Raw genomic sequence first — 144,179 nt, forward strand, 5'->3', positions numbered from 1 at the left:
TAAACATCCACATGACCAATCAAGCGATTTAACCAGCGCGTGCGTGCTCGTCCGAAACTGGGTCACGACAGGCGCCATGCGCCCGGCGCCTCTCCAATCCGGAGCCACGACGACCCCAGACGTGACCGTCGTCCTCCTACTCCCAAGAGGAGGGGGGGGACCTCACACAACCACGGTTCCCACCCGCTCGCTCGCCCGCCCGCTCACGCGCGTCCGCAAGACCTTCTCTCCCTACCCTGTTGTAGCGCGCAAAAAAAAAAACCTGATGGGACTTTTATTTTCATTCCCCCGTCTCGCACCTGAACGTGGACATTAAAGAGAATCGCGGTGGTGCAGCCCTAGGCTCGCTTTGTCAAATCCCTGAAGACGGTTCTATAATCTCTACAATTGCTAAATCCACCCAGGTTTTGCAACAACAAAAAGAGACGCGTTCCCGCAACCTCCCGCCCCCCTCCCACCGACGCCTGTGAACTGCGCCTGCTGACCCGAGTGTAAGTGGCAGCGGTCTACCATGAGAGGTCTCCTAGGAGAAAGGATTCAGTTGGAATGCGCTTGGGAGATGTTACACGCTTCCAAATAAGGCGGCAGAAGATACAAGGCAAATGTGCAGTAATGCGTACGTACACGAACTGCATTTATGGCCATGTGTAAGCCCATTGAGAAAAATTTGTATTTTGCAATGGAGAGTTAAGGTTTGCTGCACCTCTTGAGAAGAGACTTTCGAACGGACTTAAAGGGTGCAGCACCCTGTAAGGCCACACAGACCTTAATGTTTGCACGAGAGGTGGTCACGCCATTTTGATTAAAAGTCATCAAGAGCTGGAAAAACGAGCACTTGAAAATAAAATACGAATTTGAACGATGGGGTTTGTGTGTGCAGCCACTGGTGACCGAGCTGGGACCACCAACTGTGCTTCTATGAATGTAATGATTCACCTCCTCACGATTCAATTCCTTGTTTGCTATTGTGATGCATGTGCAAGCCATGAGCGGGGCTGCAGCGCTTTCATGAATATACACATCTTGAAAATAATCGCTTCTTACACGCATGATAGTCATGCGTGGTGGGCACACAAATCGATTTTATTTGATGAATCATTACATCCTCAATTGCTCTACTTGAGAACTTGCTTTATTCTCGGGGTTGGCTGCCTAGACATAAATCTAGGCTGGCGCTCAGTTATCAGACAGTGAGCCACCTCCAAGCATTACAAACTGTGAGAGAAACACAGCGCTGTAGCTTGCCACCTCATGAAAGCGTGTATCGGGATCAGTCACTGCAGAAACAGACGGAGGAGTTAAACTGGGTAGGGAACAGGCAAGGGGGACTCGCCCCTGGCTCAAGCCATCACAAGCGCGCACGCGCGTGAGTACAGCACGCTTCTAAGATACGGACTTAAACCTGTGCAAAACGCAAGCCCGATTCGGCATAAAGATTAAAGCGAGAAATTCTGTGCATTGTGTCATAGCAAAAAAAAGATCTGTTCAGAACATCTATTTGGCAAAAATAAATTTCAGAATCATTATAATCACAATTTAACAGGCAAAGGCAGAGATGCGCAAACTAAAAATGCCATTACATTCCGCAAAAAGTGTATGATACATTCCACAGTGTATATTTTAATTTTGATGATGTCCTTAGCGTTCACTACAAAACCTGTCACATTATGGATATTTGGTCAGAAAGCGCTGCCTTCCAATATCCAATTGTTATCGTGTATAAAACATTTTTTTATCATATACTCTAAGAAAGGTATCTTTGTGCTTAAGTAGTTTTATTTTACCAAAGTGTGATGCTTACGTAAAAAGACGCGCCGCGGATTCTCCTTCGCCGGATGCTGTTGAGTAACGTCAAGCGAAGGCTCGCGGTATTTTGCTCATCACCAGCAATTCAAGCAACATTTTAGAGGCCAACCTTCTGCTACTAGAGGTCACATGGTCCTTTACACCAAAACGTGCTGCCAGCTCAAGTGTAACTTGTAGACTGCTCTTTGAACCCAGAGGTCCCAAAAAGTGTATCAAAGCCATAGGCTTGTTTGGCGATACTGTGGCAAGGCTGCACCAGGTGGCTGATATTATCGCAGCCGTCACCACATCCAGAATCACCGACACAAATTCAGCAGAAACCACGCCATCTTTACCAGCTCACTATTCCTACAATGACACCACGACATCGTTCACCACCATCAACATCGCTATTATCCTTAATACCATTATAACCACCGAATATGTCATCACCACATCAATAACAAGAAAACACAACCATCGCCACATCACTATCTCTGTGACAGTCAGCAAATTCACCGCCAGAACATGCATCATCACTCAACACAATCACCATCAACAAGACTGCTGCAGCCGCCAACAGTACAACTCCCCCCCCCCCTTACTCTGTTGTGCAGATGCTGATGGAACCATACAATGGCTTCTGGCGACAGCTTGGGCACCCCCCTTGGTTTAGAGCATTTCCTGACCCTGACAGCCACTATCATAAACACCTATTTTAGTTGAAAATTAAACAAAAATGTATGGTACATTTATTTTTAGTGTAGAAATGCTCTAATAAAATATTGCATTTTTTTTCCTCCCATGAAATGTAAATGGCAGCCAGGCTGCATTGTTCATACAATCGTATTTTCAAACCTCTAGTAGACAAAGGAGCCTCTAAACGTCCTTGGACTGTCGGTTTGGCTCACAGTAAAGGTGCGCAAATGTAAGAGTGCTGGGCTAAAACCTGCAAACCTCCGTGAGCAGAGGCTGCCCAACTATGTAAAAAAATACAAACATTCCCAACAAACTATAACTTTGTTTTTGCTTTCAACAATAAACACCCGCTATCCGGGGAACACACACAGGGCCACCCTTCCGTATATCACGCGGGAAACAGAATAACTTTTAAGAGACGCGTAACGGGCATAGATGAAGAGCGGACGAGGTGGAGACAGGGTGGCGGCACCTTGGCCTACGCCGCCTTCTTCAGCTGCAGGAGGCGCCGCTGCAGCTGGGCCCTGCGGGCCCTGAGCTGCTCCTTCTCGGCCAGCAGGCCGAGCTCGCGGCGCGTGGCAGCCACGGCGCTCTCCGCGGCCTTGCGCAGGATCACTACCTTGGCCGCCTTCTCGTTGCCCGTCAGCTCGGGGACCTCGTCGCGGAGCGCGCGGAAGCTGCGCTTGAGGTCCTCGCGCCGCTGCCGCTCCAGGAAGTTGTGGTTGCGCCGCCGGCCGTGCTCATCCGAGTCGTCGCCCGAGCCCGAAGTGAAGCCCGAGTCGGAGCAGGCGGCCGAGACTGGCGCGCAGGATGCGAACGGCACGAGCGACGGCCCGGCGGCGTGGCGCGGCGGGGACCCCGCGCCGCACCGCGGGCCGGCGGTGGTGACAACGCACGGCCTGAGGCCTTGCGCGGCGTGGCACGTCACGTCGAGGGACGGTCCCGCTATCGCCCCCTTCCTGGACGTTGGCGATTTTACGGCTGTCGCAATCTCGTAAACGGGGTCGGCGGCGCGGGGCTTGCAGCGGAGCGCGCACGAGGATTTCAGCGCTGGTGGCGGCGCCAGCCGCTTGGCTGGCTGGGAGTGCCGAGAGTTGAGGGGGGCAGCCGCGGGCCGGGTCGGGGGTGATGGCGCCGAGTAGTTGTGCTGCTCCTGGTGCACCAGGAGAGCAAAGGGGCGGCACGAGGCGGCAGATTGCGCCGAAGCCGGTGCCGCCGTGTCGCCTGTACGGTGCTTCCCGACCGTCACCACGTCGATTATCTCATCGTCATCATCGTCGTCGTCATCATCATCGTGGTCATCGTCTTCATCGTCTTCTGCTGAAAAGAAAAATATAGATTACTTTTGGGTATTGATAAATTCTCACATTAATGGATTGACGTTTGTTTAATGAGGAAAAAAGATATAGTGATGATTAAGTCTCTTGATATGGTATTCTATTTATGTCACTGCTAAACATTTAATACATCAAGGCGGTGGTGAGGCTACGAGTGATACCATGGAGCACATGTGCGATTTATTAACTTTTTCCTCCTTTAATTCAACCTCCAAACTCACATAGGGCAACTTTGGACTCACAGGCTGGGCACGCAATCAACAAAATAAGAACCTGTGTGTTTTTTAGATCGCTCCTTCCCTTTAACGGGCGAGACACCCGACGGTTCGAGAGCAAGCCCGTGTTTATAGAGACGTGGGCTCCGTGCTTCGTTGAATTTCTCCGCGTGCAGGATGTACACGGCGGTGTTCAGCGCTGCCTTGCGGGGGTCCACTGACGCAATGCACAGTGACAGGCTCGCTCAGCTGTAGCTACAGTAGAGCATTTCCAGATACAGCCCCCCACGCAGCAGCAGTGTGAATCTCTGTGTTTCCGTAAAGGGAAACACGGAGCTCGGAGCAACGCAGCGGTCACATAGAACCCGGTGAACTATTTCCTCTTCACTGTACCACAATGACCTGAAATTCAATATCTGCTGCGTGGCTGACTGCCACTACGGCTAATACATGTATTGCTTATATTCGAGACAATATATGAAATAGCTTTTGTTCTATTCGCATTAGGTCACGAGACCAACACATTTTCTTTTGAGTCACTTGCAGCTAGCAGTGCACCGCCTTGTCATAAGATACCATACAGCATCACAGAACGACTTCTCATCATGGCTGGAACACAGAAGTCCGACCAGTGGAGGTGGGCTGCAGAGGTTTTGTGGCAACATCTACAACCAGACTGCTTAGAGACCTGGGAATTAAGGGCCAGAGCCAGCGTTCGGCAATCAGAGCTGTATCGGAGGCGGCAGAAGGCAGCAGTCAGTGGCTCTGGATGAAGAGCAAAGACCCCAGCTGGGCCCCGAAGTGAGAGGGCCAGGAGGTATGCGGTCAACAATGCTTGACTCAGGGAGGAGGACGCCCCTGCCATGCATAGTCCCATGGGATGTTGGCTATCTACAACAAGGCAACTCCTATGACTAATTGGGAATGGGACGCAAGCGTAGGATTGATCACCCTGTCGCTGGCCGCCTTTGGGGAGGGTGTATAGTGTGAAAGGCCGAAACACCCTAGGAACCAAAGGTACACTACTGACGATGCGCTCTCCAAATTTCGCCAGGCTCACTGTTCATGAACTCTTGGAAGTGCTTGCACAAAGGATAGTAACATCTCATCCTGTATTCTTGGAATCTGCAGCCTCTTATCCACTCTAGAGGCACATCTTTTTTGCCATAAAGTATGGAAATCAAATGGCAATCGAACCAAAAATGTTTAACTCTCAGGGCTGGAATATGCCGAATATACTGGAAATGTTAAATTTATGCTGGACGTTTTTTGTGCAGTGATTGGTAACTCAACTTGCTACACTTAAAATCCAGTTAAGAGGACAGCTCTTGGATTATAACCCAGATTCTCAGCAAAGTTGCAATTGGTGCTCTGACAAGGTCATTCTTCACCCGACCCACCCGGTCACCTCAGCTGATAAACAATTAAACTGCTGACCATCGAGAGCTCACAGAATGAGGTCGAGGTTCCACCTCCCTGAGGTCACACAACAGATGGTTGCTGACCCCTCAATAATCTGGACCGAGGGCCATAATCCACACTCCAAGGCTTTACCGGCCGGGCAGATGGATCCCCGGCGACACCAGATTACCCGGCGACACATGAATTCAGCAAACACCGCTCCCTCATTCTACAGGGTTCACGGGCTGAAAACTGGGGCAAACCCATTTCACCGCGCCAAGGGCCAGATTCGCATATTTACAAAACGGCCAAAGCACATCACACGATTGGCTACGTAAGGTGTGAAAGAAGTTCAATATACCGTGCCGTTTTAGCCCCATCTTTAGTAATGGAGAGGCATCAGCACATTTTCGCTAAAATAAACCAATCGAATAAAAATAAATTGTCAGCATGTGGATTGGGTTGTAACACTTTTAACGATCTGACAATGAACAAAATGAGATTGTTTCTTTTTTATTCCCCAAATTATTATTCAGTGATGAAACCAAAGTTAGTTAATTCGACAAAGGAGCATTTCAACGAATGCTTGCAGCTATCAATGCACCATTCTGTTTTCGATAAAGGCCCCAGGAAATGCTGTCCCAAAACAACTCTTTGGTCTTCTCAAAAGCCTCGGATCCACACTATGAGCGCACCTAGCGATTCGTTTTTTTATTTCACTTTGACTAGCAGGCCACATGTTCTTTGGACGTGACCGTCCGTCAATTCCTCTCTTGCATAGAGCCCACAGCCCTCGTGGTCGCCTCTTCCACCCAGCATGTCACTTGCTGACGATGGTCGGACTTAGAGCTGCCACTTGATTACTAAATGCCATTGACGCGATGATCCGTCCATCTGCCCGCCATTCCCCCTCCAGCAAGCCAGCTGGCCATTCAGTCAAACTTTTTTTCTAATTTCACATGATTCCATCACTAATTCCACAATCTGAGCCTATAAATGATGAGCGCAAACACACTTTTCCTTCTAACTCCAATTCCCTTTGTGATACGAGAATCTGCTGTATGTAGGGGCTTTCCTGATGTTATTATTATTGTACATGTTTACCTGGTAGCTCTACCGAGCCTCATTACTTTTTCAGACATGACCTGCAAAGTCTTTGCAATAGGGGGCGATGATTGCTACGAATATTCCACTTTTTCTTCATTTGGCAGATTTGGACCGTGATAAATGGTTGCTTTGGTCCGAGTATCAACATGCTGGAATAATCAGGAGAATATTTTATAGCCGACAAAAAACACTCGCATCTATTTTAATCAGGAAACTTGCTAATCACGCAAATGCTTTGTGTCCTTCAGAGTGTTCGGAGTGACTTCAATAACGGAACATTATAATTTGCAGCTATGATTAAATCTCCTATCAACTCGTTGCCGTTTTACTGGGTGTACTTCTGACAATGGGCTGCCAGAAACGTCCATCCATCTAAGCCGCACAAACTTCGTATAAAAGGCCTTTCATGTTTATAAAATGCTTGAATCAACTACGATCACTCATTTTTGCTGGAACAGAAGAGTCCAACAGTCGCGACTGCCTGACAAAGGGACAGCGGTTCTAACACAGCCGCCTTGCCTTGCGCAAAAGCCCACGTGCACGACCTGTGTGTTTGAACTACTTGGCCTTTTACATCCTGTTTGTGAGAGCACGTGCTCAGCCAGGCACGTTTAAGTGCTATGCACACAGCTAACAGCCGTAAGGTAATAAACTAAACGTTCACCTGGGCTTTCAGGGAGGCACATGGTCATTGTGAAAGCCTTGCAAACAGGACGAGAGCTCACTTTTTCTACTTTGTTGCAATTATTTTTTCTTGAGGTCAAAATGCCAGGAGCACAGTGCACATCCTCATAAAACTAAAATGTGACTATGGTGCAATTATTATGATGAAAATAATATTCCGTGCATTTGTCGCAGCACAATCATTGTTTCATTAATAATTTCTTATTGTTTTCCGTAACGAAGAGCCTAATATTAAGTAAGACTTGCCATCGATAAATCGATTCAAACATTCGTACGCTATTTCCAATTTCGAAGTTTAAACCAATAGAAGTTTCTAAAGATTCACACCATCAAAGATTTTGTACGCACAAGCGCAAAGTAATTGAAATGTGAATACAATTCATTACACAAAGATCAATTAACACCTCCCAGTGATTTGATTATTTTTTATTATTTCAGGATCATGAATCAAGTCCAGTTTATTTCGTCTTGTATGCTCTGGATAATTTTTCCGTTCTTGTTCATTCTATGAGCCTAAAGGTAACAATTGCGTATAATTTGCATCAATTATACTTAATTATAGCCTACGACGAAATTACCCGGAGCGCACCCAATCTCATCAGATCTCTGACGCTCGGCTGGGTTGAAGTTAATATAGGTGGCTGTGGGGATGTGCGATGTGGTGGTCAATAGATGGCAGTGCAGCACATTCCACTATTGTACTGTACTTCCAAACTCCCAAATATATGTGGGAGCACAGACGTCAACCCATTGTGGGATGAGGGGCTTCCCACTTTGTGCAGGCTATGGGGGTTATTAGTCCATACTTCACCACACTAGTCAGCGTGGAATATTGAGATGATGCCCAGGTCCACAACTGATGAAGCATAGAAGTTCAGTACAACAATGTAACTTTTTGCAATGCTGGAGTTTCCAAAATCGCCTGATGCAGAGATTGAAGCCACATGAGTGTGTGCAGCTGGCATCATCGAACCCTCACCGGATTCGGAGTCGGAGGCGCTGGTGCTCCCACCGTCGCTGTCGGAGCCTACCGAGTCCGTGCGGCCGAGCACACGTGCACGCGCGTGTCCATACGCGGGCGACGGCGACCGCGACGGAAGCAGCAGCGGCCCCAGCTCTGGCGGCACGACCCGCGGTGCCGAGACGCCAGCAGAACCGACGCCGCGTCCTCCCCCTGCCCCCGGCGAGCCCTGCACGGCCACGGCCGCCACCGCACCACCCCACATGCAGTCGCGGACGAGCACGGGCCACGGCGAGGTTTGCGCCGCGCCCCGCTCGGGAGGAAGGGCTGCCGCCACGTCGCCCTCATCCACCAGCCGCTGCGGCGATGGCGGCGTCAAAAAACCCGGAGACGCAGGGCAGCCCACGTACAGGGGGCCCGGCGCGGGCACAGAGCCGCTCCCGGGCCCGAGCAGCAGCTGGAACTTCTTCCAGATGTGCTCACCGGGCGCGGCACAATAGAGGCTGCCGGCCCGGAAGAGCTCGTCGTCTTCATCGGGGTCGTCGTAGAAGTAGCCGCACTCGTGCTCAGAGTCGGGCCACGATGCAGTGGCGACTGTGGCGCCGAAGGTGTTCGGGAACCAGGCCATGGGTACGTTTGGACACTCGCGCTGTGGGAGACAAGTGTGGTCAGCTCGACTCTCAAATCCCAACAGTTCTTTGTTTTCCGCACCCGCCAATAAATCATTTGCATTTTTTGCGAGCACAAAAACTCCAATATCGTTAATGACTCCATACAAGAGGCAGGTTTGCCTACAGGGCACCTGTACAAGAAACCATGGCCTACGAGCTTTAATGAGAGTTCTACACAGAAAAAACATACATCAATTTCCCAGTGTGAAGAGGTCAGCTCTGCACAGTTGTCAGCCATTCACACGCTGTTCCCCATTTCTGAACTGCTACGCTACATGCATGACACGTGTAGTAAGTGGAGTGGCACAGTTGGATAAACGTCTCAGATGCATATCTATTGGCAAAGTGCATCGCTACTCCTATCTTGCGCTGTGTGTAACCTCGGTGGCAAACTCCATTCCTTAATTTGGCCAATCTTGATCTCGAGGCACGTGCTTAATCCAGGGCTCAGACAGCCACAGTAAGGCAGCCCCTAATCCGCAGGATCAGAGGGGCACCTTGCCTCAATACAGCTCTGAGAGGCACGCAGTGTTGACCTCTTCCCCCATTGGGCAGATATTGCACACTGCTCAAATCGCGAGACCGAGCAGATGAGCGGCGTCTCCACATTTAACTGACCAAAAACTGTGTCAGCGGGACAAGGGCCTCTAGAAACACGAGCATTTGGACCACTCTTCACTACCTGCTGCTAAACGTTGGCATCAATGGAGGTCGCTGGCTACGCTTGTTATATAGTCAGTGGGTGGGTTGGCGAGCGGTGTGGGCATTGAGTGCAACTGAGAGGCATTCGACTAAGCTGCAACCGCTTCAGAAATTTGGCCGCGAGGTTTCTTTCTGGTGCCAGGCATTGCCAGCTCATGCGCCGCGTTGCTAATAAAGTTACACTGGCTGCCTGTGAGATTGCATTGGTGTCAGCATTCCGGGTTTGGCATGGGGTTGCCCCTACCTACCTTTGTGCGGCTATTTCCTAGACACGGGCCTGCTTAGATCGCAGACGTCAAAGGACCGGATACCAACATTTCCAGCATCAGATATAAAGTTTCTGATTGAGTGTGCATAGGCGTGGCTTTCCCCTGAGCAAGGATACGGCATAGATTTCGCTAAAATCGATGCCATAGATTTGGGTCATTCGAGGTTCGCGTGAATGCAACATCATTCAGCTTTGGCTGCAACTATGGTAGTCGTAACTGTCAGCTTTGTCTTCGGGCTTTTTTTTATGAGATCCTATATAAAACTATGATAAATGCATTGTAGGGGAATGAGTACACGCCTGAGTGGCCCGTGACATCATTTGCAAGAACAGGTTATTGTGTGCCAAGGTCACAACACAGATCCCAAATTTACCCTCCGAAACTAAGCTTGGTAAAATATGTAATTGTTATTTTAGGTGGGCATTCTCAACTCTTGAAACCCTACTGCTCAGAGACACGGATACATTGGCATGGTATACACGTATTATGGTTTCTGTGACCGGGTGGTACGTGGTGATCAACCAATCACACCAAACGGCTCAATGAGTCACCAGCACTCAAATTATAAAACACTTTGTGTATTAAGTGTTATTATTTAATCTGCTCGTTCACATTCTCTTCAGGACAGAGTTCCTATCAGCAATATGGTTCTGTAACCGCATCCAGTTTCACTACTCTCCTTTGAAATTCGCTGAAGTTTGCTGTTGGCTTCTGACATGTATCAGGTTACACAGTGCACAGCATCTGGAGATGGCTTATTTGGGCTTTTTTCCCAATGTCTAAATTTTAATGACAGCATATTGTATCATGTTCCGTAATCTTATCCATAAGCTCTAAGCCATCTAAATTCCCTGCATAATGGTACTGTACTCATACAAAATGACTGCATTCGACTCTCTAATCGATGACTCAAAACCCACATTTTACAATATTCCCACGCCAGATTGCAAGCAGTAAAGGTGCAGCATTGCAATTGCTTCCTGACGCGACTGCTGGCAGAGGGGCTTCCACTTTAAGGTATTTGGTCTACTCTTCCACACTGACCAGACGTGTTGGAAGAGATATGAAGTACCCACCCTTTACTCCACCACATGCGACTAGACTAGCCAATTGGCTGTGGTGTAGCGATACATGCTCCCGGGTGGACAGAGGCGAGTGTATTTAAGAAGCTTGACCATTGTATCAACTGTCGATTGTACTGTGCACATATTAACCCAGAGCAACTGGAGTTTCTCAAGATATCCCTTATAAAAAACGGACAAGAGATCACGATCGGATGCATCAATCAGCAGTATCACTCAATTCACTTAAACAATAAAACCACGGTTTAGGGGCCAGTTACCTTAAACTGTTTTGGCACGTTTCACCAAAAATCTGAGCGCACGCATTACAACGAGTCACACATTTGTGGAGTGCCAACGGGGGGGGGGGGAGCAAAACACAGTCTGACAGCAGCAGCTTTGCCGCAAACCACAGCAATGAGATGCGAAGCAAAATAAACACTTTAATGACAGAAAATCATTGCCCCTTTGTGGAGTCAATAACAAGCAATCTCGAATGTGAAAACTGCCAACAGATAACTTGAAAAGGAAATAAAAAGTCCACGTTGATATTACATTTTTTTATGAAACCAGGTAAGAGTGGAATAAACCTTTGATCAAATAAACTTGGATCGCAGAGTACAGCGCAGAAAAATCCATTGTTGCACCATACTATTATGATTTCAAGCTATGTTCCCTGGCTTTCATCAACCCACACTGACCAGGCATGGTAAAGTATGGTCAAATAATCTTCAAGACCGGCACAGCACGAGTGGATTGATATAAGAGCTGTAAGATGCATGTGTCGAAGAGCCCACTGAAACCAGAAGTTAAATTTTAAAGGGGACCTGGGTTGGCCAATCCCTCTAACAGTCCCTTTCATGCAAGGTTCATGACATAGAAACAAAGCATCTCAGTGGGTCCTCACCTAACACACAACACATTAAATGCACGGAATTAAATGTCTGCAGTGCAAGCCCTGCTGTAAAGAACAGTTCTGGGTGGGTGACGGGCTCCCTGAGTTCACAATCCCACGACAAAAATTCCAAGGAATAAATTTCCAGGAAACAAGGATCACAGGTTCAGGGATAATTTGAGCTCAGCCTCCCAATACTTCAAACGGTTCCCAGGACTCAGGTTCCACGATTCAGATTCATTCAACTTATGCTTACAATAAGTAAACCATACATACAGTTCATGGTCTCCGCAGTTTAAACCCTCATACAACCCAGAATGAAACATCTCAAAGCCCATGATGGAGACATCCAAAGCTCAGGGCAAAGAGTGATTCAGCTCATGGTTGTTAGGACTCAGTGCACATGGCTCAAAGTGTCAAAACCCAGTGCGCTTAAGACTTACAGTTGTGACACCAGGAGTTGTGGGTCCCTGGGTTCTGGTAGCTGAATGATAATAGCAATGCCATGAATTTATCCTGTAAGGCCTTAATGTTCAGGAGGGTCCTGCATATACGAGAAGATAATACTTAGAAGTTGGAAAGCAGGTTCATCCGTTGCCCCAAAGATCCTGGATGTCTATACAGTACTCCTCTAGGCTGTAAATGCGCTTAACTTAACCAAGGAGACCTTAAACAGCTGATCCCCAAAACATAAACAAGAGGGCTATCATCTGTAGATCATAACACAGACGTGGGTTAATTTCTAATTACAATCCAAGTCGCATTGTAGGCTTAATTTACGACGTGATTTCGATTAATTACGAACAAGACCATTCTAACATACCCATGATATTCAATCCCATTAAACCTCTCGACCCCAAACTTATTGCAACTGAACAAACCCCTACAAGAAACCACAACGAGGGCACAATGACTAAATCACTAGACAATCACACACCCACCTCTAAGCCCGATATTATTATTATATACACGTGAACCAAACCTTAGAACACAGAGCCACATGACTCCCACTTAAAACCCTGAACCTCAAATCATGATCCCAACCCTTCCTGAACCTTGCCGGCCCAAACCCCACAGACTACAAAGCCAATAACCACCCAGCGAAGCCAATAACCCCAAAAGACGTAGACACCACCCTTTGTTTAGGTTGACAACCCACATATAAGAGACCCCCCCACCAACCACCCCCTGGACCACCGCAGGCCCCGGGTCGCTTCTCACCTCTTCCCGGGCAGAGGCGGCAGCCAAAGGCCCCGCGCCGGCCGGCAGCGCGCGGGGTCGACTAGACGCACAAAAGCTGCTTTGCTTCCAATTGTAAATAACAAAAATCACCACTCTCCCGCACGTGCAGTAACAAATTTAAAAAAAAAATCTACACAACCAACACTTCCCCCTTACCCCACCACAATAAAAAAAATCCCCCGCAAAAAAATCCCCCTCCTCTAAAATAATCACAAAAACGTGGCAAATATCTCAAATATCTCCCGCGTGGCCGCTTCCGTGGCCTCGCCGCGCTCGCGCACGGGGCCCGGCTCCACTGCGCCGCGAACAAAGCGCGCCCGACCACTTTCCCGCCAGTCGCGCGCCGCCCCGTCACGTGGTGCACGCGCCACGAGCTCGGGGGTGGGTGGGGGTACGCTCCTCCCCCTTTCCCAACAAAGCCGGAGGGGGTGGGGAGGGGTAACTCAATGCCGCGCGTCTATTGGACGGTCGGCGAGTAAAGGAGGAATTAAGGGCGTGGTTAGTGTCGTGGTGGGGGTGGGGGGGGTCACGGGGAGACAGCGCTGAGTTCGCCCAGACAGGGGAGTTAGCGGCCTGGTTACCATGGGGCGGGGGAGGCAGGGGGGGGGCAGTTATAGACGTGGGTGAGAAGGGGTGGGGGTATGGACGTGGGTGAGATGGGATGGGGTGGGGGTTATGGACGTCGTTGAGATGGGGTGGGGGTTATGGACGTGATTAATGTGGGGGTTATAGACGTGGTTGAGATGGGATGGGGGTTATAGATTTGGTTGAGATGGGGTGGGGGTGGTTATGGACGTGGTTGAGATGGGGTGGGTGGGGGGGTTATGGACGTGGTTAAAACCGGGGTGGAGGGAGGCGGATTTTGGACTTAATGTAGGGGTGAGAGGTTATTGATGTGATTGAGATGAGGGGGTTTGGCCTGGTTAATATTGTGGGCAAGGGAGGGGGGGTAACAACATTGTTAAGGTCTCAATTGGGGGAGGTGGAGCTTGGAGCGTGGTTGAGGTGGGGGGGAGGGTGGGGCGAGGTGGGGGGGAGGGTGGGGGCGAGGTGGGGGGGAGGGTGGGGGCGAGGTGGGGGGGAGGGTGGGGGCGAGGTGGGAGGAGCAGGATGGGGGGTGGGGCGAGGTGGGGGGTGGGGCGAGGTGGGGGGTGGGGCGAGGTGGGGGGTGGGGCAGGGTGGATGATGGTGGGGGGTGGGACGAGGTGGGGGCCGGGGTGGGGGGGCAGCGCGCGCGCCGAGAATCCGTGAGCGCGGGAAAATCGCCGCCGTGGCCACGCGGCCTGAGAGTTCTTTATTGCGACGTTATATTTGTTATGAATACTACGATATCGATGATCGTCTATACGACAGTTAATGTGTTTGTGTGCTGTATAAATAAGTATGTGTGTGGTTTATTGGTAGAAAAGTGATCATTGCTCATAAAGCAATGAATTACACACATTTATAAAACAGCTTCATATTAAACTGCGCGTGTTTGCTACGATCGACCATTGTCGATATTTTATATTGTAAGTTAACAGAAGACGCCACTCAAATAAGCAATCGCAGACACTCCGATAACCTTCACCCTCCCCACGCATAGTCAATTATCCATCAGATAAAGAGGTTAAGTCCTCTGGAATTCCTATCTTAACATTGATAACATATCAACATCCCTCAATTACTTTAAGCATAGACTACGGGTCAGCCTGATAAGCCACAAACTAACCAGAAGTATCCTCTATGTAGCCGAACTCTCACATATATTGAACACTGAGTTTAACATTGATTTGTGGCTTTCGTGACTGCATGAATCCATACTCTTTGGTTATTTCGATAAAGTCACGTAGGTAGAGAAATAAAATAAAACAAAAATTATTGTAAATATATATTTTATACCTACGTGACTTTACCGAAAGAACCAAAGAGTATGAGTTTAACATGTTTAGTTGTAATCGTTGTGGTTTTCATAGAAAGCCCTCTGGTTTCCAACCTCACCTTGCACCACCTTTTTAATTCTCACTGTTTGGCTTTCGCTTGTTTTCTTTTTGCATGTGCGAATAAACAACAATACAATAGATTGGTGCGTCTTACCTTTGTCAGACAACGTGTTTGTGGCTTCGTTGGCGCCAAAAAAAGACAAAATCACACACAAACGTAGTATTAATTGCGCTCCGGTGACGTCACTTTGTGAACGAAGGGCATGACGTCACTTTACTTTGTGAACGAAGGGCGTGAAGTCACTTTACTTTGTGAACAAAAGGCGTGACGTCATTTTACTTTGTGAACGAAGGGCGTGACGTCACTAACTTTGGAAACAAAGGGCGTGACGTCACTTTACTTTGGGAACGAAGGGCGTGACGTCACTTTACTTTGTGAACGAAGGGCGTGACGTCACTTTACTTTGTAAACGAAGGGCGTGACATATTCTCAGGTTTTTTCGGTAAAGTCACGTAGGTAAAACATCAAAATTAATAAAAATAAAATAAAATTAATAAAAATAAAATAAAATTAAAAAATCACGACGTTTCGGAGGCAACACAAGTCTCCGTCATCACGTCACAGCCGGATTAGCTGCATCAAGTGAGGCAATGATTCAAGATGTAATCCCTTAAAAGCAAGTTGAGGGGGGGAGGAGAGGGGGGGGCTCATCAGAATGTGGTAGCCAATGAATGGAACGTATCGGGAGGGAGGGGGGCGGGGCTCAAAGACGGCACGGAGTGCCACGTACAACGCATCGGGAGGGGGAGGGGGGCGGGGCCAAAAGGATGGACGTCGGCTTGGACGCGGTTTCTGCTGCACACGCCAACGCATTGGACAGAGAGGGGGAGGGGAGGCCTGATACACATGATAGAATAAGTATAACCCCTAAAAACAAAGTTTTTCACTATAAATCCTTTATATGCGTGGCAGCGAACTTAATATAAAGGATTTAAAAATATATTCGCCTGTGGAGGGCGCGGGGATCGATCCCGCGACCTTTGGCATGGGAAGCGAGGGCGCTACCAACTGCGCTACTCCGCCACGGCCTGTGGAGGGGTTACGCTCTGGGCTCTTATACTGTGAATGAGTTCTATTTGAATATATGTAAAATCATTTTTTTTTGCCTAAAAAGTGTAAAATTTTGGGAATTTTTTTTCACGAACAATAATTGTCGGGCACAACGAGTCTGTGTGGAAAATGTCAGCTCGATTGGATCACGGGAAGTGTGTTAAAAAACGACCGAAAGATTTGCACGGTCCTAAGCAAGCACGCAAGCAAGCAAGCAAGCACGCGAACTTCATATAAAGGATTTAAAAATTAACCCGTAAAAACTAAGTTTTTCACTATAAATCCTTTATATGCGTGGCATCGGGGCGGCTAGAGTCCTCTCGTCCTCTGGCTTGAGATGGCTGCCACCTATGGGTCAGATGATTGTCTGGCAGCATTAAACAATTGGTAATTAAATATTTAAAAAAATTCCCCTAAACAGTGTAAAATTTTGGAATTTTTTTTCACGAAAATAAATTGTCACGCACAACGAGTCTGTGTGCAAAATGTCAGCTTGATTGGATCACGGGAAGTGGGTTAAAAAACGACCGAAAGATTTGCACGGTCCTAAGCAAGCAAGCAAACTTAATATAAAGGATTTAAAAACAAGCAAACCCGTTAAAACAAAGTTTTTCACTATAAATTCTTTATATGCGTGGCATCGGGGCGGCGAGTCCTCTCGTCCTCTGGCAGCATTAAACAATTGGTAATTAAATATTTTAAAAAATTTCCCTAAACAGTGTAAAATTTTGGAAAAAAAATTTTCACGAAAATTAATTGTCACGCACAACGAGTCTGTGTGCAAAATGTCAGCTCGATTGGATCACGGGAAGTGGGTTAAAAAACGACCGAAAGATTTGCACGGTCCTAAGCAAGCAAGCAAACTTAATATAAAGGATTTAAAAACAAGTAAACCCGTTAAAACAAAGTTTTTCACTATAAATTCTTTATATGCGTGGCATCGGGGCGGCGAGTCCTCTCGTCCTCTGGCAGCATTAAACAATTGGTAATTAAATATTTTAAAAAATTTCCCTAAACAGTGTAAAATTTTGGAAAAAAAAATTTCACGAAAATTAATTGTCACGCACAACGAGTCTGTGTGCAAAATGTCAGCTCGATTGGATCACGGGAAGTGGGTTAAAAAACGACCGAAAGATTTGCACGGTCCTAAGCAAGCAAGCAAACTTAATATAAAGGATTTAATAAAGGATTTAAAACTATATTTGCCTGTGGAGGACGCGGGGATCGATCCCGCGACCTTTGGCATGGGAAGCGAGGGCGCTACCAACTGCGCTACTCTGCCACTGCCTGTGGAGGGGTTACGCTCTGGGCTCTTATACTGTGACTGAGTTCTATTTGGCCTAAAAAGTGTAAAATTTTGGGAATTTTTTTTCACGAACAATAATTGTCTGGCACAACGAGTCTGTGTGGCAAATGTCAGCTCGATTGGATCACGGGAAGTGGGTTAAAAAACGACCGAAAGATTTGCACGGTCCTAAGCAAGCACGCAAGCAAGCAAGCACGCGAACTTAATATAAAGGATTTAAAAAAGAACGAAAATGCCCATGTTTATACCAACGAAGAGAGTACTGTTAAACACTGGGGATGTTAACACTCGGTAAAGTAAAGTAAAATAGTGCCTGTCAGATAAGATGGTCCAAAAAAGTGTAATTAAGTCTTCAGATCTGAAACACGGCAGAACTGATTCTTCGGCCGTTGCCGATCATTGCTACAACTCGGTGGGCTCTCATGAAATTGTCTTTTCCGAGACCAAGGTTCTCTGCAAACCTCCCGGCTACCATCAAAGGTTTGTACACGAAGCCATACAAATATACAAACACAGACATAATTTCAACCGTGATGATGGGTACAAACTTAGTAATCATTGGAAAGATGTTATCAACCACGCAAAAAAGACTTAATTACACTTTTTTGGACCATCTTATCTGACAGGCACTATTTTACTTTACTTTACCGAGTGTTAACATCCCCAGTGTTTAACAGTACTCTCTTCATTGGTATAAACATGGGCATTTTCGTTCTTTTTCTATCATGTGTATCAGGCCTCCCCTCCCCCTCTCTGTCCAATGCGTTGGCGTGTGCAGCAGAAACCGCGTCCAAGCCGACGTCCATCCTTTTGGTCCTGCCCCCCTCCCCCTCCCGATGCGTTGTATGTGGCACTCCGTGCCGTCTTTGAGCCCCGCCCCCCTCCCTCCTGATACGTTCCATTCATTGGCTACCACATTCTGATGAGCCCCCCCCCTCTCCTCCCCCCCTCAACTTGCTTTTAAGGGATTACATCTTGAATCATTGCCTCACTTGATGCAGCTAATCCGGCTGTGACGTGATGACGGAGACTTGTGTTGCCTCCGAAACGTCGTGATTTTTGATTTTATTTTATTTTATTTTCATTCATTTTGATGTTTTTACCTACGTGACTTTACCGAAAAAACCTCAGAAGATGATGAACATGTACAATCCGGCCAAATTACAGCAAGAAACAGATTGGATTCGGTTTTCAATTCGGATTTACCATTTTTCGTACTCAGAAATATCACTGTGATCTCCATAATGACTGATTGCCTCCTGCTATCGAACACATTCCTGCAGAGGGAGCTTGTAGGAACGTTGGGTTGCTCGGTCAATGGCCAGGGTCAACGGCGGCGTGGTTTATTCTGCAAATATGCCCGACTGTGAGGGCGGGCACAAGCCGGCGTGAGTAGGTTAAACGTTGAGTTTTATAAGGGCACCACGGGGTGACCAGCCCCTCCCCACCCAGCCCCACCTCACCCAGCCCCACCCCTCCCACCCCCCACCCAGCCCCACCCTCCCCCTCCCAACCCTCCTCACCCAGCCCCTCCCCACCCTCCCCTCTCCACCCAGCCCCACCCAGCCCCACCCTCCCCACCCAGCCCCTCCCAGCCCCACCCTCCCCACCCAGCCTCTCCCCACCCTCTCCACCCAGCCCCACCTAGCCCCACCCTCCCCACCCAGCCCCTCCCCACCCTCCCCTCTCCACCCAGCCCCACCCAGCCCCACCCTCCCCACCCAGCCCCTCCCCACCCTCCCCACCCAGCCCCTCCCCACCCTCCCCTCTCCACCCAGCCCCACCCCTCCCATTTTTGGATGCACGACGGACGGACGGACACAATAATTCCCTGTGGGCTGGTGTAACCAGGAGGTTCCTACCAGTATAAGAGAAACATCTAGAGTACTTTGGGATGTAAATTTGTTTTTAAGCCATCTACAAATAGATCATTCCCGGCTGTAGCGAGTTTACTAACCCCACAATCATACCATTAGATATCCTACACGATTCTTGTCACGTTCCAAAAAATTAACCCGGAAAAACAAAGTTTTTCACTATAAATCCTTTACATGCGTGGCGGCTAGAGTCCTCTCGTCCTCTGGCTTGAGATGGCTGCCACCTATGGGTCAGATGATTGCCTGCCACCATTAAGCAATTGGTAATTAAATATAATTTATTTTTTCCTAAAAAGTGTAAAATTTTGGAAAATATTTTTTCAGGAAAATAAATTGTCACGCACAACGAGTCTGTGTGCAAAATGTCAGCTCGATTGGATCACGGGAAGTGGGTAAAAAACGACCCAAAGATTTGCACGGTCGTAAGCGCGCAAGCAAGCAAGTGAACTTAATATAAAGGATTTTTAAAAAATTAACCCGTAAAAACAAAGTTTTTCACTATAAATCCTTTATATGCGTGGCGGCTAGAGTCCTCTCGTCCTCTGGCTTGAGATGGCTGCCACCTATGGGTCAGATGATTGTCTGGCAGCATTAAGCAATTGGTAATTAAATATTAATATTTTTTCCCTAAACAGTGTAAAATCTAGGAATTTTTTTCCACGAATATTGATTGTCACGCACAACGAGTCTGTGTGCAAAATGTCAGCTCGATTGGATCACGGGAAGTGGGTTAAAACACGACCGAAAGATTTGCACGGTCGTAAGCAAGCAAGCAAGCACGCAAGCACGCAAGCAAGCAAGCGAACTTAATATAAAGGATTTTTAATAAATGCTTCGTTCTGCAATAATTTCTTCCACCAGAATGCTCCGTACACAGTGAAACATTCCATTCGCTTTACATTTGAAAACAATTCCCTCCGCGTTGCCGAAGTTTAACCTCACTTTAATATGCAACCTAACCTGAAATGTGTATATATTTACGTTGCTTTAAACCTGTATTCCGTATTTACCGAGGTATCTGTTTGAAAACGAGACTTTTAGTCTAACCTCGTTTTAAAAACAGTAACGAATGACTACCCATTTTTTATATTCTATAGTTCTTACGCTAAAGTCACGTAGATAGAAAAATTAATAACAATAAAATTAGAAAAATAAAAAAGTGAATAAAACAATACAAAAATATCACGAGGTTTCGATCGCTACACAAGCGGTCGTTCCTGATGACGACCGCTTGTGTTGCGATAGAAACGTCGTGATATTTGTATTATTTTGTATTCACTTTATTTGTATTATTTTATTGTTATTATCTTTTCTATCTATGTGACTTTACCGAAATAACCATAGAATATGAATTCCTGCAGTCACTAAAGTTTTAAGTCAAAACAAAAGACAACCCAATTTTTATGGCCCACGACACGTTGCCCTGTGGTGCCCCCTGGTGGCAGTCATCAGCACTTGGCGCTCTTGTGGTGGTGAATGATGAAGCAGAAAAAATCGCCTCTAATAATTAATAATACCCTTAATAATAGGTTTTTACCATTTTTTCTGGCAACAAAACTGAAACCTTTTTTTTTTTTACAAAGAATCATGTTTGCATTAACCACAATACCTGCAGTCAGAATGCAAACAAAAACACCCTGATAATGTATGCATTTTTATTTATTTAAAGCTTTCGTGGCTGCAGGGATTCATATTCTTGGTTCTTTCGGTAAAGTCACGTAGAAGGGAAATAATAAAATAATAAAACATATATTTTCTATTTTTATTATAATAAAAAAAAAAAAATTATTATAATAAAATAATAAAAATATCTTTTTTATTTTATGATTTCACTTCTACATGACTTTACCGAAAGAACCAAGAATATAATGTATGCATTGTCTTTGAAATTGATTGGTCCACACCATGATGTAAATAATACCCTTCCCCCCACATACAAATATAAACTCTTTTTTCACACATCCCATCAGCCACACGGGCCTTCTGGGAGTGCATCATTTCATCATTGTTTTTATTTACATAGCATAGCAATTTTTTTTTATATATAGCAATATATTGGGGGGGGGGGCATTTTGACCATATTTGAATATTAGGGGGAATGTGCTCCCCCAATATATATTAGAATTACGGCCTTGCCTTATACATCTCAAAGGTCTGAATTTGTTTGTAATAAGGTAGGCACTGATGATAGGGGGTTGACAGCTGTGGATTTAACCTCAGGACACTGGGACCCGGCTTCCTCCCATCAAAGTTGCCACATCGGCCCTCTGACCTCTCGGGGTCAACCGGCCGTCTCAATCGCCGTGAATATTTAGGCCCGTGACTTATTGGCACCACCGTCCTCACGGTGATTATATTCTTGGTTCTTTCGGTAAAGTCACGTAGAAGGGAAATAAGAAAAAAATTCTCACGACGTTTCGATTGCAACACAAGCAATCATCATCAGGTTCTTTTATTTAAAATCTGCCACTTAAAAAAATATATTGCTGTGTTTTTACACCTGATAATGATTGATTGGGTTGCAATCGAAACGTCGTGATAATTTTATTTTATTATGTTTTATTTTTAGTATTTTATTATTTCCCTTCTACGTGACTTTACCGAAAGAACCAAGAATATGTCGTGAGAATTGTTTTATTTTTATTATTATATTTTTTCCCTTCTACGTGACTTTACCGAAAGAACCAAGAATATGTCGTGAGAATTGTTTTATTTTTATTATTTTATTTTTTCCCTTCTACATGAACCAAGAAAATGAATCCCTGCAGTCACGAAAGCTTCAAATCGAAGGTGTACTTGTTGTTACGCTGTTTTTAAAACTGTTAATGCTAAAATAACGCGATTTAAAAGTCTCGTTTTGTTGTTGTTACACGGAGTCGCTGCGCGTCGGGTTGCTATGGTGACGCCCCGCCCCCCTGCCGGAGTGTATCAATCCGCCGGCCGGTTCACTCATTTTGTTATTGTTAAAAAAAAATCCGAATGACTACCAAATAGACAAGAGCCAAATAGTTTTTTTTTCTATCAAAAAGGAATAGAATTCTTACGAATAAAGCGGCGGGGGTTGTCTTTTTCCTCGCGAGACGCTTCAAAGGTTGGAACTATTTGCGCCGCGCGGATTGGTTCGGCCGCTTGAGAAGGCGGCGCAGTGGCCGCGTCTTCGCCGGTTCAAAGTCGCGGAGACGGCGGCGGCTGCGGCGGCTTCACAACTTCGTATAACAACCCGAATATAAATTATATCGCGATAAACTACTTGCTTGTTTACACTGGATTGTTGTTGCTGCTGTTGTTGTTGCTGCTACGTGGGGCCGTTCCAGCGGCTTGTGCGAGGCGATTGGGGCTGGACTTGCGAGTGGTCTGGCAGCGTTTTCGTGGAGTTCTTCACTGTGCCCTCAGAGGCATGGGGATTCAACAGAGGAGACATGGGGGCTCAAGTTGATGTTTTGGGGATCAAGACGAGATACGAGGAGGGATAGACTCGCTTGCAAGTGCGACCTGGGTTAGCCGTGGACTCTGTGTAAGGTTCGGGGTTTTGTTTTTTTGTGGACTTTGTCGCGTCCACGAAATCCGTCCCTGAGTTCTTACAAAACCTCTCACCACCCCGTCTCTAACCCTTACTTCGTAACTCTGACTCTGTTCTCTATCCCTAAACCTATTTATAAAACTGACCTTCAGCCTTAGACCGGTATCTAAACATTTTCTAATCCCTTTGGTTATTTTGTTAAAGTGCTGGATTAGATTTGTTCCCGCCTGAGGACGACCGCTTGTGTTGTGATCGAAACGTCGTGCAGAGATTGTTTTTTTGTTTTAATTAATTTTTCTACCGACGTGGCTTTACCGAAAGAACCAAAGAGTATGGATTCCTGCAGTCGCGAAGGCTTCAAATCACGATTCTCTAATACCATTACTCAAACCCTATCGAACGCAAACTCCATAACTTTGACTCTGGCCCAAAGCTCCATAACTTTGACTCTGGCCCAAAGCTCCATAACTTTGACTAACCCAAAGCTCCATAACTTTGACTCTGACCCAAAGCTCCATAACCTTGACTCTGACCCAAAGCTCTATAACTTTGACTCTGACCCAAAACTCCATAACCTTGACTCTGACCCAAAGCTCCATAACCTTGACTCTGACCCAAAGCTCTATAACTTTGACTCTGGCCCAAAACTCCATAACCTTGACTCTGACCCAAGGCTCCATAACCTTGACTCTGACACAAAACTTCATAACTTTGACACTGACCCAAAACTCCATAACTTTGACTCTGACCCAAAACTCCATAACTCCACTTTCTCAAACCCTAACCCTCTGTACACCTAACCGGACAACCCTAACTCTCCATCACCCTGACTTCTCCCTAACCTTGTCTCTAAACCCGTCTAAAACTGTTACCAACGCCATAACCCTAGCCCTGTTACTAATCCTGCGTCTAAGCCTGCTCCTATCCTTATTTCTAAACTTTTCAATAACCTTATCCAATCTTGTCTCAAACCCTGACCTTAACCCCGTCTTATCCTTGTATAAATCCTCGTCTACAACTCCCAGTCATATTTGCCTAACACAATACACCCGTCTCGAACTTAAACGTAATTACATTCTTATAATTTACGCTCATCCTTACCATTACTTTAACACTGTCTAAATGTATCCCTGAATCTCATTAAAGTCGACCATTACCACTTAACAGTGCCGTACCTCTCAATATAACATCGTTCAATGATTGTACTGTACAGTATATGATAATTATAACACCGTAAACCCTAACCATCCCTATGCACAACATCTAATTCTAATTGCAATGCTTATCCGTAAACTCAGCTCTACCCCAAATTAAACCGTATTTACAATTTATCCCTAAACTTAACTCTTCCCCTTTCACCAACTCTAATTAGAGTCTGAACCCTAGACTGTTAATAGTTGTTTTGGTTGACCAGTTCTTAAGGTTGCACCTCTCCAGTGGGCACCTACATGATCCCCCGGCTCTCAGCCTTTTAACATCTGCGTACTTGCTCAGTGAGAGTGGTCGTCACAGTTGCTGGTGACACTTGTTCGATCACACTTCTCCCTTTGAAAGTGAGTAGGTTCCAGGACCATGGTGCGGTTGACAGCTGAGCTGATCGGCCGGAGCGAGCAACACGTGCGCAGGAGGCGGGGAGAGCCCCTGGGACTCTACCTGGGCAGACTGACGCACCTGCACCTGGGAGAGAAGGACATTGAGCATGTGGTGCTATGTCAGCAGTATTGCCACCACAGTACACGGCACCATCATCTCTGTGCTGGTCTCCGAAAAAATATTACAATTACTAAAAATTCCATCAATACCAATAACATCACCACAGACATTACCACCAATTTGTTCGCAGTTGCAACTAAGTATGACTGCCAAAACCAGAAACGTAATGACCGACATCAACGTGAATACAATCATAATCACTATCACATAGTCATTATCACTCTATCTGGTGTCCCTGTTCGAATCCAGTGGCCGCCCTGATTATTACTGTGGGTGTAATAATCATAATACACCAAACCCTTGTCCACTGCGGGGGTTACGTTCTTGAAAATAGCCGCAATTGGGAAATCCACGATCCGCAAACTCAAAGCCAAATGGGAAAACTTGGGTTTTGTTCCGGGTTCGTAATATTACACCCCCTCCGTTTGTTTTATGTTACCCTACATTTTCTACAGTGTTAAATATAACTTGTACAGTAAATGTATAGAATGGGAAAAATATTTTTTTTTAAATCCTGGGCGACTCACCTCACTGCCTCCTTACTGGATGCTGGGAACAACACGTGACCTGGTACACACACGATGGACTGCGTCAGAGAAAAATTTACCACATTTGAAAACATTACCTGCAAATGATTAAATTGGAACTTCCAAAGCAATAATCGTCCTCTACTGGCACATGAATGCCCCAGGTCACGCTTGTAAATAAGACCATTCTGGTCTCTTGATTTGTCACGTGGTTTAACAAAAATAAACTTGTACAATTGTAAGCAATAATCACCAGTAACATCAATCGCAACATTACCACCGACAAGACGACCATAATTACTGTAAGCATCAGTAATATTACAACAACCACCGACATCACTACCAACATCAATAAAACTACCACCAACATCATTATCAACATCAGCAATATTACCAAGGACATCGTTAACAGTATCACTTAACTGTGTCTCTCGCCATCACTACCAACTCCAGCAATATTACCAACTACCACAATTGGCACATCGACAACAACATTACCGCCATCCCAACAACATCACCACCATCTAACCCCCATGAGAGCGCTGCTGGCTGAAGCATGTGACGTCCGTTCTCTAGGAGGACTTGTCGGCGTGCCGCAACCTTGCCGTTCTCTACCTCTATGACAACCGGCTGAGCCGCATGCCCAACCTGGCCTTTGCAAGTCACCTGACGCACCTGTACCTGCAGAACAACGCTCTGGAGCGCATGGAAGGCCTTGTCGGCCTGCGACACCTCTCCAAACTGTATGCCGTCTGACGATAAACTTCTTACACCTCTGCATCACACTTTTCACAGAGTGTGTAGGCACAGTTAGTTATGTTCTAATCGTATTAATTGTGTCCAGGCACAAACAGCCCTTTTATCTATCCACTACCTGATGAGGGCCTCCCGACGTCGTAGATGTGGGAGCACAGAAGTATAGTAGAATAATTAATTTATCTTTACTGTTCTCTGCTAGTTAACCTGCAGCCTATAATAATAACCTTTTCTCCATGGCTGTTTCCGATCCAAGCATTATCCAGGCCTAACTTTGCTTGGTTCCTAAGAACTGATAAGATTGGCTGCATTTCAGGTGACCTCGTCATCGCCACAACACATTCTTTTAGTAATTAAAAAAGCCATAAAAAACAACCTTTCCAAGCTATACTTTTATAGGTCACAATACTGGACCATTTATCCATTTACTATAAAAGTCATTAACTTTCTCAGAAGCACACGAAGACTCATGAGGATCTTGTTTTAAATGTTTGGTGAATTGTATGTTGAGCATTTTTAAATTGGACACGAAACCGTGGCAGACCACTGTTACAACTCAGTGGGCTCACATGACATTGACTTCTCCAAGACGGAGGTTCTCTGCAAGCCATCTGGCTATCATAAGAGATTCGTTCATGAGGCGATCCACATATACAAACACAGAGACAATTTTAACCGAGAAGATGGATTCAGGCTTAGCAATCATTGGAAGGACGTAATAAACCATTTCGATACACATTAGGGTGAGTTGAATAATACATAGTGTTATATTAAAATGTATAAAGTATAGGGTGGTTTACAGCAATACAGTTTATAATTTAATGTTGGGTTTATCTATGGCAGTATATAGTACTGTATATGCTAAGAGAATAAAGTTTAGATGGAAGTATATTATATACTTCTTACGACGTAGAATTGTAATTTATTATTTGTTGTTAGTAACTCAGCTTATTGTAGAGTATAGTAAGTATCAGTTTATATTTTAGTTTTTTTTTATGTAGTTTTTTACTTTGGTTTTCTACATGGTTGTTTGGTAAATGCAGCTACATATCATTAACATTCCTTTTCTTTATTAACGCTGTTCCTTGCGCCCCCCCGTGGTGCTGTTGATCCTGCATAATGCATGGGCATAATGGGACTTTGAAACCCCTCCGCCCACCTCCTACGCATTGCCCATTGGTATGCTAAATTCCTCTTCATATGCACATTCTTTTGTTAAGGCGCTCCTCCTCGGTACACCTATATAAGCTCCTAGCTTGATAATGTCTCATTCTTCGCCTGAGGACGGCTGCTTGCGTTGTGGCCGAAACGTCGTGAGAATTGTTTTATTATGTTTTATTTTTATTATTTTATTACTTCCCTTCTACGTGACTTTACCGAAAGAACCAAGAAGATGAATCCCTGCAGTCACGAAAGCTTTAAATCGAAAAATGAAACCAGAGTACTCGGAGAAGAGTTGCACATGGGAGGGTATAAAATAAAACTCTAATCCAGTAACATTTTAATGCTTGATGAATTAAAATTATATCCGTAATGCTGTGTCCACGCTGCCACGGAGCCACTTTCAGTTTGATCCTGGCATGGACCACAGGTACCTTGGAGGCAATGCCATCTCCGTGGTGGAGGGTGTGGAGATGTTGAGCGAGCTCACGGAGCTACATGTGGAGAACCAGCACCTGCCACCTGGAGAGAAGCTGCTGTTTGATCCTCGCTGCCTGTCGACCTTGGCTGTGAGTGTCACATTGTCAAGCCCACAGTGCCACCCAGCGTTTGTGCTCTACCAAAGCTTCAAGGGCCCCCTATCGTGCAGTTGGGCGCAGGGTTGGGCTCAAGGGCCTATGCACCGACACGATCATGCCCTGGCAGCTGGAACTCCAGAACTGAGCCACCAAGCTCCCTGCTCAATCCGAATCTCACGCTGACGAGGCAGTCGCGCTGTCACGGAGTCGAAATGGAAATAAACATGCGCATCATGATGACACATCAACTTAACACCAATGTTCGTGTTCATAGTGTGTGATGCAAAATGTAGTATAGTAATTCAACTTCAGCTGTGCCCACGTTAAACTTAATAAAAAAAAATGCATTTGTGAAGAGCACGATCCCCATCCCTCCGCCAATAACTGTGACGATGCATTTGTTTTTATCAATAAAGATTGATCAACAAATGTATTATTTTGTATATTATGGAAATAAGCAAATTATATGATGCTACGTTTAGGCTAACAGAGCAAACACAACTGTACATACAAGACAGAAAAACAATGCAAGATGGTAAAAACAAGGTGATTTTTTTAAATCTTTGAATCACATCGTGACTTTGAACCACAAGTCTTCAAATTGCCAAGGGGACAAGTCGTTCCACCTGTATGGGCCATGGTGGGTAAGGGGGAGGTGGGAGAACGTAGCGGGACAGGCTGAGCCCTTGGAGACTCATAACTCAATGAGCGTGGGGATTCGGCCATTCCTGGGCCATTCCTGGACCGGTAGAGCCCGGTTCCCAGTGGTAGTAGACATTATGAATCATTGACGGCAGCTCAAAGTGCCAGATTTTAGCAGGCTAAAAATGTTGTCTAAGGTTTTGTAGTCTCTGGTGATACATGCAGTTAGACAAATTGATGGCTGGAACGTGAAGGCAACATGTGATAATGCGCTAGAGTGCTGGGCACCCACCTGACGAGTCTTTTTTTACGGAAAGCTGTGTGTCAGGTGGAAAAAGCACTACTGTCACATTCACCTGAATGCATCACCTGAGACCGGAATATTCGAAGCAGAATACGTAGCTCTCTTAAACATAAGCACCGCATCACTATGTCTGCCACTGCTGGCGTGTTTCTATCATTGCCAATTTTTTGCATCACGCCATCCCTAAAAAAAAGTTATGGGAAAATATTTTTGGGAATTAAATAGACGCTGCCTCAGCAATCTTATGCAGGTAGAACATATTTAATATCCGATATTTTGTCTTGATTTGCACACATTTTGTTGGAAGCAGTTTGGCTCTTTTGTGAATAGCATCATGTTCCATCAGCCCATGTTGTGATGTGTGGAATGTGATAGAGTAGGGGGAGCAGCGTGGTATAATGGTTGATGCATGGCTATGAAACCATGAACCTGAGTTCAATTTCTGGCCACGGCGAACATCAGTTGAAAGTGAGTCAAACCTGGGCTGATCAGCATGGCAAAGTATGGTTAAACAACCCTCATGATCGATACGGTGTGGGGGAGGCTATCATCCAGCAGTGGATTGACATAGGGCTGTGAGTGAGAGAATGCAATTAAAAGAATAAGAGACAATTGACCACCTACTTACACCCCCTCTCTCCCTCACTTCACACCCAGTCCCATGCCATATCCGTAATTATGGAAAAGGAGAAATCTGACTTGTCTGAAACAGACAATGGGACAAGATAGCAAACGTAGAATGTACACCTTGACAAGATCTGTTTTATATGTGTTTAGCATGGTTGTTGAAATAAATATATAGTATCAAATACAAAAAAATAAGTGGGAGTTTCTGTGGGCAATGGTCAACGTGCTGGTAATTGTTGCAGGTGCCCCTGTCACACTCAAAGCCTATTCTGGCTTTTGTCACAATTGCCACAATTGCCACTATCTCGGTCCCCTTGCCCCACATTACAGGGCAGCCTGTGTGTCCTCAACGTGAGCGGCAATGGCCTGGAGGAGCTGCAGGAGCTGACCTGCTTGAGTCACATGATGCAGTTCATGGCCTGTGAAAACCAGCTCACTGACCTGCAGGTAAATCATAATAAAAATGATAACACACAGAGCATTTCTCAGACATAAATGACCATGACTGACGCAGGGAGCCAAGCTCCAGTAATGCCCCTGCAGCTCAATGTGTAATGTAGTTATGATACTGCTGCGTTGATTTTTGTGTTTGTGCTGTATAGCTTCTGATATGTTTTCGGAATGTACGTTGTGGGAGCTTAAATTCAGTTCCTGAAGAATCGTCCTGCACGTGGAGTGAAATATTGGACATAATGTCAAACAGCATGAGGTACAACCCGAAAAGACGTCGGAGATTTATAGTCGTGATCTTTCACGTATTACCCAAGAAACCTCGCTGACGCTTCAGGGCTTATTTTCATGTTTAGTGGCCAATTGGTTTCTAAGTATTTTTTTACATGTGAGAGGTAACCAGAGTGTGCACAGAAAACTAAATTAAATAATGCTTTACTGCTGCACAGATATTTCCCCTATGATCTATTGGAGTGATCAACTAATGTTATTTAGTGCATGTTCTTTCACTAAATTATTGCAGTTGTTAATCACTAGCCTTTCACAGCAAAAATATCAACTCATTTAATGCAACCATTTTGACCAAAATGTTTGAGTTGAGATACTTTTATTCATTTGTTATAAAGTTTCAATACTACTTTACATTCGTGATTTAGTCACATTAGTTTTACATATTAAAAAGTAGAGCCATTCATCATATTCATGATTAACATTGTCTTATCACAGATTGTTTTTAATGCATAATGGGCGAACGTTCCAGGCAATGCCCTTTCCTCATAGTTGATGGCCAATGCTTTAAATATTAGATTAAAAAAAATTCAGTTATAAGGCCGTTTTAATGAGAAAAGTATTCAGTTTGTTTTATTTTACTTGTGTTCCACTGGCAATGGAATCTCATAATTTTATTTTTTATCTTGAAATGTGCGCAATTCAAAGTGAGTATTTTCTGTGAATCTGTGGCAGGATCTGGCAGACGTACTGACTTGCTGGCCCAAGCTTTGGAGGCTGGAGTTATCGGGGAACCCATTCTGCCAGAAGCCCAAGTACAGGGATCGTGTCATAACGATGAGTGCTTCCCTGGGTGAGCTGCCATTACTTGGAAAGGGGAAGCTTTCATATCAACACACCATCCTCAACATATAGAAATAATGAAATGACACGAAGCAGATTTTTTTTTAAAACACTGAGCCGTAGCAATTTTATGAATGTTTGTCCATGATTAGAATTTTTTTTAAACTCACCACATTGTAATTGAAAAATGTGTATTGTAAGATGATGTTAATCATGAAAGTGGTGATATTTGTACGTGTACACCACTGCCAATGCAGTCCTTACATGTTTTATTTGTCCACAATGATATGTTGGAAGTGTTTGTATACACGATAAATCCCATTGATGATTCATGTGTAGTGGGTTCAAGGAGACTTGGACGACGTAGTCGGAGGCACACTTATTTATTAAACGTTCCACTATATACAGGCCAAGGTATACGACACTCGAAGGGGTATCGGCCCCTTCACCCGCCTAACAGGGAGATCCCACAATCTCTGTCCCGGCTAGCCTACTCCCAGGTTCTCCACGACAGGGCTAGGGGAGGCTAGCTGATCCAGCTCTGGCCAAGCTGGGATTACGGCACCCTGAGTCCCCAGACCGGCTCTTATAAGAGCATCGGCTCTGGGCTCTCGGGGCCACGCCACTGGCTTGCCCTGGTCGGTCCTTAGAAGGACAGCGATCCAGGGGAGTCCCAGGGGCTATCTAGCCGGTCTTCTTTCTTCGCTGGTTTAAGCTAAACACTGAACCCCGAGCCCACCGGCTCACCGCCTTATATAGCAAGTCCCCCCCCCCTGAGGGGTGGGGCCGTGGGGGATCACAGCGCCGTTTTAGCCCCCCAGGCTAAACGGTGCGGACGTGGATGTAAGCATCCTTCCGCGTGCGGCCATAACCACCCCTGGTGTGTTTGTTCGCCCTCCCGTAACACCTCTACACATGCACTGAACTGTCGTTTTACTTTCGTCATGAAAAATATTAACATTTTAAACATAAGATGCATTTGGATGTATTGGTGGCCGCACAGATTTCCCTTGCCTCACCTCTATGGACATTTGCAACATGGTCTCCTGAAAACCATGATGCGGCACCGTTTGTGTTGATGTATTTCCCAGACATCCTGGATGGAAAGGAGATCAAAGAGAGTGCTCGCCAATTCCTCCTCAATTGGAAGGCTTCGCGGGAGGCGAAGAGGAAAGCTCATGAACAAATGTCGACATTTGGAGAAACCAGTGGAGATCTGGTTGTGCAAACAGGTGAAGCTGCTGTGCATTGCATGTCAGCAAAGCTTTATTGTTCAGGAGATAGTTTAGGAGTACAGCAAACCCTTAATATTCGCGGGTTTCATAATATAGGTTTTGCGTATTTGTTGTAGCGCTATTTGAAATGCGCGCAGTTTTTTAAATATTGGCGGCCGTAGCACTCTACTACCCGACAAGAAGTACTGGACTGAAGTGAGGCATGGGAGCTGCGTTGACCGTGAGTCCGTGGAAAGTGCCCACGGAAAGTGCCCACGTCTGCCGCACTGTTTACAAGCGAAGTGCTTTGCTTTATAATTTTTTGGAATTATGTACTGCGTTATTGATAACCATGGCCCCTGAGCGAAGAAGAAGTGACATCTTTAAAGGTAAGTTTAAGTAATATCGTATAATATTCATGTGTTCATTGCTATTTGCACTTTTAAATGTTTATGTTCCTGATTAAAGGTAAGTTAACACAATACAATTTATTTACAGTATTTGTTAATATATACCTTCATTTTATGAATTTGTATGTATATATGTTTAACTTTTTTCGCACCATACGTAGCCAACTGTGCTAATCGAAGGTGCGTGAAACTAATGTGCTTATGCCTCCGAACACTATATTTATCATAAGCTTTAAGTATTAATATTCGCGGAATTGATTTTTGCGCTGTTCTCCAGGACCGTACCCCCGTGAATATTAAGGTTTTACTGTACTTCTGTCTTGGCAATTTAGTTGTAAAAGTTAAAATCAATCTCAGATGAGACTGTGGAAGTCGACAGTGAGGTTGGATTCACAGTGGTAATGGTGATGTTGAGCTGGGCTACATCAATTCTAGATTTGAAGCTTTCGTGACTGCAAGGATTCATATTCTTAGGTTTTTTCGGTAAAGTCACGTAGGTAAAAAACATTAAAAAGTAAAATAAAATAAAAATCACGACGTTTCGGAGGCAACACAAGCTTCCGTCTTCAGGTGGTACCGTCACAGCCACGACAGCTGTATCAAGTAAATGAGAGATTGCAGTAGCTACCACTCCGTTTATATAATGGTTGGAGAAGATTATTATATAATGGTTGGAGAAGATTATATAAACGGAGTGGTAGCTACTGCAATCTCTCATTTACTTGATACAGCTGTCGTGGCTGTGACGGTACCACCTGAAGACGGAAGCTTGTGTTGCCTCCGAAACGTCGTGATTTTTATTTTATTTTACTTTTTAATGTTTTTTACCTACATGACTTTACCGAAAAAACCTAAGAATATGGGCTACATCATTATACAAATTAATGATGCTCGAAATTACAACTGGAGATGATTGTGCCAAGAGGGAGTAAATATATTTATAACAGCAGGTGGCTGAGGATACTATCAGCTGTGTGGTACACCATAGCTCAGGAATTTCTGAGAGGAAGACTGGTCATTGTATCCAAACATAGGAGGAGCTGTATCAGAGATAAGAGTGGGATCACGAGAGAACTTTGCCGAAGATGCCTTCATAATTATGGAGACACTTCAGGAGAATGGAGTGGTCTATGGTTTCAAAAGCATTGAAAACGTCGATGAGAACTATGAGTTAGAACGGCCCACATTCTGAAGAGATAAGAATGTCACTACCCACACATGGAAGAGTGGTCTCCGTAGATTTGCCTTGGCAGAAACCAGATTGCACTGGCATGTGGAGACCATAGAGGGAAAAGTGCAAGACTGCTGCAGTACAGCTGTCTTGGCAAAGTAGTAATACCAATTACCATTAAAACCCTAAAAATATATACTGTGTTCGTTTCTCAGTCCGCTTGTCCAGGTGAGGGTCGTGACAGTAGGCTGTTGAGTAGGGTGGTCCAGACTCCCCTTGCCCTGTACAGTATTTCCCTGAAATATATACTGGATTTCAAAAGAGACCAATATGCCATATTCTGAGTTCGTTATTGTTCAAGGTAATGGTTATGCATATTATAGTCCAGCATTTCTCAATCTGGGTCATGATCAACTGCAGGGTATCTTTGTCGTTTGAGAAGGGTTGTTACTCAGTCAAATTAGAAAAAATGAAGGCATCTGTTTAATAAGGGGCCATCAATTTAGTGCATACGCATGGGGGGGGTTAATCAAAATGCGTACGCTTGCGTATGGGGGGTCTACTGACAATGTATGCATAGGAAACAGAGAGGGGAGGGGGTGAAGCCTCGATAATAATTTGTCTACATTGGCCTTCAAATGAGTTAGATAGTCTGGCGGAGGACTATCTCTTTGCTTAAACACGTTAATATTATTAACCCATGATCGTTTCTGCATGGATTAAATATCGGCCGTTCTATAGGATTCGGGGTGGGGGGGTGCGTAAAGCGTACGTACGCAGGTGGGGGGGGGGGTGTAAAAACTACGCGTGCGTACAGAGAGGGGGGGGGGTCAAGTTCTGACAGATTGTTGCGTACGTACTAAATGGATAGCCCCTAAGTGACAAAAAAACGTTTGAGTCCATCAGCTGTCTGAATAATTAATGCTCAGACATCTTGCGTCCCAATGCTACAAGCATAGTCAGTTAACAATGCAACACCACCCATGCTCTGCAACTCGCTGCCATGGAGGATCGCTGAGTATAAAATAGGCTCTCAAATTGAAAACGGGTTTTCCTTATTTTTTATAACAATCACATTGCAGTTATATTCTCGGTATCATAATATGAAGAAAATTCCACATTACTCTTGCAGCTAGCATTGTGCCAACTTGTATCAAGAGGATGGCATTCAGAACAGCTCTAGAAGTGGCAAACTTTTGATACACCTTGCAAAGACTGTTGCATATCGAACTGAAAATGTTAGTGTTTAAGTGGAAATAAGCCAAATCAAGTGAAAAAACTAATTTCATCTGATGAGTCTTTGCAGAGTTTTTTTTGTGACTGGGCTGAGACCATCACTTGGCGACACTTGAAAAGCCAGTTTATTCATCGGTGGCTGAAATCCAGATTCAGCGGTTCCAGCTCAGTGCTCTTGAAATGATATTAGCATGCTGAAATACCAGGCCACCTGCAAATTTTTTTTAATTTAAAGAATTCAACACTCATTTTTGTAGGAGAGGGGCCCCATCTGGTATGTGCGTGAGATGAGATGATCAGCATGTCTCAACGTTTCCCTTCCAGCAGGAGACACAGAAGCCAGGCGGCGCAGCATGCTGCTAGACCTACCGCAGCACTACATCTGCCCACCGCTAGCAGGGAGCGTCGTCCGTCCACGTCGGGTCACGGCCCCACCACGCAGCTACAGCCTGCCAGCCATAGGCAACAACTAAACATTTAGTGTGTCAGCCATCAGCAGCAGCAACTAAACCAGTGGTTCTTAACCTGGGTTCGATCGAACCCCAGGGGTTCGGTGAGTCAGTCTCAGGGGTTCGGCGGAGGTTAAGACACACACCTGACTCATATGATTGTGCACCAGTAAAACATATACCTATGTTTTGAATTTGAAAAAATAATTTTATTTTTCCAATTAAGAAGGGTTCGGTGAATGCGCATATGAAACTGGTGGGGTTCAGTACCTCCAACAAGGTTAAGAACCACTGAACTAAACACACAGCCTCTCAAGTTTCGATTTAAAGCTTTCGTGACTGCAGGGATTCATCTTCTTGGTTCTTTCGGTAAAGTCACGTAGAAGGGAAGTAATAAAATAATAAAAATAAAACATAATAAAATAATTCTCACGACGTTTCGGCCACAACGCAAGCAGCCGTCCTCAGGTGAAGAACAGGTCTGTAGGCTGCTTGTGTTGTGGCCGAAAGGTCGTGAGAATTATTTTATTATGTTTTATTTTTATTATTTTATTACTTCCCTTCTACGTGACTTTACCGAAAGCCTCTCAAGTCTTCAAGCAACTGGCTGCTGACCATTATCAAAAACTCAACACATGTTTTGCCAACAACTTAACACAACGTGTCAGCCATTAGCAACAACAAAGCACACACAGCAAGTCATCCAGCATGTCAGCCAATAACTAAACAGTCTGTTGTCCATAAGCAACAACGAAACTCAGTCTTTAAGTTTTCAGCAACAGCAAAATACACACACATACACCAGCAACAACACATGGCCTGGCAGCCATCAGAAGCATTTACGCACATGCACTCTGGCATCGGAGGCAGTGTATTGGTGTAATGACCAAGGTTTTAAGGATTAAAGTTTAAAACTGCTGACTTAGAAAGTTTACTGGAAGTGCTGTGATATGTGTGAGTAGTGCAGACACAATTTACTCTTATCGTTTTTGCAACTCTAGCCTGGAAAGAGAAACGTAAGGTGCACATTTTGCATTCACATTTTGACTAATCGGATGACACATCTTAATGAGTTTCTTAATTGTTTGCAATGTCAACATTGGTGTGATTTTTTTCAATACATTAGCGATGAGATTTGTGGGCAATACATGAAACTGGCCAAAGATCTCCAGGGTTAAATACGATCATTTGAATGCAGATCAAGCATGATGTGTATAAGCCATTCACTAACATTGAAAGCATACATTAAGTAAGTCTTAACATGTCTCATTAATTATGTGCTTGACCTTGATATGTTGAAAGGGCTGCCTGTAAATCGACATTGGCGCTGTGGTGGAGTGATGCTAATCTCCCTCACCTGGTATGAAGGAGGTTGTGGGTTCGATCTCGACACTGACGCCTGTACATTTGGAGTTTGCATGTTCACCCCGTGGTCGTGTGGATTTCCCTCCGGGTACTCAGGTTTTTCCCTCCACATTCAGAATAATGCGTTCAGAGTATTTGGCTGCTATAAATGTCCACATTATAAGTCACTTTGAGCTTTCATTTGTGGCCAGTTCACTTCTGAAACACATTCCTGCGGAGGGAGCTGGTAGGAACGTTGGGTTGCTCGGTCAATGGCCAGGGTCAACGGCGGCGTGGTGTATTCCGCAAATATGCCCGACTGTGAGGGCGGGCACAAGCCGGCGTGAGTAGGTTAAACGTTGAGTTTTATAAGGGCACCACTGGGTGACCAGCCCCTCCCCACCCAGCCCCACCCCTCCAACCCAGCCGCACCCTCCCCACCCAGCCCCTCCCCACCCACCCTCCCCTCTCCACCCAGCCCCACCCCTCCCATTTTTGGATGCACGACGGACGGACGGACGGACGGACACAATACTCCCCTGTGGGCTGGTGTAACCAGGAGGTTCCTACCAGTCAAAAAGCTATATAGCTCAGTGGGCCTTGCCTGGTAAAATAAAAAGTCAATAAGGCCGGTGCACAATTTACCTTGTTTGCCGTAGCCCTTTATTTAAAGTCTGACACTACTGTCCCAGCATGGATGTGATAGTAAAACAGCCTTAGTTTGAACTAATAACTCCCAAACTCGAAACCTTACCTCGAAATCCTGATCTCGAGCCAAAAACGCCCAACCCTGAGTACTAGCCCTCAGTCCTAATCCTAAATATAAACGACAGAAGTGACATAACTTCATATTTCATTAACCCTATCAGGTAAATGAAACCCAAAGAAGGCATTCTTTTGGATGGAAATCTGTATATTGATACAAACAAAAATTCGGGGACAGTTTACTCTCTTATTTAAAGCAAATAACACGTTTTACCTGTGGCACACTACAGAAAGGGGAGTAGAGTCAAGGATATTCAATAAGAAAACGTATTTGGAAAGGAATGCCAGGATAGAACTCTTTCAAGACACACCAATAGTGTACTGCTCAAGACGTGCAGCAGCAAAAAAGGGGGACCACCGTGCATAAAGGAGAGATGGAGGAAAAAGGAATGACCAGGCCAAGATATCGGGGATGATGAATGAAAGGGAGGAGAGAACAGAGAGAGAAAATGAGCACTCAAAATTGAGCTGCATTGAGCGTCGTCTGTTTTGACAGGGGGCGGGCAGATAGGAGGGATTTAAAGTGGGTGTGGCCACACAAGTCACGTGGTTTACGAGAGGCTTGAGCTTCATTTAAATGCTTAAATATAGATGAGTGGGGGTCTTATTAAAGGTAGATCTGGTTGACAAAAAAAAAACAGTACAGCAAATGGAATGCACAGTTTAAAAGATCCTGCAAAATCAATAAAAAAATGAAATACAACTTAGTAAATGTGTAAAGTGGGATTTAGATTTGATGTATTTTCAACCGAAGGCTTTAGTTGTGTCTGTGCAGCCTTGAAACACTGTACCACAAACACGACGCTGCATGTCATGTGCAGCACTTTAAAGAGTGTTTGCACACAAAAATCTCGGCAATGCACGTGCACTTTTGATATTTGTAAAAGCTCATCGAGTTTGTATAATAAATGTTTGCTCATAATGTTCCAGCTACAAGTCCCACTTAAATATATCATGTTAAGCTTCACACTCGTAATGACATGTATTCGGGAATACCTTGCACTTTGCAATAAACACGAACTCAACCAAGTCTATTGTAATGCAAACTTCTGTAGTGATGGCACTAATACTTTAGCACAGAGTTAAGCGGATCATACCATTACCACACGGGGTGGGGGGGGTTATTATACAGCATGCAACAGCGTAGTCAGATTCTTACACTTTAAATCATAATACCACTCCGACATCACTTACAACACTGGATGTAATTAATATAACCTTCGCTCTGACCGCGTAAGAAAATGTAAGCGTTGACGGGCTAGCAATGTGAGTTTATTGGTTGGCCCAAGACGCCCCCATCGGTGAGTGGTACACGCTGGGCCCGCACTTCTCTTTAGTGTTTGCCATTGTGCGTCGCGTTCCGCGCTCAGTTCACGCAGCTTGACGCCGCTTTACTGGCGCTTCGCGACCACGACGAGTGGTGAGTATGCACCTCGGCGTCGGGGCAGTGCCCCGCTCAATTTGGGACGCGTGGCTGCTTTGCGTTTCGCTGCAATCTGCACGCTTTTCCCGAATTTAAAGAGACAAAAAACGGCGAGGACGGCAAATGGCCGACACCCCCCCCCCTCAACCCCTGCGTCGCCTGACGGCGCTGCCGGATTTCCCTCGCTCACCCCAGCGGCCGCTCAGGCTGCTCCGCCTGACTAGGCCCGAGCCGGTTCGGGGGCGCCCTGGGGGTGAGGTGGGGGCAGGGTGAGGTAGGGGGGAGGTGAGGGGCGGGAGTGGGGGGGTTGGCGGGGGGGTGAGTGGTGGGACAAACAGGGGGCTTGCGTTTAAGTAGTAGTTAGGGTATGAGGATGTATGGAGATGTGGATTTGGGGGGTCTGGGAGGGAGCAGGGGGTTGATTGAGCACTTAATGTGTGGGGGGTGTTGTCTGGGTGAGGAGGTCTTAGATGGGTTGTTCTGGTGAGGATGGGTTGTCAGGGTGAGGATGTCTTTGATGGGTTGTCAGGGTGAGGATGTCTGAGATGGGTTGTTCTGGTGAGGATGTCTGAGATGGATTGTCTGGGTGAGGAGGTCTGAGATGGGTTGCCTGGGTGAGGATGTGTGAGATGGGTTGTCTGGGTGAGGATGTGTGAGATGGGTTGTCTGGGTGAGGATGTCTTAGTTGGGTTGTCTGGGTGATGATGCCTGAGATGGGTTGTCAGGGTGAGGATGTGTGAGATGGGTTGTCTGGGTGAGGATGTCTGAGATGGGTTGTCAGGGTGAGGATGTGTGAGATGGGTTGTCTGGGTGAGGATGTCTTAGTTGGGTTGTCTGGGTGATGATGCCTGAGATGGGTTGTCTGGGTGAGGATGTCTTTGATGGGTTGTCAGGGTGAGGATGTCTTGAGATGGGTTCTGGTGAGGATGTCTGAGATGGGTTGTCAGGGTGAGGATGTCTGAGATGGGTTGTTCTGGTGAGGATGTGTGAGATGGGTTGTCTGGGTGAGGATGTCTTAGTTGGGTTGTCTGGGTGAGGATGTCTGAGATGGGTTGTCTGGGTGAGGATGTGTGAGATGGGTTGTCTGGGTGAGGATGTGTGAGATGGGTTGTCTGGGTGAGGATGTGTGAGATGGGTTGTCTGGGTGAGGATGTGTGAGATGGGTTGTCTGGGTGAGAATGTGTGAGATGGGTTGTCTGGGTGAGGATGTCTGAGATGGGTTGTCTGGGTGAGGATGTGTGAGATGGGTTGTCTGGGTGAGGATGCCTGAGATGGGTTGTCTGGGTGAGGATGTGTGAGATGGGTTGTTCTGGGCGAGGAGATCTGAGTTGGGTTGTCTGGGTGAGGAGGTCTGAGATGGGTTGTCAGGGTGAGGATGTCTGAGATGGGTTGTCAGGGTGAGGATGTGTGAGATGGGTTGTCTGGGTGAGAATGTCTTAGATGGGTTGTCTGGGTGAGGATGTGTGAGATGAGTTGTCTGGGTGAGGATGCCTGAGATGGGTTGTCTGGGTGAGGATGTGTGAGATGGGTTGTCAGGGTGAGGATGTGTGAGATGGGTTGTCAGGGTGACGATGTGTGAGATGGGTTGTCTGGGTGAGGATGTGTGAGGTGGGTTGTCAGGGTGAGGATGTGTGAGATGGGTTGTCTGGGTGAGGATGTCTGAGATGGGTTGTCTGGGTGAGGATGCCTGAGATGGGTTGTCAGGGTGAGGATGTCTTTGTCATTGCTCTGGGTGAGGTGTGGACAGAGAGGGGTCTTGAGTGAGGGGTTCACGGGGGGGGGGGGGGTCTGTGTGACATGCTGGGTTAATGAAGAGCGTCTGAGGGATTCCTGAAAGGTTCTTGGCATCGAGGTCGCTGAAACAACGATTAAAAGAGGTTAGGTAAGGGATCTGCTGCTCATGGTTTGTACTGGGAGGTGGAGGAGAATGGATTTGGGGGGGGGGGGGTATTCTGATGGGTGTGTAAATGGGGTATCTTCAAGAAGATGGGGGTAACAGAGGAGGGTTAAATGGGGCCTCGACATGAGTCTGGCATCAGATGGGGCTAAGTAGGACATTGCAGTGATATGGTTTAGGAATCTCGAGGGCTCTGGCAGGGATATTGTGGGTGATGGAGTTGTTGGGGTGGTTGATGTTCGGAGTTGGATCTGTCTGTGAAGTCTGATGGGATGAAGCTGCAATTTGGAGTGGAAATTGGCAGAATCTTTCCAACATGTAATTCAAATGTGTAATTTAAAGACATTTGTAATTGCAATCTAATTAACGTACCACAAAGTAATTGGTAATATGTGTCTACATTACATTACTCCCAATTGTTGGTAATTTGAATGTATTTGGCAACCGATCGGGTCTTACCAGGGTACATGGTGAGAGGGCTTCATAGGGGCAGTGGGGATTGGTTCTCTGCTGTCTGGAGCGGTGCAGGGAAGATGATGATGATGGAGTCGGTGGGAGCATGAACGTGATTCATTGTTGTGGGAGAGGTAGGTGCTGTTGTGATATGGATGTGGCTGATGGGGTCGATGTGTATTGAAGCAGTTGCTGTACAATGTAGGCTTTTACTTAGTTTCGTGAGCAGTTGTGGGGACAGTTTTGCTAGGATTGCCACAATTCGGTGGGGGGGACGTGGATGGGTTGCTGTGGGAGTTTGAGGGAAAAGAGGGTCTCTGAGGCCATCATCCGCTCGCTAACATTGGCACAGGGAGGATGACATCACCCACTTGTGAATGAACGGGCCCATCTCTCTCTCTCGTTGTCTGTGTAGTTCATTATATCTCCACCGTCATTTTGCTCGCCGGTTTGCAGCCTCGCAGTGGCATGATTTAGACCATCAGGCACAATTATTTCACATTAATATCGCAGCGTGTCAATGTTACCGGTCTCCCTTAAAAAAAAAACGAGATGCGGTCTTTGCACAAATGGTTCCCTTGCATGATTTCTAATTAAGCATCTGAACACCACGTACAGTGTTCACGTTACAGTCCTTGGATGATATTAATAACAGGGCAGTACAGTATTGTGTGATTCGTGCACATTGTTGAGCGGCGAAATCGCCTTGTGTGCAGGCGGTAGGTGGATTAGTGCATTGCAGGATTGTAAGAAATGGCAACAGCTTTAGGAAGGCATCTAGTAGTGGATCGTTCATGGCTGGTGATATTGTTAATGTGTCCATAACAGTATTCAATGACGTAAAAGGTTTTTGAGCATTTTATGAGTGAGGAAGCTTACAATGATTACATGATTTCAGTATACAGTATTTCTTAATGTCAGTGTGGTCTATGAGTGGGGTTAAATTCAGGCGATGAATCCTCTTCAACTTGAGCCCATTTAGCTATATGCCACATCCAGACCTCACCTCTCGCACTACTTGCGATATCCCTCCACGCACAGCCACTTGTTGGTGCGCGTCGTGAGGAGGTCGTGGTGAGCCTTGCGGCCTAGTTCACTTTCTCTCATTCCCACCTACAATGAAGTGAGAGACAACGGCTCAAACAAGCATCTGCCACAGCACAAGTTTACTACGTCTTTTGTGGAAGTGTTCTTTTTTTATAGGACTACTTAAATAAACTGGGGGAAAAAATCGCATGACATTATTATTACACGCCAACAAAACTCAGGTATTGAGGCACTGGTACATTTTCAGAATGGACACTGCCAGCATTAGAGCAAAACTTAATCATGTTTTCAGGAAGTGGTAATGCATTTTCAAACATTTGAACTGAACTTTTAGTTGTTGCAAAACAATCCAGTATTGCAGGTACATGCCTAAAAAAGTGTTAAACTGTAGCCTTTGTCGATCTACTTTTGGATGAAGACTCCCCAAGTTGTGGCCATCCCTCATGGTTCTTTCTGCAATGCTGCAATCCATCTCCTGCGAATGAATGGATCTCATCTCTCCACCTGCACATCGGTCGTTTTCTCAGTAATGGAACAACAGTTATTTGGTTTATTTTCAGTGTTCAAATTACATGAAAGAGAAATGTAATTGCCTGCTTGTGCTCAAATATGAATACTGTATATGCTTATCTCCTGAGCCACTGATGGAAATTCCAAGTTCATTTTTCATAAATGACCAACGACTGTTGATTTTACGATGCTTCTCTGATGTGTCTTCAGAGGCCCTTCACACCGCTCCCACAGGACAGTGCGTGTTGCATAGAGCCTGGTTTGCTTTGTGCCTGGAACTACGACGTGCACTTACTGACATGAGATCCACAACTGGAATCTGCGCAGCCACATTGAGATTAAGCCAGGCTTTTATGTTTTAGTGAGTTAGATTGACTCAAATATAAGTGTCTGGTTTTTCACTGAATTTAGCCCAACCCCATCTCTGCAGAATATTTTTTTAATCTAGACACTTTATACAGTATGTGAAAAGAACAGTCAGGACATGTCATGTGAATGGATGGTGGCCAGTGATTGAGACTCGCAAAGGAGTAGCAGTCAGATGGGGTGACACACTTGAAATGTTGTCCTTCACAAAGATTGCGCAATGAAACAATCTAATGTACAGATTCTAGGTGGGTTGCTAACATCGCAAGATTTTGGAAAGAGGGTCATGAAACTTGGTGGCTTGAGGAGGCCTTCATCCTGCTTTGCATGAACCATGTCCAATGGTGCTGGAAGCATGGCCATTTCGTCATGGTGAGAGAGCTGCTGAATCTAATAGCCCTCTGATCTTTTGAAGCCAGACCCAATGAACTAGATCTGTTGCATCAACTTCCGAGGTCCAATTTCGATTTAAAGCTTTCGTGACTGCAGGGATTCATCTTCTTGGTTCTTTCGGTAAAGTCACGTAGAAGGGAAATAATAAAATAATAAAAATTTAACTAAATAATTCTCGCGACGTTTCGGCCACAACGCAAGCAGCCGTCCTCAGGTGAAGAATAGGTCTGTCGGAAAGACAGTGTCTGCATTTCAAAGACAGTGTCTGCATTTCAAAGACAGTGTCTGAAATGCAGACACTGTCTTTCCGACAGACCTATTCTTCATAATCAACGTTTTTGGGTTTAGATCGCGTTATTTATTCTTATTCTTCACCTGAGGACGGCTGCTTGCGTTGTGGCCGAAACGTCATGAGAATTATTTTATTATGTTTTATTTTAATTATTTTATTATTTCCCTTCTACGTGACTTTACCGAAAGAACCAAGAAGATGAATCCCGAGGTCCATTTCAAGATGTGATGACGACGATGTTTTGGGTGTGCCAACTGTAGAAATTCCAGTAAAAACGTCCGTTCTGAGTGCTTGCAAAAGCTTACGTGTTAAGCTTACACTACCATTGCACAATTTACATAAAAGTGATGATTGATTTTTCTGTTAACTCTTGCACTGTGGGAGAGGAAAGGCCAGCAGGAAGCAAACTGGGCTGAAGGTGTTGAACACACAGCGGTGCCATCGCTGGGCAATGGTGGTGCCAGAGCACTCCCCCATAAGTGCCCCTTCCAAGACAAACAATTCATGAATCAGTGCCTGCTCTGTAGCTGTTCATGAACTGTTGAAGACGAGTGTCGTCTCTAAAAAGTTACAGTTACTGTAAGAAAAAAACATTTGCTCAAATAATCGGAGGGTGGTGCTCATCTTATTGCAGACCAGAGTCAGTTGCTTAAATTTACACAATGCTATGGTGGAGGTAAGTTCGTCCATCGGACGACAACTGTTGACTTTCCACAATGACACTCGTTTTATAAACCCCAGAGGGATGAATTGATCAGGCAACCTTCCACTTGCAGACTCTGAAATCTCTTCACACACTGAGCCACATGCTCAGTTCTGTAAGCCCAAAACATAATTTAGATGTTCACTTCGTTTGTCATGCTCAGTTCTGTAAGCCCAACACATAATTTAGATGTTCACTTCGTTTGTCTTCCTGGCTATGTTAGTGTTTTAAAAACGCACAGAAAACATTGACAAAACAAACAGCCTACGTTAACCCATGCCTATGGAAATTTGATCTAAAACCAACTTTTAAAAAAATGTCCCTCCATTTACAACATCCACCTTCTGACTGAAGGAAAGTGAAGAGGAGGGGAGCCATCCAGGGGCAGAATCCACAGAGCCTCACCGCTCACAGAGTGGGGACATGGACCTAGGCCCTGATGCAGAACCTGGGCCAATCCTGGGTAAGCAGAGTCCTAATTCTCTCCCTTCACCCCCATGTCTTCTCCTCTGCCGTTGGCACCCTCTGCAGCAGAGGATGGCGCAGGTCTCGGTCGCGGCCCCGGCTCTGTCTGTGGGTGCCCCCCTCCCCTCTGTGGCCGGTGACGCGTGCGGCCTGGAGCCCACAAGCCCACTGCTGGCCCCGCCGGCCGGTCAGTGCCCCGTCACAGCCACTACCAACGCCATCGGCACCATCATTGACGGCATGTCCTCTGGTGAGGTTCCAACGTGTGTGTGTGTGATGTCGTTTTCTCAGAAATGGGACTTGTTCAATAAGTTGTTCAATTTATTTAACCTCGCTCTGTTAGGAAGTAGGGCAATTTCCAAAAACGTCACCTGTTATATAATTTTCCTTTTTGTGGCAAAGCTATTGACGTATGTGTTGAGTTTCTGTCATGTGTGCTTGCACACCACTGCCAATTCAGTCTTACAAATATATGTTGCTTACTTGTGAAATCTGGACTCTGTGCTGCACGAGGCATTTAAGCTTTGGTGGTGGAGTCGTTGACCCACTGTGCCACAAACTCAGTAACCTGCTTTCAATTCCATTCCACAGCTAACATCGTTGGCAAGCGGTATCATAACTGGTCCTGGGCCTCTTCCTCGCTAAACTCGGCCTTAAATTAATTTCAAAACTGGGTAAACAAAGGTGGCTCTTCTCAGTCCCGTCTACACTGTCCCCTTCTGTACTCTGCTGGCCTTAATATTTGCTTATTACCAACACCTGCTCCAGTAGTCTAAATACTTTGTGCTGAAACTTGGTGTTTGTAGTGTGCTAGTACGTCATGGTGGCCAAGTGGTATTTGTACATTGCACTATTAACCTGTATTTCGGGGCTTGATTTTTATCCACGTGTACTGCTTTTTGCAATCGGCCTAGAATTGGTCACACCAGCGCTTTATAGTTTGGTCATGATGGCAAAATAAGGGGCATTATCTTTGTCTTCTTTATATATATCTGTATTTTTGAGTATCTGTTGTCTTTGTGGATATTTTCTTTGTGTGTGTGTGTATATGTACGTGTTTCGAACCCGGCAAACCGAGTTCATTTCCTGCTCACGGCCAACACCAGTGATGATGATCTGAACCGGTCCTGGGCCTCCTCTAGGTCGACTCAGCCTCAAATGAGTACTTAGTGCGATGTGTTAAACATGTTGCCACTAGGGAGACAAAAGTGGCCAGGTGTAGTGCTGGCCACCCACCACCTCGTTTGCGTGCCAGCCTTCATAGGTGCTCGCTAACAGCACTTGCCCCAACAATCTTGTCAAGGCTATAGGGGGGGGGGGGAAATCTTTTTCTTTGTGTTTGTGTACATAATACTGTGCGTGTCTGCCACAGTATCTCTGGAGGAAAACATGGCAAACCCCAAAGAGAAGACCCCAATGTGTCTGGTGAATGAGCTGGCCCGCTACAACAAGCTGCAGGCCCAGTACAAGCTGGTGCGGGAGGAGGGGCCCGCACATGCCAAGGTGCGTCGCCCGGTCACTGTAGGCCGTCAGTGTTTCACGCAGTGGTGTGATGCAGGGCCATTGCCTGAGGCATTAGCAGTTATTTAATTTGTTCGTAATTAATGTTTGGGTGAGGCCAGGTACTGATCTAGCCGATGGAGCCAAACATATGAAATTGTGACGTATACCAAGAGTTTTAAGCGTACCATTTACGTAGGCTACCGTTACATGCAGGCACGTGGAACAAACAAAGCATACGGAGCAATTCTAGATTTGAAGCTTTCGTGACTGCAAGGATTCATACTCTTTGGTTTTTTCGGTAAAGTCACGCAGGTAAAAAATAATAAAATAAAATAAATGAAAACAACTAAATTCAATCACGACGTTTCGGAGGCAACACAAGCGTCCGTCTTCAGGTGGAACCGTTACAGCCAAAGTCGCTGTAGTAAGTGAAGAGAGCTAATCGAGAAAATAGAGAGCATACGGAGCAAGTGAGAAACAATTCCAAACGAGACAACAATTATAACAAAAATTAAACAATTATTGGAATAAAATGCAACCCCGGTTTATGACAATTCATCAAATCAATGTGGGGGTTAAACCATCACACCCTAACCCTTTTAACAAAACAAGCTGTCATACTAGTTAATTAAGGAAGACTCAATTCCGTTCTCCATGCAAGACACCCGTTATAAATGTTATGATATGCAGCGTAACATTTTCTAACATGACACAGTGTTGAATTATTTAATTGCTAGTCCATTCCCAATTCGATGCAGATCTGGCAGTTGGTGTTGGTAAATTCTGTGCTGAATTTTGTGGCGATCGCTTTAAGGGTTTTCTAGTTTTCGTAAAAACTAAATGATCTTGTATGGGCGGACGAACAAAATGTTTCCCAGGCGTTTCTATGGGTAGCCCATTGTCTTCCTTAAAGAAGAGATGTTTTAATCGTGGCATGACCCCAAATAATGACTCACTGAACCATGGAAGCATATGTTTTGACGTCCTTAATACGCATAACATTTCGATGAAATTCACAATTCAGGGTCGCGATTCGATTTCATAATACATTCTACGGTTTAGCGTTGTGCTGCATGTATAATCTAGTGGCTGTAGAGTTTGCATAAAATAATACTATATCGCATAAGGATTTGTACAGCCCTTTCGTCAATCCACTGCTGGATGGGATCCTACCCACGCCATGCAGGTTTTGGGGGTTATTTGACCATACTTCACCATGCTGGACAGTGCGGGTTGGTGAAAGCTGGGAGCAGCGACATGATAGCATAGACGTACGGTATAACTATGTATTTTACTGCACTACCATCTGATGCGCACAACACAGTGCCCCACAAAGTATACCAATGTCCAGGCGATCCCCGCACCTACGATCTAATTGGTTCCAGGACGATGGCAGTCGTAAGTCGGGGGTCACCTGTATAACGATTGTTTCTAACATGCACAATTTGACGCGTGCATTATACATTCAATTTATGCGTGACGGTTGATTGTACAATGCACAATAGGAATTTATAATAATCAATGAACCAATACATCAGTCATCGTCATCATCAGTAGCCATGATCAATACACAGCTGGATTAAGGCCTCCCCAAGCCGTCCATCATTGCCCTTTGAAGTAACAATCTGCCTATTTTTCGATTTAAAGCTTTCGTGTTAAGGCGCTCTTCCACCTCCAACCCAGTTTTTATATAAGCTCCTAGCTTGGTAGTGTCTCATTCTTCACCTGAGGGCGGCTGCTTGCGTTGTAGCCGAAACGTCGTGAGAATTATTTCATTCTATTATGTTTTATTTTTATTATTGTATTACTTCCCTTCTACGTGACTTTACCGAAAGAACCAAGAATCTGCCTATTACCTGTACAGAAGCAGATTCTATTGTTGTACCTCCCCATTGGACATACATGTACTCCGACCATCATTCCTTGTACGTGCCTAATGCAACGTCACATGCCAAATTATTAGTATTAGGTGATGGCAGTAATGATGTGTGCTACCAATGCACGGTGTGTGTGTGTCAGCATGTGTTCTGCCAGTCTTCTCAGTCAATCCATGGCACCTGGGTCTGTTCCGTGACCTCCTCCTGCCAGCGGGCCTTCGACACTTCACGTGGCCTCAAAGTGCACCTAGCATGGCACAAGCGCCGTGGTGACGTCACCGCCACTTAACGGTGAACCGCAGTGGTCGTTGTTGTTGCATGTGTTTTGAGTCGTGCCTTGTTCCCCCGCTTGCCACCATGCTCGCGCCCAGTTGTTCACGGTCGAGCTGGCGCTGGGGGAGCAGACCTGGGAGGCCGAAGGCAGCAGCATCAAGAAGGCGCAACACTCGGCTGCCACGCGTGCCCTCGCCGAGACGGCGCTGCCCCGGCCGCCCGCTCGCCCACCCAAGCACAACCTTGGCACCAACCCAGGTGCGGCTCGGGCCACTCGTGTATAGGGACACCGAGACAAAGATGATCCCCCGTGTAGCCCGTAACAGACTGTTGGGGCAAGTGCAGTTAGCGAGCAGCACCTATGAAGGCCGGCATGGGACACGAGGGGGCGGGTAGCCAGCAGCATGCCAAGCCGCAGTTTGTCTCCCCAGTGGTGATGTTTATACACCACACCTGCTCCTCGTTTGAAGCTGAGTTGACCTAGGGGAGGTCTAGAACTGGTGCAGATATTCGCCACTGATGTTAGCCGTGAAAGGGAATCGAACTCGGGCCGCCGGGTGCATAGCACAGTGCACATTGTGCTAACTTCTATACTACCGCCAGAGGTCACAAACGGGTTTTGATTCCTTACCCGTACCCGGCCGCACCAGGGTCGCAAACGGGTACCCGTACCCGGGTATCGGGTAGGGTACGGGCATCGGGTACCCGATTGCGACCTCTGACTACCGCTGGTCATGCGCACACACACTTGGGCACGTATGCACATGCATTTGCATACACACACATGGTAGTAATTACATGCTGTAAATAGAGAAACACTGGTGCATACACACCATGATGTGTCCACATGCCACTACAGATGCTGGCTTTCATTTTCCACTCGTATTGTCACTCCTGTGTTGAGCATTGTGCCTGTGATCATATCACCCGCAATGCGCCCGATCTCACTAGATCTCAGAAGCTCAGTAGGCTTGAGCCTGGACTAGAACTTCGATGGGTGATTACCTTGCACAAAACAGGTGTCGTAGGTTGTTACGGGGCTATGTAGGCAGCAGAGGGCAGTGCAGCAAAATTAATGTTTGTACTGTACTATGCTTCTAACATCTATGCTTCCCCCTATACCAAACTGCATTCACCAACACGGTGAAGTATGGTCACATGACCCCCACCTGCGCAGCATGGGGAGGCTCTCATTCTGCAGTGGATTGACAATAAATGATGAACATGTATACAGTGTTGTACAGTATTCACTCATGTAACTTGTACCTTCCATTAATCTCCATTCCTCTTCCTCTTGACTCGCATTGTCTGCACGGACTGTGCTATCATTCGAGTAAATGGATAACCACCCATAGCACGGGTATCAGACACATGATGCACCCACGTGGCTTCTGGTGGCAAGAGGCCACAGCGATGGGTGGCACAGCCGGTTAGTCCGACATTGGTTCGGAGCATCTGTGGGACATGGCGCAGTGTGTGGTGACATGGCCGCAGTTTTTATGCTGCCCGCAGGGAGCATCACACCCACCGTGGAGCTCAATGGGATGGCCATGAAGCTGGGCCTGCCCGTGTTCTACCGACACTTTGACCCGCCGCCCATGCCCGGATATCGGCCAAACTACAACTACCGCGGCATGCCGCACCAGAGGTCGTGATCTGCAAGCATGCGTGCACGCACGTGCGCGTTCACTCACAGAATTCACTTGCGCATTATACCACTTGTATATAGGCATACACACGTGCACTTTGACACGCACACATTTTTATCTTACTGAGTCACAAGACTATCAGCAAGGTCCTACCGAGTTTTCGCAGTACGGGGGGGGGGGGGTACTGTTGCTGCTGTGTTTAATCCCAATTGAGTAATTTGCAGATATTTTTTCAGCATTGGGATGTTTGTCCAATGCCAGTTACATTGTATGTTTTTTTTTTTAGCTATGGGAGGAAACCTGAGGACCCGGAGGAAACCCATGCAGAACAGGGGGAGAACATACAAACTCCACACAGAAAGGCGCCCGAGCCGGAAATCGAATCCATGCCCTTCCTTCTGTGAGACACAAATGTTGCCACTGTGCCACCCTGCCGCCTAAATTTAGTGCACACATCCACACCACTCGCACATGCAAGCTCACGTGCATGGAAACACATAATCACACCCGCGCATTGCTCACACACAGCAATGTGTACACGTGCGCACACACACATCGGACATGCTCATGCAAATGTACTTGGCTCACATGCAGACGCATAAGTGCACATTCATTTTCTTTTACACATACGTGTACGCTTACTTGGTGTTGTGTGCACACATACTCATGAGCTCATGCACAACACATAAACCACACATCCATGCATACACATCGTCACGGTCTCGCACACATATGTACACACATGCACAGTTCATGTACACGCTTACACAAACATGCGTTGTGTGCAAAGCCAGTCGTCAAGACAGATGTTTGGGTGACATCTCAAGAAGTTTCTGCCTCTCATCTCTCATTTCCCCAACCTGTAAAGCCTCGGTCATTATTGCCACACTCCCCTGGATCCAATAGTGTAGCTATTGAGTGTGCAGGTGGTACAACTGCACTGGGGCAGACCCATGGACCAGAGCGGCCGATGTGCCAGGTTATGAAGGGGGAGGGGGGGGAGGGAAAGTATTCACGGTGCCTCATTGCATTTCTTACACCGGGACACATTCCAACCACGCTGTGTCACTGGATCCCTGTTGCATTGTGACCCCATTTGTTTGGCGATTCTGGCCGGGCAGGTACCACCACCCCCCGATGCCACGCGCCTTCCTGGTGGAGCTGCAGGTGGGCGAGCGCAAGTTCACGGGGGAGGGCCGTACGCGGCAGGCCGCGCGCCACAACGCTGCCAGCAACGCGCTCAAGGACCTTCAAAGCGACCCGCTGCCTCCCAAGCCTGCGCCCGACACACAGGTTATGCTCTGCTGCACCACCAACGGCTTGGACGGAGCCGGCTTCCTTTCATGACAAAGCAGGCGACAGCTCGTTGAGACCCGTCGTCGCCCTTACAAGTGAGGCCGAGGGTGAAAAAAAAGCTGCTTGCCGCTCTGCACATTTCCACGCCGGTTGTTGACGAATCGGGGGTTGTGTAATGTGGCGGTGACATGGCCCGCGTTAGAACGTCCGTCGCTCGTTGCTGAGGTTTGCGGTTCAAAGCCTGCAGGTCACCCTGGCTGTTACTACGGGTGTATCAACCTTACAAAATACACCCTCTGCTTCATTGTCAACGTTAAAGATCCTCTGATCCCATTGTAAAAGAGTAGGCCATAGCAACATCACTCCCCACGAGCACACTATATCGACCTGTGAAATATAGCAATTTCGCGATCATCCTGCACTTTAAGAATGTCCCAAATACCGAATTTATTAAGTGACTATGAATTATGGTTTCGCACGCTGGATTTGTAATCAAAGCATCTCTGGTTTGATCTCCGTGCATGCCAGTTGAAACGACGGTGCACTTTTTGTTTTAATCCCCCTATGTCCACCCAGCAGTATTATAAATGGATGCGCCAGAGTTAGTTTGTTAGCAGGGCATGTATGCTGGAGTAAAGTGTGGATACGCCCATCTCTTCCAAGACGTCTGCTGGCTATCATCTGGAGGGGCTCTCTTGAGCTGCCTCTAGTTGAAGCCCTTCTGCCAATCGTGGCATGAGAAATAAATGATAGGGCTGCACTGATTCCTTTGACTAATCAGTGGTTGCCAAGGAGCACTTTTATTTGATTGTACTGTTTCTTTGAGAAGAAATGGTCCGCTGAATTTGGGATGTGTCTTTGTATGTGCATTCGTGTAACTGTGTGTGTGTCTATACATGATGAGTATCTGGTGCGGTGTGTTAAACATCACTGGGGAGAGAAAGGCGGTGGGCGTGGTGCTGGCTACCCACCCCCTCGTATACATTACCGGCCTCAATAGGTGCTCGCTGACAGAACTTGCCCCATATTATGTCAAGGCTTTACGGGGATCTTTGTCTTTGTTTGTCTATACGTGTGTGCGTATATAACTGTGTATATATGTGCATGTGTGTGTGTGTACATATGTACACACACACACACGCAGTGCACTGCGCTACAAATGCAACAGCCTGAGTTTAATTTTCGGCTACATACGACATCAGTGCTGATTTCTCTTAAACTGCTCCTGGGTTTAAGAGAAATCACTGCTAGTGCAGTGTGTACCTGGTGCAGTGTGTAAACATCTGCACTTGGCAGACACAGGTCTTTAAGCATGGTGCTGGCCACACCACCCCCTTGTGCACCACAGCGGCATTCATATAAGCGCTGGCTAACAGAACCTACCCCAGCATGTGTATGCTACCCGGGGGATCTTTGTCTTTGCGTACCTATGTTACTTATGTAACGGTGTGTGCATGTGCGTGTGGCTCACGGTTATAGGAGAATGGGAACGAGGATGAGGACGAGGAGAACGACCACGACGCCAACAAGTCTGAGATCAGCCAGGTGTTTGAGATCGCGCTCAAGAGGAACTTGCCCGTCAACTTCGAGGTGACAGGTTTGGCACGACGCCTCTCCCGAGATGACAAGGCCCTCATCACCGACTGGTGCCAACACCAGGAGGCAGGCGGATCGGTGCCAGGTTTAGCAAACAGCTCCATAGTGGCAGGTATCGAAGACCGTTAAATGTTTTCGCCGACAGTTGCATTGTTTAGCAGATAGTTGCCCTGTTCCCCGTGGTCCTGAGCACCATTTGGTTCCTGACTTGCTGCAGGAACTGTCCGTTAGGCTACTGCCACTTCCTGTCACGTGACCCCTTCCCAGAATTCCTTAGTTCATTGTATTTACAGGACCCAGCAGCCACATTCTTACGTAACTCCTACAAAAGGCCAACAAACTACACTGAAGTAAATGTAGATAAGCAGACATTCCGTCTGTCTTCACATACAAATCAAATGTTTGTGAGTCCATCTGCTTACTAGTCTGGGAAGCCAATAGGCTGATGGGACTGAATAAATATTTTAATATATACGAACGGACACTCGTTCTGTGTATCCAAATATGAATAAAACAAGATCTTTATGATACGTGGAGAAGGATCTAGTGTAATTTCAATATTTTTTTTATCGCACAATGCTGCACAACAACGCTCGGTGAGTTTGTTTACTTCGAAGGCATTGGGAAGCAGTTGTCGGGCAGCAGGTGGGGACAGCGTCTGACCGGTGACGGAGGAGTAGACGCCGGCTTGGTTGGTGTGCCCAGCGTTGGCGTCTTCACGACGCCACCGTTGGGGTACTACGGTAGCGAGACGTTAAATACCTCGCCTGGTATGCAGGAGGTTGTGGGTTTGATCACGACACTAATGCCTGTATATTTGGAGTTTGCATGTTCTCCACGTGGTCGCGTAGATTTTTCTACGGGTCCTTTGTTTTTTCCCTCCACAATTAGAAACATGCGTTTAGAGTATTTGGCTGTTATACATTTCCACATGATAAGCCTCTACATTGGGCAATCAGGTCCCTTTTGTACAAGAGCTATATAGTTCAGTGGGCCTCACCTGGTAAAATAAAAATATATAGTTAGAGTCCCTGCGAGTCCCTGAGCCATCGCGCTGCGTGCGCCCTGTGCAGGTGGTGCGGGAGAGCGGCCCCCCGCACATGAAGAGCTTTGTGACGAGGCTCTCGGTGGGGCAGTTCTCCGCCGAGGAGGAAGGCAAGAGCAAGAAGCTGTCCAAGAAGAAGGCGGCCGCTATCGTGCTGGCCGAGCTGTTCAAGCTGCCGCCCCTGCCCGTCGTGGAAAAACCGCGGCCCACGCTCTTCAAGAAGAAACCCAAGTCGATCGTGAAGGTGAGGCCTCGGCCCCGTGGCGTTGCGGTGCGGAGGATGGTGGTGGGCGCCTGGGTCTTGGCGCATGCGCCCACGTTGGTTGTGGGCCACACGTGCGCACACGGCACAGGTGTCATGCGATTTCTTACGATGTCTTGTCCCGTCTTCTACACTCCCAATCTCTTCTGTCCCTCTCTGTGCTTCCCTCGCCCTGCACCCAATCACGATGTCGTTCCTTTTCCCCTTCTTGCTCCCCTTCACTGGAACAAACTCCCACTGCACATGAAACGATCACCTTCATTCAGCTGCTTCCGCTCCTCCCTTAATGCAACGCCATGTGTCTTCTTCCTAGCCCATCCTGCTGATTACTACCTGCCCCCGCCTACCTGCTACGACTAGCCCTACCCCAACCCATCCTTAAGCTCCTCCACCATTCTGCACCACCACTTTTAATAATCCCACTTTTTATCACAACCACTTTCATAACATGTACCATTTTTATCATCGCTGTGCAGCTCCTTGTATTAAGGTGCTATATACATTTAGATAAGATGTCTCTCACCTACCTGTGTGGCTATGCAGGTGAGCCCAGAGTACAGCCAGGGCATGAATCCCATCAGCCGGCTCGCACAGATCCAGCAGGCGAAGAAGGAGCGTGAGCCCGACTACACAGTCGTCTCGGAGCGCAGCCTGGCGCTGCGTCGACGCGAGTTCATCATGCAGGCACGGGCACGGGCACATATGCAGTTGCATGCGTGGGCAAATGCCCAAGCAGTACTTGTGACCTACTTTCAATTCCTGGCCAAGTCATACAATAAAAATTGCAATTGGCATCCAAGCCTGCACTGAGCCACCTCAAGATTGACTATGCCTAAAATGACTGCTCACTGCATGGCGAGTGTGGTCATCATCATCATCAACACCGGCAGCGGGGCATGCGTAGTGCTATCCCCACCGGTTCCCTCGCGCGCCACGCCAGCCTTAACGGGTGCTCGCTAGTGGCCTGTGTCCTAGCGGCGGTTGTCTGCGAGGCTGAAGGAAGTGCCGTGCCTTTGTGCTGTGCTGTGTACAGGTGAAGGTGGGCGATGACTGTGCGTCGGGCACTGGTCCCAGCAAGAAGATCGCCAAGCGCAACGCGGCGGAGACGCTGCTGCTGCAGCTGGGCTACAAGCCCTCTCTGCCGGCCGCCTCGCCCGATGAAAAGGTGGCTCTGAGGCTGGGCTGTCTGTCGCCCGGTTTTTGACAACGGCTTCATTGTTGCCGTTTGAAATATGTGTATAAATTGGTAAACAGGTTTTCTATTGATTGATTTTCCTCTACAACTTTGATATTCCAGCGTCAAAGGAAATGCAACGTTTCAGTGGATAATGTTATGGCCTCTGACTAAATGGCCTAGAATGCAGATCTTTGAAGTTAATCAGGGGTGAGCCTGGATAATACTTGGATGGGTGATGACCAAACATAAAACAGGTCCAGGCAATCCACGGTTTACGCACTTTCGTGGTACACCATTTTGGAATAACTCGCGCTTTAAATTTAGACCTTTTATTGATATACGCGAGGTACTTTTCGGAATAACGTCATCCCGCAAGGCGTCGTACGCCACCCTAGCCTGGCACCGCGACCCAGTGTCGTTGGCAGCAGCTAGTGCGGTACGATAACTCGCGTGCTATTCAAGTACAGCATCTCGCCGCAAGTACACGGGCGCCCTTCACTTTGTCTGCACAACGCAACTCCGGCGTAGTTACAACGTGGAGGGGACTAAATGGGGAAGAGTCGTTACACAGAGCTACTAAAGATTTATGTAAAGAACACAGGTGCTGAGGGAAATTGGAAAGAGAACAGGTTGGTAAGGGATAATTGAGAACACAGGTGGCTGTATATCTAACATCGGAGAGGAAGCGGCACAGGTGGTGAAGGGATAATTACTGAGAGGGTACTGTAGCAAGAGAACACACACACACAGGTGGTTAGGAATTAAAGATCGAGAGGGAGATGAAAAAGGGGAGCCTCGCTGGCAATAGGCCTATTGATATGTGCGAGGATAATAGAGCCGATTATGTCTGCGTGAGTGAAATCCCCTAACCCCGACCTCCTTTACCATTACTTCTTGTGGGAAAAATGCTTTTGACAGACGCGATTTTGAGATACGTGCGTTTTTTGCAGGAACGCATATATCGCCTATGTCAAGGAGTGCCTGTATTGAAGGCTGCCTTTGGCCTACTTTTTGAGCAGAGGGGAAGTGTAACTAAAGATCTGCGGTCTATGTTCCATGCCTTCACAAATCCACAATGACCAATGCTGCGGAGTACTGTATGGTCAAATAACCCCCACAAGCAGCACAGCGTGGGGTGATTCAACTTTTTGTTGCACACAGTCTGCACACAGTCTGCACCAGCAGCAGGCCATGCTTTCCCACCTGATGACGGATGCTTGTGTTGCGCCCGAAACGTCGTGATGTATTTTATTTTTCTACCTACGTGACTTGACCGAAAGAACCAAAGAGTATGGATTCCTGCAGTCACGAAAGCTTCAAATCAAGATTGGCAAAAGGCTGTACCTGTAGGAAGGGGTCCTAATGATTCCCAAGAAGATAAGGGACAAAACTATCATGCATTTACCAACGAATTAAAGCTACGAAAAAGCATGAAATGTGGATATGTTCTGTGCTGACCCTCATCTCCTCCATGTGTTGCACTCTGCCCACTCTCTCTATTCCTGCCCCACCATCGCCTGTTCCCTACCCCTGTGCCCCTCCCTTAGCAGTGTCAGCCGCAAGAGGGTGAGAAGCCGGTGGATACACGCAAAGTGACCTTCGCGGAACCAGCCAGCCCCAGTAAGTAGCTCCTTCCCTACTACGGCAGGGTGGTCTGGGCTCCGATTGACTTGTGCCTCTCTTCACACGGACATCTGAACCTGATGCACTTGAGCAGGTGCCAGGTATCGCGGCGACCCTCTGCCCTACTGATTGACGTCATACCCAATGAATGAGTCATTATTCCTGCCCCTGATCCTGTTTGGCCACGAGCCAGACTCAGATGTCTTGCGAAGTCACTTGGTTCCAGCTTAGCATGGCACATAGCCATTGGAAACCACCTGTACCGCTAGCGCCCAATGCTGGCTCAGCTCGAATGTGCCAGTGGAAATTGTGTATTGGAGTGGTTCTCGACTTGGTATTTGGGATTAAATTACCCAGGATTGTCGTGTCAAGTTGAAGTGCTTTGCACTCATCCACCACCCAGCTATCACATCCTCCGTGTGTTGTGTGTAGTGTGCTTTTTTAAATCCTTTATATTAAGTTCACTTGCTTGCGCGCTTACGACCGTGCAAATCTTTCGGTCGTTTTTTTAACCCACTTCCCGTGATCCAATCGAGCTGACATTTTGCACACAGACTTGTTGTGTGTGAAAATTTATTTTCATGAAAATTTTTTTCCAAAATTTTACACTTTTTAGGAAAAAAATAATTATACTTAATTACCAATTGCTTAATGGTGGCAGGCACTCATCTGACCCATAGGTGGCAGCCATCTCAAGCCAGAGGACGAGAGGACTCTAACCGCCCGTTTCAAAGACCAATGTGGGCTGGGTTGTGGCCCATTGAACACGCATATAAAGGATTTATAGTGAAAAACTTTGTTTTCAATTTATATTCCATTTGAGTCATTGGCATCATGTCATGAGACAAAAGCTTTTTCGTTCGGCACCCTCAGCTCGCCGTCCACCACCGCATGTCAGATGATAGAAATGGCCTTGGAAGAAGTCATTGAACTACTCTTGAAGTCAATTTCAGGTGGCATTTTTATCCATACTTGAAGTACAGATTTTTTTTTAAACTTAACTTTCGTGACTGCAGGAATTCATATTCTTGGCTCTTTCGGTAAAGTCACGTAGATAGCAAATAAAAAAAAATGCAATAATAAATTGAAAATAATAAAAGCAAAAATCCCACGACGTTTCGATCGCTTGTGTTGCGATCAAAACGTCGTGGGTTTTTTGCTTTTATTATTTTCAATTTATTATTGAAATTTTTATTGTATTTTATTATGTTTTTCTATCTACGTGACTTTACCGAAAGAACCAAGAATATGGAGCACAGATGTAAAATTCCCTGCAACGAGTGTGCATTGCATCTTTGTGTGACCAACTATTTTAATTCTCAGAGCTGGAATAAACTAAATTAAGTAAAAACATCTTTAAACATTATTGGTTCTTTGCACGAATGCATAGTTTAGGCAGAGACCATCAACTCGTCGCTCTTGATAACCAGGTTTAATTACAGGTGGCTGAAACCTGGAGTCGAACCCAGAATCTCAGTGGTGTTGGCTCGGTGCTTCTGACATGGTGTTAGCCTCCCAAAGCCACCGGCCACCTCTACAGTGCACCCTGAAACGTAGACAAAACCTTATATAGTAAAACCTTGGATTGCGAGCATAATTCGTTCAGGAAACATGTTTGTAATCCAAAGCACTCGTATATCAGTTGTGATCACGTGACGCTCGGCAGACAAAGCATATACACGTACTGCTCGTATTGCAAGACCTCGTTCGTTTATCAAATTAACATTTATTAACAAAAATTTGCTCGTCTTGCAAAACACTCACAGACCAAGTTAATCGGAATCCAAGGTTTTACTGTAAATGTATGTTGACCTTCTTTCGCACCGTACATAGCCAACCGTGCTAATCAGAGATGCAATTGGTGCACCTCGCCTGCTCCACCCCGTGTCTCCCCATGCCGCTCTCTCCTTTCTCTGCTGCTCAGACCAAAAGGGTATCCTGCACCTGTCAGCTGATGTCTACCAGCAGATGGAGGCTGCACGAAACCGGGCTGGCGGTCCCCCTCCCCAGCAGCAGCAGCAGCAGCATCAGCAGCATCAGCAGCAGCAGCAGCATCCTGCCATGGGCTACGGCAAGAAGGAGCCGTCGTGGGGGGGCCCAGGCTCCATGCACCCCCACGGCCTAGGAAACACCACTGCCACCATTCCCAGGTGCTTTTGTGGATCCCCATGGCAGCACACTCAAGCAGGCGGCTCACGCGGGGGCATTCCCATAAGCGTCGGGCTAAACTATCGCTCTTGATAAACGCGAGCGAAACTTTGTGTCCGTTCTAACAGCAGTATTTTAATATTCGGGGTGGGGTGATGGCACAGTGGTGTGAGTGTACTGCGCTATTAACTCGACGATGTGAGGTCCATACGCGGCCATGGCTAACAGCGCTGGCGTGTGCTATCCCAGTTGGTCTTGGGTGCGCCCTTCATCAGCCTACACTGACCGTCATGGTGGAGTATGGTTAAACAACCCCCATGTCTAATACGGTATGGGGAAGAGTGGATTTGGGGCAATCAATTATGATAATGATTATTATACATATTTATTGAATAAAAAATAAATATATTGTTTAAAAAAAAAAACAATTGGTAACTTTAACTTTGGTGTGGACCAATCAGTTTCAAGGACAATGCATATATTATCATAGTATGTTTTTTGTTTGCATTTTGACTGCAAGTATTGTGGTTAATGCGGACATGAATCCTTGTAAAAAGGTTTCAGTTTTGTTGCCAGAAAAAAGGGGAAAAACCCCTATTATTATTTTAACTTTGTAGTAGCGCGGCCTCCCCAGGACCCTGGTGTAAACTTGTCTAAGCGAGTGTCCTGCTGGACAGGTTTCTGGGCTAGCATGTAAAACTGTTTCATCATTTTGGGATAGGCCACATCGTGATCTAGCCAATGTTTTGTCATAAAACCCTCCACCCTCCGGCATTGTCAAACAAATGAAATTGTCAAGTGTACAACAATTTAATGTGCCAATTAATTGTTTCAGCTCATCCGTAAGTTAAGAGCAATTCTCATCTTATTATATCAGTTAGATAAGACGTTTCGCTTGAAACTGCATCGAGCATCTTCAGGTCATGAAACCACGAAGTAAGAATTTCATTTGTTTGGCTCGCGACAAAGATTTATCGAAATCATTACGTGCTCTAATCCAAAAATCAATTGTCAATCTTAACAACGGAAGCGAAAACCTACGGGTTACGTAAAACTGAGTGCGCGTGTGTGTGTGGCGATGCAGGGAGCTGCTGATGAAGGGCGGCTCGCCCACGGCGGAGGCCATGGTGAAGGTGCCGCCCGTCCACATGGCCCACGCGTGCCAGCAACTCGACTACCTGGCTCGTGAACAAGGCTTCCAGGTGGCCGCTCTGCGGTGGACAGTGTCCCTGCGTGTCAAGCGAAGGGGTTTTCTCTCGGCGTTTTAGTATCGCGCGTGTGTTTATGTTGAGTGGAGCGCGGTAGCGGAGTGGTTAGTGCACGGCGCTACAAACCCAGCGGCCTGAGTTCGTTTTCTGCTCAGAGCCAATATAAGTGAATCGGACCTGGGCCTCCGTGAGGTCAACTCACCCTTAAAACGAGTACCTGGTGCAGTGTGTAAACATTGACAAAGGTAGCCGGGCGTGGTTCTGGCCATACCACCCCCTAGTACACTGTGCCGTCCTTCATAGTTGCTCGCTAACAGCACTTGCCCCAACAGTCTATTGAGGCTATAGGGGGGGATTTTCCCTTAGTAAATCTACTGCTGGGTGAAGATCACCCTCACCCACACCTTGTTGGTTGTGGAGATTGTTTGACCATACTTGGCCACGGCGGTCAGTGCTCATTGTTGATCGGGAGGGCATCCAGGATTGGTTCAAATATTGCTCACCACTGATATTATCTTTGGCTGGAAAATATAACGTAGTGCTGGGTTCACAGAGGAATGCGTTGACCATTGTGCTACCACTGACTTTCGATGTACTGTACAACATGTCGTTATAACCCTCTTGGTATTCTTGGTTCTTTCGGTAAAGTCACGTAGAAGGGAAATAATTAAATAATATTTATATAAAACAATAAAAATTCTCACGACGTTTCGACTGCAACACAAGCAATCATCATCAGGTGTGAAATCCAATTTTGTTGCTGTGGATTTCACAGCTGATGATGATTGCTTGTGTTGCAGTCGAAACGTCGTGAGAATTTGTTTTGTTTTATATTTATATTATTTTATTATTTTCTTTCTACGTGACTACCGAAAGAACCAAGAATATGAATCCCTGCAGGCACGAAAGCTTTAAATCAAAACCCTCTTAGTGATGGTGTCACTCGAGCATCATAGCGGTGAACCGATTCGACTGTGATGTGAAAGTCTTTTTACGCTCACGAAAGCTTCAAACTCGCGTCGGACAGTCTTGAACACACAGCAAGCTGGCAGCTACTGGAGAAGAGCTCTTAGGACCATGTTTGCACTGAAATATCAGAGAGGGTTTTAGATGTGTTTTTGGGTTTTGTCCTGTGTTGTTCCGCATTATATCCGACCTTTCGCTGCACATGCTGGGAACTTCATTAACTGAATTCAGCATCTCACTTTTTCCCGTGATGATTATCGTGTTGTCTGATACTGCTGGTGTTGCTGGTTCTTGATGCCGATTGTTTCACTGGTGGGGTTTCTACAGGAAATTAATTATAATCGTATCGAAACGCGAACAGCGCAATAAGGATAGAAATCGGTGAACAAGTATTATCAGGAATTCCTCGGGCACTGCATTAGTGAGATGTTATCTCCCTCTCCTGGTATGCAGTAGGTTGTGGGTTCGATACAGACCCTGACTCCTGTATATTTGGAGTTCACGTGTTCTCACGCTACGTGGTCGCGTGGATTTTTCTCTTGGCCCTCACCAGTTTTGCCTTCCACCTTCAGAAAGTTGCGTTGAGATTATTTGGCTGCTACTCAAAAAATCCACGTGAGCCACTTAGACGAGTTATCATGCATGGCCAGGTTGCCTCTGGAATAGAGCTAATAACTCAGTGGGCTTTACCTGCTAAAAAATATATCTATAAATAGGATTTTAATAAATGTATTAATCAGAGGTGGCTGAGTGGCTGAAAGTTCAGAGCAATAAAGTGGCTCCGCTTAGGCCTAGTTTCTAATCCAGTCAGCCAATCATGATTACATTTGTGTCTCAAGTCTTTTGAGTTGATGGTCTCAGCTTTGGCACCAATAACTAGACTTAAAACATCACGTTTAAATTTTCCTTTTTAAATTAAATCTGCATATGTCTTGCTCTATAAATGAATAAAGTATTTGTTGGACTGCCATGTGCTGAATATCCCTGTAGCTGGGCACGTGAGAATATGGACCATTCCTCACGTGGATTGGAAAAAAACGGGTTTTTCAAAAGTATCTCGGTTTTGATTCTATGATTTCACCTATGGGTTGATGCACTGCTCTTTGAGACTTCCAAATAGACGTTTCGTCCCATGACCCTGACACCGATCGCGAAATTGGAACACAATTGCACACTTTAACAATAAATGTGGGATTTGTGTGTTTGGTGATGCACAGGTGCAGTACATGGACATGCAGCGTGGGAAGGATATTATGAGCACCCTTACCATCCTGCCCCTGCAAATAGCGTTCCATGGCGTGGGCAGCACTGTGGAGGCGGCACGCGATCAGGTGCTCCTGCACTGAACACGCCACACCTGCCCGCTTGCTCGCTCACCCACACCACAAAGATCCCCCGTGTAGCCTTAACAGACTGTAGGAGCAAGTGCTGTTAGCGAGCACCTATGAAGGCAGGCACGGCACACGAGGGTTGGGTGGCCAGCACCACGCCCGGCCACCTTTGTTTCCCCAGTGGCGATCTTTACACACTGCACCAGGTACTTATTTGAGGCTGAGTCGACCTAGGGGAGGCCCATAATCGGTTCAGATAATTATCATCACTGGTGTTCTCCGTGACCGGGAATCGAACCCGGTTCGCCAGGTTCACAGTGCAGTTTTCTAACTGCTACACCACCGATCCCCACTCACTTGCTCACCCACTCACCCTACTCATTTGGTCACCTGCATGTTGGTTCGCTCACTCGCTCGCCCGCCCGCCCATACCTCACGCTTGTACATACACTCAACTGGCTTGCTCATCCACGTGCTCGATCGCTCACCAACACCTCACTTGATCATACACCCAGTGGTCAAAGTGCCGGTAAGAAATACTCAGATGGTATGGTATACTTGCAAATTCAAGTGTAAACCTGGGATGAGGTGACCACTCTTTATTATACATTTGAAATGCACAATAATACCATTATGTAGTCGACACATGTGTGACACACCACCTCGCGCACACCACCTCACTCCACCTCACTCACACCACCTCACTCACACCACCTCACTCACACCACCTCACTCACACCACCTCACTCACTCCACCTTACTCACACCACCTCACTCACACCACCTCACTCACACCACCTCACTCACACCACCTCACTCACACCACCTCACTCACACCACCTCACTCACACCACCTCACTCACTCACCTCACTCACACCACCTCACTCACACCACCTCACTCACACCACCTCACTCACACCACCTCACTCACACCACCTCACTCACACCAACACACTCACACCACCTCACTCACACCACCTCACTCACACCACCTCACTCACACCACCTCACTCACTCACTCACTCACCTCACTCACACCACCTCACACCACCTCACTCACACCACCTCACTCACACCACCTCACTCACACCACCTCACTCACACCACCTCACTCACTCACCTCACTCACACCACCTCACACCACCTCACTCACAACACCTCACTCACACCACCTCACTCACTCCACCTTACTCACACCACCTCACTCACACCACCTCACTCACACCACCTCACTCACACCACCTCACTCACACCACCTCACTCACACCACCTCACTCACACCACCTCACTCACTCACCTCACTCACACCACCTCACTCACACCACCTCACTCACACCACCTCACTCACACCACCTCACTCACACCACCTCACTCACACCAACACACTCACACCACCTCACTCACACCACCTCACTCACACCACCTCACTCACACCACCTCACTCACTCACCTCACTCACACCACCTCACACCACCTTACTCACACCACCTCACTCACACCACCTCACTCACACCACCTCACTCACTCACCTCACTCACACCACCTCACTCACAACACCTCACTCACACCACCTCACTCACACCACCACACTCACACCACCTCACTCACACCCCTCACTCACACCACCTCACTCACACCACCTCACTCACACCACCTCACTCACACCACCTCACTCACACCACCTCACACACTCACCTCACACACTCCACCTCACTCACACCACCTCACTCACACCACCTCACACCACCTCACACCACCTCACTCACACCACCTCACTCACTCACTCACACCACCTCACTCACACCACCTCACTCACACCACCTCACTCACACCACCTCACTCACTCACCTCACTCACACCACCCCACTCACACCACCTCACTCACACCACCTCACTCACACCACCTCACACCACCTCACTCACACCACCTCACTCACACCACCTCACTCACACAACCCCACTCACACCACCTCACTCACACCACCTCACTCACTCACCTCACTCACACCACCTCACTCACTCACACCACCTCACTCACTCAACCTCACTCACACCACCTCACTCACACCACCTCACTCACCCCACCTCACTCACACCACCTCACACCACCTCACACCACCTCACTCACCTCACTCACACCACCTCACTCACACCACCTCACTCACTCACCTCACTCACACCACCTCACTCACACCACCTCACTCACACCACCTCACTCACACCACCTCACTCACACCACCTCACTCACACCACCTCACTCACACCACCTCACTCACTCACCTCACTCACACCACCTCACTCACAACACCTCACTCACACCACCTCACTCACACCACCACACTCACACCACCTCACTCACACCCCTCACTCACACCACCTCACTCACACCACCTCACTCACACCACCTCACTCACACCACCTCACTCACACCACCTCACACACTCACCTCACACACTCCACCTCACTCACACCACCTCACTCACACCACCTCACACCACCTCACACCACCTCACTCACACCACCTCACTCACTCACTCACACCACCTCACTCACACCACCTCACTCACACCACCTCACTCACACCACCTCACTCACTCACCTCACTCACACCACCCCACTCACACCACCTCACTCACACCACCTCACTCACACCACCTCACACCACCTCACTCACACCACCTCACTCACACCACCTCACTCACACAACCCCACTCACACCACCTCACTCACACCACCTCACTCACTCACCTCACTCACACCACCTCACTCACTCACACCACCTCACTCACTCAACCTCACTCACACCACCTCACTCACACCACCTCACTCACCCCACCTCACTCACACCACCTCACACCACCTCACACCACCTCACTCACCTCACTCACACCACCTCACTCACACCACCTCACTCACTCACCTCACTCACACCACCTCACTCACACCACCTCACTCACACCACCTCACTCACACCACCTCACTCACACCACCTCACTCACACCACCTCACTCACCTCACTCACCTCACTCACACCACCTCACACCACCTCACTCACACCACCTCACTCACACCACCTCACTCACTCACTCACCTCACTCACACCACCTCACTCACTCCACCTCACTCACACCACCTCACTCACACCACCTCACTCACACCACCTCACTCACTCCACCTCACTCACACCACCTCACTCACACCACCTCACTCACCTCACTCACACCACCTCACTCACACCACCTCACTCACACCACCTCACTCACACTACCTCACTCACACCACCTCACTCACACCACCTCACTCACACCACCTCACTCACACCACCTCACTCACACCACCTCACTCACTCCACGTCACTCACACCACCTCACACCACCTCACTCACACCACCACACTCACACCACCACACTCACACCACCTCACTCACTCCACCTCACTCACACCACCTCACTCACACCACCTCACTCACACCACCTCACTCACACCACCTCACTCACTCACCTCACTCACTCCACCTCACTCACACCACCTCACTCACCCCACCTCACTCACACCACCTCACTCACTCATTCACACCACCTCACTCACACCACCTCACTCACACCACCTCACTCACACCACCTCACTCACTCACCTCACTCACACCACCCCACTCACACCACCTCACTCACACCACCTCACTCACACCACCTCACACCACCTCACTCACACCACCTCACTCACACCACCTCACTCACACAACCCCACTCACACCACCTCACTCACACCACCTCACTCACTCACCTCACTCACACCACCTCACTCACTCACACCACCTCACTCACTCAACCTCACTCACACCACCTCACTCACACCACCTCACTCACCCCACCTCACTCACACCACCTCACACCACCTCACACCACCTCACTCACCTCACTCACACCACCTCACTCACACCACCTCACTCACTCACCTCACTCACACCACCTCACTCACACCACCTCACTCACACCACCTCACTCACACCACCTCACTCACACCACCTCACTCACACCACCTCACACCACCTCACTCACCTCACTCACACCACTTCACTCACACCACCTCACTCACCTCACTCACACCACCTCACTCACACCACCTCACTCACACCACCTCACTCACACCACCTCACTCACCTCACTCACCTCACTCACACCACCTCACCACCTCACTCACACCACCTCACTCACACCACCTCACTCACACCACCTCACTCACTCACTCACCTCACTCACACCACCTCACTCACTCCACCTCACTCACACCACCTCACTCACACCACCTCACTCACACCACCTCACTCACTCCACCTCACTCACACCACCTCACTCACACCACCTCACTCACCTCACTCACACCACCTCACTCACACCACCTCACTCACACCACCTCACTCACACTACCTCACTCACGCCACCTCACTCACATCACCTCACTCACACCACCTCACTCACACCACCTCACTCACACCACCTCACTCACTCCACGTCACTCACACCACCTCACACCACCTCACTCACACCACCACACTCACACCACCTCACTCACACCACCTCACTCACACCACCACACTCACACCACCTCACTCACCCCACCTCACTCACACCACCTCACTCACTCATTCACACCACCTCACTCACACCACCTCACTCACACCACCTCACTCACACCACCTCACTCACTCACCTCACTCACACCACCCCACTCACACCACCTCACTCACACCACCTCACTCACACCACCTCACACCACCTCACTCACACCACCTCACTCACACCACCTCACTCACACAACCCCACTCACACCACCTCACTCACACCACCTCACTCACTCACCTCACTCACACCACCTCACTCACTCACACCACCTCACTCACTCAACCTCACTCACACCACCTCACTCACACCACCTCACTCACCCCACCTCACTCACACCACCTCACACCACCTCACACCACCTCACTCACCTCACTCACACCACCTCACTCACACCACCTCACTCACTCACCTCACTCACACCACCTCACTCACACCACCTCACTCACACCACCTCACTCACACCACCTCACTCACACCACCTCACTCACACCACCTCACACCACCTCACTCACCTCACTCACACCACTTCACTCACACCACCTCACTCACCTCACTCACACCACCTCACTCACACCACCTCACTCACACCACCTCACTCACACCACCTCACTCACCTCACTCACCTCACTCACACCACCTCACCACCTCACTCACACCACCTCACTCACACCACCTCACTCACACCACCTCACTCACTCACTCACCTCACTCACACCACCTCACTCACTCCACCTCACTCACACCACCTCACTCACACCACCTCACTCACACCACCTCACTCACTCCACCTCACTCACACCACCTCACTCACACCACCTCACTCACCTCACTCACACCACCTCACTCACACCACCTCACTCACACCACCTCACTCACACTACCTCACTCACGCCACCTCACTCACATCACCTCACTCACACCACCTCACTCACACCACCTCACTCACACCACCTCACTCACTCCACGTCACTCACACCACCTCACACCACCTCACTCACACCACCACACTCACACCACCTCACTCACACCACCTCACTCACACCACCACACTCACACCACCTCACTCACTCCACCTCACTCACACCACCTCACTCACACCACCTCACTCACACCACCTCACTCACACCACCTCACTCACCTCACTCACTCCACCTCACTCACACCACCTCACTCACACCACCTCACTCACACCACCTCACTCACACCACCTCACTCACACCACCTCACTCACTCAACCTCACTCACACCACCTCACTCACACCACCTCACTCACACCACCTCACTCACACCACCTCACTCAGTCACCTCACTCACTCCACCTCACTCACACCACCTCACTCACACCACCTCACTCACACCACCTCACTCACACCACCTCACTCACTCACCTCACTCACTCCACCTCACTCACACCACCTCACTCACACCACCTCACTCACACCACCTCACTCACACCACCTCACTCACTCACCTCACTCACACCACCTCACTCACTCCACCTCACTCACACCACCTCACTCACTCACCTCACTCACTCCACCTCACTCACACCACCTCACTCACACCACCTCACTCACTCACCTCACTCACACCACCCCACTCACTCACCTCACTCACTCACCTCACTCACACCACCTCACACCACCTCACTCACACCACCTCACACCACCTCTCTCACACCACCTCACTCACACCACCTCACTCACACCACCTCACTCACCACCTCACTCACACCACCTCACTCACACCACCTCACTCACTCACCTCACTCACACCACCCCACTCACTCACCTCACTCACTCACCTCACTCACACCACCTCACACCACCTCACTCACACCACCACACTCACACCACTTCACTCACACCACCTCACTCACACCACCTCACTCACACCACCTCACTCACACCACCTCACTCACACCACCTCACACCTCACTCACACCACCACACTCACACCACCTCACACCACCTCATTCACACCACCTCACTCACACCACCTCACTCACACCACCTCACTCACACCACCTCACACACCACCACACTCACACCACCTCACTCACACCACCTCGTGGTGCAATACAAAATGACTTGGCATGTAAACGTTCACCCACACATTCTTTGATTAATCGTTATCATTCTTGCACAACATTTATTCATAAATCATATTTTTTTTTTACAAATGTGTTCATTTCCCTGCTTGTACTGTCAAATTTGTGCCATTAATAGATCATCTCATTTGTAATGCAGAATTGAAGCTATTTTGTTGGTACTGTTTCATTTGTGCTGCTCTGTTTAGGACAATCATCATCTCTGTTCCCTCGCTGATTTGTACCGTATGTCTTGTTCCTGACCATTAGCCTGCAAGAAAAACTTGAATTTTAAATTAATCGTTGCATGCCTAGCAGGTACATAACACCCATTCGTTAAGATGTGAACCAATGTAGTCTGTGCAGCATCGTTGAAAACAAACAAAATGCTATGCAAGCTGAACAGAGACTGTGTGATGGAATTTCACTCTACTTTTATCGATGAGGATAAAGAGGATGAAAGTGGAATTTAAAATCCTTATCAACAACACGGCTTGCCAGCTGTGTGTCAGCTGCGTACTTATTGGGGATGATCGTAAAGGTATCGCCCTGCCGTCCTGATGGTGACGCTTTGTATCCCTCCCCATCTTCTTTCACAGGCTGCCCTCAACACATTGAAGCAGGTATCTGAACAGGGCCTGGATGCTTTGGCCAGCAAAGGAAAACCAGACAAGTACTTCACACATCTTGGAAACCAATGGTTTTAAAAAGGGTCTCAGTGACCCATCACGTCCGCTCTCATGTCCTCATGGTCTTTGACTTGAGTTGCTTCGGGAAGTGAGATTTAGGCTCCCACTTCTCTGCCAAGGCTGTTGTAATGTGCCCAGAATTCTCAGAGGGGGCAACTTGGAGAATTTAACACGAACATTTGATGTTGCGTCGTTAAAATGTACGCGCGATAATGCACACGGTGGAAAAAAGCATACTTTGACAGGTCCTAATTTTGTAATTGGCCTGCCAAATCACACACCTGAAAGTTATACCAAAGTGTGGAGAGTAATGGGGTAAGAATGGTTTAAGTTAAAGAATAATTATTCTTTGGACATATCCACAATTGTATTCCTGGTTTTGTATTAGCATTCTGTCGTAGGACAAAGAGTCAATTTGGAAATCGAATTGTGACCCTGTGCGCATGAGAACAACTCTGCAGGAGATTTGTGTAGAAACGTTTTCAAAGAAACCCTTCAAATGGAAATGTTATATTACCTTTTACACAATGCAAAATTAAACGAGTGTTTTTCGCATTAAAGTCAAACCTATATTTAAATTCTCAAAGCTGGTATTTAGCCAAATTAAGTAAAAACATTATTTGGTGGATATTTTTGTACAGTAAATGTTGAGTGGGCTTAGACCATCAATTAGCTACACTTGAAAACCCGGTTTAATCACAGGTATCTGCCTGGATTCGAACCCAAGAACTCATCGGTGACAGCTCAGCACTCTGAGTCACCCGGACACCTCGATTTTCAGGTCAATTTTAACACAATGTAATCAAGTCATTCTGCGAACATTTTTACTGGACCTCTTGTAAAGCATGTACATTATTCGAGACCCTGTACATCAGAGGAACAGTGGGAAACAACAAAGCCGGTATGGGGAGATTGGCAAGGGAGATTAGATACGACAGACACTTTCAGGGAATTATTGTATAAATAGCTGGGGGAGTTACAAACAGAATCAGGGTAATCCAGAAGGGAGGTTATGTACAGAGGGGTCATTTGTTCACAGGCGAATCAATGAGCATGCATTGCTGGGCCTAGTGGTGTAGCAGACATTATTACTTGCATGAGACACCCAACTTGCTGGGCCATGATGTGGTTTGGCCTAAAGATGGCAGTACAGCAAGTAGAGATTGCTGACATTAATGTTTTTCGCATGAACACATGGGTTTTCTCTGTTCGCTACCAGTTTCTTCTCGCATGCGAAACAAAAATAATTGTCAGTTCAATTACCATGTAGACATTTGCGAAGAATAGAATTAATGATAACTTCTTCTTGGTTCTTTCGGTAAAGTCACGTAGAATGGAAATAAAATAATAAAAATAAAACATAATAAAATAATTCTCACGACGTTTCGGCCACAATGCAAGAAGCCGTCCTCAGGTGGAGAACAGTGTCTGTCGAAGAGACAGAGTTTGAGAGTCTGAGTGGCCGAAACGTCGTGAGAATGATTTTATTATGTTTTATTTTTATTATTTTATTATTTCCATTCTACGTGACTTTACCGAAAGAACCAAGAAGATGAATCCCTGGAGTCACGAAAGCTTTAAATCGAAATTTAATGATAACTTTTTTTTTATTAAATCGCGTAAATGCTTTATGATGCTGGTTGTAATCACCAGTGAAACGTTCTACTGAATTGTAAATATTGTGAGTTTGCTCTTTCGCACACAACTGGTGTGTTGAAGTAGTAATCAATTGACACGTTCTGCTCACGGGTTAATCCTTACTAATTGGCTGTATCGGATGGGTGTACGACACGTTGACATTTACGCGATTTAACCCAAAAAAAACCACAATCACGTCAGTGCATTATTGAATTGGCCATACCTGTCCAGTAGAGTAGGAGCATCGCCAAACGAGGCTTGAGGCTTTCTACTAGTGGCCCTTAGCGAGTGGACGGCCTTGAGCCTATACATGACAGTGCAGTTGGCCAGTGGGGGTAGTTTCAGAGTGTGGAGCTTGCAGAGTAAAGATTGACTTGGGGCTTCAACTGAAAGCCTTGGTTGCTGGAGCAGATAGCACATGCCGTGGTATAGAGTGAGAGTTAGTTGTCCTTCCCTTGCACCTCCGATTAGCCCGGTCGGCTACGTACGGTGTGAAGGAAGCTGCACATTCATCGGTGTGACAACCAAGCAGGGGCGTGACCAGAGAGGATATTGAAGACGATGATGGCAATCTCGTAGTTTGACCAAGTCTGGATGTATTCATTGAAGGGATCTGAGTATTGGAGAGATGTGGTATAATTTTTGGGTGCGAAGGGAAAATCTGTTAGTGGCATTTTGGATCATCTGTAGTTTTGAGGTGAGGAATGTGGGAAAGTGAGAGGTTGATGAAGTCAAAGAGGGTGAAGGTTCTCAGCAGTAGCTACAGTGAAAAAGTGGCTAATGTTGTGCAGATGTAGGTGTGGGGTCTTGCAGAGTCCAGAAGTATGGAAAAAGAACGAGTGCTTGGGTTCAATGATGATCCAAGGTTGTATAAAGTCACACTTCAGAATGTGTAGGTGTGAACTGGAGGCTTTACTGAGTGTGTCCTTTTTTCCAATGGGAACTTCATATTTGGCAACATTTCATTGGGGATAACTATCAAAGTTCGGAACAGATAGATTCAAGAATAAGTTGCTGTCCTGTCATCTCTCGGCCACCTCAATGCCCAAGCATCCAACACCTGGTATTCCCAGGCAGTCTGCCATGCAAGTAGTAAACAGTTTAAAACCGTATTAGCTTCTGAGATCTGACAGTAAATTGCATAAAAAAATGTAATTGTTTACTCGTCAAAGTGAGAATATTGTTTAATTATGAACACCGGATCCCAGTCGGTTCTGGTCCAGCACACTGTACCACGTTTATTTATCACTCTCCCTGGTGACCCTACCACTCGTCCTATGTCATTGTACATGTACAGCCCTATTGACAATCCACTGCCGGATGAAGGCCTTCCCGGCTTCACCACACTGGTCAGTGTGGGTTGGTGAAAGCAGTGGCCGTAGATGTGGGAGTATAGAAGTGCAGTACCAAAATTTATTTTTGCTGTCCACCACAGCCATGCAACAAGATGTTGTGCATGGTGGCTCCCCCCCCCCCCCCCGATCCAGGCGCTATCCAGGCTAAATGTGCCTGCTTAGCTTTCGAGATCTGGTGAGACCATGCACATTCCTTGTGACTTGGTCATATGCTTGTTGTATGTGTTAAGTGTTAATAAAAAAAAACGTTAAAGTCTCGGCGTGTTTGTGTGTCCCTGCAGTAAGGGGTTGGCTGACAAGATGGACCCCAAGGGGATGGACTTAGGCGGGGGCCTCGTGAAGACCCCTCCTGGCCCGTCCCCCGAGCCCATCGGCACATAGACGGGCAACGCGCCATGCCACGCACACCCCACGCGCCCACGCTACTCAACTTATACCCCAGCTCCTCTTTTCTCCTCCCACAACTCCCCATCTTCTCTCCCAGCTCTCCATCCTTTCCCCCAGTGATGCCTCCACCCCCAAGCTTCCAATCTTTTTTCCCATCTTCTCTTCCCAGCCCTCCCAGCTCTCTCAGCTCCTCATCTTCTCTCCCAGCTCTCCATCCTTTCCCACCAGCTCCCCATCCTCTTCTCCAGTTCTGCATCCACCCCCAGCTTCAAATCTTCATCCCCCAGCTCGCCATCCTCTTCCCAACTCCCATTCTCTCCCAGCTCCCCATCTTTTCTCACAACTCCCCATCTTCCCTGCCAGGTTCCCGTCTTTTTCCGTGTGCCGTGGTGGGGGGGGGGGGCGCGTGTGGTAGTGCGTTGGTCCGCGCTGCCTGTGTAACCGCACACATTGCACCATAACTCGGGCAGGCGATTCACACGTTCATTTTAAAATCACGATTTTTAAAAAAGAAATCAGCATTTAATTTTTTACGAGTGGCTGCCATCCATGGAATTGGATTTATCACAGACGAACAAAATTTATCTTGATATGTTTTAAATTTTAAGTTAGTTGCAACTGAAAGTGCTTTCAGTGATGTGTTCTTAATTGGTGATATTTACATTTTGGAGTGGGACTTCACAGCCTCTGTGAATTTACTGCGGCACACTCCCACAAACGATGTGTGAGTGTTCAGTTCAGCCCTGGAGAGGGGTGTTGGACGAGACGCTGGTTTAGAACACGGCCAAACCACGCACGTAGCTCGTCCGTCGTCACCGCATGGCCCAGCCAAAAGTGTTTTTTAAGCGACCCCATCGGCAAATCAAAGCTGGTGGAGCGAGAATTGAGTCGACGTACGCAGTGCTGATGGAAATAAAATGACATGCAGGACGAGGGTAAATTTTTCCTTTATACAAGAATCTTGTAGAGCTACAGAAGTTTGCCAGTCGTCAGTCGAAGTTGACTGATGGATACATTGGTAAAGAGTTGAATTTACTGTGAAGAAGAGTTTCATGGTGAGGGCAGCACTCGGACATGCTGCTACAGCAAGCCGCCCAATACAAGGCTCCCATCCCCTGTGGGGTGGCCTTCATTTGGCTTGAACAGTGCTCGCCAATTGAGCTGAATCGAAATGACCCGACAGATCCTGAGAGAGCATTCTATTTTGAAAACCATGCAAACGTACACGGCATCGATGGCAATTAACAGATGAACTGCTCTCCACTGCAGCTGAGTTTGTCGATTACACAGTTTATCATGCCAGATTCAATGGTCAATGGGTTGTGCTGCCTCGTAATTTTATGACAATAATTTAGTTAATTCTTCATGACATGCCCGGCCCCATGGTGCAATGTGATTCGGTGCAGTTTTCGTGTGTGTGTGCGTGTGTGCGTGACCCATTCGTGTGTCTGTGTGTGCGTGAGTATGCGTACGTGTGTACGCCGATTCCAGACAAACGTGCAGTACGTGAAGACAACCGATGGCAAGGCTTTAGATTAAAGCGATCATGTAACCAACGGAATTAGAGAAGAGGATTGCTTTTTGCGTTTCAAAGTGTAGCAAAGTAGATCCAGTGGCTGGCAGTTCCTCGCATCTCTACTGGAACCGAAGCCTCTGAAACATTTGATGTTTGCATTTAAAATGAAATATATTCAACGATACTGATAACAAACAGATTCTTTCAAAAACCTTTGTTTAACCGAGGACTCCCAGTTTGCTCCCACGCATCGTTTTGTAGGTGAATGTTGAAGTAATTGGAAATGGCAGTGAAATGCGTGTGTTATCGTGAAAATAGCGAGGGGGGAGTATGGGTGTGGCTGTGCATAGAATATCCTGCAGACTTTGCTTGGAAACGGCGGTTGTCTTCATGTATATCCACTTTAGCAGCACTACATCACCTGTCAGGACGGTAAAATCCAACTCGTTTAGTCTGCAAGAATTGTGACGGCAACGCACTGAGAGGTTACCGTTGGATTGTCAGGCCACGTAACGGTGATGAGAATGCAGTGCTAAAAGAAACATTCGATCTCGTGTTAGTTTTACGCAAGGTTGCAGACTAGAGGTTGTGTTTTTGTAGTTGCTGACTGCTAAGTGTTTATCAATTACTCTAAGTTGTGATCTTTTTTTTTGCATTCCGTTCCCACCATTTAGACCTGCCTGTTGCTCCGAACACAAATCATAAATGGTGGAAACGACTGATATCTTTTTGCGTTGTCTGCATCGGCGGCACGCGCCGACGCTCTGGAGCGTGGGCGGCGATGAGGGGCGGCGGTGAGGGGTGGCGGGTGGCGGGTGGCGTCCGAGTTGCTGCTCTGACTCCAACCAACTCGAGCTCACCTGACCCTGATCCCACCACACCCCACCCCTTCTCCATGCTCGGTGACACTCGCCTGGTTTGGGTCCAGACCAGGTGGCCAGGATTCGTGCAGCCTGAGTCAGGTCACTTATTGTCAGGACCTATATCGCTACGTCAGGACCTGCCCAGCTTGTGTCAGGAGCCATTCGGCCTATGTTAGGTTGCGTCTAGACTGTTGGGTCCCCGGCAGAATACGTCACGATCCGTGAAAACCTGTCAGCCCTGTGCTGCCAGCGTCGGGATCTGTATGTCCTTTGTCAGGACCCACGCAGCCTGTGTCACAGCCTATGTTGCTGCATTAGACCTCTGCAGACTGTGCCAGGACCTGTACACCTGTGTCAGACCTTTGCAGTTTGTGTCAGGTCCCACGCAGCCTGTGCCAGCATTGACAAAAGAGTGGAGCATGCCCGCAGAAGCATCTGTGGGCGACGATGCCTTCATCGGTTTAGTTGGAGGCTTCCTGTTTTTTGGGCCGTTTTCAAATTTCCACGTTTTAAAAGTTAAATCCGCAACGCTGTTAAGTACACGGCGTAAACGCGTCCTTGGACGAGTCACTAATGATGATGATGAAAAACCGTGTGGGGGAGGGGGGGGGGTGACTCGATCAATGTTTCCACTGCTATCCCCCCACTTTGAGTTTTCTTTTCTCTCGCGCTGAGGGGTTGTGTGCGTTCCCAACACCAGCGCCGCATCCCAGCGGTGGGTGCGGTGTCTGGGATTGGGATCCCGACTGGCCTGCGAACGGGCAGCCACACCAGCTAGCGTGTGCGGGACGCGATGACAGAGGCACCCTTTCTTCCGGCTGCAAACGAGACGGTCGCAGCATTTCGAAAATCGATTCGGTACGGTGTCATTTTTTTCTTTCTTCCTCCACAAGAACGGTATAGCGGCGCAGTTGAAGAAACACGAGTAACTGAGAAAAAAAAATAACTAAATTGGAGCTTGAACATTGAGATGTGGCGGTTTTGTACTCTTGACGCGCCCGGGTGCAGCGCGAATGAAGACAGTCTCCTGCACGCGGGTGCCACTTTTTGTTATTTTTTTTCCATCCCCCCCCCCGCCCTCTGTTGGTTTAACAAAGTGTAAGGAAGCATGCACATCCCATAGTCACCATAGTGTATACCCCCCCCCCCTACCAGTGAGTGGCCGTGGAGTGTGTTCTCGTTGGTGTGGCTGAACCCAGAAACTTGCAGTAAAGACACCTTCAGTTTGTGTACCACCAGCTCCGTGTGTGTGTCTCGTTTTGTTGCGTCCGGGTGCCACCAAATTTCACGTGGGTGTGTTGGTGCTTCATTAAAGCGGTTCGTGCTGTTCGTAGGTGCTCCTACGCGACTGCAAGACTAAGAAAGAGACCACCTGTTCTGTTATTCCCCGGATCGCCATTATTTTTGAGGTAGCGTCTGTTCTGGGAAATCTGTCTTCTCAGGATGTTAAAAGCCCCGGGGTTTGTCTCTCGCATGATAATACACGACACCGCTCAAGACAATGCTTTTACACCTCGTGCTCCCACCCCCACCCACCCCCCCTTTCCATTGGATGATATTCTTCCCATGATATGTCCCAGCTTTTTTTGTACCTCCGAGGTGGCAACCATAACTGGTACGTGTAATGGTTTAACACATCGAGATTAAATTATGCCAATGTACTGGAAATATGTTGGCGCATGACTAGCCGAACATTTCACCCATAACGCCCTGAGTGGTTCAGGTGGTGTACGTATTTCGAACGGTGGCTATTGGCTGTGTTTTCCTGAATAACCATTACTCGTGACAGCGTCTGTCAGGCTGAGTAACACACTTTTAATTATTTGGCTCTTCTTGAGTGGTCCATTTCTCACCACACCGAACCACAGACTCACCACACATAGACTCACCACACAGACTCGTCAACTTAAACGATGACACTTTTTTTACCAGGTAAGGCATTCAGCTATATAGCTCTTTTTCAGAAGCGACCTGGCCACAAATAATATCTCAACGAAGTGGCTTATCATTGGGGAAATGTAAATCAGCCAAACACTGTTAATCCATGGTTCTAAATGTAGAGGGGGAAACTGGAGGACCTGGAGAAAAATCGACACGACCACGGGGAGAACATGCCAACTCCAAATATACAGGCATCTGGGTCGGGATCGACCCCACGACATCCTGTATGCCAGGCGAGGTAGTTAACATCTCACCACCGTGGCGCTTCAAGTATCTGGATGAGGGCCTCCACAAACCATGTGAGCTGTGGGGGCTTTTTGACCATATTTGACCACACTGGTCCGTGTGCGTTCGCGAAGATCAGCACCGACGGGGAAGTGCAAAAGATTACAATAATTTATTTTGCTCCCTTCTTGGCTATAAACATCTGGCAGTTCATCAAGCAAGCATGGCTGCTGAAGAAACACTGGGAATCGCATCCAAAGTGCGCTTGTATACTAATATACATTCTCAAAAGGCATTGTGGCTGATTGGATGTGTAAAATATTTAACGTATTTTCATGTGGTGGGGCAGATTTTGGCGGGAGGCCGATTGTCGGCTTATTTTATTATGCGGCGTAGTCGCTCAAACATTTCGCAGCCTCAATCCTGTGCAGCTTGAGTTGGGCGAATTCCGGGTGATTTGGTCACAGGCCATGTGTGTGTAGTAGCTGGTCTTAACCTTAAATCCGATAGGTACCTCAATGTAGCACAAAAACAAATCAGTAATGCTCTTTATGTACCACGGAAAGCCTAAGTATCAGGATTCTATTTCAGGAGGAAAATTTCATTCTGGGTGTTTGGCCACTGAGTTGTGTTTTTTTTTTATATGCAAAACCAAGGCCGTAGCCATGGAGTCAACATTGAGGGGGGACAAAATCTTCCAGGGGGTCCCCCCCCCCCAGAAAAAAACGAAATTTGAAAACGAATTTCCTGCCTAAAATATTTAAAAATTCACTAACACATGGGATGGACTTTTTATTATTTTTTTACAATAATGTCTAAGAGTGTATTGTATTACATTGCTCTGTTTTTTCTTTTTTTTACCTTTTCTTGTTTCATTGTATATAATGGCAGAGATTAGGGATTAATACAGTACAACCATAACCACAATCATATAAACAGAAATCTATTTTACAGCAATATATTGGGGGGGACATTTTGAGCATATTTGAATATTGGAGGGGATCCCCCCTAATATATATTATAATTACGGCCTTGTACAGAACTATATTTTAAAGTGTAGTCTCTGACATGTGGCATTCACGCAGTATTGCATCGACATCATCGCTCGCTGGTTTCTTCGCTAAAAGGTTTCACAATAAGCAGTATTATAGCCCCACTCTTCTGCGGTCAGAGGTCACGGCTGTGGCTGTTCAGTCATTCCAGTAGTCGGTGATGTCTCAGCACAGTTGTCAACTGACCTGTACTTTATGTAACCTTCGAGGATGACGTATCAGCGTATTAGCTAAATCACCAAAAACACGAATTGTATTGAGAAACGTTATATAATTTGTTTAACACGTAGGCTTTCGCGACCAATATCCATAATCGAGGTTGTTTTGGTTAGATCGAGTAAATATATAAATGTGTCGTTAAACCCGCCACCACCCGACACAGCCAACTAGTGAGGGTTGTAGCTTGGCTCTCCAACACACCAGTGAGCTCTTACTAGTGACGAATTGGCACGTTCTGTTTACGTGCCAACCCTTACTAGTTGGCTGTGTCGGGTGGTGGCGGGTTTTAACGACACATTTACGCAATCTAATCCAAAAAAAACTATTATAATTTAACTTTAAAGGACAAACTCTGCGAGAATTGTTAGACTCAACATTTTCTTGAATACGCTATAATAATTCACTTTGTTGAAGTTTTTGCATTATAATATATTAATGTTTTAGTTTTGTACAGCGTCGTTCATGCACACTGCATCGCATGATGGCAGAGAAACCGCAGACAAACTGGGAGGCACGCAGGCGGTGATCCGACACCAAGAAGTGGCCCAAGCTGGACACTCCGATACGCTTGCAACCAACTAATGAGTGCTTGGACAAGTGTGGGAGGAAACGGGAGCGCCCGGAGAAAGCCCACGCGTGTGAGGGGGCAACACTCGATCCCGTACAGAAGGGAGAAGGCGATGTTTATAGGTTTTTTCGGTAAAGTCACGTAGGTAAAAATTAAAATTAATAAAAGTAAAATAAAAATAAAATAAAAATCACGACGTTTCGGAGGCAACACAAGCTTCCGTCTTCAGGTGGAACCGTCATAGCACGATAGCATGATAGCTACCGTCACAGCATGATAGCTATCGTGCTGTGACGGTTCCACCTGAAGACGGAAGCTTGTGTTGCCTCCGAAACGTCGTGATTTTTATTTTATTTTTATTTTACGTTTATTAATTTTAATGTTTTACCTATGTGACTTTACCGAAAAAAACCCCTAAGAATATGAATCCTTGCAGTCACGAAAGCTTCAAATCTAGAATTAAGGCGATATTTGTCTGCACTTTGCTGCAACATTCATTCTCTTGGTAAGCCGGGGGTGTCTGACAGATGCCTCGACGCCTCCGAGAAAGGAAGTTGCGCAACATTTCTGCGATCCATCAACCGTCGCCTCCACAATTCTGGATTGCGCCTCCAACATCCGGCTATTATGCATCTCATTGTAAACAAACTCGCGTGTTTATGGTGTTATATACACATACCCTTCAGGTGAGAGATCATAAAGGAAACCTGGAACGAGACAAAGGAAAACAACAGGAAGACAGTAAGATGTTAATTTTAAGGGGTGGAGTGGTAAACCACTGGGTGGTTTTCGAGAATTGTGCGACAAAGCCAGCAACTTGATTGTCATCCTCCAACAATGGCTTACAGCAGTGGCGAATGGTGTCTGAACGCGTCCTGTGACCTTCCTTAGCCTACGTGCACTGGCCAGTGTGGTGAAGTGTCCATTGATCACGTTTCAATGTGTTGGCAACATTTTCTGTTTTGCCAATCGACGATGATTGAACAAAAGGCGCGTCACTGCTATTGTATTCATGTAAAAAGGTGTCGATCGCTTTAGGTATTAATACATCGAGGCTGAGCGTACGTTGAAAAAGTGTGATGATGACGCCAAATGCTTGATATGCTGCTACACCACGAGACTGTGAGAGGTGGCGAAGACTTGGGGCTGCTTCAACAGAGCAGTGGATTGATCACGGCTGATTATGCCTATTTCCATTGTGCTTGCACCACTTTGTTCGAAATGGGTACATTTATCGGACGAATCTGCAGGCGAAAATCGCCATGTGTGGCACATTAGGAATGGATCACTCTTTTAATTATATCCTTGTGCAGCAAGGGAGTAAAGTGTGGTTCTGTGAAAGTCCTGATGTGCTGTGCAGCGCATCAATGCATGTGTGTATAGCAGCATGTTATGACTGAGTTGGGCCTGTAGGTGGCTGGCAGGGTTAATGAATAACCGCTGTTTGTAACACGTGCTGTTGCATTTTACAGAGTGACGGTGCTGTTCTTCACAAGATTGCTATTAACCACAATAAATAAATGTGTCTGCCCTCGATTTGGAGCACCTGCCCACGTCCTTCATCTCGAGTGTGCAACACATGGACAAATATTTAAACTCATGCTGGACAGCCCCGTGCCGTTATCATGAACACCAGCAATGGTCTATCCCAGGGGTCGACAACCAAAATAGCAAGAAGAGACATTTTTTTTCGAATTCGGTAAAAAAAGCCCTCTATGCACGTTGATACGAGACGGTCGTCCTTAATCAATAACGTCACAGTGCCGACCCCTGGTTTATCAAACTGACACCTATGACAGTCACGTAATGCAACATTCCATCTCGCACCTCACTCCATATCTGCAATGTATTCTTTGCTTTGGCTGTGTACTCCGTTGTTAGTCTCGACCATGATCTTGCCTAGAGACGTGCCCTACCCACGTTCAATTTTCTGTAGTGATGTCTCTCACCTGCTCAGCTTCACTGTATCTCTGTCATTACAAACGTGCACCTCTTTCGGCTCCTTTGCACAGTTTTTTTTACCTTCTAAATCATTGTGTTCTTTATTCTATGTGTAATGCGGGCGTAAACGGCTTCGCGGATATGACGTCATGGGGGGGGAGGAGTTAGGTCACGTGAGAGAGAGGGGTGAGGTCTTAAGGGAGAGATACCGGAAGAGACGGGGGAGTGTGGGAGATAGAGTTAGAGTGAGGCCACGCAGGGCGGAGGTTGGAGAGTGGCGAGATCGCCACACACGCAGAGTAAGACTCGGCACCGTCGGCCAGCGGTGACCGAGCATGGAGAAACGAGGAGCAGCGGTGGAGCTGCAGTGAGGGCAGCCGGAGGACTGCACAGGGGATCTGCAGCGAAGCTGCAGGAGCGAGGAGGCTACGGGAGCGAAGGCAGCTGTGGAGTTGCCAAGCGGAGGGGCTCTGAGCAAGGGCCGTGTGGGACAAGTGTAAGAACCCAAATAAAGGACAACGGAGACAGACCCAGTGATCGAGTCCTTTATTACACTGGTGTCAGAAGTGAAACAGCATGTCAAAACAGCTCAGAAAAAAGACGATTCCTGCGCCATCATCTGCATCTTCATCCGACGACGACGACCTTCCTCAAGCGGTGGACTTGCCTGCGATGGAAGAGGAGATCCGTGCGGGAGCGAGTACGGGTCCGGGAGTCCAAGATGTCGCCGCGTCGGTGGACCCGTCTGCACCAGAGGACGCGGATTGGCGATGGAGGCAGATGGCGGCGCAGCTGGAGACGCTGAAAATCGTGCTCGCGCAATTGTGCGAGCTCGTCATGCCGAGGACGGCGTTGGGGAGAGCCGATGGAGGTCCGCAGGTTGCTGCCTTGCCTCCGCTGTCGGCGCCATCGGCCACGCGGCAAGAAGACGCCATCTTGGGCGTGGCAGGAGAAGAACGGCGGGAAGCCGCCATCTTGTGCTCTCCACGGCGAGGGGCCGCCATCTTGAATACGTTGCGATGTGACGCCATTTTGAATATGCCGCCTGGTGAGTCATCGGCTGAGGACGGTGCAACACGGAGTCGCAGTCGTCATCTCACGACCGTTAAAGAATTCTCCATCGGGGGCGATTGGAGTGCTTTCGCCTGCAGATTTTTGGCGGCGGTACGCTCAGCAAGGTGGATGGACGCTGAGGCATTGGAGTTTTACCGACTCTTCTCGATGACGAGTCGGTGAGATTCTTCCGTTCTATAAAGGCCGAGAAGAAGAAAACATTGAGAGGAGTTTTCGACGAAATGGCAGATGCATATGAGCCACCGGATGATGCTCATCGCCGGTTTGTTCAATGTCAGCGAGCACTCGAGGAGTCGCCGGTGGCATACAGGGGTGCGGTATTGGAGTTGGCCATGGCTGCATACCCGGAGACGGAGCCTGACCTGCTCGAACCTCTCATCTTGGGTAAGATGCTCGAGCTGTCCCGGGATTTGGGGATTCCTATGCCGGTATGTGGCCACGAAAAGCTCACATCCCGGGCGGCCGCTAAATGTCTTGATGCCCAGTTCAACCTGCGCCGTTGGAAGCAAGTCACGGCGTGGACGGGGGGGCCCATCGTCGAGGGAGGTGCCACAAGATCATCTGGGCAGCCAGGTCATGGTTGGTGGTGTTTCAGGTCCTGGTGCCGCAGATAATCGCTGGATCACCGAATTGTGTGGGGAAAATTCTTCCCTTTCCGGTGAACAACGTTGTGCGCTTCGTAAATTATTATTGAGTTATTCTGATGTGTTTAGCTCCGACGATTTGGGCTTGGGACGCACCTCGTTGCTTTACCATCATATTGACACAGGGGACGCTGCCCCTATTCGGCTAAACTCGCATCGGATGAGTCCGGCGGAGCGAGATCAGGTTCGAGGGGCAGTGGATGACATGTTGGCTGCGGACATAATATCTCCATCTAACAGCCCATAGGGCGCGCCTGTTGTTTTGGTTAAAAAGAAGGATGGCAAATTGCGATTTTGTGTCGACTTTCGAAAATTGAATAAAGTGTCTGTGGCAGATGCGTACCCCCTGCCGCGTATGGACGACTCCCTCGATGCCTTGTCGGGGGCGAAGTTCTTTTCAACGCTAGATCTCTCTTCGGGATTTTGGCAGCTTCCCCTTGACGAGCCCTCGCGGGAGAAGACTGCTTTCCGTACGCCGCAGGGGTTATTCCAATTTAATTGTTTTCTGATGGGGTCGAATGCTTCCCCTGCCACATTTCAAAGGTTGATGGAGTTGGTGTTAACGGGGTTGCAGTGGGAGACATGTCTGATATATTTGGATGATATTATCGTCTTCAGCCGCACATTTGATGAGCATTTACTGCGGTTGGAGGCGGTGTTCGCCAGGATGCGTTCCGCAAATTTGAAATTTAAGCCTAAGAAATGTCACCTACTGCAACGGTCCGTGCGCTATTTGGGGCATATCGTAAGTGCGGACGGGGTGGCCACGGATCCGGACAAGACAGCATGCGTCCGTGACTGGCCAACCCCGGCCACGGTGGGGGATGTACGTCGGTTTTTGGGGTTTGCCTCATATTATCGGAGGTTTGTTCCGGATTTCGCGACGATCGCGAGGCCCTTGCACCTCCTTACGGGTAAAGGAAGGAAATTTGCTTGGGGACCACCAGAAGAGGCGGCGTTTCAGGGCCTGCGCGATCGACTGGCTACGGCACCGACGTTGGATTATCCTGATTTCGATCACCCCTTCATTCTGCATACGGACGCGAGTGACAAGGGCATTGGGGCCGTGTTGTCTCAGTCAAAAGGTGGTGTGGAGCGCGTGGTGGCGTATGGTAGCCGGGTTTTGTCTCCCGCAGAAACCCGCTACTGCGTCACACGCAGGGAACTTTTGGCAATTGTTTTCTTTCTCCGCCAATTTCGACCATATCTCTACGGTCGTTCGTTTATTGTACGCACGGATCATGCGGCCTTGCAGTATGCTCTCAAGATGGACCAACCATCCGGCCAGTTGGCGCGGTGGTTGGACACGCTGCAAGAATTTTCCTTCCAAATTCACCATCGGAAGGGGGTGCGTCACGCGAATGCGGACGCGCATTCTAGGTTGCCGCAGCGATCCCCTTGCGCGTGCGCGTCTGGGACGCATAGATGTGCGCCGATTCAGCAACCCCCTCAGCCTGTTGCGTTGGCGGTCGACGTGCCTGAAGCTCCAAAGGAGCCAGGACCGGCTGATGGGATTTTTAATCTTCTAAGGGCTGTGTGGATTCGGGAACAAATGTTGGATGGTTCATTGGTCACGTTACGGAATCGGATTGCGAAGAAAAGTGGGGGACTGGGTACGGGGGGTATGCCGGAAACCGCTCTCCGCGATGGTCTGCTGATGTGGAGGGAAGGGTTACAGGAACGCTGGCGTCTGGTTGTACCGGCATCCTTGCGGTACGAATTGATTAGGACTCTGCATGGGGACACGCTTTTACATCTGGGGGTGCAGAAGACCCTATTGACGCTGCAGCGAGACTATTTTTGGCACGGCATGACAACGGATGTCGTCGGTCACGTTCGCGCGTGTCCCGATTGTGCCCGGCGAAAACCACCTAAACAACCATATGTGCCGCCCATACAGTCTATTCAGGTGTCTAGAGTTAACGAATTGGTGGCGTTGGACATTTTGGGACCCTTCCCGCCATCCGCTAAGGGTAATAAATACTTGCTAGTTGGGGTGGAGTACCTCTCCCGCTGGCCGATGGCCTGGCCTTTGCCTGACCAGTCAGCGGCGTCTATCACAGACGCCTTTCTATTCGGGTACATTATGGACAAGGGGGCGCCGGAGAGGCTCCTCACAGACCAACGCCGAAATTTTACTTCTAAATTGTTGGGGGAGGTGTGTGCGGCTCTTGGAACTAAAAAGATACGGACATCTCCCTACCACCCACAAACGGATGGTATGGTCGAACGGCTAAATCGGACTTCGTCCGCCATGTTGTGTCACACCATGAGTGAAAAACAATCGGATTGGGATTTGCATATCCCTGGGGTACTTTCGGCATACCAAATGACGCCGCATGCGGCTACAGGATATTCGCCGTTTTTCCTTATGTACGGTCGCGAGAACGTGCCGCCAATGGATGTGCAGTTGGGAACTGGAGTGAGGGGACCTGCTAAGCCTCTTCCTGATTACATTCAGGATACCGTTCGCCGGGTTACTGAGGCGCGGGAAGGGGCCCGCATGGCTACTGCCAAAGCCCAGGCCCGGAACGAGCGGTGTGCTCGACGCTCAAAGGGGGAGTGCCCCTGGAAGGTGGGGGACATGGCCTGGCTCCATTGCCCGCAGGTGCGGCCGGGTACCTCTCCTAAATTACACAAACCATGGCAAGGGCCGGTTCGCCTCATCGAGGTTCCCAACCCACAGTCCGCGCGTGTTCGGTTTGGATCTCGGCGTTGGTTCGTTCACACGTCGCGCTTGAAACTATATGTGGCCCCTCGAAACGATGCGTCATCTCCTGATGTTGCCTTGCCGGGGTCTGTGGCTGCCGACTCATCCTTGCCTGTGCCTGTTGACCTTGCAAGAGCGCCTGTCGTGCCTTTTACAGACAAGCCGGCCGTGACATTGCTGGAGACAGGAGACTCTGCTCGGGGTGTGCCTACCACGGCTGCGGGGACTCCGAGCCCTGCCGCCCTTCCCGACCCCGTCGCAGACACGATCGCGACGCACCCCCGACGCTGGGCCTTCAGGGACACGGGACCGGGACGTTGACGGGCCTCCAATAGCGACAGGAGGACTTCATCCTGTCGCTCCTAAAACCCCGTCACGTTCCCGGTCTGAAGGAGGGCCGCCGCCCGTCCGGGACGGACCGGCGACCTGAACGCGCTCAAAGTCCCTTACATTTCGTTGAATTTTACTGTTGTGTTTTGTTGTTGTTGTTATATTTATTGTATGCTTCGTTGTCCTTGAATGTGTGATGGTTGTGTTCGCGCGCATTACTTGTCTCGTTATTATTCAGCCGAGGTCGGCTGGATTTTCTCTACGGGGGAGGGTGGTGTAATGCGGGCGTAAACGGCTTCGCGGATATGACGTCATGGGGGGGGAGGAGTTAGGTCACGTGAGAGAGAGGGGTGAGGTCTTAAGGGAGAGATACCGGAAGAGACGGGGGAGTGTGGGAGATAGAGTTAGAGTGAGGCCACGCAGGGCGGAGGTTGGAGAGTGGCGAGATCGCCACACACGCAGAGTAAGACTCGGCACCGTCGGCCAGCGGTGACCGAGCACGGAGGAACGAGGAGCAGCGGTGGAGCTGCAGTGAGGGCAGCCGGAGGACTGCACAGGGGATCTGCAGCGGAGCTGCAGGAGCGAGGAGGCTACGGGAGCGAAGGCAGCTGTGGAGTTGCCAAGTGGAGGGGCTCTGAGCGAGGGCCGTGTGGGACAAGTGTAAGAAGCCAAATAAAGGACAACGGAGACAGACCCAGTGATTGAGTCCTTTATTACATATGGTTCTTTCGGTAAAGTCAAGTGGATAAAAAAAGAATAACAATAAAGTGAATACATTCTTTAAAAAAAATTAACCCGTTAGGGATGTGTGTTATATTAAGTTTGTAATTAATGTTGAGGGAATGGGAGGCTTTAATCCATCAGTGGATAGACAGCGTGCTGTGGCCGATCGGTGCTTGTTGCAGAGGTTTGTGGTTCGAGTCAAGTGGTCGCCCTGGTTAATACTGCACTGTGGCTTTATTAATCAAAATACTGTATATTCCTTACTATATGCGCCGTCTGCTTCACATGGGGATGTTAAAGATCGCGGGACGTTATTCAATAAGTAATATTTAAAAATACTTTTTTTTAAACACACTTTAATGAAATGTACTGTACGAGTAATGGCAGAACTCCACGACTCCAGGAATTGGTCGCAAAGCTTGCCATAACGTATGGGACCGTGGTGATTTACAGCCAACGTCAGTTGAGCGTGGACAATTAGACCGAAGGCGAAACATAACATGTAAAAACGAATGTTTAAAATATATATATTGATAGAATATAGTGTTGTCATCAGTATGACATAAGTATACCAAGTTTGCAGTCGATACCACATTGGGAAGTGGGGTTAAATTGAGTTGCAGGGATTTGAGGATACGACAACAACGACAACAACAAAGTGAGTTAAATTTCGATTTAAAGCTTTCGTGACTGCAGATATTCATCTTCTTGGTTCTTTCGGTGAGAATTGTATTTTATTATTTTTTATTATTATTATTATTATTTTATTATTTCCCTTCAAAGTGAGTTAAATAAAAGCGTGTGATCATAACGGTTGGTTACGCACGTGCTTCCGTCGTAATTGTTACGCGGGGATTACCACCCAGCAACACCGCCCTCTGCTGGCAGACTGTGCGCTCTGAACATGAGAAGAATTAGAACATTTATTTAGACTGGAGGAGGAATCCGACGAGCTATGAAGCTCTTTTTTCCCACAGATGTCCAGTAGGGGCAGGTAAGAACGTTACAACAATAAACAATACAACATACACGATAGGAAGTATAGGGAAGGTATGCAAATCACTAAACAAATATAACAATAAAACAAAGCGCCTTTATTCCAGCCTCACTCTATATGAATTGCGTGAATACCAAATTGACGATAATACTGCGATTACGATCAACTCAGTCCCTAGCTATTCTAATCGCTGTGATTCAGGGTGGGCAGATTAAAACAATTATTCAGCGCAAGGGCTTCATTTTCGCATGGGGGCTCTGAAAAATATTCCGTGGGAAATTAAGCTCTGCTCATAGGAGAATTCAGAATCACCGGAGGTGGCAAATATTGAAAGATACAATGTTGTTGTACTGTATATGTTAAATAAAGGTGGATTGTGATAACATACTTATGAAACAAGATTATTGCATAATTCCCTTTATTGGCCAATCAAAGATGTTGCACAAACCTCAAGTTGTGCCGTAGCAGGCGATCATCATCAGCCGTGGTCAGTCCGTTGCTGGATGAAGCCCTCCCTTAAATCGTAGGTGGTACCAGACTATAAACATTTTGCAGTTTCATATTCTTGGTTCTTTCGGTAAAGTCACGTGGAAAGGAAATGATAAAATAATAAAAATACAATTCTCACGACGTTTCGATTGCAACACAAGCAATCATCATCAGGTGTGAAAACTACAGCAATATTTTTTTTTATTTTATTGCTGTGGTTTTCACACCTGATGATGATTGCTTGTGTTGCAATCGAAACGTCGTGAGAATTGTATTGTTGTATTTGTTATTATTTTATTATTTCCCTTTTACGTGACTTTACCGAAATAACCAAGAATATGAATCCCTGCAGTCACGAAAGCTTTACATCGAAATTTAGCAGTTTACCAACATGGGTTCAAGCAATCCGTAGTGATGTACTGATGAGAACACAGACGTGTTGAAACTGGTCCAGGGTTTACTTGTGTTATTACTTTTAGAGTGGATGGACAGCTGTGGGGCCGTCCATAAATGACGTCACGCGATTTTGGACGATTTTTGACCCCCCCCCCCCCCTTCGTCACACGGCGTCACAAAAAGTTAGACCCCCCCCCCCTCAAATATGACGTCACAAAGCTCTGCCCCCCCCCCCCCAACAAAATTAAACATGCTTCAAATCGCTTTAAACTATTGTCATTGTAATGTGGCGCTGCACTCTGATGTTGTAGGAGAAAACATTTATTAAAAAGTCTATTTAATTAAGTAGAACGTGTTGTCTATATGTATTTAAAGTTGCGCATTTTGATGTGACGTCACATTTCTCAACCCCCCCCCCCCCCCCATCGTCACACATCGTCACAAATGTCTGACCCCACCCCCTCCTAAGTGCGTGACGTCATTTATGGACGGCCCCTGTGTACATGTGACTCCTTATTTACTTTGTTGGGGTGGCCTATTTGGTTTGTGGAATCGGTGCAAAGAAGACCCATGAGCTCAACCTTCAACAATGCAAGTTCATCACCGACGAAGCGTAGAGAGATGAATGGGGTTATAAATAACCAGCAAACATCTTGTGTAAGAGCCAACGCAGAAGATCCCTGGGTTTGATCTTCTACAAAGCTCATGGCCCACCCTAAACCACATCCGCATGAACCATGACAGTACATGCGGATACCTGATGCACAAATGGAATATTAAAGTATCTCCAGTGTACGACTGTGGTTATCCAGAACATACCGTACAACATATAACTAGTGATATGTTTTTACCCTTTCAACTGGTACAAAAACTGACACCTTTATACAAGGCATCATGTTTGCAATAACCACAACACAAGCAGTGAAAATGCAAACAAAAAGAAACAACTCTGATGATGATAATGATATGCACTGTCCTTGAAGTTGATTGGTCCACACCCAAGACAGCTTTTCTTAGAGCCTAGTCTCCATTGGTGTTGGACCAGATGACGCCAAAAGGCGTCATGTTTGCAATAACCACAACACAAGCAGTCAAAATGCAAACAAAAAGAAACAACTATGATAATGACAATGATACTGATAATGATACTCTGATAGTGCGCTGTTTTTGAGTTGTACGCCTTTTGGCGTCATCTGGTCCAACGCCAATGGAGACTAGGCTCAAAGAAAAGCTGTCTCGGGTGTGGACCAATCAACTTCAAGGACAGTGCATATCATTATCAGAGTTGTTTTTTGCATTTTGACTGCTTGTGTTGTGGTTATTGCAAACATGATGCCTTGTATAAAGGTGTCAGTTTTTGTACCAGTTGAAAGGGTAAAACCCTATCACTATATTTTGCCACTGGTTAAGGAGATGTCTCATAGTGTAAACATATAACTACGCAATGTCCGATTCACAAATACGAAGGAGACATCACAGCGATACACTCCGCTGCTGCTGCTCCTCACGAGGTTATCCGGCTTGACCGCTTGAATGTGAAATTGTAGCTGTTGCCTCTGCATCTACATCAGCCGTGGGCGCCACGGTGGCGAGATGTTAATACTCTCGCCTGGTATTCAGGGGGTCGTGGGTCACGATCCCGATCGTGACGCCTGCTGTATATTTGGAGTTTGCGTTTCTTTCTCTCTGTGGACGCGTGGATTTTTCTCCGGGCCCTCCGGTTTTTCCTTCCACGTTTTAAAATACGCACCTCCGATTAGCGCGGTTGGTTACGCACAGTGCAAAAGAAGTTCTACATCCAGTACAAACATGCGTTTTAGAGTATTTGGCTGCTATAAACTTCCACATGATAAGCCACTTCGTTGAGCTATTATTTGGTGGCCAGGTCGCTTATGAAAAAAAAGCTATATTGTATAATATTCTATGGTTCTTTCCGTAAAGTCACGTAGATAGAAAAAATCATAACAATAAAATAATACAAATAAAGTGAATAAAATAATTTTAAAAAGAATGTATTCACTTTATTTTCATTTTTATTATTTTATTGTTATTATTTTTTCTATCTACATGACTTTACCGAAATAATAATAGAATATGAATTCCTGCAGTCACGAAAGTTGTAAGTCAAAATCTATACTGTATAGCTGAGTGGGCCTTACCTGGTCAAATAAATCAGACAGCAGATAATCGATTATCCGGTGGGGAGGGGGCGCCAGATTTTCAAAAACGCCGGATAATCACATCAATACTTAAAATAGATATTCTATGGGTCTTTCGGTAAAGCCATGTAGATAGAAAAATAAAACAAATATCACGACGTTTTGATCGCAACACAAGCAATCGTCTTCAGGTTGCGATCGAAACGCCGTGATATTTTTTATTACTTTTCTATCCCCGTGGCTTTACCGAAAGACCCATAGAATATTTATTCCTGCAGTCACAAAAGCTTTAAGTAAAGTTACTTAAAATTGCTTATTTTTGCACATTCCTGCATACCATGTTTTAGGTGTTGTGTGTATGTTGTAAATGTGTTTTAAATTTGTTTACAATGAAAATGGCAAAAATAAACGTACCAGATAGACAAAAATAAATGTCCTGCTGTAAAAAAAGTTGCCGCATTTGCTGTGGCGTACGTACTTACCACTCCATTCTCGGAGACTGTGCATGGGGTGATGTGCGTAGTATTACAACGCTCTTGTACTGGTAGGAACGAAGTGAACCAGCCTACAATAGATTATATCGTCCGTCCGTCCGTCCGATGTCCGATTAGGTGTAGCAACATCGCCCCCTACTGCAAACACTTGGCATGACCCTACAAAAACCTTTAGACTCAGTGACGCTTTCGTGGCTAAACAAGTGTAACATTCCCTTATAATTCCCTGAGATAGCTTTTAATTAAAAAAACCTTTAGACTCAGTGACGCTTTCTTGGCTAAACAAGTGTAACATTCCCTTATAATTCCCTGAGATAGCTTTTAATTAAAACATTTAAATTAAAAATTAACTCACAGCGGCCTAAAGCCTACAGCTAGGCCTAAAGCCTAGAACTAGGCCTCAAACTCTCCCTTCGTATCGTCCGATTAGGTGTAGCAACATCGCCCCCTACTGCAAACACTTGGCAGGACCCTACAAAAACCTTTACACTCAGTGAGGCTTTCCTGGCTAAACAAGTGTAATAATACATTATGTTTATATTATTTGGTTATTCGTTCCTACCAGCCCACCCCGCAGGGACCTGTTTTCAACGACACGATTGTGTTTGACGATCGTCGGACTGTACATTTTATGTTTTTATCACGCTATTAGTCATGAAACATCTATATCGTGCAGTATTTTCACTGTTTAAATTGTTGCATGTAGTGTATAATGTAGCCTATATAATATTTGACACTGAAATCGAGCACATGGTGCTGATCGCCGGACTGGCTACAACCTTTGGACTATGATGAACGTTGGAAGCCGGATAATCGGGGCCGTCCATAAATGACGTCACGCACCTGGGGGGGGGGGGGGGGTTTGAGAAATGTGAAGTCACATCAAAATGCGCAACTTTAAATAAATATTGACAACACGTTCTACTTAATTAAATATACTTTTTAATAAATGTTTTCTCCTACAACATCAGAGTGCAGCGCCACATTAAATACGCACTACAATGACAATAGTTTAAAGCTATTTGAAGCGTGTTTTATTGGGGGGGGGGGGCAGAGCTTTGTGACGTCATATTTGAGGGGGGGGTCTGACTTTTTGTGACGCCACGTGACGAAGGGGGGGGGCGGTCAAAAATCGTCCAAAATCGCGTGACGTCATTTATGGACGGCCCCTAATCGATTATCAACTTTAGTTTAGTTTGGTTTTCAACGGTTTTACTTAACTTGACTCCTAGTGTTTGTCGTGGTCAAATCTTGTAATCAGAAGTTAGTCGACTTCCTGTTGACCAATCAATTCCACATTTTGCTCACTAACTCAGATCCGGTGACAATGCATGCCTGTATCAAAATCGTCATCAATTAATTCGCTACTTTAAAGCAATTAACATTTTGTATGGACGCCTTATTATTTATATATATATGTGTAGGTAAAAAACGCCGCGGTCCCTAAACTGTGGAATCGCCTGCTCCGTGTGAACGAGTCACGGAAGTCATCGATTAATTAAAGTAAGCGTTGATGTAAGAGCAGGCACCGCTTCATTGACGTACTTCTCGACCGTGAGTTAAACAAAGTTGTTAATAAAACCGTCGTTTTAAAGAAACGTTTTAAAGGAGTTTATTAAGGAGTTTATTATTAAAATACCGAGAGCAGAGGATTGCAACGAAATTTTGACGTCAAAGCTTTCGTGACTGCAAGAATTCATATTCTTTGGGTCTTTCGGTAAAGTCACGTAGATAGGTTCAAAGAAAATAACAAAAAATATATTATTTTCTTCGAACCTATCTACGTAACTTTACCGAAAGACCCAAATAAGAGAATTACAACGTTTAAGAAAACAAAATCTCCAGCCACGCGCTTGTGGCAAATCCCCCCCACCCGGTTGTGACGCGCAGCCCACGTGAGCGCCAACCCTTTCGTTGTCCAATCAGCGCCGCGCCTGGCGCCGCCATCTCGGCCGCGCCGCTATATAAAGCGCGGAGCGTGCGCCCCCACCCCTCCACCTGGCGAGGCGGCGGCAGCAGCAGCAGCGCTGAGGAGGAGGAGGAGGCCCGGGGGGGGAAACAAAAACAATTTGTTTGGGAAGTGGCAGCGACGTGGGACTTGTGAGCGTTTCGCGGTTATATTTTGTTTTGTTTTAAACGTTAAAAACAACAAGTGAACGGACACAACAACGACAAGACCTCCCCCCACGCACGCGGCTATTATACACGAGCGGGTTCTTCTCTCTCTCCACCACCACCACGACTCTTACTCGTTTTCATTATTTTCGACGCAATGGCGACCGCGGGAGGAGGCGGCAAGATACGCAGCAAACGTCAGCACGGAGCTGGGAAGCCGTACGCGAGGAACAAAGTGAGCTAAGGCCTCACGGCCCGACCCTACTCCCACCCACCCCACTACCACCACCACCACCCTGGCTGGGATAGATTCTCGGCCGGCGGCCTTGCGAAGGCTGTGCGGCCGGGAATCCAGGCGAGGCCGGCCCCCCCCCCCCCCCATCGCCATCATCGTCATCGCCACCACTTGTCACAGTGAAACGGTGGCGTTGTTGCCTCGGCCAGCCAGCGTTGTCTTCGGTATCAAGCGACGGGGGTGGGGGAGAACCTCTTGCGGAGCTGTGTGTGCTGTGTTTGTAGTGGAGCTGCGTTGAGTTTGCGAGCGACTATTGCCGCCACGCCGCGGGTACAGTGCGGTGGCGGGGATGGGTACAGTGCGCGGCCAGTTCGCGTGGGATTTCTTACAAATGTCGTTAATTCGTCGCGAACAATCAATTGGTAGTCGTCTTCGTCGTCTTCCTGTGTGATAATAACATCGGGAGCAATACGAGTTTTGTTTGTAAACGTCCAAAGCATCGTCGGTAACAGTGACATGGCGAGCAATTGTGGACGGTTGCTCCTGGACGGCGATGGTTCGTAGTGGGTAATCGATAAATCGTCAGATTGCGGTCGGGCAAGGCCGTTTAAAATAATCTATTAGTTATTTTTTTAGACGTAAATTGTTCACAATGATCACGGATCGGCTGTTTTGCGGAAATGATCGACAGCGATGAAATGCTGATCGAAATCACGAATCGATTATGGGCACAGAAATCGAACATTATCGGTATTCATCAGTCGCTAGAGGACTCGTTATCATCATGACTCGACAGTCAAGAAAGATCGCCAGTCAACAGAAATAATTGGCAGTGGAAATCTTAATGGTATGGAATCGAATCGATTATGCTCGCCAATATTTCAGGATCCGTTTTATGATTACCGTTGAATATCCTCGACACCATCACTCGCAATATCGGCAATTGCAATCGGATATTCAATCGATCTTGCCAAGAAACATGTCATTTGTGCAGAGGCCTTAAGAGGTCGTCGATCGTCACCATCAAAATCGCCGAGATGAAACTTCATCGCATGATTACCGGATCTTCCGATTGCCACGGTTTTGCTTACGTACGGTGCGAAAGAAGTCCCAACATGCGATCATTGCTGTGTCCATAAACCATCCTTTGAGTCCGTGATTAATCCACGACTGGATGGAGCCCTCGGCTCCGTCGTTGTCATCTCTAAGGGGCATGCCATGTCATCACCATCTCTCACCGCCGCTGTTGTTGTTGCTTCTTCACGGGTTGATATCAATGCACCACCATCTCTGGGTGCCGGCTATCGATCATCTAGGGCGAGTTCTCACGTACTGTGTAGTATCTATCGGCAATCATTCCGGCTTTGGTCGCTATGATTGCTTTGCTCCGTGTGTGTGTGGGAGGGCGCCTTGTTTTCCCGGTGCATCTGCTACATACTCTACCCAGATCGCTTCTTTTTTTTCCGTGCTCATCAGTTGATCCCTGCTTCCGATTGCGTCCGTAAGCTGATGATGTTTTCTTTATCGCAAATGTTTTTATCGAACGCTACTTGGTTTTACTTCGGCCCAGCATGGGCATGTGGGAACTACTGCTTCTTCCACCGCTGATTTCGAGTACAGGGAACGGGGCCCGTGAGCGCCTCTGCTCCGTTCTCGATTTGGGCGGGAAAACCACTTTTGTCTTTTTTACAATTCGTGACATTTTCGATGCCTTGAGCTGCCCGTCACCTTTTCCAAGATATTTGTGGTTTATCTGATGGCAAGCGATGGTATCGAAACGGCCCCTCCCTCCCCCCGAGCGATATTTCTAGTTTACCATTCATTTTGCCATTCATAGAATCCCGATTTAAATATATACCGGCGCTTTAAAGCAAAAATGCACGTGGCACTGGGTTCGCGAGTTCTTTTTAGTGTCCGTTAAAACTAAGTTATTATATAAACACTGGTGGGCACGTGTGTATGTGTGTGTTGTTAAGTGTGTGTGTGTTGTTAAGTGTAGGGAGCGGAAGTGTAGCGGTTAGCACGCTGTGCTCCGAACCTGGCGACCCGGGTTCGTTTCTCGCTCACGGGAAACACCAGTGACGATTATCATCTGAACCGGCCCTGGGCCTTCCCTAGGTCGACTCAGCCTTGAATGGGTACCTGGTGCGACGTGTAAACATCGCCACTGGGGAGACAAAGGCGGCCGGGCGTGGTGTTGGCCACCCACAACCCCCTCGTGTGCCGAGCCGGCTTTGCTAGGTGCTCGTTAACAGCACTTGCCCCTACAGTTTGTTAAGGCTACACGGGGGTGGGGGTCTTGGTTTTAATGTGTTCGTAACTGCGGCCATGCAGTGGTCGTTCTGTCTTAACGTTTGAAACATTAATGATTGCCGGTCGCCCTCGCCAAGCCAAGCTCGTTCACAGTGCACACGAGCAGGGAAACCCGCAGTCGCGCATGCGTGTATCCCATAATGTGGCTCAACAGTAGCGATTCCCACGCATTGTCGTTATATAATGCCGCTTGCCCCACGTCCCGGGAGGACACACACACACGTGGTGCTGAGTAGCTGGGTTGCATGACGGCCACGTGCTTGAATTTACCTTGTAGGTTTATAAATTCATATTTTTTTGTGGCTTGTGCTTTGGTGTGCCCGCTATAAATGATTAGAAGATTGGTGAGAAGTGTTGTAGTAGCATGGCCGGACTGTAATGGAGGTGTACCGTGCAAATTAATGTTTCAACTCGAGCTCTGTACTGTTCGTAATACCGCGTTGATACTGTCATGCATATGGTTTTTATTGTCTCTTTTGTGCCATCTCTAGTTTGAATTTTACGTGTAATTTTGTCTTGTATCACTCTAAATCTAATTGCACTTTTTGTGTGAATCGTAATTAATATTCTGGGTAAAAACACGGCGTATAGGGTAGGAATTGATTGTAATCGATGAATCTATTATTAAAAGACCATTAGGAATCATAGGTGGGTTGCGAGGTGCGTCCTCTTTGCCACAGTTGCCGCTTTGTTAACAGCGTGCATATCGATCTTCCCATCCCATGTGCCGCCGCAGGGTTTGCTGGGCCGCGTCACCGACAACGTGAAGAACCTCATCCCGTCCTGGCTGCAGAGCTACTTCCGCACAGACGACTCCACAGCGGCAGGGGCGGCACCGCCGACGTCCTCTGCACCTTCGAGATCCCCATCGAGCTCGCTGGACTCTGAAGAGGCGAGGCCGGCACCACTGGACGGCTTCTCCTTCGCTGGCCTCAACCACGACGCCCAGCAGAACTGCGAAGTGGCCGGGGATGGTGCCAAGCCGAGCACGAGCACCGCCGCTACCTCTGGCTACACCTACACGGTGCCGTTCCCTAGGACGCGTGGCCCCCAAAAGCGGCAGCCCATCGACCGCTCGCACGCGACGCAGCACGGCTCCCTGGCGCTGCAGTCCTGGCTCCCGGCAGCTGGGAACGCCGCAGGGCCCAAGCCCGGCGACGCCAGGGATGTGGCCGCCACTGGCCGAGAGGCGGGGGTCGGCTCTGGTTCTGCCAGTGCGGTTGTCACCGGGACGAGGAGTGGGCAGACGATGCCAGTGCTGAGCGGCGCTGACGGCGTCGCGAGGGACGTGCGCGACTCGAGCTCGCAGTGCGAGGACGACAGCGTGTCTACCACCAGCGGGTTCTCATCACGCGCCTCCGACAAGGGTACAGCCACTGCTACTCCGCTGGGTTGGTGAATGTGATCTTGTACAGCCATATGTCGGTCTGCTTCTGGATGAAGGCCTTCCCCACTCCATCTTTGTCATGGGGGTTATTTGATCGTATTTCAACCGCACCGATCAGTGTAACTTGGTGATGGCAAAGGCCTGGAACCGAATCAATTATCACTCGCCACTGATGTTAGCACATTGCCGGGAATTGAACAAGTCCATAGTGTTGACAGCTCCTACAGGCTGATATATCAGCTGCTATTTGTTTCAAGGCAAACTTTCGCCACAACTCCCAAGCGCGCACGACAGCGGCCACAGTGCAATAACCACTGCCGTTTGATAAGTGTTCATACCAATTAGCCTTGTACCCTTTTTAAGACCTTTTCTGAGTCTCGGCTGCATTTGAGATGGTTGGTAATTTCATTTGGAGTGTTTATGTGTGTGTGTATGGGTAGAAGCTGGAGAGCCTGGATCTTATTTCCAAGGGTGTTGGCGTTTACATCTACGCACACTTAAATTAGCATTTCACTTCCTATTCTCTCTCTTCTCGAGGGCACCTTGTGTCCCCACCGGTGGTGTCTGTTGGTCATCCTGCCCCCAAAACGTTTGAAATTCACCTTCATCAATAGATTGCAGCATGAATAGATTGCAACATTACAAGAAAGATAAAATATTAAGTGAATTGATACTGGCCATATCTGCCCATTTTGGAGGAATCTTTGATATCAGATTTTTGGGAGTGTGGTGCTGCCTATCTGCAAAAAACTTTAAGCTCCTGCTGTGACACAATGGCCATTCTCTCTCCACTGCTAGTTGAATTCCTTCCCCTGGGCGACGTTGGCCTTGCCTTTGTACAGCTGAACTCTCTCCCAGTGCAGCACCCATGGTTGATGAGAGGTCGTATAACGAGCGTGCGTGCCCATTAGCCTCGTGCTTTGTTATTGATGTTTTTTATTGACTCCGTAAGGGGAGAGGGGTTTGCAGTCTCTGACCCCGCTTGAACTGCGCCTGTGCGAAAAAAATATTAGGCGCCCGTCGCCTGCCCCATCCTGGTAGTCTACTCGTGTTGGGTGGCAGCCATTGTCTCCCCGCAATGCCCCTCCTCCCTCCCTGCCAGCCTGCACATGTGCTGTTTATGACCACCAAACCAGTGGGCTGCTTTGTAAACACGTGTAGAGTTGAGAGGGGATAGCTCCACTGCGGTGGTTACAAACGCAGATGAAGTCCTGGGCGGTCGTGTTTGTGCCGCTTGGGAATTGTGGTGAGAGTTTGACTTGAAACGATTGTTCGCTTTATTTATCAGCTCGGCAGAGCTGTCAACGCTGTGGACTTGTCGCGGCTAAATTGACGGACTTTACGTTACGTTCTTCCTGCTTAAGCTGCAAAAGTAGATCATGAAGATGGTTGTAAAAAAATCTTATTTGCTTTAGATGTATTTAGTTATGGGCGACATTAAAATGAAGTTGGAGTTGATGGAATGTGGACACATGTCCGAAAGGAAATTTGTGCGGTTTTCACAAATATTTACACTACATCTACTTAGCATTGTTAAAATTTAATTCGTATTACCGATTCCATTAAAATTGCTTGCAAATGATTAGCTGTACTTTTTCCCAATAATGCTCTTGAGTTTTGGTTTACGTTTAAGTAGTGTACGATATGCAATATCTTCCATATTGTCTGGGAGTGTTTCCTCGAGTAACCATTATTTGTCGCAGCATCTGTCAGCTTGTGCTCAGCTTTGTTAACACACGCTTACATTTCATTCTGTGGTTCTTCTTGAGTGGATCACCATCTCCAAGTACATGGACAGCTTTGTTGCCAGACCTTCCCCATGCCAAACGTGTTGTTTGACCATACTTCACCCTCGGTGTGGGTTGGTGAAGGACAGGGAGCATAGATGTGGAGGCATACTAACTATAGTAGAATAATCGATTTCGGCTAGTGTCTGATGTCCAAAATCATAACCTGTTATGTAAGGTGGTCACCCATCTAAGCACTATCCAAGCTCAACATTGATTAGCTTCTGAGATTGGAAGCATTCCGAGTGATTTGGTCTTAAGCGGATAATCTCTTTGCAGCTAAAAACACAACAGATTAAACATGGTGAAACTGTGTTATTTAAGCAATATATACATCTATTTTTGTGTTGCAAGGCAATGTTGAATGCTGTCTCATTTTACAGAGTGAACATAGACACAGCACATGCATACTATAGATGCTCTTGCAGACTGATTTACCTGTGCAGGAGTAAAGATATCGGTTGGAAAATGAGGCGAATTGTGCTCATTGATGGAGATACTGAATGTCTTCGCTGCCAGCAGTGTAATATAAAATGTAGGGTCATTGTTGGGTTATTGGGAGGTCCTCCTGTCGTCAGTGTTTTCCGGTGACTTATAGATGTTGCGCAGTGTTGTTGCATAACGCTGTTAAATTTTGGGTTGCTGTGCTGCATTAAATACCGCATGTTGAAGATTCGTGCATCCGGGCACCTGCAGCAGTTGATGCATTTTATCGAACTCCCTACGGTGGCAGAGAATGCGACCGCCGCATAGAGTTGTGTTGTTATCTTTAAACTTTCTATCTTTGCCTAACCTCTAGGGTGTGCTGTTTAGTAAAGCATAGGAGTGTGCTTTTTACTTGGTCTTTGTGCTGAATTAGATCATCTGCGGTTGGTGAACCAAATGTAATGCAATGCAGCAGAGATCCCCCTTTGAACTGAAAATTGTGTCGGGGGGGGGACATTTTTGGGACTCGACCTCGGACAACCTCAAGATGGCTTGAAAGTCGAAAGGCGTGGAAGTAAAGATATTTTTCACGTACTTCTCGTTTTTTTGTCAGTGTTGTTGGACAAGGGCCTCCCCCCCACGCCTTGCAGTGTATTTAACCAAGCTCCATCCATGCTGGTCAAGGCAAGGAGCGGAGATTGAGCAGCAGAGTTAGGTGTACGGTAATGTCATTTGCCGCACTGCCTTCTGCTGACGGTGCATACCCCATAAATAACAGGAGTGGATGTTTGGTTTATGACCAGGTAACCGTGATTCTAAAATCTTTAACCAGGTGGGTCTGCAGTGACAATACATTTGTCAAGGTGGATCAGAAAGTGTGGCCGTTTTTTTAAATAATGAGTGTAATTACCCCCCCACAAATTGTCATGATGTGGTTGCAATTCCTTTCAAGAAATTGTTATTTATTCGTCCTTCTGGTCCATGTAGAATCCATCGAGGCTGCATAGTATCTGCAGGCTCTCCCTGAAACAATGACTATAAAATAACAATTGGCAATAATGTGTTCTTAAAAAAACGCATGTATTGTGAGTAACAATGAATTGTAGTCGTGGCTGTGTTAAGTATTTCGGCAGAAAAGTAGCCGAGCTACTTTCTGCACGTGTCAAGAGGTGGCTGATAAAAAATAAAAGTGCCCATGGGAAGAGGCATAGAGGAAGGCGTGAATAAGACTGTTAAAAAGACGATTGGAATGATTGTAGCAGAAACAGGAAGAACCGCGTGAGTGTGGCAGAGGTGGAGGAGCTCATTGTGGATACCACAGTCCCAAGGGATCTGCTATAACAGTGGTTCTTAACCTTTGCTGCAGCCTTTGCACCCCTTTGATTATCAATTGTAAAAAAAAAGTATAATGTTAATAAATACATAAGTTTGATTTTTCGATTTAAAGCTTTTGTGACTACAGGGATTCATAATGGAAATATTAAAATAATAAAAATTAAACATAAAATAATTCTCACCACGTTTCGGCCACAACGCAAGCAGCCGTCCTCAGGTGAAGAACAGGTCTGTCGAGAAGACAGAGTCTGAATGACACACCCCAGGCTTGGAGAGTGTATTTAAGCTGGGATGGAGGGGGAAGAGCGCCTTGACAAAAGAATGTGCATATCAAGAGGCAGAGGTTAGTGTAAATACGATTGGTATTACCTTAGAGTCGCGGCATTTCTTGAGAAAGGTGAGACTCGATTAGCTGAGCCTTCTCATCCCGGAGTTTGTTGAAGGATCTTAAAGTTTTGTGGAATCCCACCCCGTAGTGGCGGTTAAATTTCGATTTAAAGCTTTCATGACTGCAGGGATTCATACATAAGTTTGATGAAACAAAGTAGTTGTACCTACGTGGCAGTGCTTAATTTGTGTTCAAATTATTTACCTTCTCAAAAAATCTGGCATGTCTCGCACTACCAGAAAGGGAATCTCGTATCCCCAGTGGGTGCGTGCACCCCAGATTAAGAACCACTGCTCTATACGGATGAAATAAACATTGCAAGTGTTGACTGGCTTTATTGTTTATTGGGGATCATCAGGACATCTCAGCCCTGCAAATCCCCTGAATGCGCTTGATCTTGTCGGATCTGAGAAGCTAAACAGGCTTGAGCCTGGTTCATACTTGGATGGGAGCTGTCTGAGCATGCTCGATGTTATAGGCTTGGACGGTGAGGTGGCCAGGAGATGGCAGTACAACAGTGGATCTTTTTCCAACTTGACATTTATTAATGAATGGACTTGCCAATGCAGGTCTTACTTGGCGAGGCATACCTGGGTGAAGGTCATTATTTATGTGGAAGTTTGCATGTCACAGAAGTATCTTCGAAATCATTCCTGGAATGTGCATTTGTTTAGCTGCGCCAACCGAGTTGTCCATTACAAGAATTCCTCAAATTTTTGCAATCTGCACGATGACAGTCTAATGGCTATGATGAATACTGACACCGTTCGTGGCGGTAGTCGCGCTTGTAATATTTATTTTGTGGTTTTGTTTCTCGCACGCACGCACAGTACCCTTTGCGTACAACAGCTGGGTGAACGCATGCTCTTGTCATTGCGCACTGTAAACCCGCCGATAATGTCATAACGCCTGGACAGGCGCGAAGTAGAATTAAGAGTGCTTCAGGGGTGGGGGGGGGGCATTGCCATGTCCTGATGCCGACAGCGTCGTGGGTGTTTGTGGTTTGATTTCGTTGGAGACGTTTGTCCTTTTGAAAATTGAGAATCCAAGCGCTGTATTAAAAATAATGGTTTGAGAGCATCATGCAGTAGCAAGTGGTGTTTCAAGTTCAAATAACAAATCCTGTTAAACAACTTTGAACTTTTGGATTGGTGCAATGCCAATTTAAAATATTTTTTCGTCTTCAAGTTAAGATGAAAAGAGCCAAAAATGGTTCTCCGTACAAAGACCAAACGGTTCTTTTTTTTGCAGATTCAAGTGTGCCTTAGGTGGTTGAACATGAATGAAAAGATTTTATTAATGAGAAAAAAACCTCTTAAATGCACATTTAGGCACTCCCAGCGCTCTAGATATATATACGTTGCTAGTTGCAATGTACGAGTGGTATGGCGGTACAGTATACAGTGATACCTCGGTTCACGAACGCTTCTGTTCATGAACAACTCTGTTCATGAACAGAAAAGTTCATAAAAATCTGCTCCGGTTCACGAACTCCGCTTCGGTTCACGAACAGGAGCCGCGGCCATTTTAATGCTATTTCCAGGCTGTCACGTGGTCGTGACTTCCTGTAGGAAGATCGTGGAGAGAAGAGGAGACACAGAAAGAAGTACTGTGAGTACTGTGAAGACACTTTCAGTGACTTTTTGCTTTTTGGTGTGCTTTTTAGCACATACAGTACTGTACTGTACTACTGTACTGTACAATACTGTACTTACTGTATTGTACAGTTCACCCGTTTGAGTGCTTACTGAAGTCATCTCAAGCAAGGTTAGTGTTCTCTCTTTATACATTACTATACTGTACAGTACTAATGTGTATTGTAATTTGTTTCATATTTTTGTGCTTCAAAAACCAAAAAAAAGGTCGGAACGGATTAACCGGATTTACATTGAACCCTATGGGAAAATGTGCCTCGGTTCACAACCAATTCGGTTCGCGACCAGAGTCTGTTCACGAATTAAGTTCGTGAACCGAGGTATCACTGTAGTCAATAGTGTCTTAATTACTCGCTCAGCTGGCTTTATATTGTTCTGAAAACTTCATATTTATTTTGGACAGCTCTGTATGCACAGCCTGGGTATGTATCTAGAAATTAAAAATGGTAGTTTTTTTAAACATTGCATGTTTCTTAAAGTACAATTTAAAGGTCATTTTGATGATAAAACGGCTTGAGTTTTGACAAGTGTTATTTTTGAAACCGGCAGCCTGGTGATGCATAGTTTTCTTGCAGCTTGTGCTGCCGGTTAATATTTCACAAAGTTTCAAGGTTTGCGAGTCCTCATTGATCCTTATTAGATATACATTACCAACCAAATGCTTTATGAGGCTAAGATTTTAAAGGTTTAAATGTTTGCTGACCAGTTGGTTTTCTTTTTGGAATCCGCTGGCTTCAGATAATTTTTCATGACGTTTTCTTGCACTGTTGGTTATGTGAACACAGCACGTTCACAGTAGAGGGGGTGGGGGGGCATTAAGCTCCCAGTGAGCCGCACGGTCAATGCAAGACATCCTGCGGAGTGCATCGTGTCTTGCGTGCAAAACGCCTGTCGGCAGTCGTATTTCTCATGAACATTATGTCCAGGGTTGCCATTTGTGGGTGAGACAGTGTCCTGTAGGCAAGCTTTACAGAACCACCCACTTTAAAGACTTGGCATGCTGGGGCTTTGCACAATTGGTGGCAAAGGAGCATGTTGTGATGACCGATGAAGCAGACTTTTTAGCAACGCACTCAATTTTAGCATAATGTATTTGCTCTGGGTGCCCTGGATAGAAAATGTTTTGCTATCTGACCTCCACTGTGGAGTTCGCGGATACAATCAGTCGCCTTAGGCACGCACGTGGAGAGAATCCGCTGAATCGACAGGGAGGGTGTTGTGGTCTCAGAAACTTTGATATGGTGGGGGGATTGTGAATGTGGTAGCGAGGTGCGGTGAAAGATGTGGCGGCGATGTCACAGTGCTTGTATCTCGGTGCATGGAGATGTTTGCGCCTGATCTTGTCAAAATGCACTGCTCAAAATGTTCGCTTGCGTTTTCAAACAGATGAGAGACCTTCCTGATAACTCTTTGCAATGTCACCACAACTGCACATTCTTCCATGGGATTGCACTGCGTGATTCCACTGAAAAGAAGACTTGATGAGTAAAAAAAAAATACATTAAAGTTACAGTTGAATGCATCACTTTAGTTCTGCAGTCACGTCACTGTATTTACATGTTACCTTGTTTGGAAGTGACATCACATCGATGTCACTGCAATGCTATAATGGCACGCAAAGCTCTAAACTCATCATGCCCGGGATGCAACTCAAATGCATAACTGAAAGTACATAAACGAAATACATAAATAATCCATAGCCATTAATTTTTTTGCTTTTCATTTTCCTACAGTGTTACATGACCATGCCACTGTACATATGGATGTGAATTAATGTCTTTGTGCGGTTGGGTATGTGGGAGGGCATTCCCACAGTGGTTAGTGCAGTCCGCTACAAACCGTGTGTCCAGCGTTACATTTTCGGCCACAGTGAGCAACATCTGATCCTTATGGCGGTACCCTAGGAGACTAAATAATACGAAATCGCTGAGGCAATTAAATATTTTATTTCTGGGACACTATTTTTTCCAGGGGTGGACTTAACTCCGCGACTGGGGTACCAATCAATCCCAAATCAGTGCCACTCGACGATTGCGCTGAAACCCTGAATGCTCGTATGCACCGTAGTAGTGCATCGTGTACAGCTCGTCGAGATGAGTCGATCGCCGCATCGCCGACCATCAACAGACTAAAAATGTCTGCATCACGCACATTATGCGAGAGCCGGGGTGCTGTGGTACCCCGGGGTACCACCATAAGGTTTATCTGTTGAAATCATGGGTGTGTATCCTAAGTTGACTGCATCAAAAGTACACTTGCTGCTACAGTGTAGCGGTTAGCATGCTGCGCTATGAACCCGTCGACTCGCGTTAGATTTTCGCTCGCGGGCAACTCAAGTGACGGTTGTCTGAACCGGCCCTGGGCTTCCCGTAGGTCGTCTCGGCCTTCAAATAAGTACCTCGTGCGGTGTGTAAACGCTGCCACCAAGGAGACAGTTGGGCATGGTGCTGGCCACTCACCCCCTCGTGTACCGTGCCGGCCTTCATAGGTGCTGACGAACAGCATTTGCCCCAAACAGTCTGTTACAGCATGGGACCTCCTTTGCCAGTACCAAAATATGATAATAGGGTTTTCTCCTTTTTTCTGGCAACAAAACAGGTGTTAAGATGTTAAAACACCAAACTGAAACCTTTTTCAAGGAATCATGTCTGCCTTAACCACAATGCTTGTCGTCAGAATGCAAACAAAAAACATACTCTGATAATATATGCATTGTCCTTGAAACTGATTGGTCCACACCAGAGACAGCTTTCTTTTGAGCCTCGTCTCAAACGGTGTTAGAGCAGAGGACGCCAAAAGGCGTACAGCCCAAAGACAATGTACTATCAGAGTAATGAGAGCTCGGGGTGAGCATCTTCATCATGGGACCTCCTTTGCCAGTACCAAAATTTCATAATAGGTTTTCCCAGGCTCAAAAGAAAGCTGTCTCTGGTGTTGACCAATCAGTTTCAAGGACAATACATATATTATCAGTGTTTTTTGTTTGCATTCTGACTACAAGCATTGTGGTTAATGCAGACATGATTCCTTGTAAAAGGTTTCAGTTTGGTGTGTTAACATCTTAACACCTGTTTTGATGCCTGAAAAAGGGTGAAAACTTTTATCAGTCCGTTACAGGTTATATGCCGCATCACCCCTGCTAAATATGTCTTACCAGCCTGAACAGTTGCTCGCTAGCATCGCGTGGCGCTGTGACGACTTCGGTTTTAACGGGGGTGATCTTTGCTTCTGGTTGTACCCACAGATGTGAGCATGCAGCCGCGTGGTTCGGCAGTGCTGCTGCAGCCTCTGTGGTGCATGGGGGCCGAGCTGCCCGCTCGCTCGACCCCGCAGCCGTCGGCTCACAGCGCCAAGAAGCCCTCGTTCAACCTGACGGTGTTTGACAGCTCCCGCACGGTAAGCCCCATGCAGCATCGTCATTTATTATTTATACCGTGCCTCTCAAATGTACAGTACATTTCGAGGCACCAGAGCAAGAAAGGTATTTGAGAGAATTGCTCAATAAGGGAGTGATTGCAGACCAAATACAATGTTTGTAAAGATGCAAGAGACAACGGCCCTTCTCGCATTTTTCGTCCACTTCATTTCTGCGGGCGGTTGCAGTCGTAGCAGCAGCAGCAGGCTCGTGTTGTCCGTGTGTGTGGACAGCGATCTGACCACGTGGGAAACCTGAAGGGACAATTGTGCCTCAATGGAGCTAATGACCGGAGGGTGTGGCATCAACGGGGGTCAATGTTGATAGGACCAGTGGACAAGAGTTGGGCAAAGAGCAAAGGGATGTTTGTTGGCATGTCGTTATTCACCCCACCATGATTCATGAATTGTCTTGACACAATCAGCAATTGGAGTAATGTTTGTTATCACTGTTGCCAGGTAGCCAGCAACAAATTGCACGATGAAAGTTGTCATAAGCCTCACATGTTGATTTTACCCTGGAAAGCCTCGCTGACCTAAGGCTTTTTCAGCATGGTCTTGCACTTAATGTTTGGCTGATTTCAACAATGAGGGTTTTTCCCGTGGGAGTAAACTGTAGTCGCTGGAGATAACGCGTGTAGGTTAACACTGCCATTTATGTAGTACAATATGCATAGCTGAAGGAAACTGCATCAGAAAGAATAACAAAGTTCTGCATGTGTGGATTCATAAACCATTTGTGCTGCTATCTCCTGGTCACCTGGTAGCCCAAGCAGTATTGGGAATTTCATAACTTTTCTATGGGCTACGAACCCACGCCTCCTAAAGTGCTGGGTTACCTGTGTGTGTGCACCACCATACGATTTCATTAATAGTTTTTTTTAACACATTTGTACCATCTCGTTTGTGTTCTCATGTATTCTGCCTCTTTGAATGAGCCTAAAAGGATTATATGTAATATAAAAGCATTTACGCAAATGATTTGGAACGTACATCGTGAGTGTATAAGAATGGACTTGAATGGAATCATTACTTGTTTAGAGATTGGCACTGGTCACTCGAGCTACCCTGAGGTTATTACGGTTCGGTGAAACTGGTTAACGACTCAAACATTGGGGGTCACCGATTGGTGGCTCCCAATGTGGTGAACGATTCACAATGCACTCCTGTTCGGATTCTGTAATAATATCTATTTGGCACTTAAGTTTTCACAGCCAATCGTAATCCAAATGTGGCCTTCTGCGTTAGGCAGCGTTTTTATTTTATGTGGGTGCCTTCAGGAATTGCATTACATTGTCGACTAGAAATCAGTCTGCTTTGTGCTTGTGATCACTGGCTGTACCGATGTATGTGGAACTTATTTTGCACCATACGTATCCAACTGTGCTTATCGGAGGTGCGGGGAAAGGACAACAAATGAGACACCAAAAGCAGTACTAAAGAAATTCGTTTTCAATCGAGATTTTAAAGTGCATAGCTCCAGTGGCTTCCTAATATCGGAAGGCAGAGCATTCCAGATGGCCGCAGAAGTGAATCTGAAACCGCGCAATACGGTGACCGTCTTTGATCGATGGCAAGCCAAAAGCTGCCGCGAGGATGAGTGGAGTTTGCGTGATGGTTAATGCTCCTTGACGATCCGCAAGGTATTGTGGTGTATTTGTGGAAAGCACTTTGTGTGTAATGAGTGCGACCTTATGATGTTTATGTTTGGCAACTGGAAGCCAATGCAGCTCGAACGAGCACTAGACACACAGTCATTACTCGTCACAACACGTGCAGCGAGATAATGTTTTTGGCAGACGTCGAGTAGTGAGTTGCAATAATGGACGGCACCAGTAGTAACACGGGCTGGTGTGCGTTGCTCCAGGCTGGAGGACTGGGCTCTGGTCAGCGGGGAGAGTCCACCTTCTACGCAGGGAAAACCACGTATGGCGGCGCATCTGCCATGTCACGGCCATCGCAACGCAAACTGCCTGCCGCCCCTTACCAGGTAATCGCAGTAATCAGTCACTCCCTACCAGGTAACCAGTCGCTTGCTGCTGTCCCACCACTTATCTACAACCACCTGCCAGCCTCTACCGGGTAACCAGTTATCTACCATCCTCTAACACAACTTGAAAAAAATATATCTCCCACCGCGCCTCCCCTTCTCCGAAAATTCAGCTTTCACTTCGTACTTACATTTCAGTCGGGTAATTTTATTCTCGTCAGCATAAAACGCCACTTTATTTGGGGATTCGTTATATTCTTGACCTTGCAACGATAATTTCAACTTGATTCGTGACCGCATCGTTTTCGATCAATGTCGTCTCTCTCCTCCGTTGTCATATCTGGCCGTGCTTGCCCACGTGGCGTTCCTGGGCATTCCTTGCTCCAGTTTGCTGGGCTTTTGTTTTTTGGCAGCGTTCGTGCTGTGCGTGTAACATGCACCTGCCCGGGCGTGTTGTGCGCAGGCTCCCTACCGCGTGCAGGTCAAGGCGAAGCCGGCTACTCCCAGGCTCACGTCGGCAGTCACCAGCGTTACCGCTCGCCGCATTCTCCAGTCGCTCGAGAAGCTGTCGTCTCCGCTGTCGGTGAGAACCACTTTTTCGCCCTGATCCGTGTGATCGTGATAGTAAAGGTAGTGTTATTACAGATTCTCACCCCTACAATAATTTAGCATTTTTACTGATGGTTTAGAACTGCGAACAGAGTTTAATGCCTCTGCACACTGGTATCGCCTGAAAACCGTCCCATTGCATTATATTCCAGTGCATGGAGGAGAATCCTCAGTTAATGCACTGGCTTCCAACTTCTTGCTCTTCGTCGCAGCTAAAACACAAACTGAAATAGATCCAAATATCAAGTAATAATAATTAAAATGTATAATCCGCATTCCTACCTATGAAGCCAAATACAAAAAAAACGTATTCATTAACATTTTCAAAACAAGCAGATGGGGGGTGCTCCTTAAAATAAGCAAGTTATAATGCGTGCTCATTTGACTGCCTTCTCTTTACGGGTCTGCAGTTTACATTATATTTAGCCAGGGCAACATGTGGCCATGTGGCGGAGTGAGATTCCTGGCAGAGTGCCTGTCCCCTGTGCAGAAAATTCACGTAAAGTATCTTAACACGTGCCGCTGTGATGGTGCTGTACGAGTATCCTTTACCCGTGTGACAATTCTTCTTTGTTAATTGTACAGGATGGCTCCATGGCTTCACAGGTTACTTGTTTTTTTAGGGGTTACCACACTGGCGATGTTAACTACCTCGCCTGGTATACAGGAGGTCATAGGTTCTATACCGACCCTGACCCCCGCCTGTATATTTGGCGTTTGCATTATTTGCCCCGTGGTCGCATGGATTTTTCTTCGGGTCCTCCGCCTTTTCCCTCCACATTGAGTAACATGCGTTTAGAGTATTTGCTGCTATCATTTGTGGCCAGTCGCCTCTGAAAAAAAGCTCTATATCTCGGTGGCCCTTACCTCCGTAATAGAGGTTTTTGGGTTAAATCACGTAAATACCTTGCCTGGTAAAATAAAACCAGTTTATAGTATTATAGTTCTTGGAACTTCCCGTGTTTCTGCATTTGTATTGATTCTACCATATATTTGTTGTTTGTGAATTAGCTTGCGGGAAACAAGAAATGGGCGGTAACCAATGAATCTCAAACCAGAAACTGAACCATTCTCTGTAAATATCCACATGATGGAAAACAAGTAAAACAGATGCTGGAATACATCTGTAATAAACTAATTTTGATTGTACTTGAACAAGTCAATGTTGGCATATTGTTGTAAAAGGTACTTGGTCAACATTTCTTGTTGCTTTTAGGATGCCCTCAAGATTCCCTCGAGCAACACATCCCCTTCTGTAAGCGTCGTATATATCGCACCACACCTTCCACAGCGTATGGAAATTGATTAACTAGTACAGGTAGTCCTCTACTTATGATGGAGATGCGTTACGACGACCCCATCGTAAGTCTAAAATATCGCAAGTCGAAGATGGCCTAGCCTACCCAGGAGTCTTAAAGAATGGTGATAATTTAGCAAAACAGCAATTTACAGTACTGTACTGTATAAACTATATACTGTATGTATGAATTACAATACTGTATTGCACAGTAAAATGTAAAGTAAAAAAACAAGGTCAATTCTTAGCTTACCTATATGAACTGCAATTTAATAGAAAGTTTTTTCAGGAAACAATCCTATCTGCTATAAAAAAACTTTTAACATGCATTGAATGTATCGTATTGTGGTAACCCTAAAATGAAATCGCCAAAGCTACATATCATACATGCATTGAACGTATCGTAACGTATCATATTGTACTGTACTCACCAAGATTCGTACGCCGCTGCGTTTGCCTGCCACGCGAAATGTAAAATATTTTACAATTTTGTCGTATCGCTATCGTAAGATCGAAATATCGTACGTCGGACCATCGTAACTCGGGGACTATCTGTTGGAGATCGAACTAGTGTTGCAGTGTGCTTCTGATGGTCAGGAAAACCAATTCCAATCTTGGCGAGGTACTTAAACGAGAGTAAATTGTTTGGTTAATGCATTTGGGATGGTGTAACTCAATGAGGGTTTGGTAGTTCTCTTTAATCAGATGTGCCGTGTATTTATAAATGTCACTGTGGAGTGAAAATGTAGGTTTATTAATTGTGTTGGAAACTGTGTGTCCCTGCTGTGTGTTCTCAGCTGTCTGGGTCATCGTACCTCGACCCAGTGTCGAGTCTGCGAGCTCACAGGGTGAGTCGCGCATTTTTCAATCAGTTTTGGATGTATAATCAAAATGCAATTACATGTCATAATTACAGGGGGGACCGGCACATCTTGGAAGCAAGAGAAAGAGGGGGGTGGTGGTTTGTTGTTTTTGTAGGCGGAGTTCTACGGAGGTAGTGGAAGGCTTTTGAGAAAAAAGGTGAAGTAAATGACACCATGATAAAAAGTTGGAATAAATATATTGCGAATAAGTTGTAGGCAAAGATTTGGGCTTGAATAGCAGGGTATCTGCAAAGTGGACTGCCAGGTGGTAGAGGGAACTCTAGAAGACCAGCAGTAGGAATGACACTTCCATGGCCTTATTGACGGAATGAATTGCCTTATTGAGACTGAGCAGCAGGCGTCAACTGGGAGTTTTGAGAGATGTTTGGACTCCCTGAAGAAACCCTACAGTGCAGTCTCATGAGATGCGTTTAAATGTTCAGAGCTCATTACATGGTACTTAGCACAGAATTGGTGGCTGAAATCCGACCGCAGTTGTGCAGCCATTTCTGGTGTAAATTAAAGAAGTGAAAACAAGACGGATGATGCAATTTAACTGAACTCTCAGTAGTAGGCCATTGCCAATGCCGTTAGCACAATCTGTTTGATTACTTCTAACTAAAATAATATAACAATTACGTGCTGTTAGTTGTGTAGATTGACGCATTTTTCCCTTACACGAGACGGTGCATCTCACTGCACACTCACCCTGGGTGCACAAAATGTTCTTTGACCATGCGAGTTGTGCACCCGTGAGCTTCACTAACGTGTGACGGCTGTGCCCACGTCCCACCTGCGTCGACAGCTGCAGCCACAGCGGCCGCCCGTGCAGCAGCTGGTGACGCCGCGTGCGGCCGCTGTCTCGTCCAGCCGCTCGCTCTACCGCCGGTCGTGGGCAGGGCCTTCACGAACCGCTTCACCGTCGCCCTCAACCACCACCACCACCGCTGCCGCACAGTCTTCCCTTGCGAGCGTGAGTCAATTTCGCGATCGCGGCCGCCACCATCACGCAGGATGCCCTCGCCACCACGAATTAACATTACCATCACTATTTGGTTCTTTCGGTAAAGTCACGTAGAAAGATAAACAAATTAAATACTAGCATACGACGTTTCGATTGCAACACAAGCAATCATCATCAGGTATAAATGAAATAGAAACACAAATCTAGTATGCTTAGAAATGTAATGTATTTATACCTGATGACGATTGCTTGTGTTGCAATCGAAGCGTCGTATGCTAGTATTTACTTTATTATTTTATCTTTCTACGTGACTTTACCGAAAGAACCAAAGAGTAATTCCTGCAGTCACGAAAGCTCCAAATTAAGTTTACTACCATCACTAGCACCATAATGGAAAGCTTCTCTCGCCGTCGTGAGTAAACATTGCAACCACTGCCGTCAGTGTTACTTTTGGTCCGGCGCTCTCTATCATCTTACTCGCTCTCTGCGGTGGCATTTGCTTCGTAACTTGACACCGCAGGAATCTGTGCGTCTCCTCTGTACCCAGTGAAGTTATGGATTGCTGTCGCATGCACGTGGTGCAGTAGGGCTCCCTCTTGCATGCGGATTTGTTATGGTCTGCATACGTTGTGTAAATATTGGCTCCAATATGTGAATTGTTAATGAGGTAACTTTTTGATTTAATGTATTGAGTGTCACGAGTTGGTTTATTTTGTACAGCGCATGCACAGCCAGAGTAATTAATATATGGATGATCGTGACTGACGGATGTTGGAGAAAGCGTCGAAAGATGAAAATTTGGAATGTGAAAATGTTCTCATGATTTGGTCTACCTCAGTTCTAAATTGCTGTACGTTTTGTGCTTAACACTTATATATCATCCCAATCCCCAGTAAAATCAAGTAACATTCCTCTCATGATATGTGATGCTAAAGCCCATAGAAAAAGGCAAACCGTGCTCCCACTTACGGGTTAACAACTATACATAAATCTGTTATTTTGAAATGTCGGTATAATTACGCTTAATTATTCAGAGTGAAAAGAAATGTATGGCATTGGTTGTGTACCCGTGAGGAATAGTTGCGTAACGGTTTCTACGTGTGATACGCAGAGAACAAAATGAAGCTTTAGACATTTCGGTGCCAAAATAAAAGAAAAATAACCCAACGTTCGGCACAGGCGCTGTCCCAGGGGGATTACCTTGGCTCTCCTAAGAGCCAGCAAAGCCACCGTCCTGCACGAGCTGCTTCAGCAGCCTGCCGTTAACGTTGCGCAACAATGCACGCCTTTCATGTGGAGTTGTGAAAAAACTGTGGTGGTGGGGTGTAACACATGCAGTTACATAATGGTTGACACTTGGACGTCCATGTGCGAAGCCACCCACGCACACTCGTAGGCACCTGCTCTTATCAGGAACACGCAGGAAAGCGCAGGCACGCAGGAACCCAGGCACGCGGAGACACCCAGGCACGCGCAGACTAACTGGTCCATCCACGCACTCGCACACATGCAGACACACCGACACCAAGCTCCCCACATGCAGAGGTGCCTCACGCTTGTTAGACAGGTGGGAGTAGAGAAGAGGCAGCCACCTTTCCAGCTCCCTTCCCACACACATGCCTGCAAGAGAATGAGATGCATCTGTTGCCATGTGCATTCGTTTGAGTAAATCTGCATCCAATCTCTTTCAGTCTGCTCCTCTCGTTAAATGAATCGCTGGTAATAATATCGTCATTAATTCTGAAGGCATAGGACAGGGTGGTTCAGATGTCTTGTGACCCCCATTTAATATTTTTTAGACTGAATATTGTTGAAGTAAGGTTTAAATATAAAATGAATATGCAAAGGGGGAAAATAGGGGTCAATTGGGGAGTCACAAGACATCTGGACCACCCTGTACAATTGCACCTTATGGCTGTACCCCGGCTCTCGCATCATGTCCGTGATGCAGTCACTTTTAGTCTGTTGATGAGTTGGCGATGCGGCGATCGACTCATCTCGACGAGCTGTCCACGATGCACCACTACGGTGCGTACCGAGAGCATTCAGGGGTTCAGCGCAATCGTCCTCGCTGCGTATCGACATCACGGAGTGGCAAGAATTTCGAATTGATTGGTGCCCCAGTCGTGGAGTTAAGTACACCCCTGAAAAAAAAATGTAATGACCTCGGTCCATTTAGTATTATTTGGTCCCCCGGGCTACTGCCATAAGGATAATTTATTGGCTCACCCATCACTTCGTGGTTTCTTTCTTTGGTAATATACAAGTTGGCCCAAAAGTCACCAAGTAGGGTAATGATATTTATTTGAATAAATCACACAAGTCAACAAGTAGGATAATTATATTTATTTGAATAAATGACACGGTTATTTAATTTATTTTACTAAATGTTAAATCTGACTGCCATTAACATTAATTCATGCATGCAATCTCTTTTGAAAATAATTAAGGATTTAGTTTTTTAAGATTATAGGTGTAATCTTTCAACATTAATCAATTGTTTTGTTTTAATTCAGGGTTCTTGGTCGAGTTTTGTAACCGACGGATTTGAGGTGACGCCACATGAAGAAGAAACATCGATTAATAACGATTATAGATAAAATGTTAACTTAAAGACTAAACAATGAAATCAGATTATTAAAGTAAGCTAATGAACCACGTGTCCTGACTTTTTGGCCACCCTGTACATATTTCTACGCATCTGCACTCCGACATTGTATGATACAAGGTTTACCCACACCGCTTTATTTATTTTTCTTTGGTCTTCCTTTCCGAATACACCGAATTCAAATATGCTCGCACCTTGCTACAGGAAGTGATGGGAGGGAGGTGGGTGGCGTCTCTTGCAGGACCCCCATTACAGCTGTTCTATCTTGACCCGACACGGGAACAAAACCACGCTCCTCCAAAGCATCGAACAAACGAGCGTGGACGCCGCCGAGTGCGCGTCACGCGTGAGCAATTAGGCGAGAGGCCTGGGGAGAGAGGTTGTTCAACGATGCCGCCTTGGCGCGAAAGTCGCCGTCGCGCACCCACTTCTCTGATTAATGGCCCTCCATTGCTGGAAGGCCAACCTCTTGTCGGGGGCCACTTTGGATGTGATTACGGTGTTTTGTAGGATGCTCGTAAAATACTGAGCAGCTTTGCCGCTTGGGCCGTGAGGATCGCGTTGGCTCTTTTTGCCGAGTTTGGGTATTCCTTGCCGTTCTTGGTCTGCCTCGTTAAGGTCCTCCGGTGTTTTAGCTTGGGAATATTGGGCCGAAATTGCGTCCAGCGGAAAGCAGTCTGTGGTGCTGCTCGCAGCTGTGAAGCAGAGGATGAGCAGAAGAAAATCGGAAGGTCCTTACAGCGACATGTAAAGATGCACTCAACTAAAGCGGAACGCAGAAACACACGTGTCACAACAGTATTTAATGCTGCTATAATAAAAACTCGTGCTGTCTGACAGTGTAATACACTAGTGGAGTAGTGATTACAGCAGTGGCGTGATGCAGTGTAGACTTGCGCTGTACAGCACATGTCAGTTGGTTATGATGTAATCTGTTATTTCCACATTACATACATGGTGATGATAGTGATGATAACAAGTGAAAATCAAAACTAACCTTTCTGTATGATAAATAAATGAAACCAGAAGCTGATCTTTAAGTTGTTAGTTTTTTTTTTCTTCCTCTGACTCACTTTCTCACACAGACTAAGCTCATACACAAGATCTATAAATAAATACTCGCCAGTGTGAATTGCAAGATTTATTACCTGCAGCTGTATCGGTACATCAATAATTGGGAGTTTTACCCTCCCAACAGCTGCGAGCAGCACCACAGACTGCAAATCGTATCGTCACGTGATGTTCGGCAAAGCCGAGCAATCAGTGAGTAAAGACAATGGCTTTAATTCAATTGGGCGTAATAATCACAATTGGAATTTACTATATTACTTAAATTGAGCACCGACCAAGCTGAAATTTGGAAGGTGTTTCTATGCGATTGAGCAATGATCAAGCGATGAAATTTTGAATACATACATTATATTCTTTCTGACAATTCCCACAAGCCTACGTATTAAACTGATTTTAAATTCACGTGTCTATGCTCGAGCAGTGACCGAGCTATGATATTGTGAATGTGTATTTGGTCGAGCTTTACATTTTAAAGTTCGTGTCAATGTAATCAAGCAGTTATAGAGCTATGACATTTTCAATACCTGCGTCTATGTGATCGAGCAGTAATTGAGCGATGGCTGAGCATTGGTCGATTATTTTGCTGATGAAAAATCCGTATCCTTTCTGACAATTCCCGTTCCAGTAGAGTTTATTGTTTGGGCAAGAACACCCCCCCCCCCCCCAGAAACATTAACATGATGAATCATTTATTCTCTCATGGATCCATTATGTCGCATGGAAGCACGGTCACTCGGTGCGGGCTGTATGAGCCTTGAGCCAAGCGTCACGTGGCCGCGGTACACCCAGGAGGAGTATCCGGGGGCGGGTGACGTGCAACCCGTCTCGTTAGCATGCGCGTCCGCGCGGTGCTTTGCTATTTCCAGCCTGGGAACATTACGTTGCGGGCTCACACTCCTGTCCCCCTGCTCTCCTCCCGCTGCCCGAGCGATCGTTATATATATAGACTTGAGAAGCTGATTGCCTCTCCTAAGCTCTCCGCTGTTGCCAGGCTGGCCGGGGCCTATGACCAGGTTTTCTCTCTGGGACTAAATGAAAATGTGTTCTGCCGCAACATCAGTGGAAATCTCCAGGCTGCATTGAGCCGACTTTGAAAGATGAACTGAAATTTGAACGGTGCTGTTCAATAATGTCTCTCCTTTGACGTGGCGATAACTGTTTATCGATTAAAATTGATCTAATGCTCGCAGTACGTGATTCCAATTGTACATGTCAGAATTGATTATTTGACGATTCAGTCGGATTGCATTAATTTAATGCAAATGCTTCCTTTGAGCTAATAGACAAAACAATGCAGCAAATACAAGACTGGCAACACAAAGTGCAGGCATTGTTTTAGAGCTAGTGAACATTTACAAGATGTGCACAAACAAAGACATGTCTTCTTGGATTAAATTGTAACCACACATAGCGACAGTTCATTGAATTGTGGGTGGGTAGAAGTGTATCGATTAAAGCTATGGGTACATTTTGAACTTTAGCGTTTCTGCAGTGAGCGCAGTGCTACACATCATAGTGCTACATTCGCCGTGACTCTGCGTTTATAGAGAACGCACAACCAAGGGACATGTGCACAAAGCCGGATGATGTTTCATTGTGTCCGGCGTGATGGATAACACAACGTAACAATACCACCTCGTGAGCTAAATGTATATAACGTCTAATTATTTGGCCCATCACGACAAGAAGTTGGCATAGTTCGGGGTCGTGATTTGATTCAATTTTTTATTGTGGTTCATGTGTCATCGATATTGGATGCAAAATTTGCATGAACCTGCGGATTTTCCAAAAAACACTCCGCACGATTTGTGTGAATTCATTAATTTATTCATGCATGAACATTTTGTGTGCACACATTAGACTCCAATGAAACGATTATTTTCACAAGTCTTAAACGGTAAAAATTGTATCTTAGCAATTTGGCAATCTATATACACACACACACAATTGAAATGACAGGAAAGTGAAATATGAATTTTGTGTGATTCTTCTTTGGCAGTGGTGCACAAGTAAAAATGAAACGCATTAGTCAATAACTCTCTTGGTGACCCCATACCAGTCCATAATTACCAGTGCAGTACACAGCTCCCCCACTGTCTTGCATCATAACCAGCGCAGCCTTATTTCTGTTGATTGTTATCGGCACAGCGTAGCCACGATTCCCAACCAGGCGATGGTGCACCATTTACCGTCGTTTTTGCTGGCCATTTGCTGGCCATCTGGGCGGATGCGCCTCTGCGGCCGTCTGGAATGCTCTTCCAACATTAGGAAGCCACTGGAGCTATGCACTTGTAAATCTAGATTAAAAACGATTTTCTTTGGAACTGCTTTTTTTGTTGAGTTTGTCCTTCCCCCTGAATATCCGGTTAGCGCGGTTGATTATGTACGGTGCCAAAGAAGATCAACATGTATGCATAGTTACAGATCGTCAGTTCAGTATGAACGCGATGTCCGACTGCCAAAGTCTTGATCGGGTAAAAATTGTGTCAGGAAGATTTTTTTTTTTTTAAAGCCCTTATTAACCATACTGGGTGTCCCATACTGTGTGACACTTACCTGAAGCTTCATGAATGACACAATTATCCGTAGGTGCCCGATTTATAGAGCTCACCATTAATCTAGATTGGAAGTTTCCGTGACTGCAGGGATCCATACTCTTTGGTTCTTTCGGTAAAGTCACGGATTAAGAAAATAAAATAAAATAAATCACGACGTTTCGGGCGCAACACAAGCGCCCGTCATCAGGTGGGACAACTACAGCAAGAAACAATTGCAATTGTTGCAAGATTTATTTTATTTTATACTCCCCATTTATGTTGTATTAAACATATGAGTGACTTTTCCTTGATGCTTGAACAGGCGAAAATGTAAGTTATTTTTCTAATTAACTAAGCTTTGTTCTCTCTTGGGAATAGCCTGGGATGCACAACCTAGATTTGACTTATGCCACGTAAGAGCTCTTCTGTATTTTGAGGTGGCTGTCTTTAAGGAGCACACCGTCGCTGCTTACGAATCCATCCGTCTCTGTGTAACACATGGGATTGTTGACTGTCTCTAAAGCACTCTGTTGATGCACGTTTCCTATTGAACAAAGGCCTCTTTGGCTGTGGGTGCTGCGAGTCAAGAGTAACACTTTCCCAATGGCGGTGTTTTCATTTGTCTTTTTCAGGACTCCACTCAGCCGGGAACTTCCTGTGACAATCGCACACTGCAAAGGTGAGTCATGTGCAGGCTGTGAATGGATATTTGATTTATTTCACCTTTTGTACATTCCTCAGCTGTATCTGGGTACACCACAGTTAAGACGATCTGCATATTGCGGATGGAGGGGTAAAGTGTCTGTACGCTGACCTATTCTGTTGTGGTCTTAAGCTTTGCAGATGACTTTTATTTTAGCTTTCGGTTCCTTTCGCCAGCATTGAGAGCGGGGCACCACGACCTTTATTGTTATCATTCAATTCCTTTTACATTTTGTTTAATTCATCAAATAATTGAACCGACGATCAGTAATCAGTTACTTAAGTAGTCGGACTCCATCCTCGTAGCAGTGTTGGAGAACGTTGCTTTGACCCGTTACCTTTTTTGTTTGCAGCAGCAAGGCCTCGCTGCCTGGGCCTCCCAAGGCCCTAGCCGAGCTGGCGACCCCAGTAGCCAACGGGCTGCCCAGGGGGGGCGGTGGCGGCGGCGGTGGTGGTGGCGGCAAGATGAAGCGCGAGCGGATTGCCGTCCACTTCTCGGCCCAGAAAGACGATGAATCGGTGAGCGTGCGTGTGTGGGATGTGTGTGTGGGATGTGTGTGTGGGATGTGTGTGTGGGATGTGTGTGTGGGATGCGTGTGTGTGCGTGTGTGGGATGCTCGTGTGTGGGGGGAGCGGTAGTGCAGCGGTTAGCGCACTGCGCTACAAACCCAGCGACTTGAGTTTGATTCCTGCTCACGGCCAACGAATGACAATTATATGAACCGGTCCTGGGCCTCCCCAACAGTCTGTTAAGGCTAATGAGGGGGAACCTCTGTTTTGTGTGGATTTGGTGCTATGATAATGGCGGCACGGGGGAACGTGGGTTATCGGCGTTTTTCCAACGCAGTCCTATCTGAAATACAACTTGCGTGTCTTCATTCTCCTAACGTCAATCCTTGTTCTTCATTGCTGGTACTGATCCATCGGTATATGTTCCTAATTGTTCTTCGAACAGAAGGTCCAGTCTCTTATTAACTCAACATTTGTTTTCAACGGAACTTGAGGTCCGCCTGGTACAGCTCACTCTGGGTGTTGCTATTTTTTGCCTGCATCGGGATAATGGGTTGAATTCACCCTGCCAGGGATTTTCACCCCACGGCCTTATTGCCGTGACCGTGTTGTTTGTCCGTGCCAGCTATCCCCGGTCCCTTGCGTAATGTCCTCAGTGGTGGAGGGGTAGGGTGCCCTGCGTAACAGCTTTATTTACCATTATTACCATGGAAACCAAAGTTTTGCCCATTTCCAGCTTCCATTGTTATTTACATTACCCCTAACACAATGTAAATATATTAAAGGAAGGTTGATACACATTGAAGCGACTCTAACGCACAATCCCTTGCTACAGTAGTTGCTGTACAGTACCAAACTCGGACGTCCTGGCACGTAAGGTTTCCCCGCGACGTGGAGACACACGCATTGCTGTGTGCGCACACCGTCGCATTTTTGAACTCGTGCAGTGTGACTTTGACAAAAGAAGTAACAACCCTTCTCCCAGTTTTTAGGTGTTTCCAAAAAAAAAACCCATTGTATGCAGAACAGAGTATATCACACCAATGTGTGGTGGCTGTGTAGCAAATCCGATGCAATGAACGGTTAGCCGCTGTCAGCTGAGGGAGTGCGAGGGAGATGCCCGTAACTCTGTAATTGAGACCACGCGCTTCTGCAATTCTTTACCCACGTTGACCACTCGGCTGCAATAAGCAGTCCCCCCCCCACCCCGGGCTGCTGTGAAAGTGGGGGGGGGGGGGTTTAAGCTCTGTGGCAATTGAGATGAACTTCACAGGGTGTGTTTATTGTCAGCGACCACCTGCCACTAATAAGACAAGCCACAGTGTTTGCTCGTTACAGCCGCTCTTTGTTGCCCGCTCGCTCGCCTCGCACGGACATTACTTGTGAAGCAGGCGGGGGGGGGCTGTCCCTTCAGCTGTGTTTACAACTCCGCCATGTGTCAGGGTGTTCAGAAATCCGTGTGAATAACACTTGTCTCCTTAAGAAAATTCCTCAGAAGCGTTCCCAGTACGGAGTGCGCGTGCCCACGAATAGTATCATTGCAAAAAAAATATCACTTGTTGATTGTCTACTGCAACATATGATAATTGTTTTTTTACCCTTTTATCTGGCAACAAAACTGACACCTTTTTTACAAGGAGTCATGTTTGCATTGACCACAATACCTGCGGTCAGAATGCAAACAAAAACACAACTCTGATAATGTATGCACTGTCCTTGAAATTGATTGGTCCACACCCGAGACAGCTTTCCTTAGAGCCTAGTTTCACATGGTGTTGGACCAGATGACGCCAAAAGGCGCACAACTCAAAGACAATGCACTATCAGAGTATGAGAGCTCGGGGTAAGCATTTACACCATTGGAACCTCCTTTGGCAGTAACAAAATATGATAATTGGTTGTTTATACCTACTGCAACATGTTATTTCAAATTAAAATGTCTTGCCTGGGTTTGAACAACCTTTTTCAGACATTCGTACACGCGCGCATGTGCAAACATGATAATAATAATAAATATTGATGGGACGTGGGCATCAACGCCGGCACTATCGTCACGTGAGCACAGACACACGATTGTCGGACTCTTACCGCTGTGGAGGCGCAGCCGTCGCCGTGACTGCGGAGCTCCCACAGCTGCGCGCAGCCGTCTCTTGCTGTCTGCGTGCGACGTGTGTGCAGCAGCTGGGCTCTCGGCTTCGAGTGAGCATGCCACAAGGAGGCGGCTCGGTCGTGTGGTCGCTTCCTGCTTTATTGCTGCGTCGCGGCGATTGCACAAGTTGAGCTGCACCAAGCATTTTCTCGTGCCAAGAAAAGCTTTGGGGGGGGGGTCCCTTTGCCAGCCAGCAATCCCTTTCCCCACCTCGTGGTTTAGGTGGAAATCCATGCTGCAACTTTCCCATTCATGGCGGTTAATTGAAATTTAGCTCGGGCAGAAATTATGGTTTCTTTTTCTGAATAAGGTTGAGCTACTCTGCTAGATAGTTTAAAATAAAACATTCTTATTTGTTAATCTTAGGAAAGTTTTCACCTTAATGCTTTTTTTTGAGGAATTGGCACTTATGTCCATCCTATTATTTACTACTAGTGTCGTATATTTCACTTTGGGTGGAGCAGAGGCGCAGTAGTTGTCCAAAACACAAAATTTATTCGGTGGCGAGTGATATTTATCTCGTCCTGGGCGTGTGTACCCCCCCCTCTTCACTAACCCGCACTAACAAAGCATGGTGAAGTATGGTAATTGACCCCCACAACCGATATGGCAAGCAGAGGCGTTCATGCAGCAGTGGATTGACAAAGGAAATGCAAATTATATAATCCACAAAGTATTGATTCAACTGCCGCTGCATGGAACCCACTACCGCTGCAGAGGCGCCTTCACCAAACAATACCCTTAGAAAAGTCTGGTAATTGAGATGCACAGGTGAGTGCACAAATGTGCTTCAGTACCACCTTGCAGCAACAGTGGGTTTGGGAGATTCACAAACCCACCAGCCCTTGCCTCCAAAATGCTGGATTCCAGACGTTCGCCAAGACGAGCAGTGTGTGTAGTCATTGCTCTCGTTTTAATTTGAAGGGGGCAACATCGCGTTCCCGCCGTTAGATCTCGCCGTGACGCCGTGTCGGCGCTGACGAGCCCCACGAGACGTGCGTGCAAGGATGGCCGCTTGAGAGAGGAGAGCGAAGTCGCCATTTGTGGGCCTGGTTTGCATTGCAGGAGTCTGACGTCACGCTGCCGAGCGTGCCCCTCCCCATCCGTGCTGGCGCCCTGCCATCATTCAGCTTTGGCCCTGTGGCCACCTCCACACCGGCCAACACGCGGTCTGCTGCCCTTGCCGCTGCCGCCGCCATCGGCAGCAGCACCGGAGCTGGTGGTGGTGGTGGGAGTGACTCTACTGACAAGGTGCTCATTCCACATCGCGCTGGACTTGGTGTACAATTATAGTGTTCAGTGTACATGTCGGTGTTGCCTACTGTGTGTCTGTAAACTGTGGTGTGCATCAGTCTGTTATCGGATGGTACTCTTCACAGTGTACAGAGTGTATGGTGGTTTACATGCTTGTGTGTATCGCTTCATGGTGTGGATGGAAATGTACAACATACAATCATATGAATCAGAGTGAACACGACAATGTCGTGTAAGCAAGTTGCCATTGGATAGCATGTATGTTTGTTGATCTGCTTTCGTACTGTACGTAGCCAACCGTGCTAATGGGAGGTGCCTACACCACCACTGCCTAAACCCACCACGTGGTGCACACCGCTACTACATTCGTGTAGTATACACCCGTGTACACCAACGCAGAGTACACACCAGTGCATTGCGTTCAAGGTGGCATCGTTGTCCTTGCAGATGCCGTTTGCGTTCACAACTCCGCCCGTCAAGGCCACCGAGATCGAGCAGCCGCCCACCAGCCAACCGGTGAGAGCCCTGCCATTAACACGTGGCACGTCGCTCGGCCCGCAGGCTTCTTGAGATGAGCAATGCAAACACGAGGGCTTGAACGGTCTGTGATTTTATTCTGTGCGGCGTACATTTCAAACGTCCTTGTGGTACGCGCCGGCACACGTGTGCTTTTTCCCCATGTCATGAATGCGTGCGTGTGTGTGCGTGTGTTTTGCGGTACATGCGTCTCTCTCTTCGCACGACCGGGGCTACATTGGTGCAGCCACCATTCCAGTTCAGCACGCCGGTCACTAAAGCTGGCCTCGTGACGACCCCTACCACCCTGCCCAGCTCCGGCACAGGTATGGCTTCTCCTCGTGGCGGCCAGGAAACTCGTGTGGCATGACAAAACACATTCCTGCGGAGGGAGCTGGTAGGAATGTTGGGTTGCTCGGTCAATGGCCAGGGTCAAGGGCGGCGTGGTGTATTCTGCAAATATGGCTGACTGTGAGGGCGGGCACAAGCCGGCATGAGTAGGTTAAACGTTGAGTTTTATAAGGGCACCACGGGGTGACCAGCCCCTCCCCACCCAGCCCCACGTCTCCCACTCCCCACCCAGCCCCTCCCCACCCTCCCCTCTCCACCCAGCCCCACCCCTCCCATTTTTGGATGCACGATGGACGGACAGACACAATAAACTCCTGTGGGCTGGTGTAACCAGGAGGTTCCTACCAGTAATGAGTAATAATTATATAAAACTAGACTTATTTTAACTGGGGAGATGTGGAAGAAGGATTTTGCTTTGATTGGCTGTTTTGCCTTTTGTCCGTCCCGTTTGAGTGCCAAATTATATGGCACGTGATGATTCATGGATTCGTTGATTTAAATGATCTCCTTCTGTGCATCTAATTGTGTGGATGAATGGATAATTTAGTTATTAATGTAAATCCTAGGCATTTTTTTTTCATTTTTAGCTGACGTTCAGAATGAACTCAGACAAAGACAGCACATGTGAGACACTGTACGAGTGATTTGGCATTAAATGATTTGCCCTCATTGTAATTCAATGAAATATCACAGTTTGGGATTGCGATTCCATTCGACCATCGATCTTTTTTTCAATATTGTCGTGAACGTATCACGTTCAATAGTCGCGTGAACCGCAGAGTGTCTTGATGCTCGCATCGTGAGCTTAACGATTCTAATCGCAAAATAGTACACTTTTACATGCCTGCAAATGAGATCGCAAGTACCGGTGAGACGGCACAACCAAAGGGGGTGGGACAAACGAGACCAAAGAAAAAACGTGTCCGGGAATTGCATTCGTGAGTCCACGCAATCCATCCAATGTTTGGTTTGTGCCGTGGTGCGTCTCCCCACCCCGGCGTCCGCAGGGTTCGCGTTCAGATTGCCCTCGGCGACGCAGACCACGCCGGTCCCGTCGGTGAGCGTAGTGGCGGCGGGAGCGGCGACGCTGTCTGGCCACAAGGAGCGGAGTGGTGGTACCACGTCCCCGGCCGGGGATCTCAAGGGCTCCAAGGGGATGAGCAAGCGAAGCAATGGTACGTCCGTCAATTCTCTTCTACACGTTACAATAAAAAATAATGTGTAGGGACTCCCCTACTTATGAACATTCGACTTCGAACTTTTGGGAGATACGAACAAACCTGTCCGTATGTCCAGTTGCCTGTTTGGACCGCGAGTCGTAAGGTCAACCATTGTGCAATAGAATGGCGGTTGTGGCATCTACATCTGCAGAACATGAAGGCCCACCGGCATCTACATCTACAGGATATTATACAACTTTTAAAGCCATTCCCCGTGTTTAGTGTACATGCCGCACAACATGTTTGGAATCGACAGGAGTAAATTTGAACTTAAGAACAAATCGACTTACAAACGAACCTGGAACTTAACTCGTTCGTAAGTCGAGAAGTCTCTGTATTTTGCCTTGCGGGTATAACCTACATATCAATTGTGAACCAATTCTGTTTGGTTTAGCCGGCTTACTGTGAGTGACTCTTGTTTCTGCTCATTTTGTGCCCAACTTGGCATCAAGTCCATGTCGGATTCTTTAATTTACGGTAGTTGATTTTCATTAGGAAGATGTTTAATAATTAATAATCGAGCCCCCCACCCCGTGGTTGTTCTTCAGATGAGGACAATGACTCTGGAGGAGGTCCCTTCAAGGCAGCCAAGACTCTCAAGTCTGGCAGTGTGCTCGACATCTTGATGGCCTCTTCAGCACCCAAAGGTCGGTGACGATAGAGCCACATTACAATGAATCCTACAGAAGCCGTGCATCCTCTGCTGTTCGATACGAGCTTGAGGCTTCGTTAATGAGAAACGTCATGTGGCACACGTGAAGCCCTTTGTGTCAATCTACCGCTGGATAAGGGCTTCCACGCACCGTGTGGGTCGTGGTGCGCTATTTAACCACACGTCATGCTCGTTAGTGGGGGTTGATGGTGGTGAGCATAGATATTGAGTAGAGTATAGTCCAACCATGAATTTGGCTGCACGTCCCTCTGCTGACAACATTTTTCAGCAGGAGCCTGCAACACCTGCTGAGCACGTGATGGCCACCCGTCCAAGCAACTTTCCAGGCTCAAGCCTTCGCGGTTTCTGAGATCCGACGAGATCGGGCGCTTTCCGAGCAGTTTGGTCACAGGCTGAACATGACGACACTTGACGTAGTTCCCGTGGGTTTGCAGTGATTGTCACTGGAGCGACATGGCAGACATGTCTGTGGTGGCGTTTTAAACGGGATTACACGCTTTTATTTAACTCGCTGTCTGTTGTCGTTGTTGTTGTATCCTCAAATCTTGTAACTCAATTTTAACCCACTTCCCAATGTGGTATCGACTGCAAACTTGGTATACTTATGTCATACTGACAATACTATATTTTATCATAAAAAATATATATTTTTAAACATTCTTCTTTATATGTTATGTTTCGGCTTGGGTCTAATTGTCCACGGTCAACTAACGTTGATTGTAATTGCCCACGGTCCCTTGTGTTATGGCAAGCTTCGGGGCCACTTCCTGGAGTCGTGGAGTTCTTCCATTACTACAGTACATTCATGTACTTTTTAGTACCTTTCATAAAAGCGCATTTAAAAAAAAGTTTTTTTTCAAATATAAAAATGTTTTAATCCTCATTTAACGAAGCTGCAAACCCGTATCGGACAGCCCAGCGCGCACAGCCTCGGCGTGTATCTAGAAAAACAACAACTTAATGGGTTGCGTCTTTAAGCGTGACCCCGCCTCTGCCGACCTTCCCTATCGCGATGCCATTGGTCGGCAGTCTGCTGTTGAATGCTCAACTCTTCACGTAGTCACACATGCATTTGCCTTCTGAATTCTTTCCCAGGGCCAGGCCTCGGCGAGGCGGCGGCGAGCGGCGGTAGTGGTGGCGAGGTGCGACCAACCGCCTCTGGGTTCGGAGATCGCTTCCGGCCGCCCGAGGGCTCCTGGGAATGCAACGCGTGCATGGTGCAGAACCAGGCGTCGCACGTGACGTGCGTGGCCTGCCAGGCCTCCAAGCCCACGCCCAAGCGAGCCACAGCCCCTTCCAGCATTCCAGCTGTGAGTAGGACACAATCCTAACCCTGCAGCACTCGCTGGCTGTTTTGACTGATTGATTGCAAGGGCCTCTGGCTATATGACTTTGAGAATTCAATGATGGATATCAAGAATACTGAACCAGACACACAGGGAAGCTGAGCTTTGATTATGGGCAGGTGTTCGCCGTGGTGGCGATGTTGCCTACCTCGCCTGGTATGTAGGGGTCGTGCATTCGATCCTGACCCTGACGCCTGCTGTATATTTGGAGTTTGAATGTTCTCCCAGTAGTCGCGTGGATTTTTCTCCGGATCTTCTGGATTTTCCCTCAACGTTTAGAAACATGCGTTTGGAGTATTTGGCTGCTATATATTTCCACATAATAGGCTACTTCATTGAGCTATAATTTTCGGCTAAGTCGCTTCTAAAAAAGAGCTTCTAGCTCAGTGGGCATTACCTGGTAATATAAAATAGTGTGAGTTTATAAAACTGGGTTTCTGAAGAGTTGGGCAGTGGTTGCACACATAAAACAACACATGTAATATGATGTTTGATTCTAGATTTGAAGCTTTCGTGACTGCAATGATTCATATTCTTAGGTTTTTTCGGTAAAGTCACGTAGGTAAAACATTAAAATTAATGAAAGTAAAATAAAACAAAATAAAAATATAAATCACGACGTTTCGGAGGCAACACAAGTCTCCGTCATCAGGTGGGACCGTCACAGCCGAATTAGCTGCATCAAGTGAAGCAATGATTCAAGATGTAATCCCTTATAAGCAAGTTGAAGGGAGGTGGAGAGGGGGGGGGTTTGGAGAGCTTATCAGACTGTGGTAGCCAATGAATGGAAACGTATCGGGAGGGAGGAGGAGCGGTGATCAAAGACTGCACGTAGTGTTCAACACGTCTCCATTCATTGTGTTGAACACTACGTGCAGTCTTTGATCACCGCTCCTCCTCCCTCCCGACACGTGTCCATTCATTGTGTTGAGCACTACGTGCAGTCTTTGATCACCGCTCCTCCTCCCTCCCGATACGTTTCCATTCATTGGCTACCACAGTCTGATAAGCTCTCCAAAACCCCCCCCTCTCCACCTCCCTTCAACTTGCTTATAAGGGATTACATCTTGAATCATTGCTTCACTTGATGCAGCTAATTCGGCTGTGACGGTCCCACCTGATGACGGAGACTTGTGTTGCCTCCGAAACGTCGTGATTTTTATTTTTATTTTGTTTTATTTTACTTTCATTAATTTTAATGTTTTACCTACGTGACTTTACCGAAAAAACCTAAGAATATGATGTTTGAATTTGGCATGAACCATCGCTGAAGGCTGAATATCTATAGACTGATGGATGGGTGCTTTGTGAAGCGATTCTCTACAGATTGTAAAGGACAGGTGCTGGGTGAGAGGCCTCTTCATAAGTCTGCAGAAGTGGCGTCGTATTCGTGGGTCATTGCTTGGCATGTGATCGTTTGCGGAGTTAAGGGGTTCCAAAGTTTCATCACTTTGCGGCAGTACTACTAATGATAGCAGTTATGTTCGAATCCATGGTAGGGTGAAATATACCGCATTTATAAAATGAAATGTACCACAATTTTGACAATGTACCAGTTAAACACATCCGTTCACGCTACATGCGTCGAATCACGTGTGAGAGTGTGTTAACATTTTGTGAAGATTGTAATGTTAAATGTACACTAACAGTGCAAACGAAACTAATGCAGAAACAAAATAATAATTAAGACAATTAACCTGTTCTAAAAGCAAATCACTACTCTGAATCATGACGGTTCATCAAATCGCCGTGGAGGTGAATTGTATGTATGCGGGGAAAGTTGATGGTGATTTCATGGAAATAATTTACTTTGAGCGCTTACGGATATCTCTTCACCAAAGCTCTCTCCAACGGCACACGCCCGTCTTGTGTATGATTTCAAAACTGGGCTCGTGTCACCATGAGACCTTTGTAAATTGCGATGTGGATAAGCAGAGCCAGGATAATAAGCCAAGCTTAGCAAATCTCTTTAAATCAAATTGTCATTGTTTCTGTACTTTACACCTAGTTTGCATAAACAACGTTATTTTTTAAATGATGCCACATGCATTGAAAATTGGTGGGAGCGGTCTCCGGACAGCCTTACATATATTCTTAGGTTTTTTCGGTAAAGTCACGTAGATAAAAAATTAAAATTAATAAAAATAAAATAAAAATCACGACGTTTCGGAGGCAACACAAGCTTCAGTCTGCCTCCGAAACGTCGTGATTTTATTTTTATTTTACTTTTATTAATTTTAATTTTTTATCTACGTGACTTTACCGAAAAAACCTAAGAATATGAATCCTTGCAGTCACGAAAGCTTCAAATCTAGAAGCCTTACATATATGTTTAAGTTTTGGTACACACGTGCTCGCCTAACCTGACGACAGGCAATGAAGACGACTACGATGGGGCCTTTTCTCAAGCAGGCTGTTAATGGGGTGGGCGGGGGATCTTCCATTGTCACCGTTTTGTTGCAGGCCAACGCCAAACCGCCGCAGGCTGCCGGGCCCTCGCTCGCCGAGCAGTTTGCTGCCCCTCCCGGCTCGTGGGACTGCGACACGTGCATGGTGTCAAACCGCGGCGAGACCTCCCGCTGCGTGGCGTGCGACACTCCGCGCGCCGGCCTCGCCCCCAAGCGGTCCGCGCTCGCCCCGCCGCTGTCCACCTCCTCCTCCTCTTCGGCCGCCTCCACCTTCTTCTCGAGCGGCGTTTCCACCGCTCCCGCCTCGATAACGAGAGCGCCCGCATCATCGGCGCCGCCGCCTGCGTACACAAAGCCCTCGGCAGCCGCCGCCGGCGCCTCCAGCCTGGCCTCCCTGTTTGTCCGGCCAGAGGGTGCGTGGGACTGCGATGTGTGCATGGTGCAGAACAAGGCTGGCAGCGGCTCGTGCGCGGCCTGTCAGACCGCCAAGCCCGGTGAGCCCTCGACGCATCACTTCGTCGTCATCGACGTCATCGGTAGTGTCACCATTGGAACCTCATTTGCCAGTAAAAATATGATAATTGGTTTTTTTTACCCTTCTATCTGGCAACAAAACTGACACCTTTTTACAAGGAGTCATGTTTGCATAGACCACAATACCTGCAGTCATAATGCAAACAAAAAACACAACTCTGATGATGTATACACTGTCCTTGAAGTTGATTGGTCCCACACCCGAGACAGCTTTCCTTAGAGCCTAGTCTCACATGGGTTGGACCAGATGACGCCAAAAGGCGCACAACTATCAATTGTCATCGGTAGTGTCACCAACACACGTCGTTAGCAGCAGCTTCACGGTCATTCGTTATCACCCGCTGGCAGCCTCCTTGGCTGTCTATCATCATTATCAATTGGCATAACCGTCAGCAGTGTCATCATCATCTTTTTCTCATCACCGTACGTTAACCTCATCGGTATAATCCATTTGTTGACCATCATCAAGCACACAATCATTAGTTGCAATCCTTTTTTTCGTGACGATGTTTTGTAGGCCTATCCCCAAGTAGCCCCATGCATACCAAATCATGGGATCGGGTCCCAGTTTTTGTTGCAACATATTTACGTTTATACTATCTGATGACGGATGATTGTGTTGCGCCCGAAACGTCGTGATTTATTGTATTTTCTACCTACGTGACTTTACCGAAAGAACCAAAGAGTATTGGATCCCTGCAGTCACGAAGGCTTCAAATCAAGATATTTACGTTTAACGTGGAAACAATGCACAAGACTGGATTGAATCCGCGAAGCCTACGTCACTGGGCAGCAGAGGAAATCGAGGCTCTGGGTGCCGTTTGAGCTATCACCACACTCGGGACAAGGATTTGGGAGTGGTGTGAGTTGGCAAAGGTTTGCTTGAGGAATCTGTAGCTTAGTCTGAGTCACATGCTTCTTGTGTCAGGTTAATTTCCTGAAACTTTGTTCCTGTCACACTAAATTCTCAGTATCAGATTGCACAAAACAACTTGAGTCAAGTATATGGGATTAACTATGGGATTAAAGGGAACATTTGTGGATTGATCATTGTTGTAATTTAATGACATCATCAGAAGACTTAAAACACTGTGCTTGGCACAACTTGGGTCCTAGGTTCGAATCTGGTCTGCCACCTGCGCGTGGAGTGATGACACGTCCCGTTTCCCATCCCTGCAGGTGGCAAAGCTCCCATGTCGTCCGCGGCACCAGCAGCCACCCCGGTCGGTTTTGGAGACAAGTTCAAGCGTCCTGCGGGCTCGTGGGACTGCGACACGTGCATGGTGTCGAACTCGGCGAGCACCGACGTGTGCGCCTGCTGCTCCACCGAACGGCCTGGAGCCGCCCGGCCCACAGGTGAGAATTCCACCCACCGTCATCTGCCCACCCCAGCTTCAACACTCGCCTTCACACCGCCAGCCACTCGGCCACCCAGCCCTTGGGTGCGAACCCTTGCCCCACTGCTGAGACCTCGCTGCCCTGCCACCCATTTCGCTCCTGCAGTTGGTCCCACCACCTACCCAACCCACAGGTGTAAACCCTCAGCCAACAACTGACTCTTTTCCCACCATTCACCCACCCCCTCCAACCCCACCATGCGCCTGGCCCCACCACCCACCAACAGCACCCATTCATTCTCCTTGATGGCCTGAATGTTAATAGGCTGTCTCAACATCATTGCTTTCCACAGTCTGCAAGGCTCAGCGACCTTTGCATTTGTTTCAGCAGCGCAGGCCCCAGCGCAGCCCGACCGGCCGACATTCTCATTCGGCCTCTCGTCAGACGACTCTGCCGCCAGTGCCCTGCCCAGCGCCGCCGCCACCTTCTCGTTCAACAGCCAGGGCGGCTTCAAGTTCGGCACGGGCTCCACATCGGCCAGCAAAGACACTACTACTACTGCCCCTTCCTCAACCGCTGGTGCTAGTGGCGTCACGGACACGAGTGGCCCGGCAGCAGCAGCAAGGGGCTTCACGTTCGGCACTACCACCCCAGCCAACGACTCCACCGTGACTTTTGGCGGCGGTTTCAAGCTCCCGTCGAGCGACGCCGCGGAAACGGCACAGACGTCCGCCGCCACCTTCACGTTCGGTACCAAAGTGGGTGCCGGTAACTCCACCGTCTCCGCCGCCGCCGCCACCGATTCATCTGCCGCCGCCGCGTCGACCGCAAAGATCGCAGAACCGAAGGGCCCGAGCGGCGGTACTTTTCAGTTCGGCGTCGCGACTCCGTCGTTTGGACAAAATGCGCTGGCCGGCGGTGCAGATGCCAGCAAGCTCGGGGCGGGGTTCGCGTTCGCGCCCGACAAAGAGGCGGCACCGGCCACGTTTGGCGGCTTCCAGTTCAAAACGAGCGGAGCCGCGGAGCAGCCGGCGGCCACGGCGACTTTCGGTGCGTTCGGCGGCGTGAAGCGTTCGGACGGCGCCGGGCCCGAGGGGAAGGCCGTGCCGCCGTTGGCGACGGGGTTCAGCTTCTCCAAAGAGGCGGCGCAGAAGACGGACGCAGGTTTGTGCGCGACACCGATCGGCGGCGTGCGTGTTGTTTTTTACGATGATGGGTCGTCGGTGTTGCTTCCCTTTTGGAAAAGGATTGCGGTCGTGGGTTTGAATATCGCAATGGGCAAGTGGTAGTTTCTGTGTTGCTGTTGGCATAGCTCGGATGACAAATATGAAAGTTATTGTCGGCAGAAATGACAATTGTAAAACGGTGTTTGTATATTTGTATATACCATAGCCAATATGAACAGTTCACGAGGTCTGTACTGGTATCCACCGCGATGAGTTGCAGCATGTTGTGTTGTTTCGCATATATTCGTTTCTGATTAATAGGGAACACATTTCTTTATTAGGGAACCTATTTCCGTTACATTCTTTGGACAAAAATGGCAATCACAAATGTTGCGCAATTTTAAAACGAGGAATTCATTGGGGGGGGGGGGGAACGCAGGCTAATTTGGCTACGTAACACCATCCATAATGTGCATGTCTAGCGTGTACCACCGGAGATCCCTCCACCATGTGGTGAGATCTCTCTCAAGCTGGACTCGACACTGGTGGTGTAGTTGCTTGAATCCCATGGTGAGGCCCTATTAGATGAGTAATCTGATAGGAAGAGGCCGAGGAGATTATACCACCAGCACCACCACGAATATTAACTGGTAGTCACTGCTACAAGGAGCTGGACCAGCAGAAAAAACTGTCTTTGGACATATACATTTTAAAGAGTTCTACAATCAAGACAAAATGTCCAGGGAAGAGCCCAGAAGAAAAGCTTCCGCTGGTGAATATTTCTGTGACTTTAGCTTCATCGTCAGATGAAGAGGCAGGTGATCCTGCTTTGTCATCTGCATAACTCCACCCCCTGCTCACCCAACGAGGCATCATCATTGATCAGCAAACTCTGAAACTATCTCTGGCAAGTTTTAAATAATTATTTGTATTTAATATTAGCTAAAAGGTATGTTATCTTAGTGTTTGTTCCAGAAATCTCGGCTAGGAACAACCACTGATTTTAACATTATGGCGATGGGAAATTTGAGTTTGCTTTGAATAATTCAGATTTAAGTAGTATTTCCCAGGAACACATTTCTTATTTATCGTGGAGTATTTTTGTATTTCTTTACTCTGCCAACTATTGTCACCTGACCCCTACACATTTCCTGTACAATCACCCCCCCCATCTCCGCTGTTCCTTTTGTAGATGAACCCACAGCCAAGAAACCATTCGGCTTCGCCACCATGAACCCATCCGCTGCGGCCACCCCCGGCCTTTTTGGTGCCGCGGCGCCTGCACCCGCCTCGTCTGCTGCAGCCCCCGTGAGCGGCAGCTCCTTCTCGTTCGGCACGAAGCCCATCGCGTTCGGCGTCCCCGTCAAACCGGACGCGCCCGCGGCCAACGCCGGTCCCTCCACCTCCATTGGGGCTGCTCCGCCCTTCATGTTCGGCCCCGCGGCCTCCGTGTCGGCCGCCAAGCCCGACCCCGCCGCGACCGGAGCCGCCCCCGCCTGCTCGTCCGCGCAGATTGCGCCGTTCGGCTTCGCCCCTTCGGCTAAGCTCGACAAGCCTACCACGACCTTCTTGTTCGGGCCGGGCCACGAGTCCCAGCAGCAGCAGCAGCAGCTCGCGGGCACCGCCGCTAACAACTCTGCCACGCCGGTGGCGCCGTTTGTGTTTGGCAAGACGGACGCCGGCGTGACGAACGCGACCGCGACCAACGCGGCCGCGGCACCGCCGGTGTTCGGCGCGGTGCCCAAGACCGACGCGCCGGCCGCAAACTCCGGCGTCGCAGGGGCCCCGGGGTCGGGCGGCTCCACGTTCATGTTCGGGCCCTCGGCCGGGAGCGCGGCCAGCGCCGCCACGGCCGCCGTCACACCCTTCGGATTCGGTGGAGTCACGGGCGCAGCCAGCTCCAGCGGCGCAGGTCTGCGGCGAGAGCTTGGCGGCTTGCTCACCGTCACCACGCTCGTCTGCGGGCACTCGCCAGCATGGCACATTTCACCCGCGCTGCACATTCGGCACAACGCTCGCGAACACTGCGCTCGTTTTGTTGCCTGTGCTGCGTGGTCATCACCAGTGCGCTCGTCAGCATGACGTGTCACACTTTCAGCATGCTCGACACTCAAATGCACTACAGTCTTTCGTACTCAATGTGCATTACATTCGTTCGCTCTCTTGGACCTTGTGCTGTTGTGCTGGTCCTCCAGATGTTTAAACGAAGATGTAACCCACATGGCAAATGGAAGTTTTTGTGTGTGTATATATAGATTGGGAAGTGTGGTCCTGGGACAAATTTGAATATATATATATTTTTTTTTAGCGAGGAAAATAAGACGTCGCAATCACGGTCAGGTTATGTCACACGAGTGTGCAATGATGACATGCTCGGGTCTGTGTTTTCATTTAACGAAGCGTTAAACTCATGTTGGACAGTGCCAGAGCACAGATGGGTTCCATCTTCCTCCAAATAAATGCACCACCACCACCACACTTAATTACTCCCTCAGCGCCAACTCTCTTTCAGACTCGTTGCCGACCTGCTAACGGGCTAATCATGTTTACATAATTATATAACTCGACAAATGGCTGCTTGGAAAAATTGAACTCATTAAATTAAGATTCCAGCTAATTTCTTTGCAGCGTGGTTGGTAAAATGAGACGGGAATAGGATGAGGGAATGAACACATCGGACACGGGGGGGAAAGGAAAATGGCTGGAATGCAGCAGGCAAGACCAAAATGTTATGGTCACATGAAGGGGATTGTGGAAATCTCCCTTGTCAAAAATCAGGGGCCAGGACAAGAAAGAGGTGGGAAGATTGTGTCCTTGGAGGCTTCAGAGCAGAATGCGACTAGGCTGGAGGCAGAGAGAAAATAGGAAGCTGGGAAGTCAGAGAGAAGGAGCGTGAACAGGAAACAAATTATGGAAAAAATTAGTGACGATAAACGGTAGCGCATGACGATGTATGCTAACCATTTTGGTGGACAATACAGGTGATGATGAACCTAATCTAAAATCTTAGATGCCTTGGCTTGCAATTTACACACGGGTCATCTTTACCACAGTAGATCTCTACCCCTGTTTGCGAAGCTGCACTAACCGTGACGGGGCGTGTGTTGTGTGCGATTTGTTTTTTTCCCGCGCTAACCACGCTGCTGCTCCACCCCCCCCCCCCCCGCTCTTCCTCTGCTACAATCCAGGCTTCGGCTCCGGCTCGAGCTCCATCTTCTCAGCGCCCGGCAGCTCCCTGCCCACGTTCGGCACGGCTTCATCCGCTCCCCCGGCGGGCGCCGCTCACGCCTTCGGCACCCAGCCTGGCAGCAGCGGCGGCGGCGATGGCGGGGGCGGCCCCGGCGGGGCACCCTTCAGGCAGCAGCCGCCCACCCAGCCGCCTGCGTTCGGCTCCTCGGGGCCCTCGCAGTTGGCCCCGCCAGCTTTTGGCTTCTCGGCCAATCAGCAGCAAGCGCCCGCGTTTGGCTCGGGGGCAGCGCCCGCCGGAGGGCAGCAGCCGCTGTTCTCGGCCGCGGTGCAGAAGCCGGCGTTCGGACCTGGTGGCGCCGCCGGGCAGCCCGCTGGTGAGTGGTAGTGCACGCCGAGTATCTGAAGGCCTCGTCGGTTCACCGATTCCAAAATCCATTCTTGCACTCCATTTTAGGGTAAAGAACAAAAGTGTTAGAGAATGTGAAGAATGGGGCATATGAATCAATCAATTCTTATACTTGTGATGCACGCATCGAATTAATTGCAAATTTGCTAAATTATATGAAAACAATGACAACCCATATGGCGAGGACCCTGGGGCCAGCCCAGGACACGCCGGCAGGACGATGTCGCTCAGCTGGCCCAGGAACGCCTGGGAATTCCCCAGGAAGGGCTAGAGTCTGTCGCCAAGGAAAGGGAGGTCCGGACCGCACTACTCGACGTGTGTGCCGTTGTGGGCACAATGGGATATTAATTTTCATTATAATGGGCACAGACAGACAACATTTTACAAAAGCTGAGGAGTGCATCAAACGAAGTAATTGCGCGTGATGCTTGCTTGGCATTGCGTTGAGACGTAAAGAGGAAAAAGCACACAGTGGCGCATCGTATTGAGTGTTCAAGCAAGTGGGCTTGGGCAGGACTCTTCGCTGATGGGGATTTTGGCCGATGGATCAGAGCGGTGACGGAGTGGCAGCTATTGAAGAGAGCAAACCCAATATGACAACCACTGCAGAGAATGGAACATTGAGAACCAGACTTGTGCTCCCTCACCTGTCTTGGTGTTACATTTACTGACGGTGTATTCAGGTGTCGAGGTGACGAGATGTTCACGCTTTCGCCCGGTATTCAGGAGGTCGTTGGTTTGATCCTGACCCTGACGTCTGTATATTTGGAGTTTGTGTGTTCTCCCTGTGGGCGAGTGTGTAATTTTTTCCGGGTCGTGCAGTGTTTCCCTCCACATTTAGAAACATGTCTTAGAGTTTTTGGCTGCTATAAATGTTCATATAAGCCGCTTTGTTAAACTATCATTTGTGGCCAGGTCATTTCTGAAAGACCTATATAGCTCGGTGGGCGTTACTTGGTAAAATAACAATTAGTTTTTTATCGTTTTATTGGAATTTAATGATGTAATTAATCTGGAAAAAGCCTCAATACTCTATTTTAGGAGGGGGGTCCTACATTGGGACGCATCTCCCAACTTCTTCTCAATGACAATTATTGAGCAGATGCAGATGTCATTTACCGATGCCGTGTCGTCGTACGCTGTCAGGCTCCGGGAGTTTCCAGTTCTCTGGCGCTGCCCCGGCAGCAGCAGCAGCTCAAGGCTTCAACTTCGGAGCAGCGAGTTCTGCGCCGGGTCCCAGCGGGAGCAGCTTGACGTTCGGAGGGAGCCCACAGCAGGCGCCCGGCACCTTCCAGTTCAACGCCCGCCCAGGGTTCAACATCGGGTGAGCTCCCCCCCCCACCCCACAACTGTTCACAGCCACGTTCTTAAGTCCTACTTTCTCATCAGCGCGTAACATTTGTTTTTGACCCAGCTCCTGTTTAATCTTGAACAAGGATTGTTAGAAAACTTCTTAATTTATCGAGTAAATTTGGTTATTACGCTCCAAAAATATGCATAGAATTGTGCAGTTAATCATTTTGGAGTTGTATTAGTACTTTATTTTGTTACATGCATAGATTTTATACATGAACAGCAACACCCAAAGTAATTTATTTCACAAACTTAATTTTGCAGCTTCTTAAATCATGACAATTCGTCAAATCGTGGAGGGTCAGTGACTTCCGACCTTAATAATTGTCAGCTGGGGTAGCTTGGAAATTAACATTCACCCCTTCTGCCCCACATGCGGAGGAATAGCTATACGCCTGCAGGGGGCAGTACAGGATTTCTCAGGCTGTGCAAGACGATCCCATTTAGCAAGCGCACGCCTGTGAAGTGAAGGGCAATTGCTCGTCATTGAGGTCGCTCGTGAATTGGGGGGGGGGGGGGGTTAGGGCGCAGGGTCGGCCCATTCTAAAGTATTTCTGTGTCCCCCCCCCCCCACCCCCTCGCTTCGTTCTGCTTTCACAGGATGTCCGGGAGCCCAGCGAACCAGTTCCAGGGTAGTTCTAGCGCCACCCTCAAAAACCGTAAATACAAGACCGCAGTTCGCCGCCGCAAGTAACGTGCGGGGGTGGGTGGGGGCCCTCTCCCCCTGGCCGCTCGCGCCTGCGCTGCATGCCCCGCACCGCCGCCCATCTCCCTCGCAAGCAACGCCGGAGCCCCTCGCTGGGGCTTTATAACCGATTACCGAGAAGGCTTTTTATCGAGGGCTAAATAGAAGAACTCTTAGTACGTGAGATTTGTTTTTTAAAGCAAGCAAACTAAATGGAACACGTAATTAGAACTGGTCGAGCAAGGCTTTTAGGCTTTGCATGGACGTGTGGCGGCACAGGCGTGCGTGTGACGCGTCCCCCCCCCCCAGTCCGCGCTTGCGATGAACCCGTTCGGCACGGTCGCAAACGGCGCGTGCGTCGGCGAGCTCTCGCGTGTTGGCAGGAGTAGCTGGGGCCAGAAATAAAGACAACAAGGGGAGGGAAAAAATCCGTGGACAGTGGCTTGGGTTATAACCGTGCCCCACGTCTTCGGCCGCATTTCTTTTTGAACGCTTTGTCGTTCATTTAAGTGTCAGCATTCAGCTTGGGCCCGTGGTATTTCCTCGTTTGAGTCTGAGGAGGTCTGCTTGTGCGTGCGTGGTGCAGGGTGACATAGGTGTTGTTATTGGAGCGTGCGCGTGCGCGCGCTCGTAGCAGTGCGTTGAGAAATGCTGCGCGTGAGCGCACTGGAGCGTTGTTGTTTTTCTCTGAGCAATTGGGGAACGAGTGCGAGTTGGGAAAGAGTGGATGCGTGCAGAGTCTAAAAGGGGGCTGCCGTTGTGAATTTTAGCTTATTTTATAAATGGTTGCGAATGGCACTGCATGTACATAAGCAACTCTTGGTTTTTTTAAGCTTACACTCTTGTAATTAAAATTTGATTTTACGTTTTTCTTTCGTGTTTCTTTTTTCTATTCCTTTGCTATCTTGTATTTGTGGAGTATTTTTTTTTTGCTTTCATTTTCCTTTCTTGGCAATGTCTCTTTCCCCCCCCCCCTTACCAAAATGTTGCAAAGAAGAACCCTCTCCATTATTCAAAGTTGCCTAAATCCATTGGCTGTGCGTTACTGGGTGGAAAATTGGTATATTATGTAAATTATCTGCTCTTTCGTCTCTCCTCGCGCTGTGAATGGATGAATGCCGTTATTGGCTGAAGTTAAATTTAAACAAAAATAAAAAATGAAAAAAAAATAGGATGCGTTTTGGACCCCAGAGAAATCCCTGCAGTTGTACAAAAATGAAGTTTTATTTTTTTACGCGATTTATAAAATGGACAGTGGTAACTTTGGATAATAAGGACAATGGTGATGCGAGTATAAAGCTTTGTTTATTGACACTTACTATCAGTTTTCGCTGATGTAATTGCCTCCAATAAATATTATTAAAAGTAACATCCTGAGCCGTGCCTACTGTGTGTTTGGATTTTCCTGTGGTTACTTTGCCTCGATTAGAGGCAGTCTCTGTCATACACAAACTCACGATACCAGCCATAGCCACGTCTTAAGTCACATGACATGCTGAGGATTTTGAGAAGCAAACCGGAGGAGATCTGGCTTTTAAGCGTCGTCGTGATAGTCCGATGGAAATTAACCAACATCTTTCACTGCCCGTCGGTGCCGTGTTTTAATATCCACTAACCACATCAAGGTGTGAATTGGTGTTGATTATAAGTGTGTTGGAAAACAACGTATTTGCTATATATAGACGTGTGCCTCTTAAAATAGCAATTTATCATTCTTTACGTAATGACTGCAAGGTTGTGGTATCAAGACAACTTCTTGGTTGATTTTTGTGTAATTGACGTTACAGCGCCTTAACTGAGATGAATAATTCTGTATATTAAAATCTGAATATTTATAGTGAAATAAAGGCTGTTGATTTGACGTTTGAGTTGCAGGTACTGTATATATATATTTCGTTTGGATATTCCTGCACGCATTCATTTCAAGTTGTCATTGACACCGAGTGACTGCAAGAGTGAGCGAATACTGCGAGGCACACAAGGGACGACAGACGAGCAAGGGATGGTGGTCCGCTATGTTTTGAGGGGTTATCCACCAATTGAGTTATGTTATGTTGGAGGAAACGGGAGCATCAGGAGAATAAAATATTTGAAAATACTTTTTTTAAAAACACTCTTTTTAAAAATGTACTGTCCGAGCTGCCCCTGCCCCCTTCCCCCATCGCCCCTCCCCTCCTTCCACATGCCCCGCCCCTGGGCGTGGCTCCCCGAGGCTTGCCGTGACGTAAGGGACCGTGGTGATTTACAGGCAACGTGAGTTGAGCGTGGACAATTAGAGCCGTGAAATAATATTGTTTTAAAATATATTTGTTTTTAATGATAGAATATAGTATTGTCATCAGTATGACATACCTATACCAAGTTTGCAGTCGATACGACATTGGGAAGACGATTGAAATTGAGTTACAAAATTTGAGGATACGACAACAGCGTGTTAAATAAAAGCGTGTTAAATGTTAAAGAAATATTTTTTTTAATTTAAATGATAGAATATAGTCTTGTCATAATTATGACATAAATATACCAAGTTTGCAGTCGATAGCACATTGGGAAGTTGGTCAAAATTGAGTTACAATATTTTAACAATATTTTTTGAGGATACGACAACAGACGGAGTGAGTTAAATAAAAGGGTGTAAAACCCTGCACGTGCAAGCGTGAAACTCGCTCCCTCTCGACAGACGGGATCCGGTGGAAGTCAGTATTTTTGCTGCACTGCCTTCCCCTGGCAAGCCAGGGTATGGCACCCCCACGGGAAGGGAGTTCCACAACATTTGTGCAATCCACGAACCCTCCTCACCTCTACTGCCGTGCTGGATTACAAGCGTGCTCCACCACTGTGGAAAACTCTTGCAAAGTCTTCTTGGTTCTTTCGGTAAAGTCACGTAGAAGGAAAATAATAAAAATAAAACAATAAAATTATTCTTACGACGTTTCGGCCACAACGCAAGCAGCCGTCTTCAGGTGGAGAACACCTGAAGACGGTTGCTTGCGTGCCTTCTCGACAGACTCCTGAAGACGGCTGCTTGCGTGCCTTCTCGATAGACCTGTTCTCCACCTGAAGACGGCTGCTTGCGTTGTGGCCGAAACGTCGTGAGAATTTTATTATGTTTTATTTGTATTATTTTATTATTTTCCTTCTACGTGACTTTACCGAAAGAACCAAGAAGATGAATCCCTGCAGTCACGAAAGCTTTACATCGAAACTCTTGCCAAGCTTACCGTGTAGCCTCAACATTACATTTTAATCAGGCAGTTGTGGTAATTCATCCACCAGGCCACTGCCTCCTGTAACACACTGCAACTGGCGCTACGATGAGAAATCTCACCACCATGAGGCGTTACGGTGGCGAGATGTTATCTACCTCTCCTGATATGCAGGGCGTTGTGGGTTAGATCCTGACGCTCAGTGTCTGCCTGGTCTCACCGTGGTTGCGTAGATTTTTCTCCAGGTCCTCAAGTTTTTCCCTCCCACATTTAGAAATATGCTTTTCTGAGTATTTGGCTGCAATACATTTCCACGTGATGAGCCACTTCGTTGGTCTATCACTTGTGGCCGGGTTACTTCTGAAAGAGCTTTATAACTCGGTGGGCCTTACCGAATAAAATAAAAACGGTTGGAAATCGCTGTGTTGCCTCCACCGTCTTCAGGCACATCCCTAATGCTGTTTTGAGTGGTGCAAAGGGATTCATCCTCTTGGTTCTTTCGGTAAAGTCACGTAGAAGGGAAGTAATAAAATAATAAAAATAAAACAATAAAATAATAATTTTATTCTATTGTTTTATTTTAGTTTTATTTTTATTATTTTATTACTTCCCTTCTACGTGACTTTACCGAAAGAACCAAGAGGATGAATCCCTGCAGTCACGAAAGCTTTAAATCGGTGCAAAGGGTTTAAAGAAAGTGATGAGGATATGAAGACATGTCCTATGACGGCGGTGGACATGTTATAAAGTATTCTATGCTTTTGGCATGGAGGCTTCATTCACAACATCGATAGGACACGCATATTTGCAGCAACAGGAAAATGCCTCTTAGAATATATAGACTTAGCTGCATTCAATGCGCTGGTAAAATTTCCAGAACTTAACGGGCAAGTTATCTTTGAACCGCCCTCATCGGATCCGTGGCAGTTATCGAGAGGAGTTTTTCACAACCTTCTGGGCACAAACGGAACCTTAAGTTTGAATGCTCGGACGGTCTTGCGGGGGGAACCTGATTGGAGTAATACGCAGCGTTCCATTGTTAACCACAAGGGGTCACACGTGTGACACGGAGCCTGCTCGTCGACTGCCATGGCATTGCCTGCCATCCATCACGACGATCGGTATCGCTGCATGGCGTGACAATACCCGGACTAGGGGATCACAATCCCTTCGAAACAGCAGAGTTGAGTTTTTTCAAACATTACGCACTACGTGCATTTCCGGCAGAGGTCGCAAACGGGTTTTGATTCCTTACCCGTGCCCGGCCGGGTACGGGTAGGGTACGGGTATCGGTTACCTGATTGCGAGCTCTGGGATGAAGCAATGTTGCAGGCGCGGGTGGGTTGATTCTAGGAACTTGAATTGTGAGAAGAGACAAGACGTTGGGAAATGAGTGACAAACGGAGACCCACCAGTGACTCACGGCCTACCCGTACCCGGCCGCACCAGGGTCGCAAACGGGTAGCCGGGTATCGGGTAGGGTACGGGTATCGGGTACCCGATTGCGACCTCTGATTTCCGGGCAGGTGACTGCAGTGGTTGAGTGGGGGGCTGCTTCCAAGTCGGTCAAGGCTTTTATTCCTCTGGGGTAGACGAACTCCAGTACCTCACGTTGTGGGCAAGTCTGCAGTTTGTGGTGTTGTAGAAAGACTTTGCCATTCCATCGGAATGTGGAATTTCCACCACCCAGTCAGCGCTCCAATTGAGTGGGAAACCCAATTGTAGTTCTCCCAAGTCTCCTTGACTTTAGGATCACACGCTGGTAATGCTGCCAGCTGGTTATAGTACAGACAGTTTAATGCACGTACTAAAGTTTTACACTTTTGTGTCATTTAGCAAAGGATGCACCCTCAGATGTTGTTACCCCGAGGGTGCATGCAACACTTTTAGCGGCACCACACTGGCGAGATGTTAACTACCTCGTCTGGTATACAGCTGGTCGTGGGTTCGATCCCAACCCCGACGCCTATATATTTGGAGTTTGGATGTTCTACCCGTGGTCTCTTGGATTTTCCCCTGGGTTCTCTGGTTTTTCCTTCCACGTTTATAGTCATGTGTTTAAGAGTATTTGGCTGCTTTAAATATCCCCACGTGATAAGCCACTTTGTTGAGCTGTCATTTGTGATGTCCAGGTCACTTCTGAAAAATAGCTTTCTAGCTCAATTGGCCTTACCTGATCAAAAACAAAAGAGACCCATCATGATATAGGTCGTATACATGTTACAGGCTCTTGCGTGATCTTATACAAGACTGTTTACCGTGTCTGTGAGAAAATGTACATTATTGATTATTGGGGTATTCCAGGGCTCTGGGTCTCTTGGTTTGAAGGGTGATGGCTGCGGTAATTCTGCTGTGTGTATTCTCTGGGCAA

General features: G+C 47.2%; 4 protein-coding genes across 17 annotated transcripts; 3 read left to right on the forward strand and 1 right to left on the reverse strand.

Annotated features, from left to right (window-relative positions):
- Window positions 1–2,668: 2,668 nt before the first annotated feature.
- LOC144935733 (uncharacterized) lies at window positions 2,669–13,228 on the reverse strand. Of its 2 annotated transcripts, none has more exons than XM_078862479.1 (3): window positions 13,009–13,228; window positions 8,208–8,838; window positions 2,669–3,801 (listed from the first exon to the last, which is right to left on the reverse strand). In XM_078862479.1, the coding sequence occupies exons 2-3, from the start codon at window positions 8,815–8,817 to the stop codon at window positions 2,963–2,965; spliced, it is 1,449 nt and encodes a 482-aa protein (XP_078718605.1). In that variant the 5' UTR covers window positions 8,818–8,838; window positions 13,009–13,228; the 3' UTR covers window positions 2,669–2,962. The 2 variants fall into 2 exon arrangements, with proteins under 2 accessions (XP_078718605.1, XP_078718603.1); XM_078862477.1 differs by having other exon boundaries at window positions 2,669–3,804.
- Window positions 13,229–22,284: 9,056 nt separating this feature from the next.
- PPP1R42 (protein phosphatase 1 regulatory subunit 42) lies at window positions 22,285–35,590 on the forward strand. 4 transcript variants are annotated; one of them, XM_078862594.1, is made up of 9 exons: window positions 22,285–22,336; window positions 22,560–22,759; window positions 24,320–24,469; window positions 25,582–25,748; window positions 27,353–27,491; window positions 29,404–29,520; window positions 30,487–30,604; window positions 31,686–31,826; window positions 34,950–35,590. In XM_078862594.1, exons 3-9 carry the CDS (start codon window positions 24,338–24,340, stop codon window positions 35,096–35,098), a joined length of 963 nt encoding a protein of 320 aa, XP_078718720.1. In that variant the 5' UTR covers window positions 22,285–22,336; window positions 22,560–22,759; window positions 24,320–24,337; the 3' UTR covers window positions 35,099–35,590. The 4 variants fall into 4 exon arrangements, with proteins under 4 accessions (XP_078718720.1, XP_078718721.1, XP_078718723.1 ...); XM_078862595.1 differs by lacking the exon at window positions 22,285–22,336 and having other exon boundaries at window positions 22,432–22,764; XM_078862597.1 differs by lacking the exon at window positions 22,285–22,336 and having other exon boundaries at window positions 22,432–22,759; window positions 34,953–35,590.
- Window positions 35,591–38,501: 2,911 nt separating this feature from the next.
- STAU2 (staufen double-stranded RNA binding protein 2) lies at window positions 38,502–77,084 on the forward strand. 6 transcript variants are annotated; one of them, XM_078862600.1, is made up of 18 exons: window positions 38,502–38,603; window positions 44,799–44,982; window positions 46,105–46,235; window positions 48,484–48,643; window positions 49,880–50,033; window positions 50,321–50,434; window positions 51,156–51,327; window positions 52,810–52,920; window positions 54,000–54,215; window positions 54,777–54,917; window positions 55,267–55,398; window positions 56,958–57,030; window positions 58,958–59,183; window positions 60,266–60,383; window positions 62,573–62,686; window positions 69,998–70,071; window positions 70,790–70,868; window positions 73,362–77,084. In XM_078862600.1, the coding sequence occupies exons 2-18, from the start codon at window positions 44,805–44,807 to the stop codon at window positions 73,362–73,364; spliced, it is 2,196 nt and encodes a 731-aa protein (XP_078718726.1). In that variant the 5' UTR covers window positions 38,502–38,603; window positions 44,799–44,804; the 3' UTR covers window positions 73,365–77,084. The 6 variants fall into 6 exon arrangements, with proteins under 6 accessions (XP_078718726.1, XP_078718724.1, XP_078718727.1 ...); XM_078862598.1 differs by lacking the exon at window positions 70,790–70,868; XM_078862601.1 differs by lacking the exon at window positions 70,790–70,868 and having other exon boundaries at window positions 49,898–50,033.
- A 16,727-nt stretch (window positions 77,085–93,811) lies between these two features.
- On the forward strand, window positions 93,812–140,463 carry NUP153 (nucleoporin 153). Of its 5 annotated transcripts, none has more exons than XM_078862604.1 (23): window positions 93,812–94,158; window positions 97,208–97,862; window positions 106,694–106,845; window positions 108,731–108,853; window positions 109,317–109,436; window positions 110,679–110,717; window positions 111,557–111,607; window positions 112,428–112,595; window positions 119,435–119,481; window positions 119,858–120,023; window positions 123,229–123,414; window positions 123,865–123,933; window positions 124,181–124,259; window positions 125,292–125,459; window positions 126,053–126,151; window positions 127,273–127,487; window positions 129,987–130,425; window positions 131,645–131,821; window positions 132,191–132,967; window positions 134,162–134,881; window positions 136,158–136,532; window positions 137,711–137,888; window positions 138,518–140,463. In XM_078862604.1, the coding sequence occupies exons 1-23, from the start codon at window positions 94,081–94,083 to the stop codon at window positions 138,609–138,611; spliced, it is 5,175 nt and encodes a 1,724-aa protein (XP_078718730.1). In that variant the 5' UTR covers window positions 93,812–94,080; the 3' UTR covers window positions 138,612–140,463. The 5 variants fall into 5 exon arrangements, with proteins under 5 accessions (XP_078718730.1, XP_078718731.1, XP_078718733.1 ...); XM_078862605.1 differs by having other exon boundaries at window positions 132,194–132,967; XM_078862607.1 differs by having other exon boundaries at window positions 124,193–124,259.
- The last annotated feature ends 3,716 nt before the right edge of the window (window positions 140,464–144,179 follow it).

This window comes from Lampetra fluviatilis, chromosome 14 (genome assembly GCF_964198595.1).
Source record: "Lampetra fluviatilis chromosome 14, kcLamFluv1.1, whole genome shotgun sequence".
NCBI lineage: Eukaryota > Metazoa > Chordata > Hyperoartia > Petromyzontiformes > Petromyzontidae > Lampetra > Lampetra fluviatilis.

What these genes read in the sequence shown, in the direction of transcription:
- LOC144935733 (XM_078862477.1), bottom strand. Translation starts at nt 8,817, where the DNA reads ATGGCCTGGTTCCCGAACACCTTCGGCGCCACAGTCGCCACTGCATCG. An exon ending in CGCCTCCGACTCCGAATCCG is followed by an intron (nt 3,805 to 8,207) that starts GTGAGGGTTCGA and finishes TTTTCTTTTCAG; the next exon opens with CAGAAGACGATGAAGACGAT.
- PPP1R42 (XM_078862594.1), top strand. Translation starts at nt 24,338, where the DNA reads ATGGTGCGGTTGACAGCTGAGCTGATCGGCCGGAGCGAGCAACACGTG. An exon ending in GCTGCCTGTCGACCTTGGCT is followed by an intron (nt 27,492 to 29,403) that starts GTGAGTGTCACA and finishes CCCACATTACAG; the next exon opens with GGCAGCCTGTGTGTCCTCAA. An exon ending in AGATCTGGTTGTGCAAACAG is followed by an intron (nt 31,827 to 34,949) that starts GTGAAGCTGCTG and finishes TTTCCCTTCCAG; the next exon opens with CAGGAGACACAGAAGCCAGG.
- STAU2 (XM_078862598.1), top strand. Translation starts at nt 44,805, where the DNA reads ATGGCGCAGGTCTCGGTCGCGGCCCCGGCTCTGTCTGTGGGTGCCCCC. An exon ending in CGCGGAACCAGCCAGCCCCA is followed by an intron (nt 57,031 to 58,957) that starts GTAAGTAGCTCC and finishes TCTGCTGCTCAG; the next exon opens with ACCAAAAGGGTATCCTGCAC. An exon ending in CTCGTGAACAAGGCTTCCAG is followed by an intron (nt 60,384 to 62,572) that starts GTGGCCGCTCTG and finishes GGTGATGCACAG; the next exon opens with GTGCAGTACATGGACATGCA.
- NUP153 (XM_078862604.1), top strand. Translation starts at nt 94,081, where the DNA reads ATGGCGACCGCGGGAGGAGGCGGCAAGATACGCAGCAAACGTCAGCAC. An exon ending in CGAGTCTGCGAGCTCACAGG is followed by an intron (nt 111,608 to 112,427) that starts GTGAGTCGCGCA and finishes CTGCGTCGACAG; the next exon opens with CTGCAGCCACAGCGGCCGCC. An exon ending in CGCCGCCGGGCAGCCCGCTG is followed by an intron (nt 136,533 to 137,710) that starts GTGAGTGGTAGT and finishes GTACGCTGTCAG; the next exon opens with GCTCCGGGAGTTTCCAGTTC.